Here is a 125,559-nt window from a genome sequence, read left to right as displayed (position 1 = left end):
ATTCAACTTGGTAATTTAGATGTGGGTTTTCTTTGAGCTTGGGTGTTGCCAACTCATCTCCACTGACTTCAGGGGAATTACTCCTACCAGTAAAACAAGCACAGGCTCTGAAGCCCACTGTAGTCAAGACACTTTCTGACTGGTACACTTTAAATCAAATGCTAAAAGTATTGCAAGAAAAGGAGCCTCATCCATGTAGGCTCCAAAAGTCCTTGGTCTTAATGAAGTACTAATGGTGCTAGTTACTGACATATAGCTTAGGAAAGTGCTGGTTAGGAAATATCCGCTGTTGGTTGGAAGGATCCAACTTTAGCAGTCATGGCACCCCAGCTGGTGCATCGCCTATTCTCGCTAGGCTTCAGTCCTCGCAACTGTGGCTGTTCATAGAAAACCCAGCTTCCATCAAGTGTGTTACAAGGCTGGATGTTCCTGTAGTGAAAGCCATCCTGGAGAGAAGGATAGTTATCCATGAACTCCGACATTCTCTCGTAGATCTGTAGCCGGCTGTGCTCCTGGGACTGTGAAGGCAAATCCAGACATGGAGGCACAGGATGTCAAGTGGCAGTTGTAGGTGTCTACAGCTTGCTGGATGCAATACTGATGCTCACAGCACAACAGTGAATAGCCACTAGTATGTGCGGAAAAGTCAGTTTAATGGGAAGAAATGTGACTGGGTCCTAATTTAAAGCAGCAGTGCTGTGAGTCCTTTCTGTTCCAGTGAGAGCAGAACTGCAGTGGCTTTGAAAGAGTTGGAGTATGGCAGGAAGCAGAAGTGGGGTCCAGCCAAGATCACCACACTTCAACTGTACATGCAGGTAAGAAATAAGCTTAGTGGTATACCTGAATTGCCACAGCAGTCACATGCCCTCAGTGTTCCTAGGTGTTGATGTAATAACTGGATAAGGCTCTGGCTGGGACAGAGGGGAGAATTTTCTGATTCTATTTTTTTTTCACAGCCTTAGATGGGCATGTTTTTTCCTTTTCATCTACTAAGATGATAAACTGTTTTAAGACTCTGACCCTTGTCAGCAGAGACTTGATATACTTTCTGCTCTTGCATCAATGCTGAAATCAGTTTTTGCAGGTGCTTAAGTGCAGTTGTATAGACACAAGAGTAGTGCTGTGTGAAGACCAACACCTTACTCAATTTAAAAAAAAACAAACACACACAACCAAGCCCAACAACACTTTAGTATCTACATCTGTGGAATCAGACTTTCTGGACACTCTTGTTCTGAATCTGGAAAGCATGTGGAAATGTTTCCTAATTTAAGGATTTTTTTCTACCCACATACTAATTCTCAGTTTCTCTGCTCTTTCCCAGATACTTCCCATCAGTCTCCCAAGTCAACTTCCCTTCAGTCCCTCTTATTCCCACCCTCCTCACCTGTGACTTCTTCCCCTCTACAGCTTGAAAGGACACAAGAGTGTCTGTACTAGCTTAGAACACTTGGACCCAGAACTTGGCTTAGCTAAGTGAAGCCCAGAACTGCATGTCAGTGAAAAAAATAGCTGCATTATCCTGTGCAGGTGGTATGTATCTGGAAACTTACTGTGATAGCCTATGAAGCTTCTACTGGACAGGGAAACTGAATTTTACATACAGGTTACAACATGGATGAAGTTAACTTTTCATGAACATTGGAAGGACGCATTCCAGCATCAAGGCTACTCCTGGGCCAAATCTCAAATCTTTAGCCTTTATGTGTGATTATTGAAATCTTTCACATCTTGGCAACTTCTCCCCTCTTAGTAAAAGTCTTCCAGAGAATGAGTCTAGGAGGGGAAAAAACACAGATCTATTCTGGGCTGAAGTATTCAGAAAAAAATCTATCATGAGGCAAATAGGCCTTCGTTTGTGGCTCAAATACATGGTTGTGTCTCTAAAATGGGATGAGTCCAGTTGCCTCTGTAGTAGTGTAGTCACCAACTTTGCCTCCCTTGAAAGAGGAGTATTGACTGGGGCGTGGGCGATGTAGTTTGGTTCTTGGCTCTGTACTTCACTTCCTTGTGTAGAACATGTATAGCCAGATTGGTTTTAGAAGACTGATGAAGTTAAGTTCTTTCATATATAAAGAAATAATAGATAAACATATGATTAAAATAAAAATTAATATAATAAACTCCACCTGCCCTACAAGCACTAACCAACCGTTCATTTGGCTGAGAATCCAAATTAACTTCTCTACTTCTTTGGGATTCTTGGTCAACTTGGTAAATGTCCTTTCTACTACCCTCCTTCTACACAGAGGTCTCTGGCTAAGCTGTTACTTGTGCCAGAGCTGTCAGAATGGGGTGTAGTGCTCTGATTCTAATATAGGCAGTAACATACATGGGGACAATATGGAAAACTTACTTCTGTGATGGTACAACAAGACCTAATGGAGTCATTGAGGCCCATCCAGTGCTGGTAGTCAGGATATTCTCCCTTCCTGAGGAAGTACTGATGGCTTATGCAGTTGGGAAACTCCTATATCATCCAGCAGGAGTTTCCACCTTGATAGTTGCAGCAGTTGAGATGGGCATGCAGGTCTAGTTGGCCTGTGGTGGCTACACAGGAGCAGCCCTCAAAGTCTCTGTCCTCAAAGAAAGAGATCTGCAATAAAATCAAAGTAGCTCTAATCACACTGAAAAGTATTTGAAAGCTGATTTTGTTTTGCCTAGATTGTACAAAACAATCCAAAGCCTGCAAGGGTCCATAGGAGCACTTCTACCAGGCCCAAAGACTAGCAAAGTCCTTATGTCCATTTTTTTTATAGGATGCACAGACAGTTACTGGTGTCTTCATTTCTCTAGTACTACCAATGTAGTCCCTTTGGGACTCTGGGAAGTGGGGGGCAACTTTCATCATGATTTCATGCTGGAAATAGCCTGTCAGCAGCTTTATAACAAGTTTTTGGGAGCATTTGGAGAAAGTGAAATCCCAATTGCTCTTTGAAAGCTCTAAGGACGACTTGTGTGTATCACACACTCAACTTTGTGCCCATCTCCTGCACAGAGTTCTGAGCTCCTGGAAGTCTTCTGCAATGTAGAATACAGACAAAGGAAGGAATAATTCTCCTACATTTTAATTGTGCTGAAGCTTTCACCTCTTTTAATGATAGGAACAAACCAATACCGTTGTGTCTAGCCCAAGTTAATCACTGAGCACTCTAGGTCCCGTTGGGCAGCTATATCTTAGCAGCAGTAAAATCAAGTTAGAGATAATTAAATTCAGTGGCATTGTTTGGTGATATTTATTACATTTGTTTGGAATAGAGTACTTCAATATTATTCTCCTGTACATCTTAGAAGTCTAACTATATATGAACTTTAGGTCTCTTTCAGCAGCTGACAAACTCAAAGGGAAACTAGCCAGACAAAAAAAATGAAACCAAAAGATTTTTATGTGCAAATATTTTAGCATTCAAAAGCTACCAAGTACACTATAGACCTTCTTTAAGAAACTTATCAAAGAGCTAGATAATAAAACAACTATTTGAGGTTTCCCCTCCACTAATTTGTTGGTAGACCAACAAATTGTGTTTGCAAACATACTTGCCTACAAGGAGCTATGCATATGCTAGGTTGTTTGTCAGTGCTCCATTCACTCAGCTGTTCTTACCTTTGCCATTTTTGCTAAGGTTTAGCATGCAGGAGGAGTCAGCAGTCTTCCATATAGAATGCACAGTGCTGCATCCACAAGAATAAAAGAGGGTTTTTTTGCTCAGTAAAGAGAATGAATGATTTTTCCCCCTCCCTCTTGCCATTGTCATTCTCTAAACAAAAGGCAATAGCAGTAGTTTGTGTGGTACCAGCTTTATTGTTACTGTCAATAAGCAGAGGATCAGAGTAAAGGGTAGGTCAAGCAATATTTCTGTTACTTTACCGACGGAAAATGTGCAAGCAGAAGTTCTGGAAATGCTGCAGCAGAATTGTTTCATTTCACTTTTTGTTTTTAATCTCCCTCTGTCCCCTGATTACATGAGACAAAAGTTTTTTTAATGCATACGGATTCCCAGTGATGATAATGTAAAACTGTTTTCACAGTATGGTAATAAAAACTGTCCTGATTTTCAAGAGCCTTTAGACCAGGTATTACTGCCTGTTTCCTTTAATAGGAAGAATATGTGTATGAGAGAGAAAATGGTGTAATCTAAAATGTGTGGTAATGGACATTTACATCCATCCAGGCTTCACTACTGAAATTCTGTATTAACATAACTTAGCGTTCATAGCTAAAGAGACTGGAAGTTGAAGGATGGATTCCACTTGTTTAAGGCAGAGAAGAGCCTTTTTACATCTGCTCAGAGAAATATTTAGCTTGAGAGACGTATAGCTTTTTGGTGCTCAGGTGTGAGTCATTGAGGCAAAATGCAACAGCATAGTGATTTCTTCAGCTGAAGAAACTTTAATTGCAGTTGAACTTAACAAAAAGTTGTCTAGGGAGAACATTGTGGTAAGTTTTCAGTCTGACTTGATTATCCCAGGGATGCTCAGGACTGTGTTCATTCTGGGCCCTTGTTTGATATGGTTTAGTGCAATTCTCAGTCAATCAATACATTGCAGTGGTCTTTAGAAGTCTGGGCAATAAGCAGCCTCAAAGTCAGAGCTGTTTTGAATTTATTGGAAGGGCAGGCTGAGCCAGCAGTGTGGATCTTTTTGTCTCACTGGCTTCTTGTTCAATGAAAACACTACATGTTTGTCCTTTCTTGCATGTGTCTTTCACTATCAGTCTTATATTGTGATTTCATGAAGCTACAAAACTTCAGGGTCAAATCTTTAGCTGGCCTGTTTTTACACAGCTCTAGTTGTGCTTCTAATGGGTTTTGTAAATGGTATCGCTCCTGTCAGCCTCTCTCTTGGAGCTGCTTCCTCAGCCAGGAAATTGTAGCCTTTAACACTGAAAGCGGACTGAGGGAAGAGTGTGAATTTAAGTCCAGCAGTTCCTTCTGAAAATCTCTATGCTTTCTTTGGATCAAAAATAACTTCTTCCTGATCGTTAATGCTAAGCAAATTGAACTAACTTACAGGAACAACTTCTGTGCTTGCATTTCTTTGACAGGCTCAGGAATGTTATGCTTTTATTGCTCTTTCTGTGATCTTGCTTGCTTTGTGGACCTGGCTTGACTTTTGGGTCTCATATGGTCTTTCATAGTTTAAAACAGTGGGCACTGGACTTGGAACTTGGAACTACCAGAGTAGGGGCAGTGATGTGTGAATTCCTTATTGTAGCTAGAAATGTAGAGCAGCCATCATGGGTCAGGCCAGTGGTCCAGCTAGTCAAGCAACTTGGCAGAACAGTGACCATGAGTAGGTACGAAGGGAAGGGTAGATATGAAGCAAATACATATGATACTTCGTTCAAACTTCAAGACCTCAAGTATTTTTAGCTCAAGAGGTTTCCTGAGCAGGATGTTACTTCTCTCTGGTTAATAACCCTCTGGATTTGTATGGAGAAGTATGCATCCAGCTTCTCCTTGAATCCTGTAGATTATCCCCCTCCCAGGACTCCATGCCGCAGATGGGCTGTGCAGGAGGGTATGTGGGTTGATCTTAAACGCTGGAGCCAAAATATCTTGTTAGCCAAATGGTATCCTTGATCCGAGGAGTCTGGTTATTTACATTTATTTCAATTGCCCTCAACTAGTATGCTGCTCTGACAGCTGCTTATATGTGGAGATTGACTGCTTTTGCACCCCAGAAAAACTCAGGCGTAGGGATAATCTGAAAATAGCAGTGCATGTTTGTGTAGAGAAACACACCCTGCATGCCAACAACTGTAGTGCCTGCTACAAACCGTAAAACAAGCTACAAGAACCTAGAAAACTTGTTAGCAAAAACCTGGATGCTCTGTGAATTCCCAGTGCTCCTCTCCCCTAGCACCCTTGTTCTTCATGTCTGCTTGATATTCTTTGAACATTTGCAAACAAAAGCAAGAAAAACCTCTCAATGCTACTTGAAAAATAGGAATTGACACCATTCCCATCTCACGTGGAGAAATTTGGAGAGGTTTAGCCACCCGCAAATTCTAGGACGCAGCAGAGTCAAGAATCCAGACATCCTAACTATTGCTCTGATCACCGAATGGTACATTTCTGTTCATTCTTGCCTTTGACCAAAATGCCAGCATGTAACCTACACATCACTATGTAGTCATATTTCTCAATTGCACTAATTGAACTAGATTTTGTTAGGGTACGTAGGCATATGTTAATTGGTGTCTGGGAAGCTGTTCTGTTTTTTCTTTATGTTATTCTTGCTGAAGGCAAATTAAATATTTTGGTTCCTTGTTCTGAGCAGGCAAGTAGATACTGTGCTTGAACTGCTGTGTTATTTTGCAAACCTGGATTAGCATGCTAACCTAAGCATGCTAACACACATATTATTTACACTGTGCAGTTCCTATAAATGCACACTACTAAGCATTTGTGAACAAGAGGAAACATATGTTTTCACACCTCTGCCTTGAGAGCTGAATTGTTCATTCTTCGTTTCTCTCTGGCTGAAGCATGGTGTTCTTGTGTACACCAGACATTTGCAGCAGCTGAACAGCCTACTTAGTGCAGTAAAGGACAGACAGGAGGGCAGAGGTAGTCTCCCATGTACAAAATAAAGGATGAGAAGGGCAAAGAATAGTTCTATTTTCCTCTCCAGTGTTGTCAGGGAAAGGCTGGTGAGGATCACTGACAGGCTATTACTGACGGGTCATGTGAGCGTGAATAATGGCTAAATGAGGTTTCTGACATTAGCAAGTGGAGATGTGAGCTTTAAGCAGTCTACCTCACTCTGTAGAAGTTGCTTGGTTTTATTCAAGGACTCCATTATCAACAGGTTTATTGGGCAAAACAACATCAAAGCCTACCATTTAAAGCCCAGATGAAAGGATTTAAAATTAAACATATACTAGATAAGGTTGCAGAGTGTCCTAGTAGTTCTGTGCTCTCTGTGCTGCTTTCTCTTTCCAAAAGTCTCCAGTACCTTGCTGAAGAGCAGTAGTATATTTGCCTAACTATGCCTGGAAAAAAAAAAAAATCTAGACTCCACTATGTAAATGAGAAGAGGTATGTTAAGATGTGAGATCCCTTAACTGTGTTGTGTGATATTTTTATTATGGCTCTCATTCATTATTGCACAGAGTGCCTGCTGGCACAGGATTCTGTGATGATTAGTAGGCATGTACATAATTACTTGAATGGTAATTAATGCTGCAATAGACTTTTTCCAGCGTAAACAAGATGTCCTGTTTCTAATCCACACTGGTATGCTTATTTAATTCCTTTTGCATACAGAATAGCTGGCAACTGAGGGATTTGGCTCAATCTCCAGCTGCAGCAGGTCAGCGCAGCTCTGAAGTTAGTAAAGGAAGGGTGACTGACACCAGCTAAACATCTAGTTCATGAGATACAGGTTCACTAAAACATGCTATATAAAGGTGGTGTGATTTAAAGAACTGGAAAAATTCTTTCTAGAGCAATCAGCTGGGAAAAGACTGGAAAGCTTTGCTGGACTGGTGGTAGCATGGAGCAGCTTGTTTGCATGAAGAATTTGATGCCAAGTACAGTGTTCACCATGCTCTGAGCTCCTCTGCATCTTTCTGTCCTTTATCTCCTCAGTCAGTACTTCACTGGATATAGCTCTTAATGGGACTTACTTTTCTGTTCCACAGTACATAATAATTTAAATAACTGTTAAAGGCTCAACTGCATATTGTTAACCCTGGTAAATACAGAGCTAGAATCACTTCCTAGATCAAGACTTGTGAAACTGGGGAAAACTTAGATGAAATAATCAGACCTTCCCATTAATAGCTATATCCAGTGAAGTAATGACTGAGAAGCTCTACACTTACCAGGGTTAGCAATATGCAGTTGGACCTTTAAGAGTTATTCAAATTATCACGTCCTGTGCAACAGCTGGAAAATTTTGAATATTTTTTGAAGTATTCTCCCTCTCCCCTAAAATGTGAGGGAAATCATTTTTCCCTCTGGACTGCACAACTTTAATTTGTTTGTAGTACTGAAGGAAGATTAGTTTGAACAAGGATTTTGGAATGCATTCAGTGTTTATTTAGCGTGGGAGCAATAACTCAGTGCAAGTCAGCCAACCTCTACAAAGAGACTATTTTGCATTTACTACACCTCAGTCAGGAAATATTCCATATTCCCTGGGTTTCAGTAAACACTGTTGGCCCTTGAAGTTGGGCGTTTCATACAAGATCCAAGAGCCACCTAAACATCGAGGGAGCAGATCTCAGGGAGATGGGTGTAGCCTGGCACTGATGGGGAATCATCAGTGAGCTCCAATATTTGGCCTTGGACCTTCTTTTTTTAATAGAGCTGCATTTCGTGGGAAACAGAATTCTGCAGTGGCAAACACAGCAAAAATGTAGGAAAGAGAAATTTAACTGATTCTGACATTACTGAACAAGACAGAGTACAGAAAAAGGCAAGTTTCCCGGCTACTATGTGCATTTCTGAGAAACTGTGTTGTATTCTGGAGGTGGGATTGTGAAGAGAGTTTGAAGCTAATAGCAGAGGTTTAATTCTCACCTACATGGAGGAGCTCAGGAGTGCCAGCAAATGGGTGTGATCATGTGTGTGGTAGGAAGTAAATGGAGCATAATTTATGATTTGAAGAAATGAGATTTATAAGGTCTCTACATTGTGACAATAGGAGAAAAATGTATTCATGTGACTTTGAGATGATCTGTGGTGCTTACTTGTGACTGGGCATGAATAATGTGGCCTTTTCAGAATTACGCTACTAAAAGACATTAACCATGTTACTGCATATGCTCCCATTATATACTGGTGTGCAGGCAATTGCCATGTGGCAAACTGAGCTGTGTGAAGCATGGGCATGTGGAGTGTTCCTGCTGCTATGGCTTATGCTGTATAGTGTATCTTATTAACCGGAGATGTACTTCAGCAAATATTAATTCTTTGCGTGACTTTAACCAACACAGCTTTTAAGTTAGGAAAGCCATACCCATTGCAAATCTGACTTAACATATTCTTGAGTCATTGAATCATAACATAGTATGGTTATGAGCAAGTTGCATACACCAGCCCACAGCAGAACTTGATATCAGCTGGCCCTGCTAGCCCTTCCCCTGGGCAATATGAAAACATTCTTTATCTAGAAATAGACACTTAGGTTTCTTTCAGCATCTCCAAGTTATGAAGAGGCCCTGGAAATAGCACTGATATTAAATAGATTATTTCCTTCATCTCCAGTGAAACTTTCATTGCCTTACTGAACTTTGCCTGTCTCCTGAGTTACTTGAAGAGACTGTATAACTATATTCTTAAAGGATAAACTATACTAAATTTCTCAAACTGTGATACACTGCCAAGCAGAACTCACTTGCAGGATTACATGGCAGGACCTGATGGAGTTGCAGAGACTGGAACACTTCTGGAAGTCAGGATAGTCTCACCTTTTTAAAAAGTACCGATGTCCTAAGTAACTGGGATTCTGATAAATCATCCAGCTGCATTTTTCCACCCAGATGGAATTGCATTGTTTCACATAGGAACGCAGGTCAAGGTGGTCACTGCTACACTCATAGCAGTGGCCCCAGAAGCTCTCGTCTTCATTAGAAAAATGATCTGAAATATAAGCATTTGCAAAGACTCATAGTCCATCCCAGTGTCTGTGTCAGAGCAGGCACTGGCATACTGGGGCTTCCACTAACTTTTCCCATTTTCGGCAGTTTGCTGAGGCGAAAGCTGAGAGCTGTGAGCAAACAGTGTGGTTGCTTTTATATACCACAGTCCTAATGCTGCATCTACAGAAAGTAGCACAAAAGGCCCCATTCTAAGCTGCAGGGAGATCTCATATTTTGTTTTTGTTGCAGTTATGCCATTTATTGCAGTTATGGCATTTATTGCATTGACCATGTGGGACTCCTATTTTTCTGGGTTTTGGGCTGCATTTGCGAGGGCTATGTGCAAGTGAATTATTGTGTAACTGTGGAGCAGACTACACTTTCAGCTGGTATCAGCTATTTCATGTGGTGCACCTGACCCAATGGGGCATGTGCGTATAAGGATGGTTCTTTACAGAACCTCCTTTGCCTGAAAGCTGTCGAACTCGGGGGACCTGAGCAGTTTCTGCTGTAGTCTGTTCCTCTTCTTCCCCACTCTGTCGATTACCTCTTGCCTAAGTTTATTCTGTGGTAATCTTTCTTTTTGTGAGAGCAGATGAACTTGGCTTCAATTTCAATACTTTGTCACCGACTTTATCCTGGAAACAGCAAAAGTCTGCATCTCACATGGTGGTGTTAGCTTTTGCCTGCTAATCCCTTCTGTTGTGTACAGTTTTTAACACAGATGTGTTAGGAGGAAACAGTGATGAAAATTTCAGTCCCTTTGTGGTGTGTGGTTAACTGCTGCAGCCCTGAGGACTAAAAAGATTGAAATCAAATGGTTCTTACACTGATAAACATCTAATATCTGAGTTACTGGCTAACATTGTAAATTAGTTTGGGTCAATTTTTTCCCTTTGAAAGTCTGTTTTAAAAATTCAAAGGGAGCAAGATGCATTAAACTCAAGTTGCACTCTGTCTGGAACCAGGAAAGATTGTTGTTTAGAGCACAGATAGTAAAGATTACATAAAGTAAAGATTGTAAAGCACAGCTAGTAGATTACAGAAAACTGTGTTCCTCTGTTTTGGAACTTTTCCTATGTCATTTTTTTCTTGTTTGGTACAGGGCTGGAACAAACCATGACTTGTTCTACTGTGATTATCACTTTCTTGCACCTAAATCTTACACTGTTAAAACCAAACTGCTTCATGGAATATGCAAATCTGGTTATACAAACATCTTATATCACCAGTAGGTGAGGCTTCAGATCAAAAGAAACTACTGCACTCCAAAACCAGTCTTATAATCTGTCTTGACATAATCTTATGTATTTGGGGAAACTCATTCAAGCATGTAAAGACCTTGTAACATGATTCATCAGTTAACTTGGCATGCAGATGAACACCTTTGTAGATCTAATTTACTTAAAATACCTCTATTTGCAACTACTTAGTCTCCACCTCCAGTGGAACAAATGAGTATGGCTGTAAGGAAGGAGAGCAGGGCAAGGTTTGGGAGCCTTAGTGGAGCACAGCTTTGCTTACAAGGTTTCAGATCAAAGAAAAGGGCTTTCAGTGCTCTAGCCAGAAAGGAAGGAGAAGGACAAGAGTGTCTTCTAGGGAAACAGATAGGGGGAATATGAAACCTTCCATCCTTCCATCAGAAACCACTTCACTAATGCTGTTTTTAACTGTATCCTTGTTAAGTGACGGGCTAATGCACACTCACCACTTCCAAACAGGTTAGATACCCTCCTGTCCTCTTTGGTATATTCAGCCCTATTCTTCTGAGCTTTCTAGATTATCTCAGACCACCTGCCTTCATCCTGTTGGATTTCCTTGTCATGATGTTTGCTTGACTGTTGTACTTGACTTGATGTGTTGTTGCTATTACTGTAAATACACTGTTCAGAGCTTGATTTTTGTGTGCTGGATGAATGGGTTGCTGACCTGGACTCAGTGGAACTGGCAACAGGCAGTGTGAGCAAGCAAGAGTACTTAACACAGGAAGTCAGTGCAAAGTTGTCACAGTGCTTTAATGTCACAGCTAACTCTATTTAAAAGTGTAATCCCTTGTGTATTGGATCATTTAGGCTGGAAAAGACCCTTAAGATTGAGTCCAAACATATGGCAAACTGGTAGGTAGATCTTCAGGGTGATGAACAATGTAGAGAAACAGTTATTGCTGCATGGATTACACACGAGTTCTTTGAACAGTGGCTGTTAATGCAAGTCCCCATGAAAGGCCAAGAAGTCTAGCCCTGGATGTCTTTGGCAACCACACCATATACTTGCTTTACATAAATGGGCTATGTGTTTGGCACTGACAGTGGGAATACCTGGCAGACCACTTGCATAGCAGCACCTGACTTGGTGACAGTCTGTGCAGAATTTGGCAGCTGGTGTTCTCTCTGACTCTGTTTTGCTGCAAACAAATGGCTTTTTGGAGCCAGTATGGGCTAGTTTCTGTTTTGAGCACCTCTAACCATTCTTAGATACAGAAAATGCAGCAGAGATGCTCAGTCTTTCAACCATGACTCCCCTCATGGAGCCAGCATCCATTACATTGTTTTAGAGACACTGAGTAAAACTGAATTTCTCATTGCTTTGACTCTGGTATATGCTCTTGCTGCTGGATGCCTCCTGAAGCCATATAGTCCTATGCACTTAATATGTCACATTCCATCCTGACAAAATCAATTTTTTTCAGAACAGATTGGTTATAGTTTTGTCTTACAGATAAACTGGTCTCTCACACAAAATGGGTATTTTGCCATTCCAAGATGGATGCTAGATATTTCCACCTGACATTTGACAAGGAAAAAGCTCTTCACCAAAATGAGCGAGAATTTTCAGGAATAGCTAGATAATCAGTAGTGACATGTCTGAAGTCAGGATTACTGTAGCAGAAATGAGGGGGAAATGTGGCCTTTCTTGCATGGGCAGTGCTCTAGTAACTCTGGCTATGGTCTAAAGACTGACTCACAAGCTTGTGTGGGGCAATTTAAGAAGGTAGCCCCTTTGGTCCTGCAGGTGGTATGTCTGTGCCTCAGCTGCTGTGTTGTTCACAGCCAAGAGTGTTAGCTGAAACCACCTGATTTCAGTGTCATAAACTGGACTGTGAATTGCAGCACCAAGTTGCCACCATGAGTTCTACTACTGGAATCTCTGGGGTACCATGGGCAGCTCTTAAATTGCCAAAGGGAAAGCGGATGATGCCCTATTCAGTTCCCCACTTGCTGCACAAGGCCTCAGTACCATGATTTCAGGTACTTAGAAAGAACAGACCCAGAATAGTCTCTTACCTTTCCCACTGTGGTTAGTATTGCAGTGCAGTGGTAGGCACCAACTGTGTGCATGTGACAAAGGGTGCTAAGTGTGCACATATGATCAGAGGTCTCTTCTGGGTCCTGTAGAACAAATTTGTGACTCTTCACCTCATCTGAGCTCTGAACTATGCCATTACTTTTTGCGTAGCTGAGAAAAAGAGTTTGAAGTTGTCCCAGCTAATTGGTCTGGCTGGCTAATTGGTCACAGCAAAGCCTTTTTTTTATTCAGGAGATGATACAGCTTAGTAAAGGAGGAAATTTCAAGGTGGCAGAAGGCTATCATTCACCAGTCCCACTGTGCACACACATACGAGCACTTTTCCGCACTCTGATTTTTTCCTGTCTGAAAATGTGAATGTGTGAATGACAAACCACCTGATCTGCTGGGCTTGATTTTTGTGTGCAGGCAATCAGACACCAGCCATCCAACAGGGGAGACAGTAGTGAAGAGGCAGGTACTTGCCTTCTGAAAATTAAACACTGTTTTCATACTTATTAATACAGCAAGATTTCTATTGCTTACTCCTCTTAACTCCACCAGCCTTATCTATAAAAACCAGGAAGTATTAGCCAATGAAAAGTGAAGACCGTGGAAGTAATATAATAGCAAAGACAGCACTGGAGTAACATGGCTAATCACCTATTTGTTAAAGTCTTACTGTTTATTTTATTGCAGGTCAATGAACAAAAATCAGTCATGAGATGTTAATCTCTAGCTGTTTAATCTTAACCAACCCCTCACCATTGTTCTCCTACTCACATGCTCAGCAGTAATATCCCCTCCTCCCCTCTTCTAATGACCTAATTTCAAAGTACAATTTCTCTCTGCTTTGGCTTTCAAGGGGTCAGGCTGATGCTGTTTGAGTTGGAATGAATTTTGCTCAGGTCCTAGCACCGGCTGCTGCCTACTGCTCTACTGAATTTGTTTGCAGAAACAGAAGCGTCTGTTTAGAAGCTGATGGATGCTCTGAGCTCCAGGAACAAGCCTGTGCTGAATGTGACAGGGCAGACCTGTCCCAGCAGTGAACATAGGCCATGGAGGAGAGGTAGAAACTGCGAAATGGGATTGGGCAGTGTGTTCCAGCAATCCTGCTTCCTGCAGAGTGAACTAACCATGCCAAAACAGCTGATGCTGCAGAAATTCATGGCTAAAGATTTCCTGTGCAAGGGAAGGTGATGTTGCTATTGATCTTAAGTCCCCTCTAGCCTTCTCATCTGGCTTCCTTAGGCCTTGAATTTTGGCTCATGTGGCTTGAAAGGGAAGTGGGAAAATGCATAGTCTGGCCGAGAAGCCCCATCAATATCAGCACAAAGATTCAGCAGTTAATCTGTAATTTCTGGATGTACCAAGCTGTGGTTAGGTCTTTCTCCATGGACAGCTCAGAATTGAAAGGACAGCTGTTTACAGCAACTACATTTTATTGTAGTCTGATTTTAACAGGAAATTTGTGATATGTTTTAAAAAAAAAAAAAAAAAAAAAAAAAGCTGTGAACCTGGTGAGCTGAAAGCAAGCTTTGAGTCCATGAGGACTTCTAAGAGACCCTTTGAATTCCTGATTAAGTTTAACCATTCACAGGCTTTCTTGTGTAGTGCTGTCTTTTGGCATCTCCAAAAATAGGCTCAGTGACTGAAAATCAGCGGGCAGAAGAAAAACGGGTTTGTTTCATAAGCGTTTATTGTTTTTTTTCTTCAGCAGATATTTTGCATTAGAGTACAGGCCCATCTCCAAGGCATGGGTTAACACAGCTGCACAGTATGTGACCATACTTTGGATGGATGTCTATGCCCTGGCTAGAAGTAGCTGGGAACCCTTATGTCTATCATTTTTATATGTAAAGAGTTGAAATGGAGCTTCTCTACCCTGCAGTTAGTGTTAAACACACCTCTCAGCAGTGAACACTTCTACTACCCCACTGAGCCCTGAAACTCCTATGGAATTAAGTAGAAAGAGTCCTATAGAAATACCCCATGCTGTGTGCCCAGGCTTCCAGCCAGAGGAAGAGAGGGATGTGGAAGGAGAACCACTTGCACCCAGCTCTTATCCCAAGGTAGAGTTATTACAAGGATGAGGGTTGTGACAGCTGATCTATGAAATGGGGAGTGTTCTTGGGCAGCACAGCATGGACATAACAGAGTCAAACCATTAGAGACCTACAAATGTGGAGTAGAAGACAGTTAGGTTTCAGTGCTACACTGGCACTGCAGGAAGGGGCTTTTTCTTTAGCTGAGTCCTTTAAGGAAATAAGAAGACAGGATGGTTAAAGGTTAGAGCTGAAGGAAATGGTATCATGCTGAGAGGCACAACCCTCATGTCACATGCAGGGAAGCTCATTCCTGCCCCACTCTGGAGCATGCATGAGAGTTGCATACAGCACTGTGGACAAGGGGAAGTGTGTATACTCTGCCTTTGAAGTGCTGCATCCTCTCTTAGGCTCTGTAAAGGTAGCATGGTGGGGTGAGAAGCAGCAAGGATACATTAGGAAAATGTAAGCTCCCAACACATTAGCAGGGAAGCAGAAGAGTGGTGGCAAAAGGAAAAGGAGGGAATGTCAGAGTCTTGGATACAAGATATGAGGGGTGGGAAGGAAGGAATGACTGTTAAGATCTAAAACCAACACCAACACCACCCCCAACACACGTTGTAAATGTATTACCAAAGCTAAGGCAGAAGCCATCAGTTAGCTCACCTACAGCTAAGTGAGGTACACGAAGTCTGGGTCTTTGTTATGTCTTTGCTTCCTTTGCATTCCTTGCTTTTGAATCTGTTCCAGGCTTCTCTGGAGAGATTCCTTGTTTTGCTTCTGTAGCTCCCTGCAGGATGCAAATGTTAATAAGCGCAAGCACAGCATGCAGGGCTGAATCCATCAGGAGAGATGGGGACTGCATGGCAGACCAGCTTCTCACCCGCTGTGTGACATGTGATGCACATTGAACTTGGGGCTGCGGGGGAGCCCCTTTACTCTGTCAAATCCAGCCCTGCTGCTGGAATGTTTTCTTAGCTTTCCTGCTCAGTGGAGCTGCAGCAAACAATAGGCTTTAGCAAATCATGGACAAATAGAAAAGCAGAGCCTAATTCATGTACTTGTTAGGCTAGTCTGACATTACTGGGTTCTTTATGGAGTCAGGTTTTTGTTAGTTTTGTAAAAAAAATAGTCTTCAAATGTTTCTTAACCTAAAAGTGACAGTAGTGAATGTGTTTTGCAGGGATATTAGCCAGAAGAGTGCCTTTGGTGCCTTTGATGTGTATGTTGAACATTACTGGAGTTGACTTTCCAGCTCCTGAGTGGCACCTCCTGACAAGGTATGATACACTTGCCGTGAAAGTCCAATTTAGGATTGACACTATGTTATAAATTAGTGCTACTATGAAACAGCTCATGCTAAAGAGTGCTGAGAAAGGCAGACAAGAAAGGCTTTGTGGGCTCTGGGTGGCCTGAGGTGCCGCTCTAGCTGTGACAATCAGTGGTAGTGTTGCAAAAGCAGTTTTACTGGCTTGTGCGAATTCTTCAGATCTACTTTGTCAACCTGTTGCTTTCCTCTGGTCAGTGAGTCCAGTTGCTTGCTGTCCTTTTTAGCTGTCCTTGCTGAACAAGGGTTGATCTTTTGATATGCTGCTGCTGTCTGGTACTTGATGCCTTGGAAGGGAGAAAGAGCCTTACATCATCTTGGGCTTACAGAGTGCCACCAGGCTGGTTTACAGGCCTACTGCATGGGATTAGCTGCAATACACGGTTGGAGGTAAGGGCTCCCAGCTTCAAATTCTCTAATGCTCCTGAAGTTACTCTCATTTTTGCTTCACTTGGAGAACGAGCAGGGAAGGGGTGGGGGGGTGGCTCATTCACTGGCCAGTAGCATAACTGACCTTTGCAAAAGTCCTAATATCAGTCCAAGCTTAAGAACAAACAAGTGATTGTCAGACACGAAGGCTGATTCTACTAGAAACATGTAAATTATTGTTTACCTCAACTTGAGAAAAATGCTCCTTTTGCAATTGCCATGAACTTCAGGAGCCTGAACTAGACACTGTTTCTAGGCTACAGGGAGAAAATGCCTGTACCTACCCCCCTGCAAGAGAATAGGCACAGACCAAGGTTTACACTATCCTTTCCACGTGCAGCTGTTGGAGCTCAGCAGGCTGTAATTTGGTGGCTCCCCATGTACCCGTGCCCTGGCCTTGCGGGAGTTGGGGTGAAGTGTGCTCACTTTGCTTCCAGGAATACTCTGCAGCTTCAGAGGCAGTCAGCATGGCAAATGGATGCAGGGAGAGCTTGAAAGGTCGAATCCAGTGGCCCTGGAAGGACAACAATTCATAGATTAGTATGTCTGCAGAAACTATGTGCCAAGCCAAATAGGCATACTCTTTTGTAGTAAGTGGAAAGTAAAATAACTGCTTCAGAGGTCCTGATGGACAAATGAGCCCAGCTTTGCTGGCAGTTTTTGTCCTGGCTGTTTGGCCCACCCAGCCTCTTGAAGTGCCCATCCCTGCTGTCCAGACATTTCAGTTGTCCACAGTAGCTGAACTGCTCCATTTTATAGCACTGTATGTACTAGTGCAGCCTGGGGATTGTGGTCTGCCATAACATCCTGGTGGGGCAGCCTGCAGCTGCTCAGCTGTTCACATGGCAGATCCTGACATGTCTGGGTAAATGGGTAGGAAACTCCGAGAACTGGCAGGCAGTTGGGATAGCAACCATTATGTCCATCTTGGCCTAGGATGTCCCTTCTCATGAATTAGAAATCCCACTAGGATGTGACTTAGGCTCCCTAAGTATCTATGTATCTCGGTAAGGCTAGTGCTTGATTTTCAATGAGATCTAAGCCAAGGCTTCAAAAGTGATGGGGCATAACAGGAGTCTCCACCATTTTACTTTGATGGGAAATGGAGCGAGGAAAGATAACCAAACGTAAGATCCATTCCACAGAAATGGAATTTTCAGATGGGCTGGATTCCAGCTCTTTGATTCTAGGACTCTTAAGGAGGCATAAGCTGTGCTCCAAGAGTTACTGTTAATGAAAACAATAGAATTAACCTCTTAAACTAATGAGAGCTTTGCAAAATAAATTACCCTTATTTTCCAAATTCAGCAAAGCATTTCTGTTCCTTTTTCACAGAGTGGGAATGACCTTATGCCCATGATTAAAATTAAGCAGCAGTAGAGTTAGTACAATTTTAGGCTGAAATAGAAACTGGAGATTCTGATAACAATGGCTTATCTTCCTCTGCAGAAAATTTTGTAACTTTGCTACCTCATGACCATCAAGGAAGTATATCTGAGTCCGCTAGGGACAAATTCTAGGCAAGTGCACATGAGATGAATAGAAAGACTGTTTCTGTTCTTTCTTTGTCTCTGCTTGCATAACATCAGAATATAAATCAAAGCCAAAAACCCCATAGTGTGTCCCCCCCCCCCCCCCAAAAAAAAAACAAACCAAAAAAAATCCAAACAACCAAAACCAAAAAACCATCATGGGAAACAGCATGAGTAGCTGGGAAACTTCCCAGAAAACATCACTCCTCTGCAGTATACAATGTGCGCTCAAAAAGATTTCTAAAAATATCCTGGGTAGGAAATACCTAGAGAAAAAGATCCCTGCCCATAAGAAGTGTGACAGCAAAAACATAGTGTAACGTTCACAGCAAAAGGAGGGAGAGCAGATCCACACACTTATCCCAGGAGCAGAGGGGAAGATCCCTCCTTTGACCTAACATGTTGTGAAATGCCCCTACGTGGCATCTAGCGGAATTTCTAGTTCTTGATGTGGGAAAATTCAACTAAGAGAGATTATGGCCAAGGCTGTTGTGATGCATGTAACTGTGAGATGGAGTGAGCTCTAGCCCTTTCTGGACACGGGGTGGCAGTCTATCATTAATATTCCGGCTAAGCATGACAGGTTTAAAAAAAAAGAAAAAGTGTACCAGAAACACTGTGAATTACATGTGAATCATCTATTGTAGTCTCATTACAGTTCCACAGCAACTTTTAACGGTTGCTTAGGAAACATCAATAAAGTCTGTGTTACTGAAAATAAAATCTATATATTCCAGCACAAATGCTCTTCTGTTAAATAGCTGGGCCATGCAGAACACTTTCTTGTGACCTGAGTCATGAATTAAAGATTATAATACCTCCCTTATTTTTTAAAGGGCAATTAGACTTGTATGACTAAAGATACGCTGCTGGAGAAACTTGCTCTGAACATAGGCAAGGCCCTTGTGAAGGAGGCTCTATCTCCTCGGAGCTGCATAGCTTCCTTCCCCACTCCACACTAGTGGTAACTAGAGCACATGGGTGGGAATGCTTCTCTGTAAAGCATTACACCAAAAGCCCAGGAGCTGGGCTACATTTTAGTGTGGTTGTGAGTAGCTGGACTGCCCTTTTCCTGACTCTCCCTGGCATGCTGTAAGGTAGAGGAGGAGGTGAATAGTTGAACTTCTCGCTCTGTTCGAAAAGAGAAGGCTGGAGCTAGTTTGCTATTACTAATGGGACAAAAGGGGCAAATGACTTAAGTTTAAAATCTAACATATTTTTTTAAAGGCATAGAAATTATAGGATCCAAATGCATTACGCCTTTATGCAGCAGAAGATTCCTTCTACTTTATTGCTCATAGCACACCAGTCTAGGCAGTTGGCTGGTGGGAGAAGCAGACAATAGCTTACGATTGCTATGGCCAGAGCTAGGAGTCACTGGTACCACTGAACTGGTACCTCTTCTTTGGTGTACTCTCTCAGACCTAAAGGGCAGAAGACGTCAAAAAGTGTGGGGTAGATTCTGCAAGGCATGTGATGCTAGCAATGATTAAAGCCTTTCAAGTATGTTTGGGAATGGGATACCGCTTTAAGACTGGGACTAAGTGTAGGTATTAGTGTCAGGCCAGGATAGGATTGAAGAGTTTTAACTGGTGAAATCTCTGCAGGGCCAAGGTGAGACCTGATCAGTAAAGCTGGAGAAGTATCTCCTTTTTGTCTACTGAAGGCTTTTTCTTTTTGGTATCCATCTGGTTGCTCAGTTACATTTGTCTGCTGTATCCAGTTTTGCATGGACCAAATACAGAGTTTCTTCTTCTGGTAACCTGGGGCTAATTTTCAGCAGAGGTCCAACACAGGAACAGCACAACAGGGCCAAACAAGCTGCTTCTGGCCTTTGAAGAGCAAAACCATCTCCCTGAAGGTCAGCTACTGAAGACAAAGAGGTTTTATGTGTCTGTGCTTTCCCTGCACTAGCACTTTGTTTGCTTGGGTTGGCAAAGTCCCACACCAGCATGCAGGCCAGAAAGGAACCATGAAATCTGTGATCAGCCAGGCATTTAAGCCAGGAAGAGGCATGCCAATAAAAAAACTTCATAAACTTCTAAACCCAGGAGCATATCATTCAAATATTCTAGCACATAATGGGTGACTTTTCAGACTAAAAAGATGGAGCAGGGATTTTAGAAGTAGCCCTTATGCTGCTAGAGGTTTCTGATCCCAGTGGTGGTGTAATGAGGGAAGCATCAAGAGGTCAAACCCTAGAGGTTAAATACAGCAAGCACCTTTCCTCCCCTGCCTAGTCTCAACTTCCCTTGTTTTTTCATGACTACATTCAGTCTGTCCCAATTCCTTCTATGAGGTGACTGGTGGCAAAGGAGATTCAGCTTGTGTGCAACTGGTTTCTGTATGGCATTTCTCTGTACTTCTTACTTTTCCTCTGTGCTTTTGTCCCTGCAGGCCATGGCATTGAGGGGATGCCTGTTTCCAAGAGCATGACTATTTTAATAGTCACTGCACATGTCTCCTTACATGTGTCCTCATGCCTCCTTCTCTAGTAGCTGCTGCTCTTTCTTAAATATGTTTGAGTAGAGGTGCCATGTGCTCCTCTGGCTGAAGTTTGGGCTCATGCCTGGCTGCTTACATGGGTTTCTGAGTTGAGCGGCACAGGTCAGTTCATTGTCTCCTCCCACATAGGTCACCACTGCAGCCCTTGCAGCCTGAACTCTGTCGTTCATGCCTAACACAGCACCCATGTGTGAACTTGCATGAAAGCAGTAAACTCTGCAACTTATGCCCAATATAAATAGAAAGGTATTTGAACTGGGGATGCAGTTGTCCTGATGTCTAAAACTGCTCAGGTCTTAAAAGCTCCCTAACACCTGATGGATGATTCCACACAAAGGTTTCATTCCCAAAGAGTGGGGATGTGACTTGTCTGGAAGGTCTTAAATGGTATTGGATTCCTTTGCTTATGTAAATACATTCTTAGAAATCTCAGATGAAGGGAAGCAGGAGGCACATACTCCGCTGCCTGGCTTGAGAGCTGACTAGACCCAAACAACTCTGGGGTACACGCTGACAGTAGACCATATTGTCAGAGCACTGTCCCCAAAGTAACATAGTGTCCTCCTCTCTGGAGGATTTTTAACTGCAAATAATGACCAGTGCCACAGATTGACTAGGACAGCGATTAAATGACTTGCCCAAAGTCAGATAGTCTAATCTGCAAGTCAGGGTAATGTTACCTCTTATCTCTGCAACAACTTAATTGTAAAACCTTGTGCAAGTTTTCTATTACTATTGTGTGATTTGGCACAAAGGTATTTCCAGAATCTACAGCATCTTTTTCCTGCATGTGCACAGGTAACACAGTTGACCTCACAGTCACAGAGTTGCTGGTTTGTTCTGTTTAATCTGTGTCCACCTTCCATAGGACTGCAATGCACTGCAAGTAAAAATTTGCTTAGCGCTGTTTTCTTATTCTCCTCTTTTTCACACTGCAATAAAGGGAGAATTTAAGACTCTCCGACAGGTGCCATCTCTGATCCTTTATTGGGATCCAGGAAAGATTCCTAGGATGTAGGTACTGAATCTCTTTGAACAGTGTCGTGTCATGCCTGTGCAAGAGTCAGAGTGCCCTTCTGAGAGCTGGCTTCTGTAAACATAGCACTGATTGTATGAACCTGCCTAAATATGACCCCAGATTAAGACCTGCAGTGTTGGCACACTCTGCTAAGAAGCATACAATAGTTTACCAAAAAAACCCATGGAGGTATGGAAGGAAGTCTCGGACTTGCAGGGTTAAAGGTCTCTAGCCAAATTTTGCATCTTTAGTTCCTCTGGCAAATGCCTTATCTCAGACCTACAGTACACTTTCTTAGCTGGAAGATTTATCAGCTTACAAGGGAATAAGAATGAGTCAAGGAGACGATGAAGGATCTGCAGAGTCCATACAAAAGGGGAGAGCAGAAACACTGCAGCAAGAGGTGGTCTGTGCGGGGGGAGTTTTACTTGTTTATACAACTGCTTACAGGGTATCCTGCCCAGCAAAGCAACTTTCCTCCTTGGTGAAGCCAAGCAGTGCAAGGCAGCACCAGAGGCCAGGAGCTATCAAAGATTAGGTATTGTCCCCTGATGATTTCTAGTTTGAAACCTGAGTAGACTGGGGAAGAAGACTGGGCACAGACAAATCTTTGGCAGCAAGATGACAATTGCAAAGCAAAGCACTAACTTCAGATAAAATTCACAGTTGTATCTAGCCTGTGGTCTGGAATGCTACCTGAATGCTTATATTCTGTCGTAACAAGGAGATACATGTAAGTTTCTTGTAGGATGTTGCCAGCTATCATCCACATATCCTTAACCACTGCTGGTTTAACAGTAGTGATTGCTTTCCATAGAATGAAGTCCCTTCCTTTATTAGTATGGGAGAGCTGGAATAAACAGTAGCTATAATAATAGACCCCCACACAATACAATCTGCAAGCAATTAAAGAAATGTGCTGCACTCCGCAGCTTTGACACACACCCTCAAGACTAGCAGCAGGAATGAAGTATCCCATGGATAACTACAATTGCGCATTGAGGCTTTATGCTTCATTATGATGCTGAAAGGCCACCCACAAGGCTCTAAGCTGTAATGGCAGATGTGAGAATGGAATGGTTCGACAGTGTTTACTCTGAGCGAGAAGAGAAATAATCCATGTGTGGACCCCATTCCCAGAATGCCTATGCACTACATGCTAGACCAGGCCACTACAGGTAAGAGAGATCTTCACTCACACCCCTATTAGAGATGCTAAAAAAACAACAAATCACTCACATTTACAGAGCTCTGCCAGTGTGCTGCTGGGGGCCTCATGCTGTAAATCTCAAAGATTTCTTCAATAGGAATGCTGTTCTGTGAAGAGAGAGGTTCAGCTCCCAGAAGTAATATTATTTAAAGTGAATGTATGAAATACAGATCATATCCCCTTTGAAACAGCTTTCACGTGAACTCCTAGTACTGTTTCATGCTGCTAGTACAAATCTATTGAGATCTGGTCCTGAAACTTGTCCGCCATTTTGCACTTGGGTGAGAAAAGATAAGTAACATATACACACACATAGGACCACCTGGTGAAACTGTTTACTTTGCCTTCTAAGGCTGAGCAAAACTTAATGGCTACCTGATAAAAATGAGATGGATTTGTAATATTTGCACTGCCTGTAGACTATGCTTTCAATGAACAAAGATATCCAGGGTACAGGTAGTGTTTCTAGACAGATGCCATACAGGAAAAGGTATTGCTATCTTTCTTGCCCTCTTACCATTAATATTCCAGCATATGAAGATAATATCATAGCTTTTCTCTCAATTCGGTTGGGATACAGGTATCGGTTGCTAGCTGCAAAATTCCTGTATGGTGTTTTGAACAAGAAGATTATTAGCCTGGTGTTATAAACACAAAAAGTATTCCTGGGCTCAATTAATTATTGCTTTTACTCCATCTTCACACTGGTGTAACCCACTGCAACAGCAGGGCCTGAGATTTGCAATACTCACATTTTCTCCCTTGTCAGTGCAGTCTGACCATCCAAGTCACTTAGCCACAGCAAAGCAACATTGAAGGCTACGTTGTAATGGACCTGGAAAGACAGAAGAACCTTGTGTGTTTTGTTTTACTGTAGTTGCTTGACTGAGGATGACAGAAAGACCAGAGAAATACTGGGAAACGTGAGCTGGAGCCCAGTGTTGTCTCAGCTACACCAGGTACCTCACCAGTGGTAAGGCACTTGCTGAGGTTTGAGGGGTTTTAAACACAGCCAGGAAGACTTTCTCAGCTTAGCTGAAAGATGTCTTGTTATGCACAGACAACTGTAGTTTGTGAAGAATTCCCTTTGGTTAGTTGACTTGAACTTTATCAAATGTCCTCTGTGGATGAGCTTTGTCTGAAAAATCAGCAAAAACTTGAATTATCTTGGATACACTACACCCAGATGCTATTCACACCCGATCTCTTTAGTTACTCATTTCAGTAATGAGCTTTTATTGATCAAAGTAGGAACAGGTTATTTAGCTGTACCGAACAGCCATCCTTCAGAGTTCTCAGTAGTCCTGCAGTTAGAGAGGACAGGAGGTAAGAAGTTGGGTGAGAAGTTGGGTGATTACCATGTCATCTAGAAAGGTGGGCTGCCTGTGTCCTCTTGGATCAAATTCATTTTCTCGTAGTCTGATGCCAACATAATCTGCCCTTAAAGCAACAAAATAACTCCAAATTACAACCGGTTCTAAGCAGTCCAGTGCATAAGAAATGTAATAGATGAGTCTAAAGCTAGTGCAAGACTGGGGCTAAATTTACTACAATTCAGGGCTAGGAATCTGCTGCAGGATTTCTCAGACACCTCCTATATAGGAAAGTTGCATCACTGCTAATCTTAGCTTCCCTCAAACCACACTGCTCTTCTCCCTAAATGCTATAGTATAGGAAGAAGAACAAACATGAATAAAGTATTTAAAGTCTGGGGACTCACAGACGAATTTCACTGTATAGCCAAGAGACTGAAAGAGATGCTTCACTGGTGCTGGTTCTTCTTATTTGGGGGGATGTGTGTGTGTGTGCAGTCTTTCCTCAGACTGAGTACTACTGATCCATGCAAGCAGTCCTAGGGAAGATGGGCACAGGAATTGTATGGAACAGAGGGGACACTGCTTACATCCCCTAGCAGTTGGCTGCTGGGCACTCCCGCATCAAAGAGCATGAGATGCCACTGCACGGAGGAGACCTCTTACAGACAGCAGCTGCACTGACTGCATAGCAAGGGAGGAACTCTGCACCTCCCTGGTCACTCCCACTGACTCCCCAGCAGGTTCTGCAGTTGTGGGCAGTTACTACTTACAGGAGTTTTCCAATCTCTTTCTTCAGCCGTTTTCTTTCCATACTCTAGCTGTCACTGTAACATAAGCTCAATGGGATCTAGGGGAGAGAAAAGTGCATCCTACCAAGTATCTCTGTCAGTGAGCAAATCTGAATCACAGATAGAGAGTATGGGACACTCAGAGACCCCCTCCAAAATCTGGCCAAAATAATTAATATATATTTATTTTCATCACATTTTAAATAATTAAATAGATTTTAATTAAATTAATATAATCCCAGGTAGAATTATAACAAAAGCTGAGAAAAATCTAGTTGAGAAAGAGAAGACAACATGCACAGTACTGAAAGTGAAGGTGAGGAGTTTGGTAATGGAAAATGGGCAGAATGAGCCCACTTGAGAGGAGCATCAGTCTTGAGTGTCAGCTTGCAAACTGCCTGCATACCCATCACAGTGATGTATATTCTCTCATATAATGTAATCTTTTGACCTGCTGCCACTTCTGAGTTTCTTAGCACGTGGCTTGCTCTCCCCACTGTGTGTGTACTGATCAGACCTATGTGGTACAAAGAGGCGGTGGACTGGGAAGAGGACAGGCTGGAAGAAAGAAGGTAACAGCTGGCATGACAGGACACAGCAAAAACAGAAGCCAGCACCTGCCTCACCAATTTATTGTAATATCAAAGTGCATGCTTCACTTCTCTGCTCCATAATACACAAAGTAATGACGTACCTAAGTAAGTTCTCTGTGCTGGATATTGTCTCTCTACTCTCCCTCATATATGTACACAAGAAATCATGTACTACCTGTGCCAACTCTTGGAATAGGCTTCAGAATCTGGGTTTGGAGCCTCTCTGACTTCAGGTATCTATAAGGAGGAATTCCCTCTTGATGTTGGTGTTCCTTTCTTGCCTCTGCCACTCAGTTTGTGTGCCAGGGAAATTAGGCTATGGCTTTATGCAGGACTGCAGCTTTCTCCTGTTGCTTAGAAACAATGCTGCTTAGCTGAGAGAAATTAAAAGAAAAAAACAAACCAACACAGAGAAGAGGTTAAACCCGCACCTTCAGATTGGGTTACCAGTTTCAAGCTAAATGATCCCTTTATACTTCTAGGCATTGAGTTTCACTGCTGAGTGGCTAGTTGGAAACAGAAGACTTGCTAACAAGGGAGCCAGAGACTATTCACTCAGTTTTCTGATGGATCCAATTGCTTGTAAAAGAAGCTATCAGCTTTCTCTGTTACAGCATTCAGCCGTATGGAATGGTAAAAAACTAGACCTGATACTTTCCAAGAGCCCATCTAGGGTTCCATTTGCAGTGTTTATTGCATACAGTAAGGATCCTGCTACTTGTTCTTTCATCAATTTTATGTTTTCACTCACGGTATTAGGAAAAACTCTAATAGCCAGGAAATCCCAACATGACTTACAAAATCCTGCTGTTGTTCTTCCAATGGATGCAGGGCACTCCCTGCACAGATTGCTGATGGTAGCCAATGCATTATGACGACTAACAAGTCAGTGAGAGACTATTGGATTTTGTAGATTAGGAAGGTTTGCAGGCTGAACTTCTTAATGGAATAAGCCACACCCCTCCTTGGGAATGTACTTCTCATGTCACTAACTGATTACCTAGTAAACAATAGGAATGGGTTTATGAGATGTGATCCTAGAACAAAGATTGCCTCTCTTTGTAATGGCCTAAGAAAACATAAAAGCAAGTGTATTATGATGAGACATAGATGTTTTCCAGTAAAAAGCCTACTTTGTATTTACAGGATTTGTGCTGTGTTTTCTCTTATTTCATTTCACCACTCTCTTTCCAAAGCCTGAGCTTTATGCATGTGCCTAGGGAGGTGCAAGAGGTGAAGGTGGTGGACATGGTTCTGCTACCTACCGTGTCTTTGCTATAGCAGTGGAAAACTAGGTGGGCAGCCATTGCGGGGGCGCTGGAGTTTGGCAATGGCCCCTCCTAGCAGCATCAGATGATTATGGCCATTCCCACTAATTCTATGGCAAAAGTAGCAACAAGCTTAGCAATTCAACACCTTTTGTTCCAGCTGCAGGGCTTGCAATCAAGTTGGACTTAATTTCTGAAGGCATCTGCCTGGCAAGCATCATGGCAACCCTGTGTCTCCAGTAGACCCACTGCTTGTTTGCTCTCAGAAATGCAGATTTACTGCCTGCCTTTCCTACAGATACACCTGCTCCAGGGCTTATCTGCTGGTATGGCCAGGCGTGTGAAAAGTGACCTTCACAAAGTGAACACAGCCATGCCAGGACTGACCCAAAGTCCTGCTAACCCAATCCCTCTCCTATTACATGGCAAGGGTGATACCCTGATGAAGAAAGTGAGTTTCCTGAAATGAGGCTGGTCCCTAGCCTTGGGTTGAACTCACCCCTGTTATTTCCCCCAAAGCAAGAAATGCTTCTCTGTCACTGCAAGGCAGGGAGGGGGGGTGCGCTGTGTTTGTGCTGTTCCTGGGGAAAAAAAAAAAGAACAGCGGCCACTAGTGGATTCTTGGGTAAGAGGTGGAAGAGCTGCACCAGTAGGCACTAAACTTTCTCAGTGTATTTCCCCATTCTCCACTGATTTGCAGCTCAGGACCTTCTTGAGCAAAAACTGTTGCCTTGGCAGTTAACAGCCCTTGCTGTTTTTACTTTCACAAACTTGTCCAATCACTTTTTGAAACCTGAGTATTTGACATCTGCAATATCACCCGGCAAAGATTTCCACTGTTTAAATAGGGCTGTGTGGAAAGGGCCTCTGGTTTTAAGCCATCCACTGTTAATTTAATTTGCTGACCAGTGTGCTTAATAAACCTAGTAAAGTAACTTAGTAAACTAAGAGCAAGTCTAGGCCCTTGAACTGTGGAACTTGTCATGCATGGAGCACGGAACATGTATTGGAGAAGGATACTTAAGTCTTTTCCTCACACTACAGCACATTTAATGCCAGTCACAGGTTCCCTAGAGCAAGAACTACAGCAACTGGCAGGTATGTGTGTCTAGCATCGTTATCCACTGCAGGTCCAATTTTCAGGGCTGATATGGAGGGTGTTTTGTCAATCTGCTACTTAATCAAGTTGGATGGAAGAAATTAATTTAATAATTTGCATTATTTAGTGCTCATCAGCTAATGTGTTAACAAATACCACATAAACTGGTAATAGAAGTAGGATTTAGGACTCTCGCAAAGGCTTACAATTCACATGCCTGTTGTGGAAGCATTTGTATGAGCCTTGTTTGTATTGCAAATTCCCTCTGCACCTCCACTGTACATTATTGTTCTTCAGACTACTTGGATGCTTTTTCCTTACATGTCATTTCCTTAAAACATTTGTCACATCTGCACATGCAATGTCAAATTCTTGAGGACAAATTCAAAGGTGTCTGGAAAGCAATCCATTAACGTGGACTGAAATCTAAATCACTTAAGAAAAAAACGCCACCTCCTTTTAATAGACTGTAAAATGTCACCTTTTCGCAGGTGAAACCTGCAAGCCAAGTGCTAAACTCTGTGGACGAGCAAACCCTAACTTTTGGGTGAGATCTGTCCTTCAGAACAAGCCTCGGGCTTTTCTGAGGCGTTCCAGCAACATTTTGGCTCTGCGTGCCCAGGGCAAGGAGGCGGCAGCGCCCCACGACCACGGCCTCAAAGGCAGGCACTTCCAGCCAGAAGGAGGGCGGGGCCGCGGCGGCTGAGGAGGCAGCATTTCGGGGTTCCCCTTCCCCGTGAGGTCGCAAAGGTCCCCCCCTGAGCGACGGCGGCCTGGCCCGACGTGGCGGCGCAAAATGGCGGCGCGGCTTGACCCCAGAGCGCCGGGGCCGTAGCCTCTCGGCCCGCCCGCGCCCTGAGGGACGCGGGTGGGGGCGGGGACGGGGGCGGGGACGCTCCGCTCCGCTCCCCTCCCTCCCCCCCCCCCCCCCACCTCTCCCGCCGCAACCGATGCTCGGGGCCGAGAGCGTGCGCGCGCCAGGTCCCGTCCCCCTTTTCCCCGGCGGAGCAGCGAGAAACCGCCTCTGCGCGCGCCGCCGTCGCGCGGGGCGGGGCGAGGGGCCGGTTGCCCGCCGTGTCGGTTACATTCAAAAGTCTCTCGGCAGACAAGGCGTCCTCTCCCGTCCCTTCACTCCTTCCTCCGCGGTGAGAGGTAGTCGCCCACCGTCCCACGGGGCTCGCCGTGCCGGAGGCTGGCGGGGCTGCGGCCCCGCACGCAGGAGAGGTGGGGGGTCACCGCGGGCGCTGAGGGGGGCGGTGGGGGGCGGTAACGGCCCATAGCGGCCGCTGCGCCCGGAGCAGCTTGGGGTGGCTGTGGCGCAGTGCCGTGCGGCTGCGGCCTTGTCTCTCCCTGCGGGGGTCAGCGCAGCCGTGGGGCGGGAGTCCAGGCCGCAGGTGCGCTTCTTGGGGGGAGGGTAAGTCCTGGCCGGTAGGTACTTGCTGAAGGGAAGAACGGGGGTGCTAACCCTGCTTGGTGTCGCTTTCTCCAGCTATGGCATCTTCGGAGGCTTCCGAAACATCATTCTTCAGCCTGAGTGGCGTCAGAGAGCGCATGCGGGAGAAGAAAAAGGGTGCCTTGAGGACTGCGAAGTTGAATGCCTCGCTTGCATCAAAAATCAAAACGAAAATCATTAGTGAGTGCATTTTGCCTTGCAGTGTCTGCAGAGGTGGCAGCTGCATCAGCTTCTAACTGTGCCTTGGGCTGTGGCAGTGGTGGTGGGCGGCAGGCTCTTACCCAGAGATGCTTCTCTGCCTGTGGGTTTCTAGTGAATTCAGTACCCTGCAAATGAGTGTCTAGCACCAGCTGAGGTGCCCAAAGGTGTCTGAGGTATCTGTGATTGACAGGTTTAACACGAAACCTTTGGAGCAGCAGCTGGGGGCATGACAGGCTGCTTGGCATTTCAGATGGCATTAGACAGCTGTGTCTGGGTAACCAAGTCCTGAGGGTCCAAACAGCAAAAATAAGAGGTTTGGAAAGTATTTTAGTGTATATGCAATCCTATGCAGAAGCTAGGCCAACTGTGATTTGTTTTTAGGGGGGAAATAACGCAACACTAGTGCATCAGATAATTTGGACTACCTTGAAAAAGGTATTTCTGTTACTTTTATTTATTTGTTTTGAAATTGTGAAACATGGATCTACATCTGCTCAAGGGCTACTACAGAGGAAAGTAGGTCTTTATCTTCTTTTTGGCTGGAGATCAGGACTCAGAGCTGTAGGTGACTTGTTCAAACTCAAGAGCATGTCTTTTGTAAACTCAGCACCTGAACCACACCATCATTCATTAAGAAGTGAAGCAGTAGCTTGCTGACTGAGCACAACACACTGAGGATAGAGAGGGTGTCTGTCTGACGTGTTGCAGGTTATTATTGACAGTTTTTCCTGCTGTTCTCTGGAGACTTCTATTGCTGGGAGGAATTACACTGCTGACTTGGTATGTGGGCTATTGAGTTGTAGAGATCTGAGCCTGAGGGAGGCTATTCTGGGAAGAGGAAGAATTATGATGAGGGAACAGGCATGGATGAGACCTTGGATGCTGATTCTGTGTGATACTTCTCTATCCCTTACAGACAACTCCTCCACTATTAAAGTTTCCCTAAAGCACAACAATAAAGCACTGGCCCTGGCCCTCAATGCAGAGAAAGCCAATGCACAGCGGCTCACCCAGGAGAAGACCATCTTACAGACGGAGGTGGAGCAGTGCCATTTCCAGAACGCCGTGCTGCGGCATAAGCTCTCCTTCCTGGTATGGTACTAATGGTGTGGCTGGCAGGGGCGGTGGGCAGGGTATGCAGCACTAGCACCTCAACCTTGGGAGGAGTGAGCTGTCACTGATTGTCCGTACTCTGCATATGAAAAATGTCACCATTCATTTGCTTACTCTTTGTTCCAAGCTGTGTTCTCCCCAGAACATGCCTTGCTCTGGCTACCAGCATCCGTGTTGGAATACATGCTTTGATTTAATGTCTTCATGGTTTCTCTCTCTTTATTACTTCAACATAGAGTAAGACCTTGAAAGAACTTGAAAACGTTATGGCTGCAGTTAAGATGGCCCGGCTGTCTGAGGTAAACCATGGGAAATGTGAGCACACTGCTCTGGGAAGGGGGCTGTGTTTTTCTCTGTCTTTTGGTTTGTGTTGCCTGCTCACTTCAGTGTTTGATGCTTCAGCTGTTTTTCTTTGCTTGCTTGAATTGTGCGGGTTGTATCCTCCTTTTTAGCTTGGTGTTAACAATTTCCCAGATAACTTCTGTAGGAAAGGCTACAGTTTTAAACTGCCTTCCTCTGGGTCATTGGCTGTATTGGCCAGTAGGCTCTTCTGCTATGACAGGTTGGGACATCTTTTCAGTTTGGGATAGGGAATAGGACACTTTCCATATGTCCTGTCTGATGGGTGGATGGTAAAATAATCCTGCTTCCTAGTCTCAGATTATCTGAACTAGTTTTAACTTCATCCTTAAACCTGTGGAGACAGAATCTGACTTTTCTGCAATTTATTCCATAATTTGTGCAATTTTAAATGGGAGAGGGTTACTGGTGGTATTTGACATACTTTTTACGGTGAAACTGAGCTTCTGCTGTTTCTGTGCAGGAGGCTGCACAGAGGGTTGCAGGAGCTTTAAACCACCTTTCTATTTCTCTGCTTTCCAGTTCCATACGAATTCTGCATCCTTGAGCAGCATGACTGAAGATAGCTGGACTGATGATATTGCAGATGGTCAGCTTGTGAGGTGGGCCTTAAAATGTCAGATATCACCAACCTTGTCCTGAATTTCAAACTTCCTCTTGTGTTTTATGTGTGTGCCTAGTTGTCTGTTTTACGTGAGATATCTTCTCTAAAGCACCACTGCTTGATGTTTTCCTTTACTCTGTGTCTTTCTGCTGCCACTCCTTATTTGTCCTAATGCCAAGTCTATGCATAAACTGGTCCTTCTTCCTCCGTTGTTTGAAAGCATGTCGTTCTTAGGTAGTTTCCTTTGTAGCTGGTGAGCGCTGCAAGATTTCCTCGAGTGAGTGAGTGCCATAGCTGGCTACTTTGATGTTTGTTACATGAATGCCTAATAGTCATCTGCTTGTGTTTTGGAAAGAAGGTCAGAGCAGGAGCTCTTAAAATATATTTAAAGTTCTGTTTCTCCTCTGTCTAGTCTCCCTTTTGAAGGCAGGGAAGCCCTGGGAGCTGCCCACACATGTACCTCCAAGCAAACGCATTGGTGTTCCACAGGGAGGTGAACCTGTGGTTGCAACCTGTGCACTGGAAGGCCTTACTTCCTCGTTGCCTCAATGTGTTCTTCTCCTGCTTCTGTGTCCGCAGCAGTGTGTTTTCCTTATGAATTGTGCTTGAACAAAAATGGGAACTCTGTCCTGGCTGGGCAGTGTATGTTCTTCAGTGCTTGGAGACTTCAGAAATGTATTTCAGCAACTCTTGATGGTGGTGAAAGCTGTAGCTATTCTGCTGGATTCTGGTGCCTGTTGCAGGTATGGAACGTGCTCCATTGTTGTTATTCCTTCTCACCAGGGCTGCAGGGATGCCAATGAGGGTGCCCATTTCCAAGCCACGTGATGCAGGACAGCAAGGTGGCCACTCCAGAGCAGTACAGACATCCTCGCTAGATTTTCAGAGACCTTCTTCTAACAAGCCCCTGGAAATTGTGCCTGTTGTCTCCAAAGACACTTTGCCACCACAGCCTGCTGAGAAGCCTCAGTCCCACCAGGGAGAGAATGAGAAGAAGCCAATTGAAGCAATGGAAGCACAAGAGGCTTTTCTTGACTCTCATGTTTTTGGAGGTAAATTTGCATCTTCCTCCGTGCTTCTGATATGCCTTTGTGTGTCTGTGTTCAGAAATGAATGAGTGCAGTGCCATAGCTCCTAACCATCACTCCAGCAGCTCCTAATGACTGTTAGGAACTGCAGCATTACAGTGGCACTGGTATCACTAGAATTACATATATTCCAGAATGGGATGCCTTGGAGGGGGATATTTGGCATGTTTGCAATAGCTCAAGATCACTCATCAGGTTTTCTGAGTAACAGTCACTGAGCTTAAATAATATTTTCAGACATGTCTGAAGGTGCAGAATCTGACTAGATGCACATCTTCCAATCCTTGTGGATTTGCCATTTAAATAATAACTCTCATACAAATCATGAGCATTCCTGAATATTAGGGCTGGTAAAAGGATCTTGCTTTGGGCTGCCTTTCTGATCTGAGGGGAGCCAGCTGAGCAATTCTGTTACACAGTAAGTTTGGGGAATCCCTGTAGAGACAAAATCATGCTTTTTCTATGCTCTGGATTTGTGGCAGTGTGTGGGGCATGGCTTTTAGTGGTAGGGGGAAAACTGGCATTTGTCTGCTGCATTTCTCAGTCTTAGGAATGAATTTTCTCTTTCCAACAGAGGCCTTGTGTGCCACCCAACAAAATCCCAACAATTTTCCAGCGCTTGCCTGGGAAAGTCATCTTGTTTCACATGAGGACGATGAGATGGCAAAATATTTCTTTGATCGTGTCTCCCAGGGGCATGTTACTCACAGGAAAAAGAGTTCCACCCTGTTTGCAACAAGCACTCCGTCTTCTGGTGTGGGTATCTCCCCATCTGTCAGCTCCACTCGAGCAGCTTGGTGGAGTATCACAAAGGACAGCAGCAGCTCCAGCAAAAGCAACACACAGCCACAGCTGAGACCTCCTAGCTTCCTGGTTTCATCTACTCAAACCACTGTTATTCCTGTTAGAAAATCTTTGGGTGAAGAGACTTTCTGTGATCAGCCACAGGCTAAAGAAACTGGGTGTGATGTTGAAACAGAGCCCAGCTATAGCCAAGTCCCTGAGTTTGTTCCTATAAAGGTTAAAAGCAAAGGTAACCGTAAAACTGGTGAGAAGACAACTGTTAAAAAAGGAAGCACAGGAAAAAGGAACACAAATGCAGTTGAAAACAATGCAGAAAGTAGTCCTGATATACCTCGATATGATGAAAGCGCTCAAAATGTGAAGAAGCCTCTTCAGCCAAAAGTTGCAATGTGTTCTAGTGAGTCTGAAGTTTCCAAGATGAGGCAGAAGGCTTGTGTGGGGGCTTTCAACAGGAAGAACAGAGGCTGTGGTGTGGAGCAACATTCCTGCTCTCCTGATGAAGTTCGAGATCTCAGGAAAACATATGTGGTGAATCCAGCGCAGCTGCACAGTCTTGGAAGTGGTGACTTACTGCAACAGGCTAAGAAGGAAGCTATCTTTGAGATAGATACGGAGAGCTTGTCAAAAAGCCCAGTTCATACCTTCTTAAGTCATGAAGTTCCCTCAGATGATTCCAGTTTACAAAATTTGCATTTCTTGAGGAAAGAGTCTTCAAGTGCCTGTGCTTTGCAAGAGGACTCAAGTGTGAGCACAAAGAGCATGAGACAGAAAACCAACAGAAAAACTAGAGTAATTAGGCAAAGAGATGACCCTGATGAGGAGAATCTGCCAAACAATGTGAAAATACCAGAGGCTAAAGCTGAACAGCCTAAAAGAAACCAGACAAGCAGGAAGACGACCATCAGGAAAAGCAGTTGTAGTGATCAGAGAAATGAAGTTGATGTTTTTGGGCCGTGTATAGATGTTCGAGGAGTAGCTAAGGAGAGCACAAAGGATCCACCAGCTAATCTTAAACGTAGCAGGAAAACTTATGTTATCCATCCTTTGGATCTTGCAGAAAACTTGGATTCTGTCCAGGCAGAATCTGAAGGGGGTGAAATTGTACCTCCCAGGTATATTTGTGGGAGCAAAGCTAGCAAAATCCCCAGACTTCAGGAGATGGTAGCTCCTCAGAGGAATAAAAAACAGACAGGGGGCCTTCAAGCTAAAGTTGACAACAATGTGAATGCTTTGAAAAAAGAAGCCTATCCCAAACCAAAGCTTCAGAGCAAGAGGAACACTTCTAGACCTCCAGAGAGTGATTCTCTGGCCAGACAAAGTGATGGCGCCAAGGCGCTCACTGGAAGTTCAGCAGAACTTCCATCCAAGGAAACTGTCCTGATGGAGAAGTTCTCCTGCATTACAGGTCTGCTGTCCGAGCCAGATGGCTTCCTGAAGGAGAAGATAGTGGAGATATCGCTTACAAATAATCTTATGGACTTTTCATACAGTCTTGAATCCTCCTCTGTGACCTCTTCTGCAGCTTCGCCTGTCACCTCCAGGCTTACAGATGTACCAGTTCCAAAGAGCTCAAGTACCGAGGGCAACAGAATGCCAGAGAAATCCTCTGTTTGGCCAGAAAGCTCCCTCATATTTAAAGAAAAGACTGCAGAAGAAATACCTGGGAAAGGAAACCAGGTTGAGTCAAGTTCTCAGAGCTCACCTTCACAGGAACCTGGTAGGTGGTAGGCTGGGGAGGGAACCTGTGTTTGGAGAGGAGTGCCAAAAATCTATGCAGCAAGTGCTTATATTTTTCTTGTGCTCTTCTTATTTTTCTTGTCCTCCTCTTTTTTTTTTTTTTTTCCTCCCTTCCCCAAAGATCAATGTTCAATATACTATTTATGCTTCCACTTGTGCTGGCCAGTCATTTCTGTGGCTGCATTTGCTTTTAGTTTATCAGCATTGCTGTAAGAATTTCTGGTCACTTGTTCATGTGTGGATATTGGGAAAACATTACAAGCATGTGCTATCAGTCCTGGTTTACCACTCTCATCATCTATAGGGCATGCCTATCAATTTAGAAAAGTGTAATTTGATGCTGACCCTGCCTACTAGAGTCAGTGTTATTGAGGGACAGAATATGATGATGGTGCCAGATTTTTGGTCCAGAGTGGTTAGTGCTGCAAAGTTTCAGACTTTATACCTCTAGGTGGTGTCTTCAATGGAAATTCATCAGGAGCTACCTGAATTTGCTTGGTTGTGGTTTCTTTGTTTTTTAAAAGGATTGGAGGGTGTATCCCTTGGCTGGTAATACAATAGTTAAGCTGAGCCATTTTGGGAGCTTTTGGTTATTGGTTACTCTTTACAGAGAGTTGTTTTGTGGGGTTTTTCCTTTCTGTAGCTATTGACAAACAGGCCTGTTATACCTAGAGTGGCCTGTACTTTGTAGGGAGGAAGCTTGTTCTGCCCTCTCCCTCTTGGCTGAATTCACTTTGAAAGCTGCAGTAAACTCTGGCAGGGTCCTGTGTCTTGCTGGAAGTTTTATGGGTTGTTTGGGTGCCATAAGCTTGCTTGCTCCTCCAGGCTGTAAGCTCCTGAGCATCAGAACTACCAACTATCATATTTGTATCATTTTTCTACTACACCAGGGCCTATAATACTAGCAGTATTAGTGACCTGCATTTTTTCAGTAAGGAACCTAATTTGATTCATGAGCTGACTTTTGAGGACCAGGTCTGGGATTTTTGGACAAGAACAGTCTCCTGAGTTTAGAGGGAACATGATTAGATTTAGGATTGTGCAGTGTTCAGAGAAAACTGGCAATGCAGCCTTATCTATTTGACAGCTATGTTTCTTAGGATATCTGGAAATGATTTTGAAACACTTCGATCAATTTGTGTGAATGTCTCCCTTTGCAGAGATCAGACCACTACAGGACTTGACCAATGCTGGGACTTTGGCTTCCTCCAGCTCAGAAGTGTCAGGGCGCTCATCCAGGCGGAAACGGGACCCAACCTGCTATACAGAGCCAAAACTCAACAGGTTGGGCTTTAAACTATTCCTTCCTATGACTGTTCCCATGCTGCAACCCCTGCTCTGCTCTCATGTGCTCACTCTCGGGCCTGGACTCTGTCACTTTCTCTTTACTATGTTCCTCTTGCCCTTCCGGTTTCTGTGACCCTCCTCTTCTACCACAGCGTGGTTAAGTGAGAATTCTGCATTAGCACAGATGCATGTGGAGGCTTCTGGTAACAAGCTACCAAAGATGTTATTTCCCTCACTGAAATGAGCACCTCTTAGCAGACTACATCTGTGGTACTCCAGTGCTAATGAGGGATTAGCATAAAGATAAAATACAGGGTAAATAGAGAGCTAAACAAAAGCCCTGATTTTACTTGCTGCCATTCTGTGATAACTGAAGTTTTATACAACAGCTGAGTAATACTTCCGTTTTAATTTGGCTTAATGAAGGAAATGTTAGGTTTTGAGGAGGACTCTCCTCTGTGAGCAGGCTGTATCTGTATTTGCTTTTTCTGGCAAAGTACCTAAACAAGTAGCTGCATCTTTTCCCTAAGAAACTGTAGATTCAGTACATCCAATAGTTACTCTACAGAACCATTTAACTCCTAAAATGATGACTTTGTTGTCATGCTGCTGGGTAATGCTATGTTTTTTCCTTTAAAAGTGTCACAGTTTCAACTTTCTGTGAGGAGTTGGTTATACTGGGTCAGAAGGTACTCTGTCCTGGTACAGCTGTTCCTGTACTGGACAAGGAACAAACTGTGCCACTCAGTCATTTTATAGTGGAAGCATTTCAGTAAAACCAGAAGCTTTAGAGACTGAAATCATACATGTATTCAAGAAATCCTTTGATGGTTCAATCTAGCCCTTTTGGTTCTGCAGGAAACTGAGGCGGGGTGACCCATTTACAAACACAGAGTTCCTCTGCTCCCCTCTCTACAAAACCATGAAGAAGAAAACTCCCAAAGCCAAGAAGATGACCAAGGAGATCAAAGAGGAAAAAGAATGACTTCCTGAAAGATGTCCCAGTGCCAAGGCAGGCAAGCTAATAACAATGGGAAGAGACATGGAGCCAGAAGTAAAATAGCAGTGAGCAGGCAGGCCCCAAGCTCCTAGGGACTTGTGTGTCTTTGCTAGAATATATCTAATGTTTTGCGTAGCTTATTTTTTTTTTAGTTACAAAGTATAAATAAAGTCTCCTGTGTGGACAGTATAAAAGCTTTGTGACATTTATTTGCTGCCTGCCCCCTCTCCACCTTTAAATGCTGGGGTGCTCCTGCAAAGTCTTTGTGCACAAGTGCTTGTGGCACCACAGGCAGCTAGCTGGCTCTGCCAGTTTTCTCCTGGCCCTTCACACACCTGGGGAGAACACACCTTGGAGGGCTGACCTGCCATTGCAGATACCCATAAGGGCTGCTGAAAGGGTTGCAACAGCCCAGGCTTTGACAGCGAGCAGAAGAGGCATGCTGACATACTGCCTAGCATTACCTCCTGTAAAAGGTGGCTTCTGTGCAGTTAGGGCAGACTACCAAAGCCCTGGGCAGCCCTAGAAGTCAGAGTGCTCTGCTGTTCTGGAAAGGAGCCCTGTCAGATAACAGATATATCCCCTCTCACTGTATTTGCTGTCAGTGAGGATTTGCCTAACTAGGGAGTTGAAAGCTGCCTTCCACCAGTCCTGAGAATGCAATACATAGGACAAAGATGCACACACCTAACTCCATCTGTGCCAGCACCAAAGGTAAGCTAGGCTATACTTTGATTGAAGACAACTTCTGTTGGGGTCTGCTGCTGCGAGTGTTGGTGCAAAAGGCCCTGCCCAAGAGCTCTGAAGTAGCTGGTGTACTGTGAAGCAGGCAATCATGTTTCAGGAAATCCTGTGCTCTTTTCTATTGCAGACTGAGTGCCCACTGGCTTCCAGCACTTGCTTTTTTGGGGTCTACTGGTGTCTGACAGTTATTGATATTAAAGGGAGGGGTGGGGAAAAGAAATGAGTGGTAAAGGGGAAGGGAATGTGCTTCCCTGGAAGCAAGAAGAATGTTTCCTCTTTCTCCATGGCAGAGCAGGGAGAGGGATGCTCTGTTCTTATGACCACACTTGCTGCTGCTTCTCCCAACATAGGAGAGAAAGGAACACTTGTCTCTCAGCACTTCAACAACATCCATCAGTTCATGAGGATAGATTGGCTTTTGCTGTACTCTGTAGAGTCCTTCAGAACATGGAAACTTTTAGTACAGAAAGAAAATAGTGTCATCTGCAGTCCAGTAAATGTTACTATATTGCTTACACTTAAGCTGTACTGTTAAGCCATTAAAACAAACAAAGTATAAGACTTCAAAATGCTGCTTTATTTATTTGTTCAGTTTCATGAAAGGTACTAAGTTTTCCCTGGTGCTCTGTAACTCTGGAAGCTGGGTAGGAGCTAGTAAGTAACAGGGAATTTGTTAAGAGGTGCTGTTAGTATGACCTGCCTGACCGTGGCACTGTAATTTGAACTGCAGCTAGGCAGGAACATAGATCTCCAGCTGTTCACGATGATTCCATTGCTTCTATGGGTCCACAAGGGGGCTTTTTCCAGCTGCACTTCTTACACAGGCTTGTGTTAGTAACAGAACAGCAGACTACTGTGTTCATTCATATTGAAGGCACAGTGACAGCTGCTAGCAGTGGCAGAGCTGCATTTCAAACACATGTGCATATCCCCCCCGCCCCCCAAAGTTAATACTAGCTGATCTACTCTAACATTGCATTTCTATCCTAACCACAACTTACACCTAGTCAGCTGCAGGGTGAGAGTTTGTCTCATGTATGACCAGTTTCTGATCTCTGCTGAGTAGTGACACATCAGTTTGAGTTTATATTGGTTCTAAAACAAAATTTCAACAGAAGTGGTACCTTTAAATTCTTGTGCACTACCCAATGCTTAGCACCATGCTACAGATCACATCTTGCCCTGGGCCAGAACAAATTAAAACTCTAGGAAGGGAGAGAGTATTTTGTGTTTATAACACATTCCAAGAGTCTGTCCCAGCATCTACTGGACTGTGCTGAAAGGTACTGGAGTCTGCCTCAGAGACAGAATTTCCCTATATCTGCTAATCACACAAAGGAATGGAAGACAAAGGATGGTAGTTGGCTTTTATTTAGTCTGAACTAAAATCTTCTTTAAAAAAAACACCAAACAAAACCATGGATGGAATTTTTCACAGTCATAATCTGACTTGCTGTATCACAACAGGAAGGGTAATAGCCCAGACACCTGGAGAAAAGTTTTGCACCTTTATGAATTGTGGGGTGGGGGAAGAGGTAACAGTTCCTATGCTTCACATCCTAAATGCATGGCTTGCATTTAGACACTGCAGCATGGCTTTATTAGGCTCTTAGCCTATAGGGCTTGGTTCCAGCATTTACTAAGTGCTTCTCAAATGCTACAGTCCTGACCATAGCAATGGGACCAAATCCCTTAGTATCAGGATACTATGCTCTGGTTGGAACTAAAAGATAAATCAAGTAAGAGAGGGGCTGCCTCTCTCTCAGTAAGTAGAGCTGGCATAGCCCTGTGAGCTCACTTATACTCCATGGACAGTACTGGAGAGATGAGGACAGTTCTGATTTTTAAGGTCTGTTGGACAGTGAGTCACCACTGGTTTGACCAGAGCTGTGACACAGACTAGCTTTCAGTCTGAGAGGAAGAGAAAAGAAACACAGATCAACAAGTCATGGGGAAAAACCTCAGGTCTGCCATGAATGACATTAGGAATCCAGACCCACATTGAGCTTGAATACTACCACATTCAGCTGCTTAGCAAGAGTAAGGCCTAGCCCAGCAGCTCAAGGGGTTTAAGAAAACACAGTCTTTTAAACATTTTTTAAAAGTCTACACGTTCATTTGTCTGGTATTTGAAATATTACACAACAGAGTGTGATACAGTGCCACTTACAGTCTGGTGTAAGTGGGAGATGTTTTGTTAGTGGAGCTTGAGCAGAACCTGTGCCTTAAAGTTTAAGCAGAGAGGCCAGCTTCCCCTTCAGGTTTTCAGCAAGCTTGTCCATGAATTCGAAGGTGTTCAGGTAGTCAGAGCGTGTGACACTGAGGGGGGGAAGAAAAGACAGACAGTTGTAAAGCCACTCAGCTGCTGAAAGCAGGCAAAGACTGTTTGAAGAAGTCTAAGTCTTGCTTTAAAACCAAAGGAGTTCTCCCCTACTCATCAGGCTCATGTTTTTTGCCAAAAGGCTCCAGAGAAGAGGTAGCCAGGTGGTATTTTGCAGTGAAGTAGGTCTCCATCCTAATAAATGGACAGGGCAGGATCTGGCCAATGTAGCCAGCTTGTCGTAAGAGAAATCTTTGCAGTTCCTTCTTTATTCCCCCCCCCCCCCCGCCATGTATTTGGTACAATAGCAGGGACAGAGCAACCTGGACTAAGCTACTTGGGGCAGGGAATGTCTTAGGTTCTGTTGGTACAGCACTGGGTACAGACGAGCCCTGTTCTGTGACCAGACTCCAGAAATTCTTCACCATACTAAAATAATTTTCCAGCAAATGCTGTTCAGAAACACCAAGTAAAACAGCCTCCTCCAAGCACAGCTGATTACTTCATACACTTACTTAGGTAGGCCTTTGATACAGGCAGCAAGGTCCTTTGTCATGAAGCCAGATTCGATGGTCTCAATGCAGACTTCTTCCAGGGCAACTGCAAAGTTCTTGAGGCTAGTGTTGTTGTCCAGCTTAGCTCTGTGAGCAAGTCCTCTTGTCCATGCGAAAATGGAGGCTGAGAGAGAACACTAGATTACTCTGTCCTTCTAGAACTCGCTAGACATTGTTCTAAACTGTCATGTGGAACAGTAATTATTTTTAATATGATAAAACTGAAAACAGACAAAAAAAGAAAATCTGGTATGGGAAAGAATATTTATCTTCATCTAGGCATCCTTTGCATTTTGTGCAGCTCTCAAGAAAAGCAAACCCCAGAAACTACTCACTGCCTCCAGCAATCTTTGTGCATGCCATTGTATCTTATTTTGTTCCTGCCCAAGTCAGAAAGAATGACCAAGGGTAGGACTCTGTGGTTACATAGAAAGTTGTCCTTATGACAGAAGTGTGCAGTCTTCTTCCTGGTATTACATTACACTCTGGTCCCTGTGCAATTGTAGAGGATTCTTTTCCTCATGTCCCATTCGAGGTGTACTTACACTTTAAGTATGTACATGGTTTGTGGGGGTGGCTAGGTCTTTTGGAGCACCAGGAAGGGGAATAAAATAAAAAACAGCCAACCCAAACCTTAAGGCCATTGTGGCTGTAAACCCATCATTTGCTGAAGAGTGAGAGCATGTCTCAACGGCTAAGCTTGGTCTATCTTATTGCTTAACACTCCATTCCAGCCTGGTTTTGCTCCAGGCTGCAGCTGTCTCCATGGAAGAAAAATGCCTAATGATCTACCAGTTTCACCACTCAACAGTGCAATTCTCTGCAGAAAGGATGCAGATGTTCTTAGTCCAAACCTGTTCCTTCATGTGTAGAGATTACTGAAGGGCAGCGAAAAACAGCTCACCAATGGGGTTAGTGGAGGTTTCTTGGCCTTTCTGGTGCATGCGGTAGTGACGAGTAACTGTGCCGTGAGCAGCTTCTGCTTCAACAGTCTTGCCATCAGGGCAGATCAGGACACTGGTCATCATCCCCAGAGAGCCATAGCCTGCAGAATACACAGTTTAAAAAGTTCAGTGTCTCCTTTGGACAGTCTCCTTAAATCCCTCCATCCTACATTCCCCTACATCCTCCCAGCCTTGATGTCAGTATTCCTGAACAGCAGTGCTCCTGCTGCTGCAACTAACTGGCTAGTCCTGACACATCAAAATAACAGCTCATCTGAACAGAAAGTGCTGCTGAACCATGAGATATAGATATGTGGATATTCTGCACCATTTCAAGAAAATTAGTATTCTTAACTAACTTGCTGGACAGATTTTTACTGAAAAGGTGCAGTATGAGAACAAAGAACCCTCAATAAGTAGTGTTGGGCTGCCAATCACTATCTTCCCTACATAGTGACAGGAAACAAACCTATGTCACATCAAGAGCACCTGCTCTAGTGAAAGGAATCATGAGCTGGCAAAACTGGACATTCCCATTACTTCTAACCCTATAGGTTTCAGAGATCTGTGTCTTTGAAAGCTTCTTTTTTCAGTAGTCCACCACACATCCTTGTTCTGTGAGGGGCAGTTTACTGGCATTACTTTAGAAAGAGCGTATTACATAAAGCCACACATCTTGTCCTGTAGATGTCTGCACACATATTTGTTTTGGCACCAGGCAGCTTGGTTATATAGGATTTTGATCAGGCACTACAAGTCTGTAAAGTTAAACATATCAATCTCTCTTTACACCTGACAGGCAGCTTTAGGGTCCTGAAGGTTATTTATCTGTAGAGCACCTGCCAGTATGCTCACCACTAGTCAGCTTGACTCAAGCTGTCGGTGACAGAATCCCAGCTGTCTGGATACCTTCCATTAGAGTGGAAAGCCTATCAGTTATGTTGGTAGGAACTGCCATCTGGTAAAGAAGTATAACTACATAGTCTACATTCAATGCATTTTCTTGTAAAAGTGAATTCAGAAATTCTTTGCCTGCTTGGTATCTCCATGACTTGCCACAGGTTTGAAACATAAGTTCTGGGACCCAACACAAGCTCCTGGGCCATTACATAAGATATGACACGAGGTCACAAGAGACTGCTACTGAGTCTACTTCAGCGTAACACAGGAAACATCTCATACCTTGGGCAACAGAGTCAGATTGCACATCCCCATCGTAGTTCTTGCAGGCCCAGACAAAGCCTCCTTCAGATTTCAGGGCCTGAGCAACCATGTCATCGATGAGCCTGTGTTCATACCAGATCTTTTTGGCTTCAAACTGGGACTTGTATTCTCTGGAAAACAAAAATGAGAAAACCAGAACACTTTGTCATATAGATAAAAACAGGGATTGCACAATTTGTGCAAGTAATTGTGCATAGTGAGATGCATAGAGGCAAGAGTAAAACAAAAAGCCAACAAAAAATGCAAACCAAAACAACCCTGAATTTGCATCCTCTTTACTGTGGGTTTTTTTTTTTCCCTTTTTTTTTCTTCTTCTTCCTTGCTTGCTTTGCTAGGCCACTGCAAGTCTGCTTCAGAATCACAAACAAGCCCATAAAGAATCTGTGACCATCTGTAAGGAGAGTTGAACACCACAGCCACATTTAGCAGACTTTAAATTTTGAGTGCTGTGTCCTGCAGGACAAGGAAGACTGCGACAGGCAAGGCACCCAGCCCTCCCCAAGTGCTGCTGAGAGTCTGAAAATGCTGAATTAACTATAGCAGCTCACAAAGCTGGAGAGGATGTTCCTGCTGCAGCCTTAGGCACTGCAGTAGGAAGTACACAACTATCCTAGTTACCTGTCATAGATCTCTTGGAAGATGTCTTTAAAGCGGCCATCGTATCTCTTCAGGATGGTGTTCTTGGTGCTCATGTAGAGGGGCCAGCCTTTAGACAGTGCCATTTGGAAGGAACTGTGGGCAAAATCCTTGATAGACTGGTCAAGATTGTACATTCCCATGGCTACACCACCACAGCCTGTTAGTGGAGAAAGACCAGGTAGGAATCAACTACACTTAGTTTTGGTTAAGGATTTGACAGTCTCCCCATAGCATACTCCAGCAGGCAGGCTGGTGTTTTCTGCAGGTGTCTTGATATAGTTCTCAATTTAAGGCTGGTTCTTTCAGAAGAAGATTCACTTTGCACTATCAGCTCAAAACTCCAGTAGTCCCGTGATGCATGGATAGGAAGGTGGTTTTGTTTTACAGCTAAGTACGTCTAAATACTGTGATCTAATATCCCTAACACGTTTCTTCCTAATCCAGCCTAAGCAGCAAAACTGTGACAGAAGTGAGCATGCTTGAGCTCCTACTAGCCACATGAAGTAGTACAGAGCACTTTTCTACCATAGCAGCAGGCAGCAGTTTGGAGCACAGGCCTCAGTCAAAGCTAGAAATGAGATGGCTCACATCTTAAATGCCTTGTACATTCAGGTTTTGACCACATGCAGACCTACCTCCAGCAGTCAGAGGCTGCTTTGCCTAGCTCAGGTAAACAAGCCCCAACATGCATCCTACATCTTTGCAGTACGTATGTCTGGCCTACTCTGCAGCTTTGTTTCACCTGCTCAGGCTCACTTCAGACAAGTTGTGGGAGAAACATACCAGTCATCTGGGTGCAAGGGAAAGTCCTGAGAAGGCTCTGAGGAACCATCACCACTCACATGACTTAGATTGTGTAATGCAGATGTGTTAGCAGCCTGAATGGAAGTGTCTTACACTTACAGCCCAGCTCATCTGGGGGAAAGCAGCATTCAGATCATGGGAGAGGTTGATTGTGGGGAAAAGTAGGGTCTAGGGCTTCATGAAAAAACTTTGTCATGTTCAGAGCACAGCTGCACTTCTATGAGAATTAGATACCATGTACTTAATTTTAAGCACCTCGCTACCACCACCTCTCTAGTTTGTTGTGCAGTGCCTTTATCAGGGATCTTTGCTCTGGAAACACCTCAGATATATTTAAAAAAGAAAGTTTTCTTAATATGCATTTGTCCTTACCTCCAGATGGTTGTTACTCTTATGGATATGCATACAGAATGAAGAGGGGAAGCCAGAGGAGGTTTATCTGCTTGCCAAGATAGCAAGGTCATTTAAAGTTGATATTGGCAGGGAATGAAATTCCTGCTGTTACCAATGAAAAATACATGTTGTCCCCCTGCCTCCCTTTGTGAGTCAAGGATAGAACAGGGTCTGATCAACTACAGAGACTGTGTCCTCTGGAGCCATGACTTCATAATTGCTGGACAACGGCTATTAAGTTTTATTCAAAAACATTATAGAATCATAGACTCATTCGGTTGGAACAGGCCTCTGAGATCATCAAGTTCAACCATTGACCTAATACCACCATGCCCACTAAACCATGTCCCAAAGTTCTATATCTACACATTTTTTTAATATCTCCAGGGATGGAGACTCTACCACTTCCCTGGGCAGCCTGTTCCAATGCTTGACCACTTTCAGTAAATAAATTTTTCCTAATGTCCAATCTAAACCTCCCCTGGCACAGCTTGAGGCCACTTGTTACTTGGGAGAAGAGACCAACACCCACTTCACTACAACCTCCTTTCAGGTAGCTGTAGAGGGCAATAAGATCTCCCCTCAGCCACCTCTTCTCCAGGCTAAACAATCCCAGTTCTCTCAACTGTTCCTCATAAGACCTGTTCTCCAGACCCTTCACCAGCTTCGTTGCCCTTCTCTGGACACACTCCAGCACCTCAATGTCTTTCTTGTAGTGAGGGGCCCAAAACTGCACACGGTATTCAAGGTGTGACCTCACCAGTGCCGAGTGCAGGGGCACAATCACCTCCCTACCCCTGCTGGCCACACTGTTTCTGATACAAGCCAGGATGCTGATGGCCTTCTTGGCCACCTGGGCACACTGCTGGCTCATGTTTAGCTGGCTGTCAACCAGCATCCCCAGGTCCTTTTCCACCGGACAGCTTTCCAGCCACTCTTCCCCAAGCCTGTGGTGCTGTATGGGGTTGTTGTGACTCAAGTGCAGGATCCGACACTTGGCCTTGTTGAACCTCATACAATTGACCCCAGCCCACTGATCCAGCCTGTGGATCCACTACACACTCACATACATAGGTCACCACAAGGCTTCAAATCCTGAACCCTTTGATCACTGATAGGCAAGAGAGATTACTTGTGTGATGTTTTCCTGAATCCTGCCCTTAGAGAAACACCCCGGGTTCTAGCAATGTATGTGTAATTGTTTTCATGCAACAAAGGCAAGCAATGTCAGGACTTCTCCTGAGCCTAGCAATGTCTACAACCAGCATAGCAATATGGCTAGGAGCAACATCAATACCTTTGGTACTGCATCTGTTAAAACAGTTAGAGCCTACACAGTCAGGAACATCCTTGTCAGACCTCCTTTCCACCTTGCAGACTAAATGCTAGTTCTCATTTTTATTGAAAAAGACTGCTTAATAAAGCAAGGTACAAACTGCAAAGGTATATAGGTCCTAGTAAGACAAACTAAAACCAGAAAGAATTAGACCCAAATTGTTCTGAAATATCTCCTCTTAGGTCAAGCCCTGTTTAGAGAGAAAAACATACACGCTGCTACCAGAGCCATCATACACGGAGCACGAGAGGTGGCCAGTCTAGTATGATTGTGTGTTTGATATGACTCTTCAATCCCAGGAAGATTTCAAGTAACTTTCAGTACTGCCCAGATAAACAAAGAAAGCCCAGACCTTCTCCCCAACTCTACCTCAAAGTCATATTTTACCATCAAACAGATCTGAGTGACACTTCAAGGTTGAATTAAACCAAAAATATCAGGTTTAATCACACCTTTGAGACAATACTTACTTTCAAAGTTATGGACCAGATATGTGACTGGTTTGCCTCCACCTTCTGGAGTATAGATCATCTCCACTTTTCCAGGCCCAGGTACCACAAAATCAGTTGCTCTGTACTGTTAAAAAAAAAAAGTGCAATGATGATTTTCTCAATCAGGAGGAGAGACCTGTAAAAGACAACATGCATTTGGCTGGGCAGGGTGCAGAAAAGCATAAACACTTGTACCAAAAACCCCACTGACCAGGCTGTGTTTACTCAGCCACATAGTTATTGGATTATTTTACTAGATATTAGAAAGACAAAGTAGTCAAGAGTCTGCCCGTTTCAGAAGAGCTCTTCCACTTTAAGGGAAAAAGCTTACGGATTCTTGGGCCCCATCAATTGGCAGAGTATGTATTTTTGCAGATGCACTGAAGTTTTAAAGCGCAAAGTACCCACTGTGGTGTGATCTGTGAGTAGAAAGACTCCTCTGCCTGCCTCAAAAAAAGCTATTCATATCACAACTACTGATCTGATGAATAAGGGGGAATCATATGGCCATTATCTGTCCATCACAAGACATTTGAAAGGCCAATGTGTAATAAGAGTTCTTTGCACACTGTAAATTGGTACACACTTTGCTCCTCTGAGCTACACAGGCTCAGAAGAGCCAACATGTACCTCAATTTTTTGAATGGCGTTCTCATCTTACCAACTGTCCTGAACAAGTACCATTTAATGTTACATTTCCTTGAAATTCATCATCCTTTTTCATGTAGTTTCCTTCCTGTTGACAGAATTCGTTCCCTGACCTGTTCTGAAGTTACAGAAGTGTCTTGCTCATATGTCCTTTACATGTTCTTGCATTATTCCTTTCACTTTAATCTCATACTTTGGCAGTGTTTCAATCCTTCCCCCTTAATCTACTGTTTCCTATTACTATTTTGACCTTCTCAGTTATTCAGTAGGTTAAGGATGTTAAACCCCATTCTTTCAGTGTCAGAGCTCTGCAATTACTTTCCACAGGGTAATGTATTATTTTACCTTCCCACCCCAGCTAATCTTATGACTTGCCCTCAGTTTCCATCTATTTAAGCACTTGGCTCTTTTAGAAGACTTCTCTTTTGTCATGTTTGGCTGCTTTACAGTGCATCATTACCCATGGAGAATGGTATGGTTGATTCTCGTCCTCTGGGCTGCCCAAAGCCACAACACCAAGTGCCATGCCAGGGCTTTCCATGGCCTTGTACTACTTCTGCCAGGAGAGCTTTGATAAAGGATGTTTCCCTACTTTGGTACCACAGCCTGATGTGCCCAGTATGAATACCAACTCCACAGGAGCGCTGTGCAAGTAAGTTTAAGAAGCAGATCACATTCAAAAAAAAAAAACAAACCAACAAAACACAAACCCAAAAACCCAAAAACCCCAAAGCCACACCCACACACAGAAGGCAACTTTGCTCACTTCTAAAAATCACTCACTTGGATCCATTTCTGCTGTGAGCAACATTTGCCACCAAAAAGTCCTTCTGAGAAGTAGGAAGATGGGCAGTGTAAAGGATATTTTCTAAAGACATTGCTATGTAGGGAGGTGCAGAGGTGAAGAAAAATAACTTAGAGGAGTCATACCCTGTGTTTAGGTACAGGCCTACCTAATCCAAGCACAGGCCACTTGATGCTGTTTATACAGCTACACTGTCTAAGGAAGAGAGGTATGAACCAGGCTCTCCCACGCTGGGCCAGGTGCTGTAAAGTGCCAGCAAGTACCCACTCCCAGGTCGAGTGCAAGGGATAAACCAGGAGCACAGGGATGTCTAAGGTTTTGTAGCCCTATACCAGCCAGGACTAAGCCTGTTCAGGCAAAAAGAGGAGCAAGCACTGAAGTGACTCACTTGATCCCCATAAGCGTGACGGCCAATGACAATGGGTTTCACCCATCCAGACACCAGCCGGGGAATGTTCTTGCAGATAATAGCCTCCCTGAAGACAGTGCCACCGAGGATGTTTCTAATTGTCCCATTGGGAGACTTCCACATCTGCTTCAACTTAAATTCCTCCACTCTCTTCTCATCAGGAGTGATGGTTGCACACTTTATGCCAACATTGTATTTCTTTATGGCTTCAGCAGCTTCCACAGTTACTTTATCATTTGTAGCATCACGATGCTCAATGCCCAAGTCATAGCTGTAACAAACCCACAAAGATGGTCAGAACTGCCCAGGACATTTGTTTACGTCCAATAGGAAAGAAACTAGACCCTGTATGTGCCTGTGAGTGTAGATCCAGCCATAACTGAAGTTAACCCTCTTCCAGTGCAAATGCTGCTGGAGTGGAAGAAAACATAGGCTCATATACTGATACTTCTGCTGCTGGCAGGAGGTTGGAAAAAGGACAGCTTCAGTTTACACCTGAGGCTTTCTGCCAGCATGGGACACAGCCAGTATCTCCCCTGCCTTCCCTTCCAAGCTTCTCAGCAATGGAAACTTTCAGCCTGGGATTCTAATGGTATGGAGCAGCACAACCCCCAGATGAACACAGGCCTTTATTTCAAACCTCTTCTGATGAGGGTTCTGACTTCCTTCATATACTGAGCACATGAAGCTACACTAGGCTTCAAATCAAAAACTGCTTTCACAATGGACGCACAATCCTGGTCTGGCAGCAAAATGGCCAATATTCCCCCCAAAGAGTCTGAGGAAGCACATTTCCCACATTCACTGTTTTAATAGCTTTTGGAGAATGGGTGCTCAGCATGGGACACCCCTGAAGCACAGCCAGCTGTACATGAATCTAGCCATTGTGCTGCCTCAGCCAGGGGTCTGTTTTCCCTCCTCTCACCGCTCTTTGAAAAGGGATGTTCTCCAGACTGTGTGCACGTATTGTGCTGCTGGGTTCCTGTTTGCTTGGTTCTCAACACCAGGAAGCAGAAAGCCAGATGTGGGTGGCATACAAATGACTTGAGGAGCAGGGGAAGAGGCCAGACTTGTGGGTTTAATAATAGCAAATACTACTGAAGGCCTCTGTCCATGCAGCTAAGAGTAATGCGCTTCTCTAATAACTTTGGCTCAGTGGCTAGAAAGGGAAGAGATTATTTGCTCTGCTTGACCAGATGCTGTAGATAGCATTTCCCTTTTGCCATACCAGCTGTCAGTATTTGTTTTTTCCAGAAGGGAGTGTAGGAGCACAACCTAGGCTCAGGGAGTAATTGCAACAGTTAGCTCACCCTGCCAGCAGCACAGGTCAAGCTTACAGGCATCAGGGGAGAGTCTGTGTCCTACAACCATCCTTTTGCCCTCTAGGCAGACATTCAAACAGAGACGGCAAGAAGCCATAAACCTGCTCAGAGTCCACAGATGCTACGCTTCAAGTCAGGAAGTGGCTGAAACATCCCATGTTTCTAATTGTTTAGGCTGCAGACAGCCATGCAGACTGCCCAGGTGCTGGAAAGCCAAGACAGAAGAGATAAAAAATGCAGACCATATCTGTAAGAGACCTTAGAGGCACAGTACAGAAAAAAGCCAACTCACAATTAAGCATTCACTGCTTACTGCTGTGAGGAATCCCAGAGGGGCTGCCAGACTTTGACAAAATACCTTCACCATGAGCCCATGTTTTCCAGAGTACTTGGTGAGGTTGGCCCTTAGGTAGGTTAATCAGGGGAATATGCTGGGAACTTTACCACTATAAAAAGGGCTAGTTAGCCTCTCCACACTAGTGTAGGAGGAGCTATAAGGCTTTCAGCGCTAAGTGAAACATGATCAATGCCTAATGACACATGCAAATTGCAGTACAAAGCAGCTGTGTGTCATAAAGACCCCTTACCTGTGCAAATCCAGATCTACATAAGGAAAAATCAGCTTTTCTTTAATCAGTTCCCAGATGACACGTGTCATTTCATCTCCTTGCATCTCCACAACAGAGCCTCCATGGATTTTTTTAGACATCTTGAGCTGCGATAGACATAAAAACCCAACCTAAGTTAACAACTGCCAACGCACACCACCAATACATGTATCCTGCATTTTTACAACACAACTCAAAGAGAGGTACTAATATAGCACAAGGATTGCTCCTAAAAGTCTTGAAAATAACCACAGTTTATCCTTAGTTTCATGCTAACTGGTGTTTTTCTTAAAGCCTCAGCTCCTAGGGAGATTGATCTGAGGATAAAAATAAAGGTTAATATCTGACATTTAAGGGTGTGTGTTCTAAGGGCATGAGCTTTAATTATGGTTGTACAAAAGAATTTGAAAGCATGACCAAACGGTTCCCCCAAATTCCACAGAAATAGATGAGCACTGTTTATTTTTAGATTTCATGAGTTCTAGTCCAGTTGCCTATTTCTCATCCTTTTTCTGAAAAACAGGGGTTAATGGACATTATTTTAGTGACAGTTCATATGGCTGGCACAATTAAGAGTAATACATTGTCAGGTTCTTTATTAGCTCCTTTCCCCAGGAAGGAAGGAAACAGGTACAGAAATCCAACGGCCACATCAAGAGCACTTTCTCCTGGCAAGCTTTATTTCTGCTGTTAAAATAAATACTGGACAGATTTGTTTTCTGTATGGAACAGAGTTTTCCCAAGGTATTTGCTCACAAAGCCTTGAAAAATAAACCTGAACTCTGCCCTTCTATTTGCACTTTGTTCCTTGACAAAACCCAACCCTGAACTGCTCCAACACAGTGCGCCTTTCTAAGAGCCACAATTTCTTGGTTCTCAGCTCTAATTATGCAAGAGCTATGACTTGGCAAGTTCCTCCTCCCAAGACAGCCCCGTTCTTGTGTGCAGCTGTTAGGGTACTACAGTGAGATACCAAGCCCTCATGCCTAAGGTTGCAGTCTCACAGATATGGAGGTCCATGAATGGCTTTATCCAGAATGAGGGATCCTGCTGTACACAGAGTCTATTCATCCAGATGAAGTTATTCAGAGGCGTGAGGTCTGCAATGCAACGCCCCAGGTTACAAGCACACAGGGAGACTGCTCCTCAGTTCAATTTTTTTTTTTTAAATTTTAATTAAACTGACTTGTGCTGTATTTCCAAAATCCCATTCATCAAACATTTTTAGCCTGGGAAGAGAATAAACTTTAAGCTATGTTGTAGCTACTGCATCAAGCTTTTCCTAACTCTTTAAAGAGCAAAAATTAAACGAAAAAGTAAAATGAGATTGTGAGTTACTGAGCCTCTATTTTCTATCAGCATATAAACATGACAGATTAACCAGTCCAAGGCACTCCCATCACAAAGAAAGATAACCTTGGTTTATATTAGGCCTCTCTATACCTCATGGAAAGCTTTAACAGCACACGGCCACACTCTGTCCGAACTCAGTTTATTTATGTAACTATTTTGGGCCCAATTTTCAATTGCAATTATCTAAATAAGGGCTGTGTCACACTCCTATAGTCTAGGCACAGGATTACTACTCAGAAGACTTCAGTTTTGCTTTTGGCACTTCTGCAGTCCAAGAAAGTCTGATTTATTTAAGACAAAATGTACACTGACACCCACTCACCATTGTTTGTTTTGTGGTTTAGTCTCTACTTAAATCAGACAAATCAGACTATGTCAGTCAAAGCAATAGATTTTGCAAAGCTGGCTTCAGACCTATACCATGCTGTTGTCATGAGGGGAACACAAAGGTATGAGATGCATCTCCACTGATACATGTAAACAGCAGCTTCTTAAATGACTCTGACAGCATCCTATGTCTTTATCTGATCATGGCCCCAGTGCTTTTCCCCCTCCTCAATCACTGATGTCCTCAGTTTCTCTATGTATACAGGCAGTACTGCAGTAGCATCCCTATTCTGCGCACGAATCAACATGCCAAGAGGTTCCTCTAGAGAGCACACATTCCCTGGAGTTCAACTCTTTCAGTCACTCTTCCTCTCTGATTTTATACTCTCCAGAGCTGCCAGAAGTCAGCAAGGCCTTTTTCCTACAGCAACCCTTCTTTAAATACACTTAACCCAGGCATTTAGCCAAGGCAGCTTCGAAGAAACTTTGTGAATTTCCAAATTCCTCAGGAAGGACTCAGGGCCTACAGTTGATAATTAACTGTTGCAACTACTCCTTAATTCAGGTTTACAGAAGATCTCTTCTGATCAGGCACACACCTAGGGAGAGCAGTGCAGATCGTTGTCACTAACCGAGATCTCGCCTGCACTTGTTTTCGAGCTGCGCTGCCCTCCATCCGCACCCGCAAACCGCCCCTAACAAGGCGATGCAGGTGAGCTCCTCTGGCATAGGCAGGACTTGCCGAGCAGCCGGCGGGCTGCAGCCGGTGCCGCAGCCGAGGCGGAGATCCAGGCACCAGCACCACCCAGGCAAGGCGCTGCCTGGCCTGGCGAGCACGGCGCTGACCGGGGGGCGCCCCCCGGCCCAGGAGGGCTGCCCTGGGACACGCGAAGGGCCCAAAGCGCAACCGGCATGAGGTGACGCCACCGACTATTACGAGATACCTGGATGGTGAGGGTTTCTCCCCTCACAAGCCCAGCCCCAAGACGGGGTGCAAACCCGGGGTGCAAGCACCCCCTCAGCACCCGCGGCGTCTTCGGCGATACCTGCGGCGGGAGGGGGTGCTGGGGCGGGCAGCCTGCCGCGTAGCCCTCGCCCCGAACCGCCAGAAAAAAAAGCCCTTAAACCACAAAACAACCATCTCGGGGCCCCCCTACAGGGCGGGGGAGACCGCACCCGAGAAGGGAAGGACAAAGGGTGCAGTGCAGCCCCATCCTGCCTCACCCACAGGGCCCTGGGGCGCCGAGCCCCGTTACCTGTGCACAGTGTCAGTCCGGCCCTCACGGCGATACGGGGCCCAGTCGTGCGCGGGGCCTTTTATGGGGCCGCGCCCCCGCCGCCGCCGCCAGGCCCCGGCGCCCCCTGCCGGCCCCGCCCGCCCCGCACGGCCCCTCCTCCCGGCAACACGGCGGGGGCGGGGGAGCGGCCTCTCGGCCCTGAGCCATGGGCCCGCTGGGGCCGGTGCGTGGCCGTGCTCGCCCAGCCGGGTCTGCCCGGGACCTGCGCGCCCATGCCTCCTTGTAAGGAGGCCGCGGCAGCACGGAACGCACCGCGGCCGTTCCGCCGGGCCAGGCAGCCCGCAGCGCGGTGGCCCGCCCACCGAGCCGGGCTTTTTCCGCGCTCTCCTGAGACAGCTGCAGTAAGTGGCCTGCGTCGCCACAGGGAAGCCGGTGGCGCTGGCGGGCACGGAGGCTTGGGCGCCGAGGGGACTCGGGCGCGCCCGGGCTGCTGGAGCGGGCCCCAGGGAGAGCGCGGGCGGCCAGCCTGCCCTCAGCCGCGGGGTCCCGGAGGGACCGCTCCGCAGCCCAGCCCGGGGGATACGCGTACACACGGACGGGCACGGACACGTAGGCTGGCGCGGAGGCGGCCATGTCGGCACTACAGCCCCCCAAGTAGCAGGGCTCTCCGCCGTGAGGGGAAGGAGAGGGCGCCCCTCTGAGGCCGGGTCGATGCGGGGAGCGGGAGCCGGCGAGGAACCGCAGGCGGGTACACCCGTCTCCCAGGCTCCCTCCGTTGCTCCGTTCCCGCTGTAGCAGCCTCGAACTTCCCCCCGCCCCCCCACGGGAGGAGCCCGCTCTGCGGGGCAGCGAAGGGCCGCGGGGCGGAGCGCAGTGACGGGGCGATTAGGCTGCGGGGCGGACACTGCCCCGGCCGCCCCGCCCCGCCTGCCGTTGCCGTCGTGTGGATTGGCGCGGAGCCTCGATTGGCGATGCCTCGGCGAGGAGCGCCGCCATCGGCGGGCGATTGGGCAGGGCTGGCGGCGGCGCGGCGGGTTGCTAGGGGCGGGGCGGGGCGGGGGAGCGGGCTGGCGCGGAGACGGGGCGGCGGCGGGGGGGGCGTGAAAAGAGGCGGTGCCGCGCTAGGCCTGCGCTCCGCACCGCCACCGGCACCGCCACCCGCGGGGAGCAGGTGAGGACAGCCCGTCCGCGACCGGGCGATCCTGCCTGGGTCTCGCGTGGGCCCGTGGTAGTGGCTTTCCGGGGTGTGCGAGTTCTCTCCGTAGGGCCCAGCCCGGTCCCGTCCGGTCCCTGGTAGCGGCTGGCGGCGGCGCTCCTAGGCTGGCCTGGGGGTCGCTGCGTGGCCGCTGCTTGCGAGCAGCTTTCCGCTGCTTCCTTCCCGTCCCGTCGCAGGTGATCTTCCGGGTCCGCCATCCCAGGCGGGCGGCCGCCGCCTTCGGCGGGCGCGTCTGCGGCGGGGGAAGGTAGGGGTGTCCCCTTCACCGAGGGGAAAGCAAAGCAGCCGGCGTGCCTCCGGCGCAGAGGCTGGAAGTGAAGCGTGTGTATGTGTGCTATGCAGTTATGTTTAAATTACGACTGTTCAGTTTTTACACCCGGATGCATTGACCAGGTGCTTGGGGGTAACATCAGAGTAACAAGCAGTGCCTGGGCCCTGCTGGCACTGAGCGGCTGTGGTCAGTTTTGTGGGGTGCTGGATATCACAGAGCCATTCAGGATGTAACAGCTGAACGTGTGTGGAGGTTCACACCCATACTTGCACTTTGTGTTTTATCCACGATGAGTTGGTGATTGCTGAAGACATTGCAGCCTAAAGTGGCTTTAGATATATCCCCCATGGCTGTTAGGTAAGGACCTGGGGGAGATGTAGTCCGGTTTTGTGCGTGTTGACTGATAAGTGCACCTTGCTTTCTGATTTCCCACACAAATAAGTGACTATTTCCCTGTTTCTCGGGGGGAGGGAGTGTTTTTCTTTTAGTCGGAGAATTAAAGCACTTTAAGAAAGGGTGATATACTCCATAGCTACTGTGTTGTGCAGCACAAAAATCTGGGTGTTTCTGGAGCTAATGCTAAGTACAGTGCTCTTCTTCTCAATCTGTTTTAATTAGGCTAGTACTGCTGTCATAGAAGCAATTACTGTGTGGGTTTTTTTTTTTCCCTTAAAGCTAAAGTTTATTTTTCCAGAATCACATGTATGATGTATGCAAGTTCAGACTTGTTTTTTTCATCCTGCCAGGCTATAGACAGTTGCTGAGAGATGAACATAGTTTCCTATAAAACTTCTGGTTGACTTCATAATGGCATTTTTAATGTGGTGGTGGTGGTGGGAAGCACAGCGCTGTTGTGCATTCAACATTTAAAAGGCAAGTTATCAGTTGCCTTAAGTGTTGAAGAAACAATTCCAAGGCATTTTCCATGAACACTGGTGTTAAAGCATGTTCAAATCATCTGTTGTTTGAATAATATTGCTGAAATGTACAACACCAAAGGATACCACAACTTATAGGGGAGAGGGATGCAGAAGCATTCCAGACTAAGACTCAACCTTACATAAAGAACCTGGCCAAACTTTCTCTTGAAACTTTGTGAATGGTGTCTCTGTTTTCTTGAGGATATGTGAATATCAGGAGAAACTGAGCTGAAGGTGCTTGCTATACAAAGCAACAAGCAAAAGTCTGCTGAGAGGTCATATGATTGACTTGCAGATACCATCTTTAGTGCATTCATTGTAGGAGTGGTCAAACCTTGCCACATGAGCTGCGTGCAGCTTGTTAGCACTTCCACTTCAGTGTCACTTGTCAACCATGTGGATTTTCTCTGGACTGCATAGATTTTTAGTGTGGCTTCTTAGAACTTGGAAGAAAATGTTCTCGTCGGCGAAATATGCCTGTAGCTTCTACGGAGCAGCTGTGGAAACTGGTGTTTCATGAAGGAACATGTATCAGCTGCTAGGCAGGAAGTAGACTCATACCAGTTTTTGATCCTTGGCACAGGAAAAAGTCAACCATCACTCATAGGTTCCATCAGCTCCTCGTGTTCCTGCTCTTTCAAACGCTTCACTAAGTTTTGCTTAAACAAAGATGAAGGTAGTAAGCACCTTTGCCTAGCAGGCTAGAAGTGCAGGCTTAGTGAGGCAGAGTGGAAGAAATCAGAGTGTATTGAGGTTAAAGATTATGTGCTGTGGGAAAGTATGTCTCTTGGCCGTATGAAGGCTTTGGTACACAGTAAGTAGGCTTGACAAGTATGGCTTCCCCTAATATAGAACATGGTTTGGTTTTGTTTGTTTTTCTTTAATGTAGATGTAATAATGTTTCTTTAAAACAAGAGAGTTTGGAGGTGTTAGCTGTGACAACAAATGAACAACCATAAATTTGGGTTGTTTCACTTGTAACTTGCACAAGGTCCTGTATTGTAGTGCAGAAGGGAAGAAAGCAGTGCGCCACCAAACTTAATCTTTCAGTCCTGCTCTTACTTGCAGTTCATTCTACTTCTCGTTCTGAAGTTAACTTGGCCAAACAAAGAGCATGTCTTGTGCTTGCTCAGGTGTGCCTGTCTTTGGTTTTCTTGTTACAAGGGCTGCAGAAGTCACAGCATTGACAGTATTTCTCTTGAGCTGAAGTTAAAACTTCATTGTGATATACATGCAGAGTCTCCATTTGAAAACTTCAAGTCCCCATAAAACAGCAATCGGAGTGAATCGTCGGACAGTGTAGTGGCTGGTTACTTAGTTTGATTGCTCTGAGTGTTTACCTAGGAGCTCTGAATAGCTCTCTGCAGAGATGCTGATCTCTTGCCAATGACTAGGCAGGGGACGTGGGCTTCTAACTGTCACTCATGACCTGTGGTCATAGGAGATGTCTGTAGTAGGTGGGGTGAATGTCCCCCCTCTAGCATCTAATGAGACACCTCCTCTTCCGTTGAGTGGAGATGTTCTGTTTCACCACATTGTGTATAATGCATGTGGCTGAACTCTTTCCAGGGCACGTGAAATGGCAGCAGATGACAAACAGTCTCCGACACTGGACTCTACCAGTGATCTACCTCGTTCTCCTAGCAGTCCATCTCATCTCACTCACTTCAAACCCCTGACTCCTGACCAGGATGAACCTCCTTTTAAATCAGCCTACAGCTCTTTTGTAAATCTCTTCCGTTTCAGCAAAGGTAAGTGTAAGGAAAATGTATGCTCGTGGATTGTGCATGCTGTCTGTTTTGTTAATGCCCTCTGCTGCCACATAAACTTGTAAAAACACCTTTGAATATAAAAGCATAATGTCAGACAACTGGCCAAATGAATGGTGAGTCAGTTCGTTTGTGATCGATGTTGCATCTTGCTTTTGGGTGACTCCTTTGCTGTGGGAGAAGGTGGCCAGCATCTTGCAGCTACAGATCTGTGGATGCCTGTGAAGGTCAGAGACAAGCCAGTTAACAGATAGTGTTATGTAGCTTTTTAGGTGGGCATCTGGGTTTCGTTTGCCTGTATGAAGCTTTTGGGGCTAAAAGCAGGAGTAACCTTCGGCCAGCCTATATGAGCAAAATGTATGCCTATCCTTCCAATACAAGTTCTTCCTCCAGACTTCCTCCACTCCTTACCTTGCTGTGCCTCTTATACCTTCAGCTGGATGGCAGCTGAGCTGCAATAAAGCAGTGTATTTGCAGGAAGTCCACCCTTAATTTGCATGGCTTAGGTGTTCCCTGTCAAGATGTCTGAAGTGTTGTGAAAGTTTTGTATATTGAAAACTAGTACTTGATTTTAGCATTTGTGCTATATGTATCATGAAATACATATTCTCAGGCAAGCTCTTAAAGAAGTATGCAAGTTTTTTCTTTCAAAGAAATATACGGCAAAGAGTGGTGAGTGAATTCACCTTGAGTTTGTGCAAAAACTGTGTGTATCTCTGCTAGAGATGGCAAACTGGTCAGCTGCTTTTGTTTAGTCTATTCATTATCCAGCTCTCCTAAGCATACTTCTGCAGTGTTTGGGCTAGGGAAAAAGGGCCAAGATAGCTTTTTGCATAAGCAAGCTGATCTGTTCAGACTCTTCTTATGCAGAATGAAAAATAATTACTGGTATTAGTTTGCATAGTAGAATATCACATGTCAGTTTATTGAAAGTAACATAAAATGTGGTCAATATTGGCTTTACTTGTTTGTCTCTGACCAATGTAGCTGGACTCAGCACATTACTGTGTTGAAAGAATGGGAAAACAACCTTGAAACAGCACATGAAATGGGCATGTTACTAGAATCAGTGAGAACCTGTTTATACTTGATCCTCTGACGGAAAAGGGTGATTTATTAAAGGCTGTGGTAACTTCAGTGTGACCTCAGACTCAGTGGCTTCTAACGTAACCGAAAAACTCTTTCCAGGCCAGAAGCTGATAATCAAGCATAGCTATTCCATATGGCAGGAATAATTCATACTTGTTGGTTGGGTTTTTAAGACACTTTTCACAGTAGGGATATTTCTGAAATAGCCTGAGCCTTGACAGGCAACTTCTACATACTGGCCTGTTTCCATGTTTTGTATGGTACTTTTAAGACTAAAAATTCATGTCTGTTGTTATGTTTAATTGTGATCCAAATGAGGTATTTGTGAGAGCTTTTTTACCCTTGGTTTTGCAAGCACTACTGGTTTTCTTTATCATGTCTGAACAGTTGGTTTCTTGCTTTTTGTCAACTCCAGATGATGGCAGGCTTTCATCCCCGGCAGAGAGAGCAGAGGCAGCACAGAGTGATCCACAAGCATTGAGTGGTGGCTGGTCCAGTCCTCAGCATCCCACGAGGGCTCAGTCTCTGAGGTCACCAGCTCCTTACAAAAAACAACTGACTGGTGAGCTGCAAAGAAGATCTTCTGCAAGCCTGGGTAATTTCAACTCTTTGTGCTACAAGGGAATGTTGTACTAGCCAGTCTGGGATGCTTCACAGAGAGGTGGAAGGAGGTGAAGAAAGGTTTGTTGAATGTCTAGATTGATAGCAGAATGTGGTACCGGGCTATGCTGCTTCTATTAGTGAGATTGCACTTTAACCTCAGAAGCATGTTCCCTCCACCCTTCTTAGTGTTCCAGCAAGACAGTGTTATTGAGGCTTTACTGTTTCCATTACGAAACAGTCTGGAAAAAAGAGGCTTCCAAGACGCATCTAGTGTCTTAAAGTCACTTGAACCTTGACCCCGAAAATTTCTACGTTGTCTTGAGAGACTAGAGTTTCTTAATAGGCACATGCAAACTATAATTTCAGAACTCAGCCTGAATGGGGTTGATGTTTGTATCTTCAAGGGAGTTATAACTGCAGGTTTTTGCTTGTAGCTGTGTTGAGGAGAACTAAATAGGAACCTATGTGTAAACATTTTTTATTGCTAACCTTGGAACTATTGCCAGATGTCATACTGAATCTCTTTTAGCTGGAATGAGGGTTGAATGTGATTTCAAAGGTGCAACTGTATAATGGCTTTATGAAGATCTGGAAGAGCTAGTAAGCAGATTTCAGGGGTCTGTCTTGAGATCTGCCTGGTTACTGTTGGCCGTTTGTGATAGTCTTGAGCAAACTGCTAAGCTTGGTAAAAATCCTGTGCAAGACAGTATTTCCAAGAGTGTGGTACCTAGTGCAAACAAATCAGATCTTAAACATTGTTCATGTGCATGGGAGTTTTAGAAAGATGTCTAGTCTTGGTAATCAGGCAAAAGCCCGGTACAGACAACTATCGTTTTCATCTAAGTCATTTGGGTGCTGTCTTAGTTGAAAAAATTCATCATCTTCCTCCTTGCCCTCTAGTACTGTTTGTGCTATTCAGTTGTACCTGCCACAACAAACCAGTTAAGGTTGGTTGGTTGGTTTGCTTGGGTTTTTTTAAAGCTTTTGCTCAAAAGCCCCAAGTACAGTAGTGTGCTCTTGGCTGATTTGGCGATTCACTTAATTCCTAGTTACCGCTTGTAAATTACTTGGAAATTATCTGGGGGTTACAGGTTAGAAACCTTTAGGTGAGGTAGGTTGTTTGGTACTCAGAATACAGAAATAATCTTGCTGTTTGGCTTGCACTGGGAGTAGGCAGCCAGGTAAAGGAGACTTAGTTTAAGGTGTGTGGGAGGAACTATTACTGCATTAGAAGGGCAACAAAGCTGGTGAAAGGCCTAGAGAATAATTTATGAGCGGCGGCTGAGGGAGCTGGGGCTATTTACTCTTAAGAAAAGGAGGCTGAGGGGGTACCTTGTTGCTCTCTACAGTTACCTGAGAGGACATTGTAGAGAGGTAGGTGCTGGTCTCTTCTCACAGGTAGTTAATGATGGAACAAGAGGGAACGGACTCAAGCTGCACCAGGGTAGGTTTAGGCTAGACATTGGGAAAACCTTTTCACTGAAAGGGTTGTCAGACATTGGAATAGGCTGCCCAGGGAGGTGGTTGAGTCACCATCCTTTAATGTGTTTAAAGGTCATTTAGATGTGGTGCTTGGCAGTATGATTTAGGGGTGTACTTGGTAGAGTAGGGTTGATGGTTGGACTCGGTGATCTCAAATGTTTTTTCCAACCTGAATGATTCTATGATTATTCCAACTCCTTTTCAGGACCTCCATTCATGTCCCTGGATTTGGATGAAAGTACACTTAGAAAAATGTGGTGATGAATCAGCCTGGAAAGAAGTAAAGTTAAACCAAGCAGGATTTGCTGCCTTTTTGAAAAGCTTTCTGTGATATTGGGTGCTGAGTGGCCTGACTTGCTGTTGAGTCCAAATAGCTGCTTCCCCCAAATAGCCTTGGTGCTGTAACAAACATGAACTCTGTGTAATGCAAGTAAAAGTGTACTGGATTGGTGACGACGTTTCAGGGGAGTTTTTCAGGTCATCTTACTGTATTTGAAGAGGGGCAGAATACTTGCATCTTCCCTCTCCAAAAATCAGGCATTGCTTTTTTTGAAGCAAACTTCAGAAAATTAATTTTAGTGCCTTCTTTTGTCTTAAAAGATTACTGTTGGTAATTTGAGGTCTTCTGAACAGTGAGCAGAGGAGAATTTGAGGCTTTCTGAACAGTGAGCAGAGGAGAATTTTACTTCTGCCGTTGCAGCTGATGCTGGGCTGCACGAATAATCTAGAAATTATTCTCATATCTAAAGAGTGAAAAGTATGAAAAGAAGTGATGTGATTTACATAAACACCTAGATTGGTAGGTCAATTCAGTGACAGCGGCGTGTCTAAACTGGTTGAATTTTCTTGCAACCTTGTATCTGCAGGCCTGTGAATGTCACTCTAGGCTTGGCCGTTACTCAGCTACTTCATAATGTCGGCAAGTGTAGGCAGGAAAATGCATAAATCCTTCACAAAGGTCTCTGTAGCCTATTTGAGTTTAAATAACATGCAAACTGAAACTTAAGCAAACTGAAAGGAATAAATAAAAGTGTGCTGGTGCATCTAAACAGTAATGGAATGAGATTACGCATGAAGGTGCTGACTCCTCCGCCTTATCTGTCCTTTAGCTTGGACTGTCTGCACAGGAGATATTCTCCTTGCTCGGGGACCGTGCTGGCTGACAACTGCAAGCGCTAAACAACATGGAAGGATGGTGGCTTTTGTAGGGAGCTCTCTAGCATCGAATATGTAGTTGTGTGCTTCCCTTCAGGACTGCTTGCACGAAAATGTTACAGTAACACCTTGCTGGCTTTTGTGAAAATAGGAGAAGCTGCTGTACACCTGGCTTACATCAGAGATGCTTTGTGGGTTGTATGGCTGAAGAACCAGTGCTGAGACTCTGCATAGACTTCTGTGGCCTCCCTCTTGGGTAATCTGGTAAACTCCAGCACATCCTTATGTGTTGGAGTAGGGTGCTGGGGAGCTGGTGTCACTTCTACAGAAACAGTGGGTGCAGCTGCTTGTATTGGACTGCATATGTCTGTGTGTGCTGTCAGCTGAGTGCTTTCAAGGTGCTGGGTTGAGCCAAAATAGTCTCACACTGAGATGATGTCACAGCTTGCAAATCCAGTTTAAGGAGAACTAGAAATGATGACCAATTGGAGAGGGAGCATTGGTAGTAAAAGCACTTCTAGCTTGTTACCTTGTCATGCAGGATAATGTTATTAATGCTAGACAATTGTAGCAGGCTGGCAGTAATAGGAAGTGGCAAAGGAGCTTAGCAGGAGTAAGGAAAGGCCAATGATCTTATCGGCAGAAGAAGGCCTGAGGAAAGCGTGTGGTCATTACTGGGAATCATGAAGAACATGACTTATTACCAGAGCATCTTTTCTATTGAAAAATGTTTTGGAAAATGAAAATGCATGTTGTAAAATGAAATTAAGAACAACTTTCATAGTTTTCATGTCAGTACTTTGTATGGCAGTGACTTGAGGAAGATGCAATCTTTGAACTGCGATAGTGAACTTGAATATGGAATTATATGCTTTGGCAGTGAATAACTGGAAAGCAATTCATGTTGATTCATATTAGCAAAACTGTGGTATCCCTGGTGGGGGCATTTGTTTATTGCTGAAACTGTGTGAAGCTCTCTGTTGAACCTCTTGTTTTAGTGTATGATCAGCTCTCTTCCTGTAAACTGAAATAGCAGTTAAGTTTCAACAAAGTAGTTCCTGTAGTGTTTTTGACGTGTCATTCACTGTAAAATGAATGCTAAAATGCATAGAGTCATGAAAGAAACTCTAGAAAAATATATTTCAGTGATTCAGCAGCTGAGGATGCAGAACAGTTGCATGACTTACTGACCAAATCTTTCTGTGGCCCGAACTCAGAAGAGTGTATTAAGTAGACAATCATAGCTGTAATGGTATTGCAGGTTCCTTCCCAGTGATCACAGTTCAGGGCAGGGGAGTAGGAAAAAGAGGAGAAAAACATAAAGTATTTCAGAGGATGTATGGGTTTTGCCAAGGATCAGCAGCCATGAATACATATAGGAAGGATGATATAGGAAGGACTGCCCCTCTACTCTGCCCTCGTGAGACCCCACCAGGAATACCGTGTCCAGCTCTGGAACTCCCAACACAGAAAGAAAGAGATGGAGCTGTTGGAGTGTGTCCAGAGGAGGGCTACCAAGATGGTCAGAGGAGTGGAACACCTTTCCTACAAGGACAGGCTGAGAGAGTTGGGCTTGTTCAGCCTGGAAAAGCGAAGGCTCTGGAAAAGACCTTATAGCGGCCTTCCAGTACCTGAAGGGGGCCTGCAGTAAAGATAAGGGGGGACTTTTTACAAGGGCCTGCAGTGATAGGATGAGGGGTAATGGTTGGAAGCTGGGAGAGGGCAGGTTTAGACTAGATATAAGAAAGAAGTCCTTCACCCTGAGGGTGGTGAGACACTGGAACAGGTTACCTAAAGGAGTTGTTGATGCCCCCTCCCTGGAAGTGTTCAAGACCATGTTGGATGGATCCTTGAGCAACCTGGTCTAGTGGGAGGTGTCCCTGCCATGGCAGGGGGGTGGAACTAGGTCATCTTTGAGGTCACTTCCAACCCAAACCATTCTATGAGGATTACTGTTGAAATATGAGGGTTTTTTTTTCCTTTTTTAAGCGGTGGGAGTTAATTTTTAGCTTAAGAAGGATGAATAGATTAGAAATAAGTTAAATTGGAAATTTAGATGGGGTTCCTTTGGTATATTGAGGTTTTGTTTGATGAATGTGTAGATGGCAGGCAAATGGATAGGAAAAACACAATTGCTGCATAAACTTGTAGTCCTGAAAAGGTATGTTCCACACTCATGTTGATGTGTTACATTGAAGGGCTGAGATGCAGCTGGCCCTTTTTTGTTAAATACAAAATGGTATCAAGTGAAAAATTACAGTCTTTGTATGGGTGTTTGGCTAGGGAGGAAGAATAAATGGGTGAAGATATGGTAGAGTTGTGGACTGAAAAAAGTATAAGGACTCTACATATCAAAACCATGAGGAAGCTGTCTTCACTTCCTGCCGTTGTTTTTGTGATGGTTGGACGGTGACAAGCAAAAGTTTCTGAAGCTGATCTGGTTGTCATAACAGATTAAATTACATTTAAATAAAGTTTAATTTTATTTTAAAAACCTAATTTCTTGTGTGTAATTTTAATTGTGACTGGTGGGGCGTGTGTGGATTTTTGTGGGTGGGGTTTTTGTTTGGTTGGTTTTTTTGGTGTGTGTTTTGTTTTGTTTTGTTTTTAAGCATATACAGAGTTTACTGTTTCAGGAGCACTAAAAAAAGCTTACCACTACTTAGATGTGTAAGTATGGTCAACTCTCTTGGGATCATATCAAAAGAAGATATGAAATCTCTTCAGAAGTGTGACTGATAGCAGTTGGGATGATGATGATGTGATACTCACGTTTGTGGAAGGAAATGTGGGTTTTGCAGATTTAATGATGAAATAAGGAAATAGAGTTACAGTGCTGAAAATGTGCACCTCTGTAAATCATGCGTGCATTAACTGAGAAAATGGCTGTGCTATTTATAGTAATGGAATTTGGATCAGGAGTTAGCCTAAAACTGATACATGTGAATTCTTTTATAAGGCTGGTGTTTCAGATACAATGTGTCCTGTACTGCAGGAGCGATAACTTCTTACATTCTTGCTGTACAGTGTGTTTTCCCCCAGAAAGGAAGAAATCACATGATTGAAAAGGAAAAGAGCCAATTGAATTTTAATCTGGGAATCAGTCAGCTTCTCTGGTATAAACAGGTTAGCCATGTGCTCCTACTGCTGATGGCATGCTTTTTCTAGTGTAGATGACGTCCTTTTGACATTGTTTTATGTAACACAGAAAAAGACATTTAACAACAGAACCAGCGTGGAGTTACCTGTGGCATTTCTTCAGTGCTGTGTATGTTCATACTTCGGGAATCACTTGCCTGACAAGATTTGTAGTTAGTTAGGCAGGAGGCCAGATAGTCATTTTCTGAATTGGAGGCAACATTCCTGGAAAGAAGATACTCTTGAATTCAAAAGTTACAGCAGGGAAGTCCAGGAAGTAAATGCAGCATAGGCCTTGTGATAGAAGTAAGGAGGAGCCAAAGGTTTCTGTGGTATTGGCAATGTTTTCTTGAAATATTAAAGTTTCTTTAATCACTGTAAAGTACTCAACTTGCTACTGTCCAAAAGTATACTTGTTTGATTTTTTAAAAAATAAATCCCAAGTGGCTAGCCACAGAATTTGGTTTAAGCACTCTAGAATCTCTTTAAAAAATCTTGTTGTGGATTCTTTGTTGTACATAGGTCATTAAGCAGCTGTATGTGGGATGATTATCTAGAAATATCCATTAAGAACCTGAAGAGGAGGCATGGAATACCACAGTTTTAGTCACATTACTCTAAGGGTGTTGATCTCCTGCACACAAAGGAATAGCCTTGCTGTTACTGCATGGCAACAGTTAACATGCTTCTGCTACTGCTTTCAGCATTCCCGCTGACATCAGTGATATGTAAAGCAGTAAACAGAAAGCAGCCATGTCTGTTCTTCCTGTACTAGGAGAATCAACATAAAATGCTAGTCAGATGGAGAGCAGCGAAGCTGGTAAGAAACTTTAAACTATTCAGAAAAGTTGTTGATGTGGAAAAGTGACTGGAAATGTTTAAATGTTGAGGTAAATACAGCACCGTGTCTGCAGATCCTTCTGGAGGGAAGTATCCTGTTTGTGACTTGTACAGCAATGCTTCAAAGTAATCTAGCATTTCATAGGAAAGATCTAAACCGTGTTACCTTTTTATTCAGGAGTGTCTTGGCTATAGTTAATCAAGAATGACTGTACAAGTTCTCAAAAACGTGGCTTTTTTCTTAGAAAATAACAAAACAAAGAAACCCTCAAAAATGTGAAGTTCTGAATGCATTTTATTCTTTACTTTTTTAATAGAAACTGAGCAATTGAGTCCTGAGACTTGCTGTAGTCATTTATAAATTAATTTCAGGTTAAGGCATTGACTTATGCCAGTCCTAGAATGAGTGTGAATATTGTTGCAATTATTTTGTAAGTATTAATATCCTAGAGGGAGTTCCAAAATGAGACTTCAGTGCTTTCTAAAAGACTATTACAAGGTTCATATAGCAGGTTGAAAATAACTTCACTTCTTTAAGAGATGTTTTCATTCTCGGAGAACTTAGATCTGTTCTTGTAAACACAGAGGGTAGTATTTAAAGCAAGCTATCTGGCATCAGAAGCTCCTTTTTGGGGGGAGAAGAGTGTGAGGGCAAGAAGTGATACAAGCTGTAACTTTGTAAAGTGCATACATATGTGAACATTTCTCCTTCTAATGGGGTTTTGTGTGGTGATGTGAATGTTCATGTATTGTGGAAGAAATTAATACTACTCTCCCTTCCTTTCCAGACAATCGAAGGAAAGTAGAACCACCTCTTGGAGGTCATGATCCTCGAACAGCTGTTCAGTTAAGAAGCCTCAGCACTGTTTTAAAGCGCCTCAAAGAAATCATGGAGGGGAAGAGCCAGGTACTACTTCTGAGGGGTTTGTAGACTGAACTATTTAGAAACCGAATTGTTTGAAGAGAAGCCCAGTATTTTTCCAGATATTTGAAGGATGAGTGAATAAACTCAGAAATTGAGTGAGTACAAGGAAAACAACTTAAGTTGATGCTGACTTTTGAGATGTCAAACATCTGTCACGTTGTTGGAATGAAACATTGCAGTTGCTCAGCTTCTTGAACTTGGACCAGATGCTCTCATTTTAGACTCCTTCCCACTTCTGTATTATCTGATGATTTTCTATCTTGAAGGCTAACCGTGGGCAGGTGAAACATGTTGACTGTCACAAATAGTAATGGGAATTCTGAGGATGAATTAAATCTGCTGTTTACTGTGGTAATGATTGGTCAGAATATTTGCTTGAAAGGCTTGTCCTGTTAATCAGTTTTGATTCAGCTGGATGAGGGTCTGGTGGTTGCTACTGACATACCGATTTCGCTTCCCTCTGCTGTGTTAGACCATGCCTTTAAGAGAAGGATCTAGTTGAGAAAAAAAAGCCACAACTATTTATAAGTGACTATATAAATAGCTGTGTCCGGGAGCAAGACATGAACAGGCAAAAGTACATTTAGTTGAATGGAGTGAAGAGGAAAAAGGCTTTTGGCTTGGTAGCTTTTACAGCTGGAATGTGACATAGTGCTATTATGCTTGTAAAAGTAACTTTGCTTTGGTTAAAAGGGTGATATTTTTGAGGGTGAAACAAAAGCCTTTCATTGCAGTAAGCAGGGCATTGAGTGTGGCCCCTACTAATATTTCAGTTTGTGGCAGCTTCTGAAGGCCCTGGAGATTTTCAGACATCTTTGAAGCTATCGGAGAAGTGCTCAAACAGACAGGATGCAGTGGTAAATGAATCTGTCTAGACCTTTCCTGAAAGTGGTATGTTAGTTGTCAGCTTGCTGACTTCTGTACAACTGGTAATGCGTTGCTGCCCTTGGCTGCAGCCATGTCTTGCTTGAGTTACTCCAGGCAACAATTTCTTTCTACTGTTGACTTGGTCTGTCTCTACAGGAGACCACTTTACTATAGTAGAAAGCATGTGTCTGATCCTGGAAGGTGCTACTCTAATCAACCTCTACTGCTAATGGGGGCCAGACTTCTGAACCTTTCCTTGTAGACTGTTCTTGTGAGTGCTGGCTGAGACTTAAGCAAGGGTCTGGAGGGTGTCACCAGCAATGGCTGGGTTTCTAAACACCCAGTCATGTGCAAGCAGGGCAGAGGTGATGTGGGAGAGATGGTGGGCAGAAGCACTGCTGCCTGGAACAGCCACTCTCTCTGTGGCAGAACCAGAGACTTGGCTTGTCATGCAGAACCACAGCAAAAACTGTTAATTGGCATCCCCTGCAGCTTTGCAGCAGTTGCTTGGCAATGCTCTTCACTGCATTTTTCTCTGCTTGAGATTTAGTGTTCATCTTAAAAATTTCAAGACTCTCTTGAACACTAGACTGCCTTGAGCAGTCTTCAACCTTTCTGTATGAGTTTTCTTGGGTGAGGACAGCATGAAATTGTTGTCTTGTTGATCATAGCTCTTTTGGTCTCAAAATTGGTCTAGCAGCTATTTCAAACTTCACTTTGTGAATATCCAGAAATAAACCCCAATTCAGAGTATGCTTTTTTTTTGATTATGTGAAAATCAGAGCATAGATCACCTTTCTTCTCAGTGATTTTGAGAAAGTTCTTGCAGCACTTTCTCTTTATAAGAAAAACCCAGAGTATTCAGTCCGTCTGAAAAGGCTTATTGCCAGAACTGAACTCTAGCAAAGAGTCTTTCACAGTCAGAGCTGTCATGTGACAATTAGCAGTTCTCTTCATCCATGGTGATTGTAGCTGGTGTGCTCAGAATCATAATTGAGAGATTTGCCTTACTCTCTTTATAGCTACAACACCAAATGGAAGTTTTAACTCTTTGTTTGCAAGTCTGAAAAACAAGACAAAAATTCCTGTGACTACACCCATGCTGTAAATCAGTATATGTCTTTATCTGCTGAATGTGTAGTTGTCTTTACCCTGGAGTTTTGAAACAACATCAATCTGGAACACAGGCTTTTACAAGTGTTTGCTGAGGTTTTGGAGAATTTAATCGTACAGCAAAATTTTTTTACATGTGCCTATAATGCTTTCAAAGTACATTCCAGTGTTAGCTGTTGAAATGATCTTCCTGCACTGATAATTCCTGCTGACTTGATTTACCCCTGGATAACAGCTTCAACTAGCGTGTGGGGTTTTTTTCGTTTCGTTTTGTTTTGGTGTGTGGTGTTTTGTGTGGTGTTTTTTAATTTTTTTTTTTTTTTTTAAACTGTGCTAGTTAGAATCCTAGAATAGTTTGGGTTGGAAGGGACCTTTAAAGGTCATCTAGCCTGACGCCCCTGCAGTGAGCCAGGATATCTTTAGCTGGATCAGGTTGCTCAGAGTCCCGTCCAACCTGACCTTGAATGTTTCCAGGGATGGGGCTTCTACCACCTCTCTGGGCAGCCTGTGCCAGTGTTTCACCACCCTGTAAAAAATTTCTTCATTGTATCTAGTCTGAATCTCCCCCCTTTTGGTTTAAAACTGTTACCCCTTGTCCTACTGCAACAGGCCCTGCTAAAAAGATTGCCCTCATCTCTCTTGTAGGCCCCCTTTAAGTACTGGAAGGCTGCAATAAGGTTCCCCCGGAGCCTTCCCTTCTCCAGGCTTAACAACCCCACCTCTCTCAGTCTGTCCTCATAGGAGAGGTGCTCCAGCCCCCTCTTTTTTTTTTTTTTTTTTTTTTTTTTTTTTTTTTTTTTTTTTGTGGACTTAGTTGAGGGCCTGTCATGTGCTAGGGGCAAATGAGAGGGAAGAGCAACCAGTACTTCATGTGCTTGTTTCTTCTTGACCTTTATCTACAGCTTATGGTAGTTTTTGTTTGCTTTGTTTCCATCTTGGATCAAGAAGACAAAGACTTACTAGATTCAATCTAACAGTTAAGAACTCTCTCAGCCTTCTGGTTCCCTATAAAACCACATGAAAAATCCTTTCTGTGCACGTCTGTGCTTGTACGCAAGAGTGTGCACACATACACATATGAGAATATATGAAATTGTCTTTTTCATGTGTACAGTCTACAAAGCAGTCATGAATCTAACTATGCCTTTTTATTTGCAAAAAAAAGTGTTTCTCTGGTGCCTTCCTTTGTAGGACAGTGACTTGAAGCAGTACTGGATGCCTGACAGCCAGTGCAAAGAATGCTATGACTGCAGTGAGAAATTCACCACCTTCCGGCGGAGGCACCACTGTCGACTTTGTGGGCAGATATTCTGTAGTCGATGTTGTAATCAGGAAATCCCTGGAAAATTCATGGGTTACACAGGTAGAGTTTATTTTTTGAGAAGCAGAATATTCTCTGTATGCTTATGTCTGTTGGACTACTGCATTTTAGATTCCGCCATCTGCTAGGGAATGCTGTACAGGTCTCTAGTGGGCTTATAAATAAGCAAAAAGAATCGCAGGACCTAATTCTACCAATTTCTTCATCCACAATGGTGGATTATGCCATGCCTGCTTATTTTTACCAACATTACGTCCATGATGACAAAACAAATATGGCCACTGTTTAACAAGGATGTTTGCTACAAAAAGTGTGCTCAAGTAAAAGCTGCTCTTGGTAATGGTAGTTTTAAAATGTAATAACCCACATGTTCTAATTGAGGGTAATGGAAACTCTTTCAAATACCAATTATCAAACTCTAGCTAATCTCCTGATGGAGGTAATGCTTTCCAGATACCAGCTGGTATGTCATATCTGACTGGCTGTTGTACCATGATTTCAGTGTGCACATGTGCTCTGTCTTCCCGCCCCAGCAACCTGTCTCTCTCCATGTGTTATATACCATTTGACTTGGAGAAATTCTCCGAGTGTATAATTATCTCGGGTTTTGCTCTTTAAGGGAATATGAGTGTTAGACTTAAACATGCAAAGAGGTTTTGAAACAGGAAATCCTTCTCTTCCCACCACTACACAACTCTGATCCTGTAGGAACAGAGTACTATTTGTTCCTGTGCACTTACACTCTCTGGTTCCCCTTTCCGTAGGGGATCTCCGAGCCTGCACTTACTGCCGCAAAATAGCCTTAAGCTATGCACACTCCACAGACAGTAACTCCATTGGAGAAGACTTAAATGCTCTGTCAGATTCTGCATGTTCTGTATCAGTGCTGGATCCTGGGGAGCCACGCACACCAGTTGGGAGCCGTAAAGCTAGCCGCAACATCTTCCTGGAGGAGGATCTGACCTGGCAAAGGTAAAGTGAATGGCTTCATGCTGAGCTCCAGAATCTTAACTGTGTTTTCAGGCTGACACCTGCTTAGACAAAAACTGGTGGTTTCCATCTAGCAAACTTAGAAGTATATCTCCTGTAAAGAGAATATTGTCTTGTGCTTGCTTCTAATATTCTTCTCTTCAAGTTGAAATGTGGAAACTTTTCTGGTGGAGTTGTAAATTATTTGACAGTTCTTCCTTTAACCAATTGAATCAGTGATTCTATACCAGTGACAAAGCAGTCTTTTAGCTTCAGAGTTTAAAAAGACAAAAAAACCCCATCCCTTCTAACCACTAATGTGTTGAGAGACAAGTCAGTGTAACACTGATGCTTCACCTGTTAGGTTTTGGATTGGGCAAGAGAATATAGGAGATACTGTCTGTAAATAAGAGAGAAATGGTGGAAGTAACTGCCTGTTTCAACTGAAGTGGAATTGAAAGGACAGCTATAAAGGTTCTCTGATCTCCTTTCAAAGTATATTTCTTCTTACTGCTCTCAAATGAGGGAATCCTTTTTTTCAGAAGATGGATAAAGGAACACTGTATTTCTTAAGTGGTATGGAAGTTAATTTCTGAGGACCTTGATTTAATTTAATGTGCAGAGGAAAAAATAATCAGATGTGGTGTTTGTGCTCATTTCCCTAAAAACAGAAGAACAGGCAGGTGTGAAACTGAGGAGGTCTTGAGTCAGAGCCTTTCTTTAACTGAGGGGTAGTGTTAGTAACATATGCCTCTCTCAGCACATCTTTTCTAATGGTTCTGATAGTATTGAAAGAAAAACTACAGAAACTACTGTTTTGCTTTGCATGTTGCTATTCAGAGTATGGTGCTCCTATATGGAAGCAATTAAATAATCCGCTTTAGGCCTAAGTAAAGGAAAGTGCTTCTGGTTTAATGCCGTGGTCATCTAAAGCAGTAATGTTGCAAAGCTTGGGATAAAAACTGCCAAATTTTGAATTAAGGAATAAGTATGTGCACTCAGAGTGCTTCTCTTCAGGTGTACAAAATAATAGAAGGTATCATTAATTCTGTCTTCTTATGTGTTCTTAGTATCTTCATTATGGCAATTCAACAGCTTGAGGCATGAACATGTAAAGAAAGTATATCTTTATTTTGGGCAGCTTGTAGCACTTGAGAAAAATATGGCCTATTCTTGAAAGGCTGATACCGGTTTCTATACTAGAACACTTAGTTTTATTGGGAGACACGGAGTAAACATGGGCTGCTTTTAAGTGAGCTTGTGGAGTTTATTGTTGCTTTAGGAGGATTAAAATTTTCTTCAGTGCTTGTCCCTCTTAAAATATAAGACTTTGCAGTGGGCTGCAATGCTTTTTTTAATACTTCAGTGGGTATGTTCCTGATTGATCTTCAGAGGTTTAAACTCAAGACATTGAACTTAAATGGCAGCACAGTGGAAAGTGGCAACTCACAGCTTCATAATGGAAGCAAAGTTTTTTTTTTTTTTCTAATATGCGGCTTGTGTGACAAGTAGTTTGCTTCAGAAGAAAACTTGGGAGTTGAGCCTCTTCCCAAAATAATGTATCTGAGATAAGGTTTTTGCTTCTGCTGTCATATGCTGCAAAGCAGTGAGAAAAGCATGTAGGGGAGTGATACTATATTTACTTGTCTGACGTTGCTGTGCTCTTTGAGGAGTTGGAACATACTAACTAACTTGAAGGGTCCTTTAAAAGTGAACAAGTGGTGTAGTCTGGGCAAGTACAGCTGTTCGAGCAAAGGTGTATTGTGTACATTTTCTCATGAAGAGTATTTATTGTGTCTACATTCCAGAGCACAGCCAATATGGCTGTATCAGTTGGAGTGTAGGGGCTTATTTATATCTGATACAGTTTTGCTAATAGGAATTCATATTGATGGTGTACAAACATCTGCTCTGCTTCCTCCTGGGGTGGAAGGCTGTAGGGGGTCAACGGTGATAGAGATCAGGTTTAACAATCCCAGAAGGTTGTTAGGCTGTCTAGGTAAAAGCTGTCTAGCAATAGCTATAGATAACATTGCTTGGATTGCAAAGATGATGTGTTGGGGAGATGGGGGCAATGCCTCTATCTCCAAAGCATGGAATAGCAGCCTGTAAGGAAGGAGGTTGTGGAAGAAAGGGATATAGGGGAATAGGTCAGGAAGGCAGGATGAGAAGTGGGAAGAGGGTGTATTGTCCAAGACTTGACTGTGAAGGGAGAAGACTCAAGCACTGTGCTCCAGATATCATTCACCTACAGATGGGGAAAGATTTCCCTATTTCCTTACTGATTTAACAATCATGGGTGTGAATGAGAGGTAATGTTATAATTAACTGTATTTTAACTCCAGCTGTTCTGACGCTGCTTTGTGTGGCAAATTTCTCAATTATCTGTAACATGCTCCTTTTCCTTGCAGTTTGATTCACCCAGACTCTTCAACTACTACATTGTCTGCACGCCTTGGGTCTGTCCAGGAGGATGCAGGGAAGTCACCAGCTAGGAACAGGTAAACTATCATAACTGAGTGTTTTCTGTTCTGGATGCACTCCTAGTACACTCTTCACTGTAAAGCCTATATTTTGGGGCTTGTTTTTACTGACTGTACTGTTTCATGTCTAAAATGGACACCCCATTACCCATATGTAATGGTAAGGAAAGACCTTTTATGTAGATATTCATCTTAATAAATGTATTACTTTTGAGGAACCTGTAATTGCTGCTTGAGTCAGTCAAATAGAGGTGGTGGTGAAGAGGATACAAAGCTAAAGAAGTGGCTAAGAAAGGTAGAGTTTTGAGGAAGCTGAAGAAGAGAGAGTAACAGAGACTTGGTAATGGGAGGCAAAGACTGAGGTCATGGAGGAACAGAGGTGTAGTTTTTGTTTGTTTGTTTTGTGGGTTCCCCTGCCCTCCTCTATCTGCTCCCTCTGCTCTTCCATTATGCATAATCTTGTTTAAGTTACTAGGCTTCCTGAGGCTAAAATCCCATCATAGGTCTTTATGCAAGAGTGCTGGAATTAACTTGGAAATGTTCATGAGAGCTTTAGTACAAGTAGTGAATGCTTGAGCTTAATCCCACTAAATAGGCTGGTATTAGAAGAACAAGTGATTTCCATTTCACAGTACTTCTGGTATGGTTCTGGTTACATACTTCCATTATGGTTAAATTGGGGAAATAAAGGTGAGGCAAGGATATAAGGAACAGAGCAAAGATAATCCAGATTTCAGTGTTAGAGTCAGGAGACATTCAGAGACTTCTTTGCATTGGCATTGCAGATGCATGGCAGGAATGCAGATTGTGTAGCAATTTGAAGGAATCTCGAAGGACCTGCAAAGACTGGGGAACTCGGCTGAGAAGGATGCTGGGTGTGCCTTTCAGGGAATGGACTGCTTGGAGTCTTTATCTTCTGTGTGATGGGGAAGGTTAGAAGGAGAGGCACACTGACTGTACAGCTCAGAACCAAAGATTTCACTTAGGGGGAGTAAAATACTGGTGAATAAACTAGTGTAAATATCTATTCTGGACAAACATGACAAGAAGTCCAGAGTTAAAAGTTCAATGCTAAATAACTGCAATGACGTCAAGAAATGTCTGAAACCTTGAGGATGCTCTCCTACTTCCTGTTTGAATTGATCTTGTCTATTTTAAAAGGCCTTGGCTCTTTGTTCACACATGCAGTAGTAGGAGGGTTCTAAGCTGGACCTGGCAGGCCCAAACTGCTTATTCAAGTTGAATTTTAACTCTGGCTATTCATGGCCTCACCATAGTACTCACATGCCTGGACTCGCATTTGAGAAGTAATAACGAAGTATAACCTACCTCTGTTCTGAACCTGAGGAAACAAAGCTATTGGCTTTGAGCTGAGCAATATTAGCCTTTAGATTTTCTCAAAGCAGCTGTAGATGTTTCTTTAAGGCAAGCCTGGCCACACCTGTTTCTAGATGAGATGAGGCAAAAAAGGTGCAGGTTGAGTGCATTTAGGTGCAGGTAGCAGAAGTTACTCAGTATTATTTGTTCTCCCTGTGGGTGGGGGATATGTGTTTTGGTTTTTTTTCTCAGACTGATTATGGGGAAAAAAACAGCACAGCAGTCAAATGTTGCAAGCAGAGGGACTTGAACGTCTCCTTTGCAGGCCTTTCTAAAGGATAGGGGTTTTCACTGCAAAAAGCTAAATACAATAAAGTCCGAAATGTAATTGGTGGTGATAAAGACGCAGATACGAAATCTGACTGTTCTAACTCTTGCTTAATGACCTTTTACGCAAATTAAAAATCCCTGCTGCTTACAGGTAGGTGGCACAGTTAAAGTAGTTGTTGCAAAACAACTGGGAGGAGTACTTAATGATGGACTTTCATGTCAATCTCCTCTTCCATGTAAGAATGCTTTCTGTTAAGGTGCATAACTCTACTGAACTTTAACTTGAGAGCATCTGAACAGTAGAAGACTGGCAGAGTTTTAGCTTGCCTTGAATGCTTGATTATGACAGAAAGTCTTTGCTTATCACCCCTAGATGTGTATGGGTATAGTGCCAACATAGTTTCCTTTGATTCTGCATAAATAAATAAAAAGGACCTAACTAAAACCCTTTATCAGCCCAGTCCTCAAGAGACAGAGGAGGAGAAAGCAGTGGTTTTGAGACTCTTGTACCTTCAGTGCCTACTTCCTTGCAGTACAAAAGCTGAAATAAGGTGGCATTACTATTTCATACCTGGGCTCAACCACATCATCCATTGAGAATTCTTGGGACTAATTAGAATGTCTGTTACCCAGTTAGCATGCTCTGTGAAGTTATCTGAGTTTCATTCCAAAGACTAGAGGCTGGCAACAGTTCTCACCACTGAGACTGCTGCAAGCCTCTTGAGTCAGTTCAGCATGGGCATTTTGAGCTTCCCTGTTGCTGTACACAGAAGCGTTTTCCATCCTTACTCCTTAGAGTGCTGTTAGCATGAATAGCTTACACTGTGTTCTTTTTGCTGCTGCGTGATGAAAAGTTTCACTCTGGTTATTCAGAGGCTTAGTCTAGTTGTGGGATATTGGAGCAGAGGGTATCTGGAACTTGTATTTGCATTTTTAGCTTTGCAATGATTATTGCAAAATGGTGTGTTTGTACTGGAGTGCATAGCCAAGATTTCCTAACAGCTGCTCTGATTAGGTAGATGCTCCATATCGCAATACAAGGAAAATTGCCAGCTGGAGTGACCTCCAGGTTCAGCAGACAGTTTATCCACCCTAGGGAACAGGTGCTTAAACTTCCAGGCTCTGCAAGCTGTCAGCCATATATTTCAGAGAGCTGAGGAGAAGGAATTTTAAATTGGTCAAGGAGGGGGGGAATCAGAGTGCCCTGTTACAGGGATCCCGGTGTTGGCTGCCCTTGCTGGCATCTGTCTTGCCTCCAAACCACTGGAGCTTCAAATTACCCAGCATCCCATCCCTTCCCCAGTGTATTCAAATGCAGACGCAATTGAATTGCTGTGCCTAAACTTAGTTCTTACTGCTTCCTACAAAGAGCCTTGCAAAAGTTCGTTTAACTGAGATGTTCCAAAGCAATACACTTGCTTCCTAGGGATCCTTTCTTCTGATTTGATGGGACAGGAGGCTTTAAGCAGTAAGCCTGCACTGAGGAGAGTGAACAGTATCACAGGCTTAAGTTCCCTTTTAGCGTGCTACAAGATCCATGCCTGTTCTGGTGAGCACAATGAACCCTTATACCTCAATTCTTTTCTCTTCCATTACAGATCAGCCAGCATCACTAACCTGTCACTGGATCGGTCAGGTTCACCAATGGTGCCTGCCTATGAGACATCCATCAGCCCCCAGGCCAGTCGTACACATATGAAGGCAGAGACCAGTGAGGATGAGCGCAAAATCCTTCTGGTACGCTTCAGACTTCTGTTTGTTTTGCTCTGTGAAGGCAATGAAGTTTGCCTTTCCTGTGTGATGCAGCAGGAGTATCTTGCTGCCTTTAAAGGTACTTGTCTGAGCACTCTTACCTGGACCCCTCCTCCAGATGATGCAGGGATGGAGAATATTGGTGCTGCTTTAGACACTTCCGTCTTCCTGAAACAAATCATAGTTTCATGTGGTGTTTGCATAAAGGTGTTTACAGTTTTAGTCTTGGGTAGTGTGTTATGCAGTGTGGCATTGGTGTGTGGTGGCTCCTTGTGGGTTAAACTAGTCATGGTTGCAGCTGTTATGCAATGACCTGATTCCGTATTTCTCCAAGTTCAGATTTTCCCTTTCACAGGCCACATAATTGGAAACTTTAAATGGCGGCTTCAAAATGGTTAAAACATGATGAATGAGTTAAAGCTGTCACAGCTTATTGGGCCAAAATATAACTTGACCCTTCCCCTTCTTTGCAGAATAAACATAACATTTTGTAGAAGGTTGTAGTGACATGCTCGTTCAAAGAAAAATCAATGTACAACAGTGTTCTATGTAATCCTATTATCCCCTCCCCACAGAGGCAGTATTGTAGGTGGCAGTTACTGTACAGTGTTCAGTAGAAAACAATGTTTCTTTACGTTAGGGGAGGGGAAGTGTTTCCAACAAATGGGGCAAAAAAGGTGCAGTGAAGGGAAGGGAGTGTTTTTCACACACTAAAAGATTCAAGATTGCTCCCCATTGCCGAATTAATTTCAGGAAGGCTAATTTCTGTGTTGCCAGGTATTTGCCTGCTGTCAGCAAAATGCATACAAGCATTTCTGAGGGTGCAGAAATACTGTAGTTCCTGTTCAGCTGCACAACTCCTTTCCAGGGTGCTCTGTAAATGGATAACCACATGAGGGAGAAACAATTTTAAGGCATGTCTTTACACCAGCCTGCCGTGTATGTGTGTGTTAATGCATGAAAAATGAAATTTAAAATGTTATGAATGCAACTTGGACCAGTTCACGTCAGTCCCAGTGCACGTCAGCTTCACATTGTTTAATTTTTTTCTTTGTTTTCTTCCTTGGGGAAAAGAGGATTGGTAGTATCGTTTCTGTTCATGTAAGAGCAGAAGATGCACTGTCAGCTAATGTAGGATTTTCTGTGAATTCCCACTCTTTGTTTAATGCCCTTAGCATGTAGAGCTGACTCTATATCAGGAGTTAATTTAAAGCTTAATATATTCCATTCAGAAGACTAATAAACTTTTTGTATTAAATGAAAGGTAGGGGAGGATATACATATACTGAGGTAGGCACATACTTCGTGAATGAGAGGTCAAAATCCTTGAGTTGAAAGAATTTGCTATGTTCTGCCAGTTTGTCCAGTTTACAGAATTCACCATGTGACTTAAGGGTAAATCGCAAGGCAGATGAACTATGGAATCACCAGTTGCATCAAATCTTGTGATCCTATCACGTGTTCTGTGACTGATCTGTTTGACTCTATACCTGGTATGGAAGGGAAGCTACTGACATTGGTTTTAGGATAATACCCAGGACAGCCACTGCTGGAAATAAAAGCAGAAAGCCAGTCCAGTAACAGAAGTGGAGCAAAACTTTTGAATCTTGGCTCCTTGGGAAAGTGCAGTAATGTGGGTTTGGCAGTTAACTGGAAAGCTGAAACCAGTTAAAATTTAATTAAAGCTTTTTTTCTCTATTACACAAAAACAGAACCAGTGAGGCATTTGAGAAAGTGAGCTGCAGTGTCTCTTCTCCACCCCTTGGGGTGCTCTGTTGCTTTCTCAAAGTAATCCCAGGTCCCAGTTTCCACTCTGCAACAATGGATTGTGCTGTGCCAAGCCAGGGTGCATATAGGAAAGCAAAAGGGGCCAGGTGCAGAGAGATAGCTCAGTTTGTATGCAGCATAGCCTACACAAGAGTTGGTGCACATGCTTAACAGGCCTGAAAATAAGTTTTGAGGTATAGGCTGAAGTGTTCTAAGTGGTGAGGGGAAATGATCCACAGATTTCAAAACGGTCAATTGAGTTTAGAGGCATACACACCTTTTTTGCTTACTGGCCAAAGCTAGCAGTGTCTAAAAAAGGCTTGATACTGGGCAATAAATAAGGAATACTCAATAAGAAATGGTATCCCAGAACCTGAACATAGCAATGTGCATTGCTATGTCAAGTACTTACTTTATATCTGGGTTTGATAATGGACTTGTATGCTTCACAAAGCCTAGGTTGAGCACAGATTATGTAGAAAAACCCTCTTCTGAAGGGTGAGTTTTCGTTGTCCTCTGTATTTACACGCAGCACCTGAGTTTGAGGATGGGGTGCAAGAGGGCAGTAGCGAGGACATAAGTATCTTGTAGGAAGTACAAAATCTTGCCACATTAAAAACAAATCTCCCTTAACTCTGAGGGTACCCACTTTGTTTCTTCCTTATTCTCAACTTTATATAAAAGGAAGGATATAAGGAGCTGATCTCATGTCTGCTTGCTGTTTCTCTTTGCACCTTCACATAGGTTGTACAGAAGGGCTTAGATTTTATGCCTGTTTCGGGAGGACTCGATCTAGAAGCTGATCTGGGGACTCAGGTTGATGCCCTTGAAACCAGTGCTAAGGTCATACTAGTAAGTAACTTGCTCATCTCCCTGTCTAGGACTCAGTCCAGCTGAAAGATCTGTGGAAGAAAATCTGTCACCACAACAGTGGGATGGAGTTTCAAGACCACCGCTATTGGCTGCGGACGCATCCCAACTGCATTGTGGGAAAAGAGCTGGTCAACTGGCTCATCAGAAATGGGCACATAACCACAAGGTAATCCTGATGCTTTAGGACAGCAGGTGTCTCCTGTCTCTGTGACAAGAGGTTGTGAGTTTTAGCTGATTTAGCGTACTTTAGACTGAAGAGGTAGACCCCTTTGCAGGAAGATGAGAAAGAAAGGAAGTTCAGATACGTTCTTTACTGCCTTCCAGAACAGGTAGGGTTCTGACTCCTTATGGCCCAAAACAACAGGGCACAGGGGGCCATCTGGTTTGGGAGCTGGTGTGGGAGGCAGCTTATGGGACAAATATCACTCAAATAGTTGGAGAATGATAAATGTATTAAAAAGACTGTCCAAAAATGTTCACCGGTACTCTAAAGGGCAAGTCTGCCCCTGGGGTCAGAGATCACTAATAGTGTTTGATAGCTAAATTTTTGGTGGGGCTGGCAGGTTCTTGACCTTGTGAGTATAAAGAATCTGGTGTATTTAACTATGTGAGAGGGGGATAAAACTGAAGTGGTTCTTAAGTGTAGAGCAACAGTCCTCACTCAGCAGAGATCCTCAGTATTTATAAGTCAAGCTAACAATATCGGAGGAGCACAAACAGTATGTCTTAATTGTCTGTTGGACACCTCAGCTGAGTTTAGAGTACCGGCAGTCTCTTCATCTAGCTCCATGCTTGAACCAGTACACTTTGCTGCCTCTCCACAATATTTTAAGTAGTGTCTGGTTAAACGTGGCAGTGGGATAGTGATGAGTCAAATAGTGTGTAGCTAATGACTCTCCTTTTGTAGCATGCTTGTGCCATAAAACATGTGTGTTTAGAACTAGACTTAGAAAACCATCTCTGTTCTTATACCTCCAGGGTCCAAGCCATTGCAATAGGACAAGCGTTGGTTGATGGACGGTGGCTAGAATGTGTCAGTCATCATGATCAGCTCTTCAGAGATGAGTATGCTCTCTACAGACCTTTACAGGTAAAAGGAGTAGGAAAGCTATGGTTCTTGCTGAGTTTGGCTGCTGACTAGATTTTTTTCTAATCCTGTTCTCAGCAGCTGTTGTGTGTTCTCTGAATTGGCTCTCCTGTACAGAGAATTCTGGTCCGGGCCTTTTTCTTTAGTTGTTTAAATCCTGAGGAAGCTGCATTTGCCCAGAAAGCTTTGGGACTGTCCTCTGGGGAGGATGAGTTGTTATATGTAGTGCTGCGTAAAGTGGAGGAAAGGGTCTCTCATCTAGGCCAGTGCCTCTCATGGAGGACATCTTCCATGGAGGCCTTGGAATGGCACAGTTTGTGCTTGTGGCAGCTGTGATTTCATGCAGAATCTAGAATCTGTGTGCAATTACTGGTAACTGAGACACAGTGGTGGTTTTCTACTTCTGTTTCAAATTTCTTCTTTAAAAACTTCTGAAGAATGGGTATTTTAGAGATACAGTATTGAATCTTCTTATATATTGTATCAGTAACCTTTTTCTGATCTCCAGTGATGGCAGTAATGAAGAATTCAGTACCTTAGCTGCATGATCCAAGATCAGGAGGGGGTCTTTGTCATGCCTTCCAAATAGGACTGGCTAGCTGAGGGGGAGGCAGGGAGCCAGCTACCAGAGATGCTATTCTATCATATTTCATTGCAATGGAATTTGCTGAGGGGTAAGAGCAGTCCCTGGCCTGAGTGATTGGATTGGTTTTTTAACTTAAACAAGATACCTCCATAGCCTCTCTGTTACCTAAAAGCATTCAGTTGAGAGTCTTACATGTTCTGCAGCTTATCACAATAAAGAATGGCTCAGCTGTCTCATGGACCTTGGTCAGAAAGCTTGCAGCCATTAGCATCTTGTCTTCCTTGTGCATTTCAGCTCTTGGCCACAGTCGTGTGCTCTTCTGTTGAGATTGCTCTGGGCTTCATCTGGCATCTCAGCTAGTTCACTGCACTGTCTCAGTGTCTTGGTTTGAAAGACAGGTGTCTGGGGAGGAAGGCAGGAGCCTCCCTTGAAATGGAAAGCGCAACCCCCTTCCCTCCAAATTATTATAATTTTGAAATTAACGGGCCTTCAGGCAAAGATATGGGGAATAGGAATAATAGTTCTTTTACATATATATATATATATATATATATATATATATATATATATATATATAACACAAGGCAGGGAAAAAACCCACTGGTTTACACTGGCAGAGTCAGGAATACAACCTGACACCCTGTTAGGGTGGCAGTAGCAGTCCGATAAGATGATGGCTACAGTCCTCCTGAAGCGATGGATGTAGTTCTGTGGAAGCAGCGATCAGGTAAAAGAGTCTGGTCTTCCTCCGAAGGTCCAGTGGTAGGTAGGTAGCTCTTGTCCTCTGGAACTCCAGTGGGGGAAAAAGCTCCTCTGGGAATCCAGTGGAAGAAGGCTGCTAGGGTGTTCGAGATCTCAGTTTTTATTTAGCATGGACTGCTTGGCTCCTTCCCCCCCCACCCCCCACCCCCCCCCACCCCGGGCAGAGCGTCTCACAATGGGATGGGGAGTCGTGAGGCAGTTCCTCGATGGGCCATTAACAGGAGATAGTCCAGGAGCGAATTATCGATGGGTCAGGCGATAAGGCATTGTTGTGCCCAGTAACAGGAGATAGTCCAGAGGGGGGAGGCAGGGAGCACCGCCCCACCTGGTCTCAACAGCTCCTGAAGATGGTAATAGAATACTTTTTTTCTTTTTGGCACATTTTACACTGTAACCCAGGACACTCAGTTTGGTAGTAAAAGCTTGCCCTTAACTAGCAAGTGCTTCTGGATCCCTCTTTTTAACTATTTGTAAGGGGCTTGTGTTATTCAAGGTTTAAAGCCAATTCTTGTTCTCATCAGCTGAAAGCACTTCTGATCTCACTTCTCCTGGACAAGAGTCAGGAGAAACAGTGTTGTTGACTCAGTTGCTTGCTGCACTCACTGTAGCCAAAGGAATGATAGTGAGAACTTCTGCTTGAGGTGACTGGAAGCATCAGGATGGCTGATGAAAATACTTAAATGCTCTCCAGTTTCTGTGGCACTCTAGCCAGGCTTTGTTTTGACATAGTAGCCCCAGCTAGAGCCTGACTTGTGAGTGAAACTCTTAGAGCTACTTAGGTCAGTCACAGGATTGCTCCAGTAACTTAGAATTAGCCTCCACCAAAAGCTGCATGTGCTGATTGTGGGCAAAGGATATGATCATCACCCACCTCAGCTGGGGATAGGAAGCATTCAAAACTGCTTAGCTGGATTGGATATGGTGACAGAAAATGTGTAATAGAATAAACTTGTCCTTTAGTGCCACTTAGTCACAACTCGTGTGGAGTTGGGGAGGAGGCAGAGACTAAGCATGTGAAAGCGTAAAGAAATACTTGTTTCCTGTTCCAGAGAGTTCATATTTCATACCAAGTGGGGTGGCTCTATGACTAACCTGGCTCAGCCCACTGAGAGTGTCCTCTGATTTTTAAAATGTCTGATCTGCGTTTGTAGCGGGCTGCTTTCTAAGGCTGCTTAATATTTCAGCAGAGCTGCACTTTAACACCTTTTTTTCTTCGTTGTCTTCTAGAGCACAGAGTTCTCGGAAACCCCATCTCCAGACAGTGACTCTGTGAACTCTGTAGAGGGGCACTCTGAGCCATCGTGGTTCAAAGACATCAAGTTTGATGACAGTGACACAGAGCAGATTGCTGATGAAGGAGAAGATAACTTAGCCAGTGAGTTTCACTCGAGTCTTGTTCTCACTCTGACTTCTGCCCTGTTATCCCCAGTCCTTTGGGACATAGTAGTTTAACCATGTCTCGCTTTATGTGTGTGTGTGTGTTTGCGTGTGTGCGCATGGGGCTGTAAGGATCTAAGCAAACTAACCTGGATAGTCCTCCTGTTTCTTGTGATGGATACAGTATTTTGTATTTAGTAGAACTGGAAAAGCTTTGTACTTCTAATGGAGGAGAAGCATGTAATTTGCTGCCTTCTGTTTCTCAGGCAGAGTTCTGCTTGATTTGGGCCTTACAGTAATGCACTAAAGAATGCTCAATATGTCAGCATGCACACATGAAGATAAAGAGTAGAACTATGAAAATACTGTATTCCTGTAGTATTGCACACTGGTCTTTCTGTATTAAAGACAATTTTTCTCCTCTCCGGTACCCTCATGATACCTATTTGAACCCTTCTCCTCCCTGTATCTTCCCCCTTACCCAACACTAAAAGACTCCGCCAGCCCTAGCAAGCGCACTTCAGTCAGCAGCTTCCAGTCCACAATGGACAGTGATTCAGCCGCCTCCATCAGCCTGAACGTGGAGCTGGACAACGTGAACTTCCATATCAAGAAGCACTCCAAGTACCCACATGTGCCCCCTCACCCTGCCGACCAAAAAGGTACGAGGTAGTCACCAGCTGGAGTTGCACATGATGGAGAGCTGGGCCCTAATTATACTGACCTATTTGGACACTACTTTTGTAGCTGTCTTACAGAGGGGGAAATATGATATTTAGCTGGCACTCATTTGCAGTTTTGATGTGCTCACCTCTGAGGAGGCTCAGTAGGCCTGTTGAAACACCTTCTCTGCAGAGTGTGTAACTTCCCCTGTGACTTTCTCTTTGCAGTTGAAGCAAAGTCTCCTGCCCATTTGTTATAGGGCAGATCCACATACACAGTTTCTGGATAACTGGGGTGGAAAAACAGTCCGTGCGTGCACCAGTTTGATATGTGTCTCTACAGTTTGAGATTAAACTGGAAAAGCAAGCAAGCAAGAAAAAAACCCCAAACAACAAATGAACAAATTTAACTTGGAAGAGCTCTGTGCTGACTTCTAATTGAACCTTAATAAGCTTACATTTGACAAAAAAATCTTTCTTGATGAGCAGTAAGGCCTAACTTAATTTGTATATGTAATGTTTGTTCAAAAGAGAACATCCACTTCAGCGAAGTAGGAAGAAATCAAATACTCAGTGTTCAAGACTTCTTTTGAAAGTGTTTTTTTTTTTTTTTTCTCCTAAATAAGTACTAAAATGAAAGACTGTAACCATAAGCAAAATCCTTATGGAAAAATATTGTGCCTGCCTGTTGACAACTGCATTCCCTAAATTGGACAAGGGCTGACTGAAACCAGGGCTTGCCACTGGCTTGGGTCTAGTATGTTCTACTTGCTTGACATGATGTCTTTGCTCTGCTTTCTTACCTAAGGTTACGTCAGCTTTGTAGACCTCTATCTTCGGCTGCTTCTAAGGAGTTTCTTATTCTTAATTACTGTTTCACCCCACCCCTTCAGCATTCCTAACTTTAAAAGATGATCCAGTGTTAAATAATTTGGACTCCTTCTCATGAATTCATCCTTCTGTAAAATTTAATGGATCTGTTCTGTTGTGGATCAGAACACAAGACTTCCCTTATGCTTGCATACAGATTGCATCTTCTGAAACTGAAATGGTCACTGAAGAGAGTGAGGCAGGAGAACTGGTCACAGCTGACTTTCAAAGTATGTTAGACACAGGAGAGAGAATGAGGCAAAATAGAGGGGACATTTATCAGTGCCTGTTGTAGTCACCTTTTGTTGTTTGCTAAAAATATGTCTAGAAGAAGGGAAATCTAACTGCTTATTTTTTCCCCCCGAAAAGAGGAGCAGAGCAGGTTGAAAATTGAGCTGATATCGGATGGCTCAACGGTAGAGGTGGGTTGTCAGCACTACTGACACCAGCTTGTTATTGTTTCCTTTCAACTTGTTTCCAGCTCATGCCCTAATCAAATGGAAAGCTAATGCATCTGCAGGGAAGGAAAGATGTGAAGGGGGAGACTATATCAATGAATTCCTTTTAGAAAGGAGGGATGCTGGGTTAAGTGAGCTTGAAACAGGCCCAGGTGTGCTGCAGTATCCTATGAATTTACAGCTGTAGCCAGTTTATCGTTATCAGTATGTATTGGTAGTAAAGCAGGCAGTAGTCAGTTTGGCTCTGGCCAGTGTTAAAGGACTTGTAGAGGTGATAGTCCTGGTTTCAGATATACTTCGATCTTTATCTTATACAAAAGGCAGTACATAATGAAGGGGAAACGTAGGAAAGCCTACCTGTCTCGGAAGTTGTTAACGAAATCAAGGCTTCTCATAGCCAGAACTGAAGCTCTTCTGAGAAAGATTTTGATGATGGAGAGCTTGGAGAAGATCAGCAGAAAAGGCAAGTGGCGAGGGGACTGAAAGGAGAGAGACTTCTGCCTTTGAATTACCTATGTGGGCAGCACTCTGATCTTTGGTGAATCTCTGCTGACTGATATTTGTTACCTGTTCCTGAAATGTGTGGTCTCTTAACTGGATTATTCGGTAGGAGTGTAACTCATAGTAGAAAACTGAGAACAATTCCTTTTAAGAGAATAGATTTCCCTTGAGGGAAGGTATCAGTAATATGCCCAGAACTGGTGTAGGGTGGAGATGTGAGACATTAAAATATACTGGAGGTATTCTGCAGTCTTTTGAAAAATCTGTATCCTCTGCAAATAGAGGACTTAATGCGCATCTTTTTTTGGATTCCGAGCATGAGAGTCTCTAGAGGAAAGACCTAGCCAGGGAAGCAACAAGTTAAAATGAATGATAACATCTTGAATAGCAAAAAACATTTCTTGGCAATAGGGAGATTGAAATTTCATAGGTACTTAAGTATTTGTTATTCAAGGCCTTCAAATTTTAGGTGGGACAAAACCTTACAGTGCATACTGTGGTGCTGAGAGTAGTAAAATGTATGACTTCTAAAACTTTGTTCTGGAAATACTAAAGTTGGAGTACAAAGAGTTTCACCTTGTGCTTGTGATTTATCCTGGCTATGTTCAACAAAACATGTTATCCAGGATGTTTCAGAGTATCACAGTGATTACACAGCCAAGACTAGATAGTTAGGCTTCTATGTAAAATGGGACATGGTTATTTTAAGAACTGAGTACTGTAGTCAGTCAGCACCATGGTGCGTTTGCTGCTGTCAGGGTCAGTAGCTTCCCTATGGCCATTATGGACACGTGTATTTGACTTGATTTCATTGGAATTGTCTTTTGTCCTTAGACTGGATGACTTAATTTTTTTGGAAATAATGAAGTAAATCTGAAGATCACACTCACCTTCTGAGGCTAGCAACTCAATTTCCTCACAGCTGTGCAAATTAGTCATTGGGGGAGGACTGACAGGACAAAACATCAGTGCTAGAAGTGCAGGTCACTTTGATCTAAGTGGTTAGTGGTTTTTTCAAATGATTAAGGGATATGCGATTTCTACCAGTCACAAAGGTCAGCTGCTTTGAAGCAACGGCCTGTGATGTACCAGCTGTGTTTTAGAACAGAGTGGTTTGTATATAGTCTGAGTCTAATGTCAGGGCTTCTTGTGATGCTATAGGCTGACTAATGTCTGGTGTGTTTCTATGAAATTCTAGTGACTGCAAGTTAGCTGGCTTGTAGTTTCTTACAAGTGAGTGTAGTGACTCATTTATAGTATCATTTCCCTAAAGACAATGGTATTTTGTAGTATGTATGTCATGGTTAAGCCCAGCTGACAACAAAGCAGCATGTGGCTGCTAGCTCACTCCTCCCCTGCCCCGCCCCTGGTGGGATGGGGAGGAGAAAATGTAACAGAAGAAAGGCTCATAGGTCAAGCCAAGGACAGGAGCGTCTCACTCACCCATTATGGTCATAGGCAAAACAGACTCTACTTGTGAAGAAGAAAAATAATTTAATTTGTTAGCAATCAAATCAGAGTAGGATAACAAGAAATACAACCAGATCTTAGAAACACTTTCTTCCCGGGATTAACTTTACTCCTGAGTTTCTCTGCTTCCTCCCCACAGTGGTGCAGGGGGCTAGGGAATGGAGGTTGCAATCAGTTCATCACACGTTGTTTCTGTCACCCCTTCCTCCTGAGGGGGAGGACTCCTCACGCTCTTCCCCTGCTTTAGCATGGGTTTCCTTCCACAGGAGACGGTCCTCTAAACTTCTCCATGGGCTGCAATTGTTCATGAACCATTCCAGCACAGGTCACTTCCGCAGGGTGCAGACCTTCAGGAGCAGGCCGCTCCGGTGCGGGCTTTCCTTGGAGTCACTGCCTTATATGGGTGCGGCCTCCTACTCTGGGATGGGGTCCTCCACAGGCTGCAGGGGGACAGTCTGCCATCTCACCATGGGCTGCAGGGGGAATCTCTGCTCCAGTGCATCTCCTCCCCTCCTTCTTCACTGACCTTGGTGTCTGCAGAGGTGTTTCTCTCGCATCCTGCTCCTCTTTCTGCTGCAGTGCTTGTTTGCCGCCCCCCCCCCCGCCCCCCCAAATACATTATCACAGAGGTGCTATCACTGTGGCTGATTGGCTCAGCCTTGGCCAGAGGCATGTTCTACTTGGAGCCTGAGAAGCTTCTAGCCGCTTCTCACAGGAGCCACCCCTGTAGCCCCTCCTCTGCTACCAGAACCTCACCCCACAAACCTAGTACAATGTATCAAAAAGGGGAAACAAGATTGCTTTCTGCATTTAAATCGGGGTGGGGGGGGTGGGGGGGGGGTGTTAATTTTAAATGTGGGATTTAGTTGCTGTTTTTAAAGAGATACAGTTATCAATATGGGAAACTATTTTCTAAGTGACCTTGCAGCCAAATATCCTTGATCCTGGTAGCAGGTATTTTGGGTAGTTAGCTTTTGATGCCTGCATCTAGTTAGAAGGGGAAAAGAGAAGAGGATCTGAGTAACCGTGATGAAGTTCCTCATCACCATTGCTTGCCAAGGCTCAGTGTGCTGTTGCCAGGAGCTCTTTTGGTGCACCTTCTTTTTGGTACACCTCAATTTTCAGTGGATCTCTGTGGATGCATGCATCCTTGTTGTGTACCTAGAGGAAAAGCTGTGGTTGCTGGCCAGTCTGTTTTGATGTTTAACCAGAACAATCTGTTAAAATCTGTAACTGCTGGTTTCCATGAGACCTGTGGATTTCTGTGTGCATTGTGGTATTTGCTTCCAGTGATACCCTTGAATATCAGACCTAGGAATTTGTATGTTCTGGGGTGGGGGTTTTTTGGTGGTTCTTTTGTTGTTTTGGTGAAACTGTTCAGGGGAGCTTGTAAGATAGTCTCTTGATAGCTAACTGCTTGCAGACAAGATTACAAAATATGCTACAGGAATCTCTTCCCTGACCCCAACAGGGAACTTCCCCTGGGGCACAATTGGAAGCAAAGTTACAGGAGGTGAAGCTGTATTGAAGAGAAGCATTTCTGGTTTGGAGGTGTCACCTGTCTCTTTGTCTGGAGCATAGCTAAGGTTAGGTTTCAGCTGGGGCTAACTCCTGCCTTGGCCATGCCAGTCAGGGATATGTGTCAAACCTAATTTGAGTGTGTTCGAAGATGCTGTCCTGAGGCTGTTGCAAGGTGGAGAGGGATGGAGGTGCTAGCATACCTGCTCGTGCGTACATACAGCATGGCATATCTTTTTCTAGGTGGTCTGTGGGGCTGTGGGTGAATGAATGCTGAGGGTGAGCCAGGATTCTATTGAGTATCTGCAAACTAGGCAATGCAGACAAGCTCAGATTTTTAAACTGGCGGCATGTAAGGGGTCTCTTGAGTGCTGTTGTTCAGAGGCTTGTGATTGCTTGTGTCCTGTCAACTTTCTGTTGCTTTCTGTTGGTGTCTGAAAGCTGTCTGGCTTTGCATTCTGTTTGTGGCAGTAGGTCTGGATCATTTTTAGAAGAGGTGATAAAGGGTTAGCTTTGGACTTTGGATCATCACATTGTGTAAGCATTTGGGCTATTGCTGTTGTTTTCCCACTGTACAATCCCTTTTTGTAGAAGCAAGGAACCGACTAAAGGCACAACAAGCTGATGGCCTCTGGAGAAGACAGGCTGCTTGTAGCCACCTAGTCTGCATGAAAGATCAAGATCTAGCAAGCTAAACAAGTGTAGTAGATGGAGTTTCATCTTATTTCCCATATGTGAAGTGATACATTGCTTTCCATTGCTAGGAGTCCACCTTTGTCAGCGTGGATTCCTCAAAACACTTAAAACTGGTTTAGCCTTTAGACTTCTAGCCCTTGAAAGGTAGGCTTCCTTCACTATGTAAGATAAATCTTATGGCTAGTCTCTTCCTCAGTCTGAGGTGTTTCATTGGAGTGTGAGACCAAAATGACTTCTGAAGTGGCATTTTTGGACCTGAGTGAGGAGGTCGTTCCTTGTCTGGACATTACCATGGTGTCTGCTCAAAGCTTAACACATTTGTATTCAGATCTAGAAAAGTGTAGTGTGGGTCAATTGGAAAAGCAGACTCTTAACTCCTAGTTCAGTCTTTGCTCTTGTCTACTCTGTTTGTTTTGGTTTTTTCACAGTAATAAGTACTATTTTCTTGTTGTCTTAGAACTTTTTGATAGAACAAGAATGAGAGGATGTTCTTGTCTTGACCACTCATCAAGCTGTTGCTAAATTGGTGACTAAACACTTAGATGAGTAATGCTGCTTCTTCTGGTGTGGGCGTGTACATTGTAATTATATGGGCGCACCAGTGTAACCTGTCATTTTTTTTGTCTCCGCCTATCTCCCTCTTCTCTCTTCTTTCAGAGTACTTGAATCCTGAAAACGGAGGGCAGCAGATGTTCTCTATAAGTGATGCTTTTATTAAAGGTAAGGGGAAACTTCAAATGTTGCTATTGTGTGGTTTTAATGTAATGATGAAAACTCCTCAATACCCCTTTAATATAGGATTGGCCCTTTAGAAGTATTTACTTGACAGTAAATCTGATTTTGTGGCAAAACTGATATGTAAACTATAGTCTAACTCTTTTGAATGCACTTTCAAGCTTAAATTTCTTTCATTTCTCAGATTTCTTTATTCAAAAGCACTCAAAAGAAAAGCTTTTACTACTTTTTTTAAATAAGCATAAGTGGCAAGTCTGTTCACAACTTCTCCACCCACAAACTTATGTAACAGACACTGATTTTAACTTTCTGTTCAAGCAAATGAAGATGTGATATGATTAAATGCACTGCTTCTACAAAGTAGCTTAAAGCTTCATCTCCTAAATCTTTTTGGATTTCCTGTCATTACCACCGCTACTACTTTTGAAATGAAAGGCCATTAGACACAGTTGTGAGTTTTAAAACCCATGCACCTTCCAATATTGTGGCCAGGTGCACTTGAGGCTTTTTTTTCTCTCCTAGTTAATGCTATTGATTTTTGTGAGCTTGTAAAAGGAGGAAATAAAGGGGAAACTCCAATGTCTGTGCAGCCGGAAAAATAAAGTCTTTGATTAAACCGATGCTTAGTTTTTAATTGAGCTTTTGCAGGAGAAAGGAACAGAAAAAACAATGTAGCTTCTGTTAATCTTCTACGCAGCTAATTTTGGGTACGGAGCATCTGGAAGCAGTTAATTGTTGTTTTTAAAGAGGTGGGTTTTTTTTTTTCCAGTAATCCTGCTTAGATTAATATTGTGTAAGGATTTTGCGTTTGTATCATGCACTCTGAGGAGTTTTAAGCTTGAACTCTGAAGGCTTACGTGCTTGCTGACAAAAACTTATACACTACAAGCATAGGTGACTTGCAATGTAGCTAGCCATTATACAAACGGGGAAGTTTATAACTTCCCTCTATAATATCATAATACCTGTGTGGGAAATAACCTAGTAATTCTTTCAAAGCACAGAAAACTCTGCTGAAATGACCTTGGTTAATTCTTGGTACTGCAAAACAGGGAATAGTTCTAAGGAGTTACTACACAATATAGTGATTGAAAGCGGCAGGCCCCTTCCAAGTGAGGACTCTTTTATACTGTTGAAACATGCTTTTTTTTCAAAATCAAAAATGACTGTAGTTCATGCTGACATTTAGGATTTAAAAATTGTGTTCAGTGGATACAGTCTTCATTGGCATCCTGTTTTTTTGTAGCTGAGAGATATCTGTGTATGTGATGGTTAGTGGATGGAGGCAAGATGGTGATCTTTTGAAAAGCTCATGTCACTTTCTTGGCAGGAGATCCTTGAGAGTGCTGTAGTATTAAACACTGTGACATAGGCTAGATGAACCAGCCTTCTGGCAGCTTCCTCTGCACCTGAGCAGCAAAGAGGTGATATCAGCTCTCTCAGCCTGTCCTCACAGGGCAGATGCTCCAGCCCTCTCATCATCTTTGTGGCCCTCTTCTGCACCTGCCGAAGTAGGTGCACATCTTTCTTACAGTGGGGGCCCCAGAGCTGAACACAGCACTGCAGGTGGGGTCTCACCAGAGCAGAGTAGAGGGGGAGAATCCCCTCCCTCGACCTGCTGGTCACACTTCTCTTGATGCAGCCCAGGATGCAATTTTCCTTCTGGGCTGCGAGCGCACGTTGCTGGCTCAGATTCAGTTTTTCACCCCCCAACAGCCCCAAGTCCTTCTCCCCAGGGCTGCTCTCGATCCACTCATGGCCCAGCCTGTATCTGTGCTTGGGATTGCCCTGACTCAGGAGCAGGACCTTGCACTTGGCCTTGTTGAACTTCATGAGGTTTGCAGTGGCCCACCACTCTAGCCTGGCCTCCCTTCCCTCCAGCACATTGACCGTACCACACAGCTCGGTGTGGTCAGTAAACGTGCCGAGGGTGCACACAATCCCACTGTCCTTGTCACTGGCAAAGATGTTAGACAGCACCAGTCCCAGTACCAATCCCTGAGGCATGCTGCTCATCACTGCTCTCGACTCGGACATTGAGCCATTGACTGTAACTCTTTGAGTGCGACAATCCAGCCAATTCTTTATCCACCGAGTGGTCCATCTGTCAAAGCCATGTCTCTCCAGTTTAGAGACAAGGATGTCATGTGGGACAGTGTCAAATGCTTTGCACAAGTCCAGGTAGATGACATCAGTTGCTTTTCCCTTATACACGAATGCTGTACTCCTAATTCCAGAAGAGAAAACCACCTGCTCTGTACTGGCAGTACAAGAAACTTAGTAGCTCATCTTTCCTTTGTACAGTCACCACTGTTATACTTGATACTGTTTGCTACATCATGTTGCCATGATGTCTGGCTTAAACTCAGTATTTCAAGAAGCTTAGACTTCTGTTGTAGTAAATTCTTTCCTTTTTAAAGTAGTCTTTCAGGAAGTCACAGGCATTCATCTATGACTTTGTATTAACAAGGTTTGTTTGTCTCTTGCAGAGTCATTATTCAACAGGAGGGTGGAGGAGAAGTCCAAAGAACTCTTTTTCACGCCCCTAGGGTGGCACCACAGCAATCTGGATCTCCTGAGAGAAGAGAATGGGGAGAAACAAGCCATGGAAAGGCTGCTGTAAGAAACATGTAGAAAAACGAATTTGCATATCTTAAGGAACAATTCCTGAAGCCCCTCTATTCCACCAACTTCCAGTGGGGCTTGATCTACGGTGGTCAATACAAGGAATTAATGTGCATTAAGAAAACAGCATTTTTACAATATATATATTTTGATTGCTTTTTTTCCCTGTGATTTTTATATGTTGAAGTACAGGACCAGAGTTGACTATAGAACGTTCTAGGCAGCTGTTCCTTCTGAGGACTTCCTGCACTGTAAATGTTAAGAAATGTACTTCTGAAATGTGACTTCAGTTAATCACTGCTCTGTATTTTCCTCATGAGGAATCTATTTGTTTTGCTTCTTTTACAGGTCTGCTAATCACAACCACATGATGGCACTGCTTCAGCAGCTTCTGTACAATGAGTCCCTGTCGCTGTCCTGGAGGGATATCATTGTACCTGTGGTCTGCCAGGTAGTTCAAACTGTGCGGCCTGATGTCAAGAACAGAGATGATGACATGGATATCCGCCAGTTTGTCCACATCAAAAAAGTAAGTTTCTAACAGTGGATGTAGGGAAACAAAAGGATGCAGCTGCTGGCAGCACCCTTTATTTGAAGAGAAGAATCCCCTTCTCACAGCCTTCGGCATGTTCAGTGGTGTAATTGGCCAACATGGCCTTTGGATAAGGTGGGGTTTTAGAAAAAGTTGCATAGGAGGAACTTTCCATCCTGTGAAAGGTGCTTTAATGCCCTGGAGCTGACCTCGTCTTTCAGGCTGTAGGCTGCAGAAGTAGCAAAGAGCAACGCCTCTGTAATGACTTGCTTCCTTTTTTGGTTTCAGCTTGTTTTGTGCTTGGATTGGAGATGTTTTGAATGCTGGATAAGTAGCTTGCAGGACTCTGTGTAGCAATCTGTTGCCCTATAACTATCTGTTATGGAGGACTGAACTCCTCCCATGCCAAATACAATGACTTTCTTCAAGAGGAAACTTAATTGTTATGGGATGGTGCATCCAGTTCTGCCAGATGGCCCAGTGTTGACACTGGTGAACTGTAAGGCTGGAGTTGTGGCATGTGGAGTTTCTTCTGAGAGGCTGATGTGAAACTGACATCCAAGGAGCTCCTGTGACAAAGATGAAAGGCTCAGGTTTATTTTTCTTTGGCAAAATTCACCTTAGGAGGCCTCTTTTGTTTGGAAGCTATGTGAGATATGAGGAGAACCTTGTGGTTCTGTGGTATCTCTGTGGCATCTCTTCAGGCAGCATCAGTTGTTGCTGCCTCTCCTGAAACTCCAGTTTGAAGAGCAGATGTTCAGAGGCGAGGTCTTCATAGCTGCCTGCTGTTTTCGCATGCTGATAACAGAAGTGTCCTTTGAAACATGTTATTCGGAAATCTGTTTTGTTTATTACTCCTGTGATTGGTTGTGACTGAAGGCACACCAGTCCAGTGTTTGATGTGTTCGAATTGTAGGTAGAGGTTGGTTTGTTTGTTTGGTTTTTTTTTCTTCTTCTCTTTCCTTTCTTTACAACTTCTTTTGTTGTTAGTGGAAGTGGCATGTGCAAAGGTGTGTGCTCCCCATGGGATTGTTGTAGAGATTCTGGTACTTAGTACTTGTTTTCATGTTGTCCTTAGTTTGCCAGGCTTTAAAAAAAAGAGTTGTGTGTTCAGCCTGACTATATGTGGTCTTTCGTCTGATAACTGAGGGTCTAGCTGAAGGGTGCACATCAGCTACAATAGGTATTCTGTGTATTAGGTTTACTGCATTAGAAGTTACGGGAGTGTATGATGGTTCTAAAAATGTTCTTTGCTTTATTAGATCCCTGGTGGAAAGAAATTTGACTCCATGGTGGTGAACGGATTTGTTTGCACTAAGAATGTTGCTCACAAAAAGGTAATGCAGGTTTGATTAATCAAGTGCTGGCTGTAGTGCATGCTGAGGAAACAAGCGTGCTGTGACTTCCTTTTTGTGTCATGAAGCTTCTCTTGCCATGGGAGGTTTGCGAGCTTTCTCTCCTTGGAGACCCTCAACAAGCTGTTTTCTTTTAGCCCGGAGATTCTAGAGGAGGAAGCTTTCCTCGTGTGTATAGAAAAACATCCTTTCCACCCCTGCCACCCCAAAAGGCAACTAATAATTGCCCCAAGTTTTAGCCAGAAAAAGGCATTTGTGGTTCTGACTTATGACAATATCGTAAAGTGAGCCTTTAAAAAGTGCAGGAGGCCAAGATAGGAGTGCTCTAGCTGGAGACCCCAAAGTGTATCAAGATTCTGGGGTTCTTGGAGGTGACTGTAGAAACCTCTAGCATTGCACTCTTATTGGACAGTAGCTGTGAAATACCAACAACAGGTTGTAACATCTTCATAAGAAGGGAGAATGTGTAGTTGGGTCTGCAGCAGGGGGATGGCTGAGATGCATTTTTTTTTTTTTTTTGTGGGAGGGAAGTCTGTCTTTTTTTTTGTGTACTTTTTCCTTTCCAGGTGTTTATAGTTTTGTTTTAACTATTTTTGTGTCTGTCTTTAGATGAACTCTTGCTTAAAAAATCCCAAAATTCTTCTGCTGAAGTGCTCAATTGAGTACCTCTATAGAGAAGAAACAAAATTTACCTGCATAGATCCCATAGTACTTCAGGTGAGAGCATGCTTTTGTTCTTGGTTAGAATTGCCTGAAGTCTAATGATTCAAACAAAATTATGATCAGTGCACATCTGATTTTTTTTTCTGTGTGTGAGGTGGAGTTGAATGAGTGGGATTGCATAGGAAAGAGAAAAAATTTCCTCATCTAGCAGCTAGCCAAGAAAACTGCTGCAGTAAATACAGTGCAAACTTGTAGTCTTGTACTGAGGGGTTTTGTTGTCAGGTTACCTGTACTGAGAGTGATCTTATCCTCACAATTAAATGCAGCGTTTTAGAAAACACATTTTGTTTTTAATGATGCACTGTATATGGAACGTACAGTTCAGAAGGTCAGAGCTAGATATGGTTTAGGTGTGCGAAGACATATTAGAAAAGGTAGTGTAGGTGAGGGTTAGGTTACACCCATGTTATTTCTTGTCAGGCTTGAAAAAATGGGACAACAACGAACCTAATGAAGTGAAGAACTACAAAATGTCACTTTAGAACAGGTGCCCTGCCCTAAAAAGCAGGGAGGTGCCTTAAGTAAAAGAACACCGAAATGGATAGACCTTTTCTTTAAGACACTGCATTCCTACCTAAGAATCTGTCTTCAGGTGTTTACCAGGATACTCGTAACAAGGGTATTTGGTGCCCTACTGAGCTTGGGCCATAATGTTTCTTTCTGTATTTGACTATGTCCTTAACATGCATTTAAGACTACTTCTATTTAGTGATTAATAGACAGGATCACAGATATGAAAGCTTTGGCAATAAAACTTGTCTCTGCCTAGTGAGTTTGTTTTCTAGTAAAAGCTTAAACTGAGACCTGTCCATTGTCTGAATGGGGTAGAAGTGTCTGCTATACTTTTTGAATGTTGGTCTCTGTGGTTATTTCAGTATCTGCTTCAGAACATGAGCATAACTATTTGTGTAACTGCATTAAAGTCCTATAGGACAGAAAATACTACAGAAATACTAGTTCAATTGGAAAGGTTAGCTTCTAGCAAAAGTTTTCTTTGATACACTGACACGAATGTTTGTGTTCTGAGGAGCTGGCAAACTGCTTTTGTGGTATCTTTCTCTTGCACAGAGCTGTTAAAATTTGACTGATCTGAGCTGCCATAACACAATTGAGAATATCTGGCTTAGGAAGCTGGATCCTCCCTCTAGCAGTGTAGGTCTTTAGTTCTGATAGAGTTGCAGCCCTACTTTCTGTTTCTGTGCATGGTAATAAAAGTGTGTGTGTGGGAGGAATAGTGAGATGGAGCCAGAAAGTAGGCATGGTTAGAAGAGCAATTTTGCAGTGCACAGGGTTTGTGATCCCACTCCAGAAGCACTGTCCTCAAGTACAGATTTGGGGACTAAGGCTCTGTGTACAGACTTGTAGAGGCATAAAGCACTGGCATACTTTTCGTGGATGGAAGTGTCTCTGAGTGCCAGCACATAATATTGGAAACAGCTTTGGTTTAGGATGCTCTAATTCTAGCACCTTTTGAACATAAAGCCTTTTTCCATGTAAGGGTATAAGGTGCATTTATGTATGTTTGGATTCTGCTGCAAGTCTCTTACTTGAGTCTGTCATAGAATTGTTCAGGTTGGAAAAGACCTTTAAGATCATCAAGTCCAGCCATGTCATTGGACTATGTTTTCATGTGCAATTAGTGCATATAACAAATTACTGATAAACTGTGTATTGTGCTATGAGGGTGGGGAAATGTGCACAATGGGCAACTGATGGTGCTTTCTGGATAGCTGGTTTCCCTGTTTTATAGGAAAGGTCAGTATGAAAGAGAAAGTAATATTAAGAATTTAAGTGTTTTTTCAGATGGGTTTGCAGTAGTTAACTGCCATACTTTGTTCCTGTCTGCAGGAAAGGGAGTTCTTGAAGAACTACGTACAGCGGATAGTTGATGTCAGGCCTAATTTGGTCCTTGTTGAGAAGACTGTGTCCCGAATTGCTCAGGACATGCTCTTAGAGCATGGTATCACTCTGGTCATCAATGTCAAACCGGTGAGCATTTCCTGTCAGACTGGGCCTTGTGGTGAATCTCTAACTTCTCCTTGTAGCAAGCTACTTGGAGAAAGCAAGGAGTTGTGTTATTTTCTCCTCTAACCAAACTTGGCCTCTTTTTAAATGGTGCTTCTCTTCCAAGAAGGCAAGACAGGCAAACTTAGAGTAACCTTTCCTCAGCTCTTCACAGCTACTCTACTGTGTCCTTGTGTGGTAGGTCCTTACACCCTGGCTTGGTTCGAGTTAACTTTGACACCTGTTTATAGCAAATACTGTGTTGGTCCTCAGTGATTGCCTGAGAGCCTCTCTGTCCCTGTGAGGCAGGGTACAGTCAGCCAAACAGAGGGTGGCTGTAGGAGTTTTCTGAGCTCCTGATAGCCAGCACTGTGCTGACTGCACTGTACCTCTTGGAACATTTTTCACTTGAACAAATCCAGATATCTCCAAGCAAGGGCACAATCTTACCTCTCACCAGAAATATTTACCCAACTGCTTTTCTAAGATCCTTGTATATTGTGGGTGTGTGTTTGTGTGACTGGATTTAACCCAGAGTTTGTGTCTCAGTGAGAGGTTTCCTGGATCACACCGGCATTTTTTTCCTTGTGTTTTTTGAAGAGTAAGCTAAGGATGCTAGTGTCCTCTTTGCACTGTAGATTCTTACTGTTCTTTCTGTTTTTACAGCAAGTGTTAGACCGGGTAAGTCGAATGACCCAGGGAGACTTAGTGATGTCAATGGATCAACTGTTGACCAAACCACATTTGGGAACCTGTCATAAATTTTATATGCAAGTGTTTCAGTTGCCTAATGGTGAGTAAAGCTTGATGTGTCTTAGTTCATGTGCATGTCCTGATTTGAGCTAACATAGAACTAATTCTGTTCAGTGATTTTTACTTTTTAGTTAAGTTTCTTCTAAGTAACTGCGCTTTCTGAAATTAACATCATATTTTTCCAGACAGTGTCTGCTTTTAGTAGTGATAGCACTTGATGTTAATGGTTAATAGAAAAGAATGGTATTCAGAAAGGCTCTTGCCTTATACTTGCTCGTATAGCAACCAGGGTCACTGCTAAATTTTGCACTCCATTTTGAAGTGCTGTAAGTGAAAGGGGTTGTAATGAAGTAAAAGGTTGCATCTGCAAGTAGGGGTGAGCTGGACAGATGACCCCAAACTAAGTATTCCATCCCATATACATCATATTCAGTATATAGTTGAGGGATCGCAAGGGTTAAGCTTTCTTCTTCGATGGCTGACATCTGAGGAGAGGAGGACTCCTGTCTGTTCTGTCTGTGATCCCGATCTGATCAGTGCATTTCTGAATCCAGCCCTTGTGTCCAGTTCTGTGTACTGCAGTGTCCAGCCTGGGACTTACCCAGAGCCAGCCCTGCAGTGTCAGTGGTGAGCTATTGTCATCGGGAGGGTTGGGTATGGTATTGGTTTTGTGGATATTTGTATATATTTTGTCATTTTCTTCTTATTATTTTTTTTTTTATTGTTATGGTTTCCTTAAAGCTGTTTTAGTTTTCCAATCCAGAAGTCTCTCTTCCTTTCCCTTCTTGGGTAGGGAGAGGGTTAATAGAGAGCATCTGTCAGTGGCCGGCCCAGCCCTCACCCCTGACAGTTTGTGAAAGGACAAATGCCTTGCTCCTCTTAACTGGATCTGAACTATTGGGTGCCTTGTGTGATCAAGTATTATTCTTCCTACTCATCTTTCTTCTGTTAAATCTTGTAAAACTACTGTGAACTGACTATGGACACAAAAGCATGGTCTTACTAAGATGAAACACACTAGATTTTAATTAGGCTGGCTTCTTTCTTCCAAACTGTTTTTTCTCTTCCTACCACCTTGGACTTTGTCTAGTCCAACTTCTTGTTCAAAACAGGAAGGATTAAATTCAATGCTGGATTAGATTTCTCAGGGCTTTGTTAGCCAACTGTTGAAAATATTGCAGAATGGAGATTTCATAGCCTGTCTAGGCACTTGTTCAGTTGCTTAACCATCCTCACCATAAAGAATTTTTCTATATAGAAACAGAGAATCACAGAACAGCCCTGGTTGGAAGGGACTTTCAAAGATTGTCTGGTCCAATCTTAACATATCCAGTCGTTGTGCACCTTTGAGAAATCAGGTTCCATTTTCTCTGTAACCCGCTTTAGGCAGTGGAAGTCTGCAAAGGAGTAAATGGTGCCAGCACACAAATGCTGTTGATGCAAACCTTTGTGGAGATGCAGTCTTTGCATCTCTTCCCCTTCCACTCCCCCATGCCCCCTTCCAGCCTTTAAATTGTACTCAAAATCTTGTAGGCTTTTGACTTGTAAGGATGAGCGAATGTGCCTTGGAGGTTAGCGGTTCTTTTGCTTCACTGCTGCAGAGCCTACGGTGATCTGCTGCAGAGCCTACGGTGATCTGCTGCAGAGCCTACGGTGATCTGCTGCAGAGCCTACGGTGATCTGCTGCAGAGCCTACGGTGATCTGCTGCAGAGCCTACGGTGATCTGCTGCAGAGCCTACGGTGATCTGCTGCAGAGCCTACGGTGATCTGCTGCAGAGCCTACGGTGATCTGCTGCAGAGCCTACGGTGATCTGCTGCAGAGCCTACGGTGATCTGCTGCAGAGCCTACGGTGATCTGCTGCAGAGCCTACGGTGATCTGCTGCAGAGCCTACGGTGATCTTATAATACGCTGTTTAGGCCAACATGTTCCATGTGGCTTTCACATGGACTTTATGATGACTTGTTTTATAAAACAGGAGAAGTTCTATAGCAAATGCTTGTTTTGCCTGCAAAACAAAGTTATTTCAGTACAATGATGTTAATTCCTGCGGTTGGATTGTGCTATCAGTGTTACTTGCTCTTAGTCTCTGTTACAGTCTCTTCACTGTGTGAGGTACCAAAGAGCAGGTTAACTGTAGTTGTCATCCTAACTGCTATCGTTTGTTGTGTTGTGTGTTGGTTTTTTGTTTGTTTGTTTGTGTTTGTTTTTTTTTCCTTCTAGATCAGACAAAAACCCTGATGTTCTTTGAGGGGTGTCCACAGCACCTGGGTTGCACTATCAAGTTGTGTGGTGCTGCAGAGTACGAGCTGGCCCGTGTGAAAGAGATCCTGATCTTCATGGTCTGTGTGGCTTATCATTCGCAGCTGGAAATCTCTTTCCTAATGGATGAGTTTGCGATGCCCCCTACTCTGACCAAAAACACCTCATTCCACTCCCTTATTGAGGAGCCAGGAGATGAAAACGAACAACAGAACCTCTTCAATGGTGCGGATTTCAGCACAGCAATCAGAGACATTGAACTATCCTCTGAAAAGCTGTCTGTAATCTCTGAGTCACTGTCCTCTGATGAGGTCAGCTTGCTTGAACAAAGAGGTTTATTTGAGAGAAGTGACCAAGAGAACAGTCAACTAGAAATGGTGTCCTCAAAACAGCAAGAGCACCACAAAGTGGAGTCACAATTTCCAGTGTTCAACTCTGTACCTCCTGCAATACCTGAAACGTCCCTGCTGCCCCTCCATGGCATGGACCAGCACTTGGTCACTCTGGATAGCCAGACACTAGAGCCTCTTCAACAGGCAGATGATCTGCAGGAGTCCAAGAGTCAGATGAGAGTCTTCAGAGACCCTCTTCAGGATGATACTGGTTTATATGTCACAGAAGAGGTAACTTCTTCTGAGGATCGTCTCAAAACTTACTCTGCAGCATTTAAGCAGGAATTGAAAGATGTCATTCTCTGTATTTCTCCTGTAATGATGTTCCGTGAACCATTTCTTTTGACTGAAAAAGGCATGAGGTGCCCTGCACGGGAATACTTCCCTGAGCAAGTCTATTGGTCTCCTCTCCTCAACAAGGAATACAAGGAGTTGGAGAGCAGAAGGAAGAGACAATTATTGCGGGATCTGTCTGGACTACAAGGGATGAATGGGAGTATCCAAGCCAAGGCTATCCAAATCTTACCTTCTCACGAGTTGGTTAATACTAGAATAGCAGAACACCTAGGTGATAGCCAGAGCTTAGCCAGAATGCTGGCTGACTATCGGGCCAGAGGAGGGAGGATACTACAGAAAAGCAATGATCCGTTTGCCCAAAGTAAGGATGTAACTAGTGTCCCTGCTGGAAAAACTGGGTGCAAAATTGAAGAGGATGAGAAGGGACTGGCTCAGAGTGAATCCTCATGGTCTCATAAGGTAAGATTCAAAGTGATGTTACTGAAAACCCAGGTCAGATTTCTTCTGGTAATACAGAAGGTGTAGTGTCTCATATTAAATGATAAACTGGAGTTGTTTGGTTTGGTTGGTTGGTTTTTGATTGGTTGGTTGGTTTTTGAGTGGATCAAAACTGCATTTTGGATTCCACTGCTCTGGGCACTTAAACAAATCAATATAGCCAGGGACTCTGTGGATATAAGAAAGCAAAACAAGAGACTGCAAAAATTTCCCTGAGAAGGGAAGAGGTTGCGAGATTCTTCTTTCTGAGAAATGCACAGTCAGCCAAGAATCAGTGTATTACATTACCTGTTCTGTTGTACATGACTGATTTCTGAAAATGAGCACATGAAGAGGGAGCAAACTTAAATAAGAAGTTTCTGAAACTGACCTTTCTTGCTGCTTGTATTGGTGATTTCTGAAAGTGTAATGTTTTCATCGTCAGAGGGCTTAATGTCATGGAAACAGCACTAGGATGTAATTACGTTGAAGTGTTTAACTGTTTGCAAAAGTTTGGGTGATCTGAAGAAATGTGAGAATCTCATAATGGAGGGGGGTAATCTTCTTCGAAATGTCAAAACAAGGCAGTATGTGCTTGTAATCAAAATATTTAAAGTTTTGGGAAATTGCCATGAAAGCAACTAGCTCATATCTGAGGAAAAGGATGAGACTTTCTTGAACTGCAAGCAGCTGTTTAGGAAAAAAGTCTGTGAACAACAGTAGCAGAACTGATCTCTTGAAACAGTCAAACATTTTGGTCCCTGAGCCAATCGGCCCCCAATGACTTCATGAGCAGAAGTCACTTTTTAATTGGTGCTTAAATGTTAGTCTGTATAGCTTCATGGGCCATAGTCTTAAAAAATGTAAGACTAGCTCTTGCTCTGGATCAGACTGGTTGATGCTGTTTTAAATTTATTCAGTGATCAAAGAAGAGTATTTGGTAACTTCATAGTTATGTAGGGTGTGGAACGGGAAACAGCTCCATTCCAGCAGCAGCGTGGTAAATCTCTTCACAGAGGACAGAAAGTTGGAAGTATTTCTATAGCCTGAATGAGTAATTTAGGTATAATATATTGGCAGAGCTTTGGCTCCAAGGTGTCCTACACTGTACAGTGCTTTGGAGACTCTGGATGTCTGTCCTGGGGCTTTTGTTGTTTTCAGCTTCCTTTAGCTTCCTTTCCACAGAAACACATGTGCATTGGTTTCATTATGTGCATTGGTTATGCTCTTGTAAAAACGGCAGTTAGCAATTACACATGGTACAAGTGTACCTGAAGCTTGGAGATAATGCAGTTAATCTGTACAAAAGGAGAAAGCAGAGATTCATATGTAAATAAAACTACTAGACTAGAATTTTGTTATCAGGAGTTGTGTGGATGGACGTGTCTGTAACTAGTAAATGAGTTGTTTTCTCTCTACCAGGTGGATTGCCTGAGTCCAGTAAACCATCAGAGGCTCTGTGTTCTCTTCAGTAGCTCTTCTGCTCAGTCCAGCAATGCCCCAAGTGCCTGTGTTAGCCCCTGGTATGAAAACTACTCCTCTATAGCTTGTATAGTTGCCATCTTTTTTCCTAAGTCAATGTCAGTGCTTGTCTCATAGCAGTGTTTTTTTGAGGACTCCTCAAAGGTTGTGCCCATCCTGTAACAGCAACTGTGGCCAGAAGAATTTTGTCTTGCCTGGTCAGGTGGATCCAGAGCAGTATCCCATAGCCTTTGTAATCCACAAGACATGAATGAGAAAGCCCAACCTAAAACTGAATGTTTTAGTTGGTCCTTCCACTGCAGAGTAATGTATGCATGGTGAGGGCACTGCATGCAGTCTTGTGGGGAAGAGTTAGTGTATATAAGCACAGAAGAATGTCCAAGCCCAAAAATAAACCTTGAGAAAATCTCAGTATACGTCTAACTGTATTATCTGAGTGTGGCATTTGAATACGTTGCTGTCTTGCTCATATTCTGGTCAGTGACGTTAAGAGCTTTAACAGTATTTCCAGTTTAGGGGGCTATAATTTGTTAATTGTGTGCAACTTATGACATGCTTCTAGCTCTACTAAACAGGACAGGTCTTCATGTTTCATCATCTAGCTCAAGTGAAAATAGAGATGGCTGTCTTACAGGGAAAGGTCTAGAGTTCCTGTAAAAGCTTAGGAATGAACCAAAGATGATGTTGATAAGCTCACTAAACAGCAACAATAAGGGGATGTACACTACTGATATTAGAGATGTCTGAATTGTGACACTTAAACTGATACTTACATATTTCATGTGGCTTGGTTACCTCAGGTTCTGCGAAAACAAATGTTGCTATTAAATCTTCAGAAGAGTAAGTTTTTCTTGAGGCTTTTTTCATCTTCTGGATGTAACCTTTTTGTAACTGTTTAAATGTTAGTGTTTAAGGCTTCAAGCTGTCTAGACTTCCGGGCCTAGATGTTCTTGAACATGATCTTCAAAAGTGTAGTTGAATTGTATTCATCTTTTAAATGTCAAGTTTAAAGTTGTCCTAGTAGGACTGTGATCTGCTTATTAGCAAACTTGACAGCAGGGGTCTAGGAACGGTAGTCAAGAGGACAAAAAGCCTTTGAAAGTATACAGGGCTGAAAACAAGCCAGCAATGGGTGCACAGCTAACAGTGGCAGCATCCACCCTCTAAAGTTTTTCTTTCTCTGTTTTAGGATTGTGACCATGGAGTTCTATGGAAAAAATGACCTGACTCTAGGGATTTTTTTGGAGCGCTACTGTTTCAGGTGAGGATAAACTTATTCTAAATCTCATTCCAAACAAAACAAAAGCTTTTGATAGCTCTGTGACCTGCTGCCCCTTTCATAGACTGTACTTCCTATGCACTTACAAGAACAGCATGCAAGTCTGCAGAGCTGATGGTGTACTCGTAAAGCTTGCCACTTAAATCTGTTGCTCCCTTTGCTTTATTATCATGCTGTAGTGAAACAGGAACTGGATTTAAGAATTCACTTACTCATGCTCACTTCTTACAAGCAAGTACATTCACTGCTTTCCCACGTCATCCCTGTCCCTCTTATTTCCTTTAATGAGAAAGTGGAACAGATTATGAAACAAGGCTTAAAAGTTAATAAAGACAAATGTGTTCACTTAGCACTTTCTTGTAGCGATTAGGGCTCTAAGGGCCTAGTTAAGAGTCTGGACATGTATTCCAAATGGCTGTTTTTCAAGACAAGCAACTGTACTGATCACAATTTTCTGAGGTTCCTATCTGAACTTTCATACGAATTCTGGAAAAAACCCTACTTTAGTGTTATCTGAACGTCTCAGAGTAAGGCTTTGTCATGTCTGCAAAGTGGCTAATGTACATGGTCTAGAACACTTTTAGCCCTGGCAAAGTACTGTGTAATTTATTTCACCTGACAGAGGTGCAAGTTGTTTCGTTTCAGTAACAACTAGTACTGCCAGAACGCATCTCGGCAGGCTGTGAAGCTGGATAGGTAGCCTGTGGCTGGCCCCTCAAAGGACAAGATTACTCTATTCTCTCTGTTAGCCACTTGCAGTAGCAAAATGCTCTTAATGTTCAGCCTTCTCTGGAGGAACAAGTATTTCTCCTTATGCTGATCAATGAGGAGGAAGAGCTTAGCTGCCCACTTTTAAGTTCTTGTTTCTCTTTGCTGACTAGCTAGTGTGTGCTAAAGTGGATGCTTCTCAATCTCTATAGTTGCAGTAATTTATTTATTTTTTTCATATGACCAAGGAGGATCTGGGCTTTTTTTAGGCTCTTTCTGTTTTTGAAGAGTTCCCTCTTTCACTTGGGTACCTGAACAGCTCAGCTTTTATTTTTCTGATAATAGTCTGTATTCCCTGACATAAAAGAAACCCATCCAAAGGAAGATCATGGGTTTTTTTGTTCAAAAGGTTATATGGCATGTTTATTTGCTCACCTCTTCCTTCAGGAGCTGAAACATTACCATTTTGGAAAGCTCTTTAGCACTTCTTTGTCCTCAGTAGCCTTTGCTCTGGTACGCTGCCAAAGTGGTCTTCTAATTTAGTGCCAAGGACTTCCAGGTGTTTGATCCATATTTTGTGGACTATATGGAATATGTTGGTAGAAAGGGATGATTGTAAAAAGATTGTGATAGGAACCAGTATCCAGTCACTGCCTTTGGGACCTATACAGCTGTTGCTGGCAAGGGAACTTCCTTACTTGCTGTTTCTAAATGGGTACAATTCACTCTGCAGAAACAGCCTTCACTAAAGGCTTAGGAAACTTTTACGGTAAAGATAAATAGTACCATGATATTCATATTAGATACATTGAATCAGCTCTTCAGCAGTGCTTAGCATATTCATAAGTGTTTCAATTTTTCTCTAAGGCCTTCCTACCAATGCCCCAGCATGTTCTGTGAAACACCAATGGTACACCACATTCGTCGCTTTGTTCATGGGCAAGGCTGTGTGCAAATTGTGTTAAAGGAGCTGGACTCCCCGGTCCCTGGGTACCAGCACACCATTCTTACTTACTCCTGGTGTAGACTGTGCAAACAGGTAAGGATGTGGACTTAAGAATCATTGCTATTCCAATTTCGTATTCCTGTTGTGACTGGCCTTGTATGGAAACACAGCATGTTTAAGAAAGTGCTCATCCCTGGAGCTATGGCTAAACTAGCACAAAACCTGTTACTGATACAGATGTTCTCACGTATCTACAAATTGCTCTTGTAGAATTGGGGCTGTTTAGGGTGAAACATCTTGTGCAAGATAGTCCTGTTGGAAAGTATCGAACCTAGCTCTGAGAGGATAGGTTTAAGTGGAGTTGATATATTGCTGGAAACTAATTTGACGCATGGGAAAAATGGAGTTGCCATCTTAGAAGTGAAGAGTGTGGTCACTTCCCTGGAGTGAATCAGTGTGAGCATCAAAAGAATGTACGTATGGGGAAGGGCAGACACTGAGACCTAGTGGCTTAGTAATTGGCTAAAACCACTTGGTATTCTTTGATCTACTATGGACTGGACAGTCTGCATTGTGTCAATGTGATGTCTAGACTTCCTTTAGTAGTTGTTAGATAGTAAGTAAAATCTTCATTAGAGGAACGATAAATTGCTTGTAAAAAAACTCAAGATAGTAAGAGTATTATCTGAAACTTGCTGTGTAATGCAGCTAAGGAAACATTACCAACTGGATACTCATCTGTAGCTAAACGTTGTAAAACTTAAGAGCCTTCAAAGAGAGAAGAGTAAAAATTAAGAGATTCATGCAGTGCCTGAAATGCAAAACATCGCAATTACCCATGTGGGTGACTCAATTCGCCTGCTTATGCTGTCTTAAACATGGGTGTTGGATTTAAAGATACCTGGAGGAAGTTAATGTAATTACTGAAGGCAAGCCCTATACTGCTGTATATATACTTGTTCTATAACCTTTTATTTCTGTGTGCTCATGTAAACACTTAATATGTTTGTGGCTATTAAATATGTATAAAGTGTCCACTACTCTAAGTTTGCAAGCACTGCTGAAGTTGAAATACACTGCAGAGCAATAACAAGATATTTGTAGCTGAAGAATCACCAGGGAAAAAGTGTATGATGAAACCACTGCTGCTGACTAGGTTGCTGGAAATTGTCTCCGTGCAGAGAAATAGCATCCCAGATATAAGCACTCCCCCAACATAGCACCTGTCATCACCAACTAGCAGTTGTTTATCCAATTTATTGAACTATGTGTTGGCCTTAGCTTTGCATAAATGCTGTCTTTGTTGTTTAGTATATTTTTCAGGGTCATGGTTGCTTCTGGTGCTAGAAATACTAGATTGCTGTCTAGTTTAGCCTGTCCTTAATCTTGATTGAAGGATGAAATTAAAGACACTTGGCTTCCAATTTTTCAGGTGACACCGGTTGTTCCCCTTTCCAATGATTCCTGGTCTATGTCTTTTGCAAAATACCTGGAGCTGAGATTCTATGGGCACCAGTACACTCGAAGGGCTAATGCAGAGCCCTGTGGTCATTCCATTCACCACGACTATCACCAGTATTTTTCCTATAATCAGATGGTGGCATCTTTCAGGTGAGGTTTACTGCTAAGAACTTCTTTCTCTCTAGTACCATGTGAAGCATATAGCTCTAGTAAGAATTCATCAGATCTGTCCTTCACTTTGAGTGCAGTATGGGATAGCATAACTGTGCTATAACCACAAGTGCAGGATTGTGTGCTGGCTTGCAGAGGGCATTGAGGGTGCCGTCACTGTCCTGGATGAGGTGGGCAGTGTTCCTAAGGATAGATGGCCCCATGATACAGAAAGGAAACACTTTTCCCTGTCTAATCTTGAAAACTCAAAATTTTGTTTTTGTGACGTGATCTATGGTTTTACTTTTTGCCTAGGAGATAAATGAACAGGGTGTTATTGCTACTAAAAAAACCCCTAAAGCCCTGGACACATTGACAGTGCCCCTTTTCATGTAAGGGCCACAAACCACAATGTAGTGTAGAATTAGTACTGTGTGGGGAGAGTCTTGTCAATAACTGTCATATTGCCTTCTCAGCTACTCTCCCATACGGCTCCTTGAAGTGTGTGTCCCACTCCCTAAGATCTACATCAAACGGCAAGCTCCGTCAAAGGTTACTATTTTGCAGGATCTCAAGGATTTCTCTCAAAAGTAAGCTTTGTTTTTAATGCCTTTCTTAGCTTATTTGTATTTTAGACTTTTATTAGCAGAACACAAAACCATTTGTGCTAGTATAGATAAGACTTGCTAAATATTCTTTAACTAGTAGAGAAGTAATGTATGTGCGTATGCTTCTAAGGGAGGGTGGTATTGGTATCTTTATTAGCTTTACCTGCAGTCTGTGCTAATCTGTCACCTTTTCATCTAGTGGCAATTCAGATTAAGCATAGCCAGTAGAAACTAAGATTCTTCTCCATCCCTGAATGCTGCACTGATATTTGAGTGGTGTAGCATGTTTCTGAATAATATTGTCAGGTAGCCACTAGGTTGACTATTAGAGGGACCATGATAGGCTGGAGAGGTGGGCCACTGCAAACCTCATGAAGTTCAACAAGGCCAAGTGCAAGGTCCTGCTCCTGGGTCGGGGCAATCCCAAGCACAGATACAGGCTGGGCCATGAGTGGATTGAGAACAGCCCTGGGGAGAAGGACTTGGGGCTGTTGGGGGGTGAAAAACTGAATCTGAGCCAGCAACGTGCGCTTGCAGCCCAGAAGGAAAATTGCATCCTGGGCTGCATCAAGAGAAGTGTGACCAGCAGGTCGAGGGAGGGGATTCTCCCCCTCTACTCTGCTCTGGTGAGACCCCACCTGCAGTGCTGTGTTCAGCTCTGGGGCCCCCAGTGTAAGAAAGAAGTGCACCTACTTTGGCAGGTGCAGAAGAGGGCCACAAAGATGATGAGAGGGCTGGAGCATCTGCCCTGTGAGGACAGGCTGAAAGAGTTGGGGTTGTTCAGCCTGGAGAAGAGAAGGCTCCAGGGAGACCTTCTAGCAGCCTTCCAGTACTTAAAGGGGGCTACAGGAAAGGTGGGGAGGGACTCTTGATCAGGCAGTGTAGTGATAGGACAAGGGGTAACAGTTTCAAACTGAAAGAGAGGAGATTTAGATTAGATATTAGGAAGAAATTCCTTACCATGAGGGTGGTGAGACACTGGAACAGGTTGCCCAGAGAAGCTGTGGCTGCCCCCTCCCTGGCAGTGTTCAAGGCCAGGCTGGATGGGGCTTTGAGCAACCTGGTCTAGTGGAAGGTGTCCCTGCCTGTGGCAAGGGGGTTGGACTAGGTGATCTTCAAGGTCCCTTCCAACCCAAACCATTCTATGATCAGCTGGTGTCTGAAATGTCACCTTTTCTTACAAAATGCCTTCTCAAGTACCGCTAAAGTATTTCTAATTCCTTTCTTTAATACTAAAAATGGAACAGAGGAGGTGGTCCTAGAAGGCTTAATCTGAAAACTGCAGGTAACACTTTGTACCCTTACCCTAACATTCCTTTTTGGAAGATCCTGACCAAATTTAAATCCTACTTTCAGCCCACAAAAGCTACAGAGGCATTGCTCAAATCTGTTGTCCAAACAGAGCTGTTCTCGTTATGGCAACTGTTCTCTAATATGGCAACTAATACTCTGGTGGGTAAGAGACATTGCCTTTGTCAGCTATTGAATATGATAACAGCAGACAGTCTTGTACCTTCTTGTAGTCGAAGGTAAGCAACTGTAAGCCTAGACACCTGAATGTAGGAACAAAGAAGTGGGAGATAGGCGTGATGGAAACTATTAAATCCAGCCTGACTGGTGTTCCACCTGGTGGCAGCATTCCTGTATAGTTGTCTCTGTGACTGCCTGACTTCAGAACCTGTGGAGCTTTGTTTAGAGCTGAGATAAGAGTTAGTCACTCTGACTGTCTCTGAGCGCTTCTGGTGGAGGTGTAGCTTGCAGTCCCAGATTCTTCCTAGGCATAGGTGGCACAATCGTCCCCCTCTGCTAGTGATGTGTTTGTGACTCTTGTATTGATCTCTGACAGCTTCCACTGCTAAGAATAAGTTGTGAAGAGGAATGGCAGTGTGTATAACTTCTAGGTTTCTGCTATACTAATGAATATTTTCCATCTTTCCCTGTAAATTCAGCGGGAGAGCCTACTGTGCAGAAGTCATATCTATGTGCAGATGTCATATATCCTCTTCCTGTATATTCTTAAATGCTAATCTTAAATGTATTCAGACTTTCATTAAAAAATGTTGAAGATGTTCCAAGTAGTCAGAGCTTAACTCTTTGCATCCCTGTTGACAGGGTGTCACAAGTGTATCTTGCTGTTGATGATCGCCTTGCTTCTCTGAAAACAGATACTTTCAGCAAAACGAGAGAAGAGAAGATGGAAGACCTCTTTGCCCAAAAGGAGGTAATGGGCTATTTCTGCATCGGCAGACCATGGGCTGCAAAGTGTGCGGAGAAGCCTCTCAGATCTAGCGTCATCTCTGGTCACAGAACACTGAGAGTTTTTCTTTTGGCAGATGGAAGAGGGGGAGTTTCGAAACTGGACTGAGAAAATCCAAGCAAGGCTGCTTTCCTCCTCATTAGACACGCCTCAACAGCTGCAATCTGTGTTTGAGTCTCTAATAGCTAAAAAGCAAGGACTTTGTGAGATGCTACAAGCTTGGAATAATAGGTAAGAGGACACGTGTTGGAATCATGAGCAACACTGATACTGTGTTGGTTATAGAAGGGAATAGGTTCTTCTGTACTTTCTCTCCTTGTAATGCAGTTGCTATATCTAGCGTGTTATGACAGCTTGTGCTAAATGTCCCCTACTGATTAAGACCGCAGAGCTGGTTGATTGGAACAGAAAATCATTTGAGGCTAGATAATAAAAATATTGTGTTGTAGAGCACAACTTGCATCTGAGAGGATAAATTGTCATTTGAATAAAGGTAGAAGAGAGGGGAAGAGGGGAGCATGGGAGACCAATTAATTAGGTTAAATTATCTCAGAGGTGAAGAAAATGTTCTGGCTTTGGCACATGTTCACAACCATCTGAGTTTCAGTAAAGACTTGTGAAGGCATGCTTGGCTGTATTCCAGTTTGGAGAAACTTCCTAACTTGTACCTTTCACAACTAATACCTGCAGCCTATCTGTTGATTAATTTTTCTTTGCGTTTTGTGAGCATTTTGTTTTGTTTTATAAGATTGCAGGATCTCTTCCAACAAGAGAAAGGGAGAAAACGTCCATCGGTACCACCCAGCCCCGGAAGACTGAGGCAAGGTGAAGAAAGCAAGGTATGAGTAGCAGGCTATAAGCTACTTAAACTTTTTTTTTTTTTCTGGGGCAATACAGTAGTCTTAAGACTGGCTTCAGTTCACTTAGTAAAGTTGTTTTACTGCATTGTGGAGTTTTCCGCTGTAAAAACTTTGAATTGCTTGTTGGTATATGTATCTTTTCCTAAAGATCTTTCCTCCTAAGAGCCATATTACATAGAAGATTAACAAATATGAATAAGATTTAATTATTTTCTGTGGTGTTTGTGTATTGTTAATCTGAATACTGACAGCGGAGAACTGCACTCTTTGTCAGGCATGTGCCTAGATAGGAAGGAGGTGACCTTGTTAGACCCTAGGTTGTTGCCTGTCAGGTTTATCCCATGTGACAAAGCAAAAGCAAAAATTACCAGGAAAGGCAGAGCAAAGAACACAGGAAGGAATGGTAATGAATTTGCAGGTTCATCTCTGTTCTTTTGATGTGTCCTGTGGGAACTGGGTGAGGGAATGTATAAATGATTTTTGGACTGCTGCCTCAAGAGCTCTGTCTAAGGGTACAGCTGCCAGCATGCTGAACAACCACCCTTTGGGGAGCTGGTGCTCTGAGAAAATGTCCAGACTGCAAGGCAGTACAATATAAGCATCATACAGACAGGCTGAACTCCCAGTAGTTCTAACATTAGCAAGGTGCACTAAGAAACCCCATGAGACCCTGGATTTGCTCTGCTACGTGCCTGCATGTTCTTTCCACTCAACACATATTTGTTAGAAGCTAAAACATACTTAACCTTGATCTAACAGCAGGTAGGTTTATATAGAGGAAGAATGTAGTCTTTAAAGCAGCATACAGAGATGGTAGCAGTCATAAGCATCTTGTGAAGCTGGGTTGCTGTTGCCTTGCCTTTTTTGTGTGGTGGCAGATACAGTGACAGTGCAGTGAGTGGGAGTGCTCTGTTGTGGTACATCTACTTTTGCAAGTGTTCCACAGAGGAAGGAATACAGCTATAAAGAGCTTAGCATCAACTTTGGTATTTTTGTATTCTACCTAGATCAGTAGCATGGATGCTTCCCCACGCAATGCTTCTCCAGCACTGCAAAACGGAGAGAAAGGTTGGTTGGTTGATTTGTTTGTTTTTCTTAAGGTACCAAAAGAAGCTTACTGTAACCCTTTCCCTGACATAACATGGGAGCCTTTGTCAAATTTGATAATTTAGGGAAAGAGTGAATCCCCATTGTGTCAGATGGGAATAAGTCAATTTCTAGCTTACTATTATAAAAAGCAAAATCTCCTTCTAATACGAAGCTGAACTGCTAACAGTACTAAAACAACCAGCAAGGCCAATTTGAACATGAGTTTAAAAACTTGCAGAGGCTTTCTAAATGACTGAGTAACTACATGGAATTTGGGAGATGCCTCTTGCCTCTTCTCTGAAGTAGTTATGGGTGCTGAGACCTCTTACCTGTAAGGTATACTGAGAGTTTGTGGAAGCTGAAGGTAGTGGGTATAAGCGTATGCATCTTCTGCAGGTTATTTGCTACACTGATCAGTTTGCCCATTCTTTTGCTCTGTGTGGCCTTACCTGCTTTCTAAGTAAAAACTTCCTGAAAGTGGCCTCTGCTGATAGCTTGGCCTGGGAGCAAGCAATACCACTTTTGACAGCCATGTAAAATGCTTTCTTCTGTCCTTAACTGTCCTTGTACTCTCAGAGGATCGTTTCCTGACTACTTTATCAAGTCAGAGCTCCACAGGCTCCATCCATCTTCAGCTTCCCACCCCTTCAGAAGTTGTATCAGAACATATGACTGGTGCCAACACTCTGTCTGAACAGGATACAACAAGCAGCTCAGAAGGTATAGTTCTGTTGCGGTCTTGTATTTTTCCTTTGCTTCTCTGTGGCAAGTGTATGAGATCCATTTAGGAAATGGCAAATCTGGTAACTCTCTGGTCTGCAACCTTCCTTCTGAATTTACAGCTTCAAGTTTGATATTGTGATGCAGACTTAATTTATCTCTGTTCCAGATGTGTTCGACGGACACTCACTGGGATCTACAGACAGCCAAGTGAAGGAGAAGTCTACTATGAAAGCTATTTTGGCTAACTTTTTGCCTGGAAACAACTATAACCCCATTCCATTTCCCTTGTAAGCACTGCATAATATGTATGATGTACAAAATTAGCAGCCTGGTCAAATTGCAAACAGAGCCATACATGCTTCCTTCGCTGTGTGTTACTTAAGTCATCACTTGGGTTTGCCTCTGAATAAGCTATGGAACTTCTGTGTACCTTCTAGGTTACCTGCTTTTCTTATTAATGATCCACCCTTGTGCATATACATTATCAGTTTCTCCTCCTCCTAGCAGGCATGCCTCCTCAGAACTCTTGTGGGAGGGGAAGGGGTGGGGGAAGGGGGTAAAAGGGTACCTTCTAACATCATTGCTGCAGGGAGGGAACAGAAATGTCCTTCCTTAGCAAAGACTTACTAAAGCTACATGCCTGCCTCTTGTTTTTGCTTCCAGACCTCTTCCAAGGGTTGGACTCAAATTGGCATTATCTGGGTGTAGGTCAGGTTCAATGGCTACTGCATGTGCCCTCAAGTCCCCCTCTCATGTGAAAATGGGCAGGCTGGAAAGTCTTTCAGCTACTTGGTCTGTGTGCTTTGTAGTGTTTCTCGTTTGACATGAGCCTAACGTTTGGCAGCCTGAGTTTAACTTCTGAATCCTACCCACAGGGTAGTAGTGGAGGCCATGGGGTAATGAGGTAGAAGTTAAATAACTGGACCCTGCAGATGAGTAAAAGAAAATCTTTACAGAAACCCAGGAGGCTTTTGGGAATTATCTGTGCTAAACTGCTTGTTCAGAAAAGAGTCCAGGTTTGTCCCCTAACTTCATTCTGCGGGCTATGCTGCAGGACGGCCAAAACAAACTCAGGCAGGTTTTGGTGCCATTAGAAACAGTGGCTGCTAAACAGAAATGGACTCTAACTTGGAGCTAGTCTTCTAATATAAGCAGCTTGCTTGATGTGCTGATTGCCCTAACACATTACCATTTAGATTTAACCACATAGCTATGAGCATGTCTATTGGGAGAAGCTGATCTGGGGAGCTTTGGTTCCATGCCAAGACTTGCAGCTTGTACGTGGGAGTGCAGTGATGAGATCTGGGTTTTGACCAAAACTTAACCTTTTCTTTCCACAAACTTTTACTATCTACTAACAGTCTCCCTATATCATTTTCATTTAGTGACCCAGACAAGCACTACCTAATGTATGAGCATGAACGTGTACCTATTGCAGTCTGTGAGAAAGAACCAAGCTCCATCATAGCTTTTGCTCTCAGGTACTGGTGTGATTTTGCTGTTCATCTGACACATGTTGTCCTTCTGCAGCTTTCTGTGCAAGGAATATTTAAATCTTGATGATAGGGAACAAGCATGGCAGAATTTCTTCACTCAGCTGTGTTGAGAGTTTCTGTCAGAGTTGAAGTTCTCTCCTTTTACTACTGAGACATGGAAAGTAGGTTTTCCAGCTCGCGACTGGATTTTTGGCTTTTCTTGCTGAACAAAAGTGAATTAGTTGTGTAGTGTTCCCTGGAATGTATTGTTAGAGAAAGAAGTGCAACTAAATTTTGCTCAGCTCTTCCAGCCTGGAGGAAGTGCAACTGAGCTAGGGAACAACAGTTAAGTATTTATACTGCAGTCTGTCCCTTGCCTGTCTTCAATTGTAGCAGCTCTTGCTATTACTCAGCTCTCCAAACCAGCTGCTTCAGTAAATCTTGGGGTTTGCGTGTCACAATGTAGTACATTTTTAAAGAATCACGTTCTTAAATTGTGGGAGAGGGAGAAATAAGGGCAACTTTTCCTGCAGTGTGATCTAGACCAGCTTCTGATCTAAGGGAACTAAGTTCTAATTGCCAGAAAAAAATGGAGAGGATTTTCTGCTGTGGGCTTTTGTTTCCTGTAGTTGTCTCTGAACTGAATATTTGAGTTGGTTCTCGCAGAGAACAGCTCTTTTCTTTTTTCTTTCTCTTTTTTTCATTTTCCTTTCCCCTTCAGTTGCAAGGAGTACAGAAATGCCCTGGATGAGTTGTCCAAAGCATCTCTGAAGAACAGTTCTGAAGAAGGACTACAGCCGAACAGGTCAAATGCAGGAACTACAGTACATAGAGCAAAGGCACAGTGATTGTAGTGAATAAGCCAAAACTAGGATGTGGAGGGACTGTCAAAATAGGCCTCTGTGGGATCTCTGTTTTCTGATGGAATCTGACACATTCCATGTAACCAACACATACTTACAGTATCTGAGTTTTCATTTCATGTCACCACCCCTCGAGGTGTTCAAAAAACACGTTGATGTAGTGCTTCTAGACATGGTTTAATGGGCATGGTGGTATTAGATGGTTGGACTTGATGATCTTAGAGGTCTCTTCCAACCTAATGATTCTATGATTTTATGTCAGGGACTGTGCTGGCTCAGTCACCTGATCCCTTGACTACATGCATGGTAGGGATTACTGGGCCTGCTTACCTTTCCTGTGGTGATGGATGGAACTGTTGCTACAGAGCCGTGAGAGGTTTTTCTCAGGGAGGTGGTGGAGAGTCCCACACCATTACAGCTTTAAACTGTATCCTCTTCCCTTAGCAGTAGTTAGTGTTAGGCATGGAGGAGAAATAAATGTACAGGCGTAAAGCAATAGTGTCTTGGGTGGCAGTATTTGTTGGGCTCATTACTTTTTTCTTTTTCTTTCTCCTTTCAGCATGGCAGACAGCAAACCAAAGAGCAGTAGCCCTGTCCGCCTGCCCGAGGCTAACATGGGTCCTTCAAATCGCAATGCAGAACCAGAACAGTGTAAGACCATTTTGCCAAAAATCGTACCCATGATGCTGATCTCAGCTCAGACTTGAGCCCGCTTAACCTGGGTTCTAGTTCTTGTGAAAGTTAAGTTAGAACAAAGAAAATGTATTCAGAGTGGAAATTGTGACTAGTCTTAGAGTTGACTTGATGTAGAACAGGGAGGGTGTGTATGTGTGTTAGTTTGGTTTTTGAAGTCTGTGCCAATGATTACTTTCTCTGACTCTCATGAGATCAGACTATCTTTCTCTGATTTAAGATGTTATGATGTAGTAGACCTTCGGTTGTTCTTGAGTCTAGCCTGTTTGGTGGAGTATGATACCCGTAATATGTTCTGACCTCTTTTGGCACTGCCTTCTCTGAAAAGGTGGCAGTTAAAATATTTTGAAATGAAGAAGTGAGGTTCTTAGTACGTTAAAGGCACTTATGCTAGATCTGTGTTTTCAAATGACTCAGCGTTCCAGAATGCTACTCAAAACACTAAGTCAGCTAACCTGATGGACCTTGGTTGCCTGAAGAATAGCAAATGAGTTACAGTTGAATGACATCATTCTTCCAGTTAGAACAATGAATGGTGAATGAATGTATGAGATATGCTTTTATTAAACTGCCTGTGGAAGTGCCGAGGCCAACTTCTTTATTCCTTTTCACTGTAGCAAAGAAACCATCTGGTGTTTTGTCTTTCTTCCGTGGCACGGGAGGGAAGAGCCCGGATCTGTCTTCCCAGAAGAAGGAGACCTTACGTGGTGCTGACAGTGCCTACTACCAGGTTGGACAGATGGGCAAAGAGGGAGCAGAAAACCAAGGTGCAGAGCCTCAAGGTACAAGACTGTTGAGTCCATCTTTGGGCTTGGACTGTTTCTTCTCCCAAACCTCATTCATACTTGTAAGGCCTGGACTGCACTCCTGCTCGTACTTTTTCAGCAGCCCAAGATTACTCAACATGCATTAAAAAATGAATGATTCAAGCATCAAAGACACTGATTTACTTTATGAGAAGGGAAAATAGGGTCTTTCAAACCCTGGTAACTATAGGGACATTGAGTAGTCTGGGCTTGAGTGCCTTTGGTTTGAGTTGACTCTAAGTAGTCCAGTCTCTCTTCCTTGCTTCCTGTTTAACTTTCATTGTTTCAGCTCATGGAAAATGAATGAAGAGAAGGAGAAAGCTTGTACTTGTGTCCCATGGACAGCAGTGCCCTTCTAGCATACATATTATATCATACAATTATAGCTGTATCTATTAATTCCCTGTGTATAGTTCCCTCTGTATTATTGAAATAAAAAGTATTTTTCTTGTAATGTGATTTTTACAAGTAATATCTTACGTGGCTTTCTCAGTAATAACATTGAACAAACCTGACTGAATGGTCCCTTTATGCCTTCAGATGACGTAGATGGAGGAGATGGACAGAAGAAACAGCTGGTGAATCCCCATGTGGAACTCCGTGAGTAGTTGTAAATAATAACTTGAAGTCTTAGCTGACAAACTCCTTTCTTCATGCAAGTGTAATGGAAATTTTGAAGTTAATAACTATTTTTTCTTTTATTGGGCAGAAAGGAAAAACAAATCAAGAACAGAGCCATGCAATTTTTACTTACTGTAATCAATCTCTCTATTGCAAAAATACCCCATAAAACTTTTTTTTAAGTTGATCTTTTGTCTGGACACTTTCTTATCGCTTATACTGTGAGCTAACCTAAAGGGGGTTGACTTTCCTGTAAGCTTTCCATTTAAATCCTGTTGGTTTAAACTTCCAAAGTACAATAGGTGTAAGAGAGGGATGTTTAGCGCAATAATGTTCTTCTAGACATCAGTAAAATCTGTAAGTGTCAGCTCAGGTAGTCAGTGAGTATTGCATACTGTTGTTGAGGAAGACCTTTTTTGCAGAGTTTTCAGATGCAAATGCCAAGTTCTACTGCCGGATTTATTATGCTGGAGAGTTTCACAAGATGCGGGAAGTGATACTGGGGAGCAGTGAAGAGGACTTCATCCGATCACTCTCTCACTCTATGCCCTGGCAGGCACGAGGTGGCAAATCTGGGGCTGCGTTCTATGTGACTGAGGGTAAACACAGCTTCTTCCCCCTTCATAATTAGAGGGCACTATTTGGGGATGGTGGCGGTAAGTGTAATCCCCAATTACCTCTAGCCAGAGGGTTGCTGACTGAAGTGGTCACTCAGAATGGAAAGTTAAGTGGATTGTTCTGGGGTCTTCAATATCAGATTATTTGTCTCTTTGTATGTGCAGGAGAACAGAATGTGGTTCTGGTTTTCATTAGTAGCAGCTAGGGAGGCCAGTTGAGCAGAAGGATTGTACTCTCTTAGGATTCAGAAAACAAAAATTGTAGTACAATTCAAGGAAAATTGGTTGTTAAAGACCAGTGTTTCTTATAATCCCACATGCTGTAGTTGATTTATAGGATTTTTTTTTTTAGCGGTGGCTGATTCTAGGCCCCGACTTAAAACAAGTCTTGAATGGAAGGGTCTGTAGGCTGTTTCTGTTGTCTGTATAAGAAGCCCATATAGCTGAGGTAAATTTAATGTGGGCAGTCTCTTCTCCCTGATTTGCTAGAAGGCTGAAATCCAGAAAGGCTGAAATTCAGAATATATGAAATAAAAAAGTTTCTAGGAATGAGCTTCTGTAGCTAAGGATTTAGAGAATTATAGTCCCTTAACTTTTCAAATCACTTCATCTGTGCGACAGTCCTAAAGAACTTGCAAAGAACACATCAGTTAGTGTGTGTAACCCTGTTGCCTCTGATGTTAAAACAGATGATAGATTCATTTTGAAGCAGATGCCTCGTCTGGAAGTCCAGTCGTTCCTTGACTTTGCTCCACACTACTTCACTTACATCATTAATGCAGTTCAGCAGAAGGTATGTAAAATAAAAAAGTGCCTTGTATTTAGGCAGTGTTCTATATCTTACAGACCAGTAACAGTTTCTATTAACCCCTTTCATTTAAGTAAAAGAAAACTTTGGAGGGTATGAGTTGTACTAATAATGTGTTTTCTAAGATGAAAAGCGGGAATTTTGCTAGAGCTTCTAAGCTGTAATACACAGTCAGACAGAACAGTGGCACCTCTAGCATTTGATTGCTGATTGCCTGGACACAGAGATCTTACCCCATGTCTTCTCTTCATCAGAAGCCCACAGCACTTGCCAAAATCCTTGGGGTATATAGAATTGGATATAAGAACTCTCAAAACAACACTGAAAAGAAGCTGGATCTGCTTGTCATGGAAAACCTTTTCTATGGCAGGAAAATGGCTCAGGTAAGAACCAAGCATTCTGTTCCCTTGCAGTGCAGTTCTGATCTGATTGGGAGTAAGAGAAGTGTTACCAGTAGCTGTCGAGGTAACTTTTAACTTTGCATGTGCAAAGCTCTTCTAGCACTGCTCAAAGATGACCGCTCGTGCCTTGTTTCCTTGTTACATGATCCTTGCTAACTTGATGCCTATATTGGCTAGTTCAAATAGCTGTAGTGCAGGCTTCAGTTTTTAGAACTCTTATTTGTCCCTGCATCTCCAGTGTCTGAGAGAAAGCATTGCCAACCTAACTAGGAAAATGTGAAACCTTTTTGCAAAGCTTTTAGAAGAACTAACTGGGTTTACAGACTAATTTGTTTAGAAGGAGAGCCTCACCGACAGAGATGGTGAGCTGCTGTGTAGTGTGTGGGGGAACAACTAATAATGTTTTGAACCTGCTGTTCTCTCTGTGAACTGCTTCATGTGTGGCACAAGATTTTGTCTTGCTCTTAGTAAAGGAAAAACAACCTTTATGTGGCAATAGAATGAAGACCTTAAAATAACTGGGGGAAAATTCTCTTCAAATACAGAGTTGATGCTGAAAGGGTAGTTCAAACAAATGTCACTTCTAAAACTAGATAGTATCAATTCTTTCCACCTTCCCTCCCAGTGCCTAACCTCAAACAAGGGATGTTTGTGGGATGAAGTGAACTGAGGGAATTCTAGATAGATGTAAATGTTGTGAGTTTTCTTTTTGTTTGTGTTTTTTAAATAATGAGGGTGCTCAGGCACTAGAACAGAGACCCAAAAAGACTGTGAACAGTTACTCAAATCTTGACTGGACAGGGCTTGAGCAATCTTCTCCAACAGGACCTGCTTCAAGCAGGGCATTGGACTGGAGACCTCCAGAGATCCTTTACAACCTAATGATGGTCTGTCTTTTGCCTTGCGAACAGATGTTAAATGGTGCTTCATGCAAGACCAACCTCCCTCTTTAGTGGCTTTACTTTTGTCAGCAATTGAGTCTAGAAGCTGGCTGGAAAACTGAATGTACCCATACAATATAAAAATAGGAACACCCTTTTTCCCTTAAATTAGGCTAAATATTAGTGAAATAACTTGCCTAAAATTTGTGAATCGAGGTGGCAGAGCTTTCATGTAGGCTTACATGCTACTCTCCACTCAGGAGACTTTAATTTTTGTAGTATGGAAACGTTTTTTGTTAACTGTCTTCCTCCTGCGGAAAAGGAAAGAGTTGCCCTGCCATGCTGTCTTCTCAAACACTGCGGTTAGGTATGTTGAAGTCTTTAACGTTGCAGAACAATGGAACAAAGTAGTGCTGTTCTCCATTTGCAGGTTTTTGACCTGAAGGGCTCCCTCCGGAATAGAAATGTTAAAACAGACACAGGCAAGGAAAGCTGTGATGTGGTCCTGCTGGATGAGAACCTTCTGAAGATGGTCCGGGACAATCCTTTGTACATCCGTTCCCATTGCAAGGCTGTGCTGAGAGCTTCCATACACAGTGATTCCCAGTTCCTCTCCAGCCACCTCATCATTGACTACTCCCTGCTGGTGGGTCGTGATGATACCAACAATGAGCTGGTGGTTGGCATCATTGGTAGGTTGCCTTTTGGATTTTCTTGCTTTCAGCTGGTGAAACTGCTTTCTTCTGGTTTAGTTGTTTATAGTACTCTTAAAACTGTACCAGCACCAGAGAGATGTGTGTCAGGAAAGCTTGTCTTCTCCCTGGTGGAATACTACCCTCACCTCTGACAGGTATTCAAAGTGGAGGCAGGAAATCTTCTCTCCAGCTCTTGTATGGTCTTCTGTTAGCATTTGCTTTACTAAGAATATATGTAGGAGGCCTCACAGGCAGTGAAAAAGTAGTCAAGTTGCTGTTTAACCTACACTTTGACTCCAGTTGAAGTAGGGAAGGCTATTTGTATGCTTTTATGTGTTTAATCTTTAAAGTTAAACTCAGTAATGTTTACATAGCCATTCAAATCTTAATGTGTGTGAAGGGGATCTAAGGAGAAATGGTATTGATAGGGATGGAAGAGGGGAGTTAAATGTCACAGGATCACTTGTGATCGTGTAGTCTGACCTGGATAATACGGATGGCAACGCAGTATTTACCTTGCCACATCCTCTGACTTGTGACTAGAAAGCAGAGTCTCATCTTTAGACAGGCAAGCTTGTATTGTGCAAAAGACTTGGAGATGGAGCCATTTTGCAGGATGTGGAAGTGACTCTTGGAAATGAGATGCTCTTGAAACCTCATAATGAAAGCTCAGAAATACTTCCAGGTGAGATCTCAATCCAGGAGGACTGGATTACTCTTTTTCTGATAAAGCTTAAAAGCCATTCCAAAACCACTTCTAGTTGAGAGTTGAAGTCCTAGCTAGAAAGAACTAGAAGTTGCTATTACTTTATAGTTTTGTAGACTCTTGAATATTTGGGTAAAAGGGATGAGACTCTGCTCCTTCTGTACGTGTGGCTTTTTACTGTCCTATGGAAAGTCTTGATTAAAGAGTATATTTTACATGATGTTTGAAGCTAACAGTTCCTTCACTGTAGAGAGAACAGCTGTTCGTGATCTGAAGGAGCTTGTTTAACACAAGTATCTTCAAGAAGAGAGAAAATGCTTGCTATATCAGGCTATCAAAGTGTTCTCTAAATGATACCCTGAGAGTTTACAAGGTACTCAAGCTAAATTTGAGGTGGGGACAGAACTAAAAACCGTTAGCTTGGACTGAGTTTGAATCTGAGGTCAGAATCTCTACCTATTTTAGATCCTAGTGTGATACAGGAAACAAGTCAGGTTTGTGAGGAGCTGTGAAGACTTTTATTTTATTTGTAGGCCCTGTTGTGTGGGGCTCTGGGCCTTGGGGCATGAAGTGATAGTAGTTAGTGCACAAACTGATGATATCCATCCCAAAGCGTTCTAAAGGAGTATTTTCAAAGAGTATTCAGATAAATGGATAAGTCTTAAGATTGGTGGGCCTGGATGAGTTTTGTGTAAAGCACAGCTGAGGTGAAACATGATGGTGGCCTTTTGTGAATCTAGAAACAGTAAATTCAAAATTGTATGATTACGGTTGTAGTTAAATGTTAGGAGATAATGATATACAGTAATGAAAAACTTACTGCAGTTTGTTTTGCAGACCAAAATGTTCATGTGCTTGTAATGACTGAGCATGATTTCTCTGAAAGGGGCTTGGAAACAATTCTGAAGTAGTCTCCTTGCAGCCTCCTCTTCCAGTCAGAGTCACTGGTGGTGTTTCCAGTCTTCCATATCGTGAAGTGAAAAGTGTTTTGCTTTCTTTTATCAAACCTGTTAGGTGACTGCAATGATGAGCAATACTACTGGCTTAAATGGATAGGTGTCCAAGTCTTCATGCTGCTAGCTGTTGCAGTAAAGTAGTGGGAGCTGTTATGTCAAAGTGGAGTTTCTTTGGTATGTTTCTGGGATGAGGATCAGCGAAGTGACTCTTGTGAATGAGCCCTTGAAACTCTAACATGGATAAAGACAGATGTGCCTGGGCAGTCTCTTTTGGTAGAAGCTGGAAGAGCTGATTTTGATCTTACTGGGCTTTTGAGATATAGTATTCACCCTTCCAAAACAAAATCAATGCTCCAGAAAGCAAGGCGACTGGTAGGGGGAATACTGCAGTTCTTCTGACTTTGGAAGTCTACTGCTTTCCTGCCCTTTTTGAGGGGAAATAGATATGGTTTTAGAACAACGTTACTTGGGTTATAGCAGATATGACATGTTTGTGTGTGGATTTTTTTTTTTTTTTTTGTCATTGCAACAGACTATATTCGCACTTTTACCTGGGACAAAAAGCTTGAAATGGTGGTAAAGTCAACTGGCATCTTGGGAGGACAAGGTGAGTCAGAATGAAAGCAAAATTTGATCATATTTCCTTGTTGCCTGGAAGCTTCCAATAACTGTGCTAATAAAGCCACAACTTCCCCATCATGCATATTTGCAACACTAGATTAAGTTGTCCAGAACAGGGAAAGCAGTAACAAGTTTCAGAAAAGTTAATACGTTCATCTGCCTCCATGAGTGACCCCTTAAGTACTATAATTCCTGGGAATGGGGTAAAGCTCACCTACTTACCAGACTGTTCTTTTCTGTTTCTTAGTTACCAACTACTCACATACAAACTTAGTCATTCACACAGAGGTACTAGCAAAAACTTGCTGCCTGATTTCAGAAGCTGTTTTCTGAGTCGAGAAAATCAGATATACTCTGAGCTGTTTGTGTGGAGGAATCCTTATCAAATGATTGACTATTGCCCATATTTTGAGGAGCTGAGGAGTTCACTTTGTGGAAGTGAGCAGAGTACCTTTGGTGCAGCATTGCCTAGTGTTGGCCACGTGATAGTAGGAAGGCTGGAAAGAGATGAGAAGGGGAACACTTGATATACCATTGCTTGGGTGTGTGGAGAAGATAAGAGCATGTCCATAGAGTGAAATTCTTCGTGGGAGAAATTTGCATCTCTGCTGGAAAATGTCAGACCTGTAAATAGGAGAAGAGAAAAAGAAACTGAGAGCTGATATAGAAAGCCTACATGGTTCTTCCAACTTCCAGTATCTCCATTCAGTGTTAGGGGTCCAGACCTTGATCTGTCTTCTCTCCTAAATGTTTAAAATAAAAATTAAAAAAAAAACCCAAACAAACAAAAGCAAACAAACAAAAAAAGGCAGCTGATAATGCTTGTTGATTCCAAGACCCTTCCATGTACAGAATGCCTTCATGATTATGCTGTCTTGTGTTGTAATCTCTTGTGACATCTGTCTGTACTGCAGTATACTCTTTAGGCCTTTTCTAACTGCTCTTAACTCTTATGCGTTAGGTAAGATGCCAACTGTGGTCTCTCCAGAACTGTACCGGACCAGGTTTTGTGAAGCTATGGACAAGTATTTCCTGATGGTACCAGACCATTGGACAGGACTGGGCCTGAACTGCTGAAGCTAAAGCCCATATTGGGAAAGCACAAGAGGACAGTGACATTATATGCCACTATTCCTGCGGTCTGTCCACCAGTAAGCAAGAGGATTGCAGTTCCATGTCTATGCTGACCATGTGCGTCATGTTGTGAAGTGTGAAATCTGTGTGTTGCACTTTAATCCTCTCTTGGAGGCTGATAAGTGACCTGGCCTCACTAAGGATCTGAGCTGTAAGGTGCCACTGAACAGCATTGATGAGACATTCTCTCTGTCAGTGGGGGAGGTGATGCTGTCTCCATGTAAGAGCACTGAAACAGGTACTATCTAGTTCATGATGGTGTAGAAGTACATGATCTCTGTAAGTCTTGCACTGCCTAAGTGGTGTTGAATATGAGCAGCTTGTGTTTCTGTAGTGGATGCGTGGTAGTGCAAATGTGAAATAAACCACCCTCTGTGGGTGGGTGGGTGAGAGAAGAATGAAGTTAATTCCTGAGTTCTGCTATTGTTGCGGTTGTCTGTAGTTGACCTGTTTAGGATCCATGAATAACTTGTCCTGCTTATGCTCTGTAGCTTCATTTTTTCCTGGGTTCTGTAAACAGTGTTGTTCTTCTTTTTTTTTTAAGACAGCTCCATAGCTATAATG

General features: G+C 43.3%; 3 protein-coding genes and 1 non-coding gene across 6 annotated transcripts; 2 read left to right on the top strand and 2 right to left on the bottom strand.

The window, feature by feature from the left end:
- Positions 1-15,625: 15,625 nt before the first annotated feature.
- Positions 15,626-25,070, bottom strand: C5H2orf80 (chromosome 5 C2orf80 homolog). The gene is made up of 8 exons (XM_086464974.1): positions 25,030-25,070; positions 24,302-24,383; positions 23,696-23,778; positions 23,461-23,548; positions 22,973-23,050; positions 17,105-17,192; positions 16,418-16,536; positions 15,626-15,712 (listed from the first exon to the last, which is right to left on the bottom strand). The coding sequence occupies exons 1-8, from the start codon at positions 25,068-25,070 to the stop codon at positions 15,626-15,628; spliced, it is 666 nt and encodes a 221-aa protein (XP_086321100.1).
- Positions 25,071-29,498: 4,428 nt separating this feature from the next.
- On the top strand, positions 29,499-37,721 carry LOC104345791 (uncharacterized). The gene is made up of 8 exons (XR_015183506.1): positions 29,499-29,640; positions 30,578-30,753; positions 31,011-31,073; positions 31,657-31,736; positions 32,522-32,790; positions 33,401-35,347; positions 36,528-36,651; positions 37,513-37,721. It is a non-coding gene; the product is annotated as an uncharacterized LOC104345791 (transcript).
- Positions 37,722-39,620: 1,899 nt separating this feature from the next.
- IDH1 (isocitrate dehydrogenase (NADP(+)) 1) lies at positions 39,621-53,870 on the bottom strand. Its single transcript, XM_086465238.1, has 9 exons — positions 53,832-53,870; positions 50,875-51,002; positions 48,945-49,236; positions 47,083-47,188; positions 44,059-44,236; positions 43,399-43,550; positions 42,177-42,317; positions 41,234-41,396; positions 39,621-40,717 (listed from the first exon to the last, which is right to left on the bottom strand). The coding sequence occupies exons 2-9, from the start codon at positions 50,994-50,996 to the stop codon at positions 40,624-40,626; spliced, it is 1,248 nt and encodes a 415-aa protein (XP_086321364.1). The 5' UTR covers positions 50,997-51,002; positions 53,832-53,870; the 3' UTR covers positions 39,621-40,623.
- A 3,926-nt stretch (positions 53,871-57,796) lies between these two features.
- PIKFYVE (phosphoinositide kinase, FYVE-type zinc finger containing) lies at positions 57,797-125,256 on the top strand. Of its 3 annotated transcripts, none has more exons than XM_086465135.1 (41): positions 57,797-57,971; positions 59,494-59,673; positions 67,085-67,203; positions 70,393-70,564; positions 71,287-71,494; positions 73,903-73,992; positions 77,220-77,358; positions 80,022-80,179; positions 80,992-81,103; positions 83,676-83,823; positions 84,320-84,487; positions 90,658-90,720; positions 93,225-93,354; positions 93,709-93,889; positions 95,155-95,229; positions 95,857-95,964; positions 97,819-97,959; positions 98,641-98,767; positions 100,951-102,137; positions 103,578-103,678; positions 104,827-104,898; positions 106,492-106,663; positions 108,003-108,181; positions 108,658-108,771; positions 110,902-111,010; positions 111,123-111,277; positions 111,795-111,885; positions 112,914-112,974; positions 113,572-113,715; positions 113,885-114,005; positions 115,104-115,199; positions 115,915-115,998; positions 116,616-116,707; positions 117,367-117,531; positions 118,096-118,155; positions 118,599-118,775; positions 119,483-119,586; positions 119,856-119,984; positions 121,314-121,575; positions 123,773-123,847; positions 124,823-125,256. In XM_086465135.1, the coding sequence occupies exons 1-41, from the start codon at positions 57,800-57,802 to the stop codon at positions 124,936-124,938; spliced, it is 6,357 nt and encodes a 2,118-aa protein (XP_086321261.1). In that variant the 5' UTR covers positions 57,797-57,799; the 3' UTR covers positions 124,939-125,256. The 3 variants fall into 3 exon arrangements, with proteins under 3 accessions (XP_086321261.1, XP_086321260.1, XP_086321262.1); XM_086465134.1 differs by having other exon boundaries at positions 57,800-57,971; positions 59,521-59,673; XM_086465136.1 differs by lacking the exons at positions 67,085-67,203; positions 70,393-70,564; positions 90,658-90,720; ... (27 more) ...; positions 123,773-123,847; positions 124,823-125,256 and having other exon boundaries at positions 57,800-57,971; positions 59,521-59,673; positions 84,320-84,498.
- Positions 125,257-125,559: the final 303 nt, after the last annotated feature.

The sequence above is a fragment of the Leptosomus discolor genome, chromosome 5 (assembly GCF_034619465.1).
Source record: "Leptosomus discolor isolate bLepDis1 chromosome 5, bLepDis1.hap2, whole genome shotgun sequence".
Classification (NCBI taxonomy): Eukaryota; Metazoa; Chordata; class Aves; order Leptosomiformes; family Leptosomidae; genus Leptosomus; species Leptosomus discolor.
This window is presented reverse-complemented; position numbering and strand designations above follow the sequence as displayed.

Coding starts and splice junctions, on each gene's coding strand:
- IDH1 (XM_086465238.1), bottom strand. CDS start 50,996: ATGTCTAAAAAAATCCATGGAGGCTCTGTTGTGGAGATGCAAGGAGAT. Junction 49,237..50,874: donor GTAGATCTGGATTTGCACAG/GTAAGGGGTCTT, acceptor GGTTTGTTACAG/CTATGACTTGGGCATTGAGC. Junction 42,318..43,398: donor ATCTGACTCTGTTGCCCAAG/GTATGAGATGTT, acceptor TGTATTCTGCAG/GCTATGGCTCTCTGGGGATG.
- C5H2orf80 (XM_086464974.1), bottom strand. CDS start 25,070: ATGGAAAGAAAACGGCTGAAGAAAGAGATTGGAAAACTCCT. Junction 17,193..22,972: donor ACTGGCAGAGCTCTGTAAAT/GTGAGTGATTTG, acceptor TTGTCCTTCCAG/GGCCACTGGATTCGACCTTT. Junction 16,537..17,104: donor AGAGTATTCCTGGAAGCAAA/GTGAGCACACTT, acceptor CTCCCTTCCAAG/GCATCAAGTACCAGACAGCA.
- PIKFYVE (XM_086465135.1), top strand. CDS start 57,800: ATGGCAGCAGATGACAAACAGTCTCCGACACTGGACTCTACCAGTGAT. Junction 108,772..110,901: donor CTCAAGGATTTCTCTCAAAA/GTAAGCTTTGTT, acceptor CCCTGTTGACAG/GGTGTCACAAGTGTATCTTG. Junction 118,156..118,598: donor GAATCCCCATGTGGAACTCC/GTGAGTAGTTGT, acceptor CCTTTTTTGCAG/AGTTTTCAGATGCAAATGCC.